This window comes from Ranitomeya variabilis, chromosome 3 (assembly GCF_051348905.1).
Source record: "Ranitomeya variabilis isolate aRanVar5 chromosome 3, aRanVar5.hap1, whole genome shotgun sequence".
In the NCBI taxonomy this organism is placed as follows: domain Eukaryota; kingdom Metazoa; phylum Chordata; class Amphibia; order Anura; family Dendrobatidae; genus Ranitomeya; species Ranitomeya variabilis.
This window is the reverse complement of record NC_135234.1, coordinates 401,329,558-401,473,736: the sequence shown is the minus strand read 5'-3', so window position 1 is coordinate 401,473,736 and position 144,179 is coordinate 401,329,558. Positions and strand designations below refer to the sequence as shown.

At 44.0% G+C, this 144,179-nt stretch overlaps 3 protein-coding genes across 6 annotated transcripts in view; 1 reads left to right on the top strand and 2 right to left on the bottom strand.

The window, feature by feature from the left end:
- The window catches only part of VMP1 (vacuole membrane protein 1), a 166,708-nt gene extending 140,184 nt beyond the window's left edge, over positions 1 to 26,524 (bottom strand). Inside the window, exons 1-3 of the mRNA XM_077296195.1 lie at positions 26,387 to 26,524; positions 8,059 to 8,168; positions 7,161 to 7,260 (exon numbers count right to left, since the gene is read on the bottom strand). Of these exons, the coding sequence (XP_077152310.1) occupies positions 7,161 to 7,236 (76 nt within the window). The 5' untranslated portion in view covers positions 7,237 to 7,260; positions 8,059 to 8,168; positions 26,387 to 26,524. The remainder of the gene's footprint in view (positions 1 to 7,160; positions 7,261 to 8,058; positions 8,169 to 26,386) is intronic.
- A 38-nt stretch (positions 26,525 to 26,562) lies between these two features.
- PTRH2 (peptidyl-tRNA hydrolase 2) lies at positions 26,563 to 33,932 on the top strand. The gene is made up of 2 exons (XM_077296196.1): positions 26,563 to 26,716; positions 33,315 to 33,932. Exon 2 carries the CDS (start codon positions 33,322 to 33,324, stop codon positions 33,835 to 33,837), a length of 516 nt encoding a protein of 171 aa, XP_077152311.1. The 5' UTR covers positions 26,563 to 26,716; positions 33,315 to 33,321; the 3' UTR covers positions 33,838 to 33,932.
- Positions 33,933 to 65,227: 31,295 nt separating this feature from the next.
- On the bottom strand, positions 65,228 to 142,950 carry CLTC (clathrin heavy chain). Of its 4 annotated transcripts, XM_077296187.1 has the most exons (34): positions 142,530 to 142,797; positions 123,409 to 123,616; positions 98,050 to 98,079; positions 94,019 to 94,287; positions 93,035 to 93,196; positions 91,390 to 91,503; positions 90,297 to 90,470; positions 89,232 to 89,429; positions 88,330 to 88,530; positions 88,041 to 88,193; positions 87,616 to 87,738; positions 87,313 to 87,450; positions 87,063 to 87,227; positions 86,664 to 86,844; positions 84,422 to 84,585; positions 82,342 to 82,467; positions 81,157 to 81,299; positions 80,811 to 81,045; positions 80,565 to 80,687; positions 80,319 to 80,464; positions 79,953 to 80,136; positions 79,681 to 79,873; positions 79,191 to 79,348; positions 78,450 to 78,614; positions 78,250 to 78,357; positions 77,988 to 78,155; positions 77,738 to 77,887; positions 77,497 to 77,628; positions 77,259 to 77,369; positions 77,006 to 77,176; positions 76,325 to 76,546; positions 71,602 to 71,622; positions 68,100 to 68,175; positions 65,228 to 66,534 (listed from the first exon to the last, which is right to left on the bottom strand). In XM_077296187.1, the coding sequence occupies exons 1-34, from the start codon at positions 142,569 to 142,571 to the stop codon at positions 66,410 to 66,412; spliced, it is 5,079 nt and encodes a 1,692-aa protein (XP_077152302.1). In that variant the 5' UTR covers positions 142,572 to 142,797; the 3' UTR covers positions 65,228 to 66,409. The 4 variants fall into 4 exon arrangements, with proteins under 4 accessions (XP_077152302.1, XP_077152303.1, XP_077152304.1 ...); XM_077296188.1 differs by lacking the exon at positions 71,602 to 71,622 and having other exon boundaries at positions 142,530 to 142,826; XM_077296189.1 differs by lacking the exon at positions 98,050 to 98,079 and having other exon boundaries at positions 142,530 to 142,813.
- Between the last annotated feature and the right edge of the window lie 1,229 nt (positions 142,951 to 144,179).

Below are 144,179 nucleotides of genomic sequence, written 5' to 3'. Positions count from 1 at the left end.
GTGTTATTAAATTGGAGCCTCTATAATTTCACAATCTGAAGTGCATAAAAGTATCACTTCTGGTAATGCAAATTATTACCCTGAGGCACATATCTTATGTCTTATCTTGACTTCTTAGTGTTTATTACCTCTACTCACTTGCAGGCCACACACTCCATTTCTTTCTGTTTAAGACAGAGTAGGAGCAGCCCTTTACTTCCTCCCTGCTAATATCAGAGATAGGAATAAAAACACAGAGAGCGATAGCGGTTTGTGTCTAAGTAGCTTTATAGCTCTTATTTTTCAAAGCCATGTTTTCAAAGCACATAACCAACCTTCTTCCTCTAATCAAACTCACCTTTCCCTCTGAAATAATACTAAAATCCATTTTAATAGAACAGGTGGACTTTAAACTCACTGAGGGATAAGTATACATGCGGCCCATGGAGAGGGCTGGAGGGAAAGGTGAAAGCAACTGAAGCGAAAGACAGAGGAGGAGAGGCACACAGACAGTGCAACTGCCTTTTAGTAAGTGTTTTACCTCATCCAACAACTGGATTCACAGCTACACTGCACAGTAATTCTGCATGATATCCTCCATGCTGCTACTTGTGTGTATAGTGATAAGAGTATGATCTCCTTTTTTGTGTGCAGTGCATGGGTAATATTTTAGTAGAAAGTCTATGCCCACTCTAGCATTAAGCTCACGGAAAACATACCGTAAGATATGGAGCGGATCCTCATGAACAGACATGACAGCTTATGCTATTAATTACCTGAAGTGACATCTCTTTAGAATAGGTCATCAATATTAAACTGGAGGGTGCCGACATTCATTTGCCTTCACTTTAATGGCCAATGCCAGGTAGTTTATGATTATCCAAAGTCTGGAGAAACACAGACCATAGGCGTGCAATATTCAAAAATGAGGTGAAAAAAGGGTGGTACTGGAAATGCAATGTGAGTTAACAGGCTTATAGAAGCTGAAAAGACTGCCGGCACACTACATATGTAAGATAGCAGACGGTTATCCTGCTAGTGGTTAAAGTGGCATTCTAAGGTTATGAAATTGGTATAGACAGTATGGAAATTAGCAGATTTGCTATGGACTTGCTTTTTCTATCTGATGTCATTCTCATTATACAAGAGCTTTTATCCTACATAGCGTACAGCTTGTTGCAAAGGAAAATGACCACCAGAGCCTGGCCCAGGGAGCCCTGTAGTTAAATTCCAAGATAAGAAGTTAACTCCTGAGATACCAGCAACCTCCCTCCAGCCCCTTAGCTGCTCACCTCTCTGTTAGCTCCGGTAATACCTGTTTATCAGTCATGCTTATTCAAATGCCCTGTTAGGTTATATGCAATATAGTGAAAACTGTGTAGACTTTGGAATATGCAGTGACAGACTATTCATGTGTCACACCAGCAAAAGCGCAGCATTAGGACGAAGCTTTTGAACCAAAATGGTCATTCAAAAAGGAGTGCCCTCTCCTACCAAAGGCAAGCCCTGAATGTGTTGCGGCTGTCGACCATCCGCGAGACATGCAGCAGCGGGGACTAGAACATATTATTCAAGCACACCGAAGACACTGTTTCCACATCAGTATGATCGGATAACACCTTATCCCAGCACGCTCACTCATCACTAATGGTTATACAACAGAACAGTTTATGTTTCCTACATCCTATTATTGTTAAGAGCATATTTTATTAAATGCAAATCAAAAAAACATGTCAGCAATGAATAGCCCAGTCTGAAGGCTGCAGAAATGGAACTGTGACAAAATATATTCAAATCAAGCTAGAATGGCCAAACAAGAAGCAAAGCTGAAAAACGTGAAACTACAGATCTGCATAGAACACTCTTTTAGATCCAATACTTCACTCCACTGAAATAGCATGTGAAGTTTGAATACCATAAGAATCTGTAAATGAAGGTACCTTTTTTAGATACAACACATATATTCAAATCTGGCACTACATGAGCATACAGCTGCAAATTATTCAACTCCCATTGCAAATCAGACTTGGGAAAATGTACAAACTTTCTGTTAAACCAATTAAACAAGCACAATTTAGATGACTCAATACAACTAAAATAACAAGTGGTTTCTCCAAATTCAACACAAAATACCCCTTTTAATAACTACTGCAATCTCAGAATTATTCCCCCTTCATGAAAGAATCTTTAGTATTTAGCAGATCTCTTTTGGATAGAATAACCTGCACCAAACGTGACGCAAAGCCGGACATCAGCTTCTGACAGTGTTCTTGAAGGAGCTTAACCCATTTGTCATGGACAATGGTTTCCAGTTTACTAATATTTTGGGGTTTAAGTACTGCAAAAGCATTCATCAAATTCCACCAAAGGTTTTCAGTGAGGAGTAATGTAGGCCACTGTAACCCAACACTTAAGAATCACCAAAATTTGTTCTGAGACCAAGACTTGGTGGACTTTGAGGTTTACTTGGAATTATTGTCCTTTGAGAAGGTCCAATGATATCCTAGCTTCAGCTCCTCAACAGAAAATATGACATCTTCTCCTAGGATTTCCTGATACTTGATTGAATCCATCCTACCCTCTCCTCCACACACTGTTATCTAGCGCAAGAGGAAGCAAATACATCAGTCACCAAAACGTTTCATTGTAGGCAGAATGTTCTGTTTAGCATTTGCTTCATTCTTCCTCTTCAAGATGTACAGCTGACCCACAAAGTTCTATCTTTATTTAATTATTCCACAGAACAAAGACCCAAAACTTCTTATTTTTTTGGTTTTGATCATACTGTAGTCAAGTTTTCTTGTGATTTTGGCTTTTCGATTACTATGCAAATCTCAGGGCCTGCTGCCACCAAATCTCTATGTGGGTCTTTTGCAGTCACTTGAGCATTTTGGATCATCTGCCTTCTCTGGAATCTCGGGGCACCCAGTGATAGTTTCCTCTTTCTGCCACATCTGGGAATTGTAACCAGCGTTCCTTTAACTTTGACCTACTACCTATGCGTACAACTACATGTTTAGGAACATTCAATGCATTTTTTTGTTGCACTTCCTTCTATAAAAGGAAATGATCTATTCTCTTACAAATGGGAACACTCTCGATTAGCCATATTTTTACCGTGCAGATCAACTTCACAATTAAGAAACCCATAGAAAGTTTTGCACGTGCCACCCATGCCAATGACGGGCACAATTCCAAACAAGTTGCAGGTCACTGAAAAAAATCAGTGACATGTCATGGAAACCCTTGAGGCAGGAGGAAGAGCCAGAACAGAAGACTCTACCCACAGTTCCAGCCTTGTGCACAGAAATCTCATTAGAAGAAAACTTCAAATGCTGATTAAACAAGAACCGCAGCACAGATGTCTTCACAAAATGTATCAATGTAATCAGTATAACAATGCCATCATAGACGTATTTACTTTACACTGCCAAATTATTCTGACCGATTCTCTTTAAAGGAGTTGTCCACTACTTCTCAAACTAAATGTTTGGCCTCCATAAAATAATAAAGCCTATACTCCCCTCCTTTGCTGGCTCTGTTCCAACAGTGTCGGCACTCGCGGTCCCGGGGCTGTGATGCGGTTTAATGATACATGATGCCCGGCGCCCAAGTCTCTGCCTTCGGACAAACTGATCATGAAAAAGAAGTCAGAGATCATATGCAGCCCGGACGTCCTCTCCATGTTCAGTTAGTCCGAAGTTTGCACTCTCCCAAATGGCCTAACAATATCAATGACAGACATCACACCTGTGAGTCCGGTTAAAGTATTCATAGTACATCAACAAGGGTTTTACCTGGTAAGGTGGCCTGGGAAATGCACTATTGGTATTGTTAGGCCATTTGGGAGAGTGCAATAATGATGGTTAACACAGTGGTTATAACTATAGCTATACATTATTATTATTATTATTATTTATTGTTATAGCGCCATTTATTCCATGGTGCTTTACATGTGAGGAGGGGTGTACATAATAAAAACAAGTACAATAATCTTAAACAATACAAGTCATAACTGGTACAGGAGGAGTGAGGACCCTGCCCGCGAGGGCTCACAATCTACAAGGGATGGGTGAGGATACAGTAGGTGAGACATGACACAATGATCTATACTTTTGTACCATGTGCGCCCTGATGCCCGTATGTGTGTGTCTAGCCCTTCCCCCCATGCCTTTGTACCTTGGTTATTTTCAATAAAATTTCATCTTGTACACTATGGGATAATTGATCGTGTTGTTTGGTCTCTTGTTAGTGTCTCTAAGGTTTAGCAATTTAGCCCACATTTGTCCATAATAGTTCCAGGCTATGCTCTATATTGATACTTATTTATATAATTTTAATTTTTGACAAATAGATACATGAGCAATAGTGTTGTCCCCATGAAGTTTTTACGCTGTCCAATCTGTGGATGGCAGGGTATAGAGAAGGAGAACCGGAAGAGAATTATACAAAGGCTTGTTGGAAAAGATTCAGTATGACTTGTATTTTATTCATTGAAATCCCTGGTGTTTGTATGGAGAAGAGTCCAGTGGGCGGTCCTACTAGTGAGTGGCAGCTGTCCTGTATGCACAGTCATACAGGAAGGAATGTCAATCACTGTGTAAGACCACCCACTGGACTGAAACACCACACAAGTCAATGAATTAAATGCAAGTTTTAATGAAACCTTTTTCACAAAATGTATATGAATCTGATCAGCTCCCCTGCTCTAGAACATCCTGCCTGCAGAGCAGATAACATTTTCAACATCACAGGTTCCTTTTAACTCTAATTTAAATTTTTCTATCATAATTATTTTAAATGTAGACCATATTGCACATGACTCAATTATATTATTTTAAATTATTTATATCATTACAGAACAAGTTGTTTCAGCAGAAAACTCTGCCGCCTTGCCACAATGGGTCAATAGGCTTAAGTCCAACCAGTACAACATCAACATGGAATTTAGCTTTTTCGTCCCTGGCTGGTTTGGGCGTTTCCTTTTGGCTCCCTGGCTTTGCCCAAACTCACAAAATATCTTCATGAACTAGCTTATTGGCTCACTAAGAAACACGGAGTGGAGAAAAAGAAGAACTCCACTGGGTACAGAAACTCACGTGTGTAAGTACATATACTGTACATGATGTGAAAGAATAGGTTTAACTAGTAACTAGAAATAGTTTTCTAACTTACGGTAAGTTAGAGGGTCGCATCGACAGAACAAAGAGCTTTTAGTCCCCTATCTAAGCTGGAGAGCAGGATCCTGATAAGTTCTTGGCCCCAAACCCCAGATAACCCCTTTAAATGGGACTGTCAGAAAAAGCTAAATGAGAGAGTTTGACTAATTTTAACTTCTCAACATTATATTCTTGTCTAGTTCTCCAGCCAAAACTAGTGGCCCTCAACATCAGCAACAATAAAGGTCCTGAAGATTAGACCTCTTTCATGTTCACATTTTTGACGTGTAACACGTTAACCAGAGGTTCAAAAGCTGAGAAATTAAAAAATTAATCATCTTTGGGAAAACACTGTTCTTTAAGAACCCCAAATTTTATTTAATTTATTAACTTACTTTAGCTCCTTTGTTATATAATCATAAAAAAAAAGATTTTTGCTTTTTTAGCATTATCAGGGGGGAAAAAAAATCCAAAACATGCTTTCTGTAATTTTTAGTTTTTCAAATCTACATACAATTTTGTCTAAAAAAAAAAAGTAGGAGGTAAATGAAAGAATTAAGATTATTTTTACCATCCCATAGGTGTCTATAGCCTTTATTATCACAAACACTACAATGAAGTAGAACTAGATTTTCTGTTATGGATGTTTTGGTATATGATGTCAATTTTTACTAGATCGGGGTGGGCCACAAGTGGAGGTTTGGATTTCCAGTGGTCGCTTGTTTGAAGTTTTAACAACTATATTCACTCATTTTCTTGGGGTGCTACCGATTCATCAAGCTTTTTGTACCAGAAAACTGGAGCAACAGCATTAAAAAGTTGCAAAACTCCTGTTGCTCAAAAAATTATGACTTTTGCCATTTTTTTTTATTTACGTCAGGTTTACTTACCTCTGCTAAAATGGTTGCGGCTGGGGCAGAGTCATGGTGGAGCACGGTCACACCCACCCATCCAATCAATGAAAAATTATGAGGTTTTGTACGCCAGAAATGCTACTCCAGTCCTTGACTGGAGTAGAATTTTTTGCACAATGCATGACATTTCTGGAAGTGCATGGCATTTAGGAGAGACACCATATTCAATAAGTGGGGTTCACCTCTTAATGAATTTGGCGCTTTCCATTTCACCACGACTAGCGTAGTGCGATTGCACGCTACTCCAGTTTTAAGGAATCGGACCCAAGACACTCAAACTTTATTTTTCAATTAGAATTGTCATCTCAAGTTACATGGGCACTGCAGGGTCACATTCTGTGCAATGTATGAGTGTGCCGTACCTTGAAAAAAAACGTAGGAAAAAGTAAGGGCATTTACAGAAGTGAGCTCAGCTGCAATATTTACAAGCAAAAGCATTCAAGTCAGTGAGTGACATATAGAGGGACAATTATTGAAGAAGTTTTCATTAAAGAGGATGATTAAGAACTTTGTTCTGAAACGCATTTGCAATTTTAACATTTTTGCATCATGTATATGAAGGTTTTTATTAATTTTGTTACAATAAAGAAAGATTTTTATTACATCGAGGATCTCGATTCTGAATTGTCTCATGTTCGTAACTACCTTGAAGCATTTAAATACACTTACAGTACATATATAATTAGGAGGGATTAGGGTACATATTGTTTTGCTTAGATGCAGTCTTAAAAGGACTGAATTAAAAAAAAAAAAGAACTTTAACTACCAGGATCTAATATCTCCAGATCTCTGCTATATCTCAGCGTTCCTCTTTATCTGAGAGATGGACTTTTTGTACTATTCTTCATGTATAAATCTACAGTTGCATACAAAATAATAAAATAAAGCTTATAAAAACCTAGTGTCTTAAACCTTAGGTTTATGTGATAAGATTCAGTATTAGATCCTCATAACACAAATCTGATGATTGCAAAAGAAATCGGGAATCTGCAAAAAGTCACACACACAGGATTAATGCATCATTAAATCAGTAGTAAACTAATAAATAGTAAAAAATGTCTATTGTTCACAGCAGTTATACAATGACATTAATGAAGGAGTAGAATACCTGTAAAGCTTCCGTTATGTTGTTCTTTGGCCATTCCAACACGCCGCTGTTCACAATCTGTGCCATTCTCTGCCATTTCATATGTCAACTGAACTAGAGACTTATGAGAAGAATAAAAAAAAACAATAAAAACACTGTCATTCCCACTTATGCACAATTCTGTGGCTTCCGCTGACATCATATTGACAAAGCAGCTGCTTCTCTTCTGCTCTTCTCTGTTGACGAGGCATGACTGCTGATGTCATGCTGATTGACAGCCGGCTCCCCGCCGCATAACTGCAGCAAGCCAGCTGTCAATCAGCATGATGTCGATGTCATGAAAAGAGCAGCTTGGAAGAGCAAGAGCTGCTCTGTTGACGTGAAGAAGCAGAATCGTCAGCAGGAGCAGACCTTGACGGCTCTTAGTCGGCACTGGGCAGAACAGGCAGGTACGGTAGTTAGCAACTTGCCTGTTAATGCTTAGGCTTATAGTAAAATAAACTAGTTCAGATAATCCTTTTAAGTGATTGGTTAACCAATTTTCTCAATAGAATTACAAACAGTACATAGAAGAAATTCCGTATATTCATTAATTTGCATGCATGAAGCTACCGACAAACAGTCAGCAGAATTCTTGTTATGTATGCATTACTGGCTACAGGCCAAGGAGGCAGATGGAATTGTAATTGGTCATGAAAATACAATGACCAATACCCTCATTACAGCTTAATGTTGGATCACACTGGGATGGATTAATAACTACCGTATGTGTGGAAAGGGAAGGAAACTCATAAACTAATGCCGCTTACCAGAAAAGGCGTAAGCCACTAAAATGTACTCTATACCTGAATGTTTTCCAAGAAATAAGCAATACTGTGTAAATATGTGGAAACACTGTAAACTGAGAAACAGAATCTACCTCACAAGCTTTGATCAGATTCTTCAAAGACGTCTTCCAGTTGGACAAAGTTCAAATCTGCCCTTCACTTCAGAGACATTAAATACCGTAAGGACAGGTCCTCTTCAGTCCTTCATAGAGACAAAAATGAGAAAACAAAATGAGGTCACCATTTACTACTACTTATCCAATATAAGTCTTCTTTGAAGGGTTTGTCCACTTCTCGCACAACTCCTTCTCAATCACCCTATTCCATCATGTAAAATAATAATAACCTATAGTCCCCTCCGATGCCGGATTTCCCATGATGTCATGTCATGTGAGCCAAGCAGGAGATCAGCTGCCGCTAACAGGCTCACTTCTATCTGACGAAAACTGACATGGAAGTCACAGCTGCTGCTGTTCTCACTTCTTCCAGATGTCAGTTTCGTCTGAAGGAAGTCAAAGAGTAAAGTGGCCGCTGATTGGCTGCAGGGCTCACAGGACACATCAACATTAGTGATGAGCGAGTGTGCTCGTTACTCGAGTTTTCTGAGCATGCTCTGGTGATCTCCGAGTATCTTGGGAATGCTCGTAGATCATGTTTGTGCCCCCGCAGCTGCATGATTTGCGGCTGCTAGACAGCCTGAACACATGTGGGGATTGCCTACTTGTTCAGGAATCCCCACGTGTATTCAGGCTGTCTAGCAGCCGCAACTCATGCACACAAACGAAATCTCCGAGCACTAACAAATACTCGGAGATCACCAGAGCATGCTCGGAAAACTTGAGTAACGAGCACACTCGCTCATCACTAATCAAGGTCACTCGAGCCCAGGGAGACCCAGCGGCAGTGCTGCTGGAACGGAGCCAGAATTGGAGGGGATTAAAGGCATTATTATTTTATGTGCAGGAATCTAGTGATTGAGAAAAAAGTTGTCGGAGTAGTGGACAACACCTTTAAGTAGAAAACAATGGAGAAGCTCAGGTGCCGTTGGCACCATACTCTGCTGTGCCAACATGTCAATTCTTGCCTGATCACTGCCCTGTAAGTGCAATACATGGTACATGAAGCCCTGGGGCACCCCAGACTACGCCTGACATCACTGTAACCTGCAGCAGGTGATGGGAGGTGGGGTGCATGGGAAGGAGACATCATCTGTAAGCCACTGGGTGTAAATGTCATGTGTGTGATTAGTGATATATTCTACTGTATGTTCTGTAGAGCTGTATTTCATTTAAAAGGAGTCTGTCAAAGATTTTGCTACCCAAAAACACATTGACACATTGCTACAATTGGAGTCTGTCTCTACCATATGCTGCTCTCAGATTAGGTGGCAAAATTGGTGACAGATTTTCTGTAAAAAATAAAAATTTCTTCAGGGATAGAGTCTTTTGAAATCCTAGCAACTCAATTGAAAAACATTTTGCCTCCATGGCTTTGTCACAACTTTGTACCAAGCAGTCCCCAAAACAAGCCCAATTCCCCCAAAAAATAAATATCTCAATCTCATTATGGTTGCCTATGTATGATTTGCAGAAAATAAAAAGGTCTAACTGGCAAAAAAAGGAATGTCTGGATAAAGAGGCCATCAATTACTAGTTTTATATATCGATGAATCATTAGCATCAAGCTACATATTATTGTAAATCAGCACTAATAACAGTACACAAGGGTGGAGTAGACAGCTAGTTAGACTTGTACTATAGGTGATGAGATCTGCTGCCATTCAGTCCCACATTAACATTCACTCTTGTATCACCAACAGCCTTGACGCATCTAGGTCAAATATTAGGTCGTTTAGCCAGAAACCGGAAGAGCCTCATTCCAATAATATAAAGCGAATACAACGAGCTGTACATATGGCACAAGGTGCAGACTAAAGGTATACAGTTATAAGCTTAAATTACACTTAAGAGTTAAATATAGGCCAGCGACCCAAAAAAAGCAAGCCGTGACATCAGTAAGGTTACTAAAGTTCATCGGCTCTGAACTGCGATAACCTTACTGACATCAGCGCTCCTCACAGCAAATTCACATGGGCTGCTGAAGTGGAACAGTAAAACAGAGTTTTGGGAGAAGTCCGTATTTACTGTTCGGGTTCACCCATCACTACTAATAACCCTTAGCTTACCACACACATCAGTGGTCCTTAGGCCCTATCACCCTGTCGCTGGTTTACTGATGACCCTTGTTTGGGCCACTTTTGCTAGCTACTAATCACTTCATAACAGAAACACCCTAAAAAAACCCTGCAGTTTTGGAGATGTAGCTGACCAAGTCATCTTGTAATCACAATATGGCCCTTGTAAAAATCACTAGTATCCTCCTCTTGCCATCCTGCTTCAAAACATCAACTTCAAAACCTGAAGGTTCACTTGCGTTCATATATTTATCCCACCTCTTACAATGTGCCATTGTAATGAGATAAACAAGGTTATTCAATTCACTGGGAAGTGGTTTGTAAAATGGATATACCGATCTATACATATGCATGCATAACATTATATGGACAGTATTGGGACACACACATGTCGAACACCCCATTTTTAATCCATAGGAACTAACCTGGAGTTCGCCCCCCTTTGCAGCTATAACAGCTTCCACTTTTTGGGGAAGACTTTGTACAAGATTTTAGACTGTCTGTTGGAACTTTTGTCCATTCATCCAGAAGAGCATTTGTGGGGTCAAACATTGATGTTAGATAAGCCTGCAATCTGAATTTTAATTCAATCCAAAAGTGTTTAATGGGGTTGAGGTCAAAGCCCAACCATACCTTTATGGGCCTTGCTTTGTACACTGGCGCAGTGATGCTAAATAGAAATGGTCCTTCTCTAAACTGTTCCCATAAACTTGGAAGCATAAATGTGATCAAAATGTCTTGGTATGTTGAAGCGCTAAGATGACTCTTATTGGGAACTAAGGGACCCAGGCCCAGACTATTAGTGTATGTTATGTGCCACGCACCTCAGCTCTCTGCTCTGTATCGTAAGTGGTCTTCTACTTTGTGGCTGTTGCTCCTAGCCAATAAACTTTTTCTAAAGAAAACTGTTTTATATTGATATACAGAAAGAAATACAGACTGGACTATAAATCCCAGTGTAGCAAGAAACAATAGTACAAAGCATTTCTTAGCAAGAAGGCTCATAAAATTGTCCAGGCAGCAAAGTAATAACTTGGTATTATATTACATTTTGGGCTTCAAGAATTAGGCCGATAAAGAGTCTTAAGAGGTATGCTCAGCCTTTAATCCGATATAGATTGCAAAAAGGCAACAAAAGTGGAACAAGGAAAATGCTTCTGTCTTACAATAATACCAAGGCTGATCATGGACTATTTAAGACATTTCACAAACTGACTTGTTACAAGGGTGTGGCTCCTATTACAGGGCCACGCTCGAATTCAGTGTAGTTTGTTTTTTTAACACCTGTGGCAACAGGACAGAATGAAAAACCGGAACTCATTGATTAAGAGGTGTGCCCCAATACTAGTGTGTATAAATGCACATTAGAAGTGCTCTTCCCCCAGCCATCACATGAAAACACTTCTAGAATAGTAGTTGGATTTAGTCTTGATCCAGCTAATCTATGAAGTAATAGTAAATATGCTGTAACCAGAGAAGACATATAGCATGTCCAGGAACAAGAACATCCTGCTCCCCCGGTCAGCTAATATTTAGTACACAACCAGACTGTCCTCAGAAATATGAGAAGATCCTGCTTCCTTCTTCCAAACCTTCTTCATGCCCATTCTCCACCTCATATACTACTACATGTGCAAAGTACCAGCTCAGAGATACAAGGGAGATCAGTCGGCCAAATAAGAAGTACTACTGCTTCCACTTAATGTGCCTTTTATAAAAACGCAAGATTTAATATCTGGCTGGGACCATGCCACTCGGGTGATTAGTCCATGAGGCTGATCCTCAGTGGCTTCTCCATGCCCCATGAAATGAAAATAACAGAGACAGGCTCCAATTCATGCCGCATGTAGGTTCATTTTCAGGCCCATCTAGCACATTTTAAGAATATCTAGTCTAAGGATTAAGCAGTATTAATTCATATACCTCTATGTTAATATTGATTCGTATACCCCTATGCTTGTATGTCTGTCTTACTTTATTCTGCTTGACTAGATTTCAGCAGCCTGTGCCAAACACCAGATTAAAACCGGGTAATAACAGAATAAGAAAGACAGAATTTATAATAAACTGCGAGGATCAGCTTTTTCCTATTTTTGGAATCTATTTTTCTATACAAACTCAACAAAAAAGGAAATGAGATGTTTGACAAACTAGTCAAAGAGAACAGAACTGAAAAAAAAAAATGAGTTGCTAAATAAAAAAGTGCCACAATAAAGAAGCGGCATATTTTTTTTTATACACTAATAAACCTGGGATTACTTCACAAACTGAGAATTCAAATAGCAGAATGAATTACGGCAATTTTGTTAAATTGATGCTGATGGAGTTAAGGGGGTATTCTGCTCTATATAAATGATCACATATCCCACTGCATAAATAACCGATAGTTTGATGCAAGATCCCCACTGACAGCCAGAACAAAGGACTTGTGTCCACGCTCTCACTTTCAGCCTGGAGGAGTTGAATAGCATGTTTGTCATGTCCTGCCACATCATTCTAAATCTATGGCACAGGCAAGGACAGCTGAGCACAAAATAAAAAAAAAAATTTAAAATGAAAAATAATCTAAAAATTCTAATACACTATTTAAAAAAAACTAAACAAAAAAAACCAATAAGGGCATGTTCCTACTGTCCGTAAACGCTGCGGGTAGGACGCTCCGCGCATCTGCAGAGTCCACATGTTACAGCATAGTGGATGGGATTTCAAGAAATATCCACTATGTGTGCAGCGGCACCCGTCTCTTAGGCTACTTTCACACTAGCGTTTTTGGCTGTACGTCGCAATGCGTCGTTTAGGAGAAAAAACGCATCCTGCAAAGTTGTCTGCAGGATGCGTTTTTTCCCCATAGACTAACATTACCGATGCATTGCGACATATTGCCACACGTCGCAACCGTCGCATGCTTTGGCGCACCGCCACAAAAAACGTTACATGTAACTTTTTTTGTGCGTCGAGACCGCCATTTTCGACCGCGCATGCGTGGCCGAAACTCCACCCCCTCCTCCCCGGACCTTACAATGAAGCAGCGGATGCGTCTTAAGACTGCTTCCGCTGCCAACGTCGGGCATTTTCTTCACAGTATGCGTCGGTACGTCGGGCAGACGCAGCGCGACGGCCCCGTACCGACGCTAGTGTGAAAGCAGCCGTACCTGCGGAGATGGACATGCAGCGCATCTTTCCGGACCGCAGCATGTCTATCTTTCACCTGTTCAATGTATTGGACGCGGTGATTCCGCACGGTTCTGTGAACACATGCGGAATCACCTGCGATCAATAGTCAGCAGCGCTTTGGATGCAGCGGACAGTGCTGCATCCAAAGCGCAGCTTAATGCTAAATGTCTGCGCATAGCCTGCCATTATTTCAGAAACCACATAAATCTGCTCGCTACCCTTCTGGCGTCATGGTCTCCCCATTCTTGAACCTGAGAAGAACAGAGAATCTCTACCCCTACCTCCTTTTAGGTAACTGCATCTGCCCAACTTCCCTTTCCTTGTAGATTCCTGCTTTTGGGAGGGACGGGACCTACGAAAGGACTAAAACCATTCAGATCTATCTTCTGGGAACCCCTTCTTATTATCTGAGACTTTCTCTAAAATCTCATCCAAAACAGAACCAAGTACATGTAAACCTGAGAAAGGGATGGAGCATAGCTTATTCTTAGATTGATTATCACCAGTCCATGTTTTTAGCCAGTTAGCGTGATAGGCTGCATTTGAAAGGGTATTCTTCTTGGCGGTGAATATAACCGATTCCGCGGAAGCATCTGACAAACCCTGTGCCTAACTTGAGTAATGAAGTAATTACTTCCCTAGATGTCTTATTCCTCAAATGATGTTCTAGGTCATCAATCCATAGATGCATGAATGTGGCTACTACAGTGGCCCCGATATTTGCCCTCACTATAGCTGCTGAGGCTTCCCAAGCATCTGCAGCTATCTCCCCTTCCTCTTCCTTATTGGAATTGGGAGATTGTTCTTCCTTGGAAGAACTCTGTTCCATTTCCCATCTCGGTCTCTTAGATCAGGAACTAGGTTGAGCTGTCTGCAGGGAAACTAGAGGGGGCATTGCAGCCTGCATCTCTTCTCTTATCATGGATCTCATATTTGATAGAAAGGAAAACTGCTCATATTTCACAATCTTAGATATGACGTCCGCACACAATTGTTTTCCACATGCCTCTGGAGGTTTGACCATGCAAATGGCACATCTCTGAAGCCTTCCTGATTTCCCTCTTAGCTGCTGAGACTGGTGCAGCAGAAGCTCCCCTGTCCTAAAAATAGAATGGGGTATACTAAGCATATAGGTCTCCAGGGATAAAACTCACACCTCAAGCCACTCACATGTACCAGGATCTGTTCTGATGGGACGTCTGAACGGCCTGAATCCTCCATAGCCCTTCAGCTGCACTAGTAAGCCCATAGACAAAGTTATTGAATCTACACTACCTCTGCCGGTTATGTGCACCTTCCTAGTCAACTGGAAGTGTGTACAAACCTACAATCCCGCTGACAATGCGCCTAGGATGATGTCAGGCTGGAACGCACATGCTGCACGCGACCTGAAAGCGGGAGAAGCTGTGTCGGTCAGAGACATGGACTGAAGCCGATAGCCCATCAAAGGAAGGAAGCAGCTCGAAGATCAGCGGCCTCATATGCACATGCGCAGTGAACCTGGGTGTACGTACTCAGCTTTGTTGACTGTGTGCGCATGCGCCAGAGTCGTTGCGAGTCACGGGCTATGTGACCATGCTCATCACTGCACATGCGCAGGAAGCCGCTTGACACTGCGCAAGCATGGGATTTTAGAGCAGATTCCCGTTACGTCGGTGCACCCCGGAACATCAGAGTGCGTGGGCATCAACAATATGACGAGCCTGTGACTGAAAGAAAATTAAGTGCCACCCCCATGACTAAAAGAGAAGCTACTATATAACTATACAGATTTATTTTTGGAGAGGATTACAGCACCGTTTTGATTGAAAACAAGGTGTTAGGGATGCACTTTGCATCACTAATAACACACTGGGGACAGTTTAGTTGCTAAAAATTACGTGACAGGTTCCCTTTAAATACTTTATTCAAGGAATTCGGAAACCTACTTCTTGAGAAACCCTTATCAATGAACTCACTGCATAGTGTGTGATATTACAGACTGATTGACTTGACCTGTGAAACGTGGTCACAAAACTTGTACTTTGTTCATGTCCTAGCTATTAAATATTTGCTTAGAATTAAAAATAACAAACAATACGTTAGACCAAGAACATTGAACATTAGGAATAAAAAAATATATATACCGTATATAAAATCATTATAAGGGTTTGGGCACACAAAGTCTTTTCTAGGAGGTTTTATTGCGTTTTTCTATCTTTCTTTCGCTGCTATAAAGGCATCTGGACCTTATTTCGCCTTGCTGTAATAATGGCCTCCTGATGAACCTGTACTCGGAGGAGTTGAGTTGACACTTGCGGACTGAGGATTATGAATAGGCATTGCACGTGCATTGGGATAAATTCACCATTTTTGTTCCTTCACTTTAGATTGCACTTGGAATGACATCGATCTTTTATATATTCAAGACTTGACATATATTTACCTGAGATATGCTATAGTGGCTTGCGAAAACATTCACCCCCTTGGCTTTTTTAAATATTTTGTTACATTACAACCAGTGTTTAAATATTTTTGTAATACGATTTGCGTGTGTTGCATCAGCGCTAAATAGGTTAAGTTGGTGAAGTGAGAAAAATATAGGCATAAATTAAATTTATGGGATCAAATAACTAAAAATTGGTAAGTGCATATTTATTCACCCCTTTTGCTATGAAGCCCCTAAGAATTTCAGGAGCAAGCAATTACCTTCATAAGTCACATGCTTAGTGAAACTGGTCTGTCAGTATATACACTTTATCTTTTCTGAAAGGCCACAGAAGATGCAACAGAATTAAGCAAGAGGCACCACTAGCCAAACAACACCATGAAGACCAAAAAGATCTCCAAACAAGTCAGGGTTGGGTTATAATAAATAAAGAAATAAAATAGATCCCAATTTATGATGATCCCCTGGAGCACCATCAAATCCATTATCATCAAATGGAAGGAATACGGTACCACAACAAACCTGTCAAGAAAGAGCCGTCTAACAAAACTATCAGCCCGAGCAAGGAGGGCATTAACCAGAGAGGCAGCTGAGACCAAACGTAACCCTGAAAGAGCTGCAGAGTTCCCAAGCAGAGACTGGATTATCAGTCTATACGACCACAGTAGGCCATACACAATAGAGATGGCCTTTATAGAAGAGTTGGAAGAAAAAGCCTTTACTTAAACACAAAAATCGTAAGGCTTGCTTTGAGCTTGCCAAAAGACATGTGGGAGACTCCTCAAATGTATGGAGGAAGCTGCTGTGGTCAGAGGAGACCAAAATTGAACTTTTTGTCCACCAAGGTAAACGCTATGTGTGGCGCCAAAAGACTACAACTCACCATCCCAAGAACACCATACTCACAGTGAAACATGGTGGTGGCAGCATCATGCTTTGGGTATGTTTTTTTGGCAACAGGGGCAGGAAAACTGGTCCGAATCAAGGGGAAGATGGATGGAACAAAATACAGGGATATTCTTGAGTAAAGCCTGTTTTAGTCTGTCAGTGACAATAACTTAATCCATACTGCTAAAGCAACACTCGATGGTTTAAGGAGAAATGTGTAAATGTTTTAGAGTAGTCTAGTAAAAGCCCAAACCTTAATCTGATTAACAATCTCTGGTCAGACTTGAAGATTGGCTGTTCACCAGAGAAAACCATCTAACTTCAAGGAGCTGAAGCAGTATTGCCTCGAGGAATGGGCAAAAATCACAGTGGCAAGATGTGGAAAGCTCATAATTGCTGCAAAAGGAAGTTCTACAAAGTACTGACTTTAAGGGGGGGGGTGAATAGTTATGCAAACTGAAGTTTTCAGTTATTTTGTCCTATTTGTTGTTCGCTTCACAATAAAAAGAAAACCAAATGTTCACAGTTGTAGGCATGTTATTTACATAAACTGAGGCACACCCTAAAAAAAAAAAAAAAAAAACCAGTGAAATTCCAGATTGTGAGGTTGCAAAACACAAAAAAATGCAAAGGGGGGGTGAATACTCTCACAAGCCACTATATCTTTAGGGATACATAGAATATCAGTTTAGGGAAAGACGGCAGAGCTGGGGTGCCACCATCCGCAGTTAGGTAGCAGTCAGAAATAGGGTCAGTGAAATTATTCACCCCTATAGTCCTTATTTAGTTTTGGTCTTTTTAGATGGTTTGGGTATTTTTATATAGTCTAATAAAGTATTGGACTTTTAAAGAGGAAGACACTATGTTTTTCTTTCCCACCGGAATTTAGTGGGCAAGTGTGCCCTCACCATGTGTATTTGTATACAAGCCACACGATATGACCACCAATGAGTAAACCTTTACTGATCAGTGGTAGTTTAATAGCCTGTTTACACAGGCAGGCCAAAGAATACAATCAGCACTGAGCGATCTGTAATACTATACATTGCTGAGTGCGCATACACTTCTGTGGTTCTCAGGTAAGTACACAGCAAAAGATCATTTCACCAGATGAACGAGCATTACGCACGTTCGAGTGGTCTGTAGCCAGTTTACACGGAAAGATAGTCGTGAAACAAGCATTTTTAAGAAGATTTGTTCATGATTACCATTCAGGTTAAATGCAGCTTACCTATTACATGGAGCTAGGAAAAGATGGTGGGGGTACAAATCAAAAAATTCAGTCAGTGAAAAAAAACAGATTGGTCAGAGCACTGTCTGTACTACATTAGTGTGAGCGGGCCCTAAAAATGAACTAAGGGGAGGGGACAGCAGCGAGCGCCATCAGCAGCTCTAATAGAATTGTTTCAGTTTTGGAAAGCACTCAGATAGCTTATAGGACTAGACACTCGGCAGCAGCAAAATTACAGCATTTTTTTTTAATGAAGACTTTATAACTTACGCCTGTTTAAATCCAACCTGCCAAGTTCTTCCTCCACAGTATGTGGCTAACAAAGGTAGAAAGACTACACAAAAATTGACCCAATGCATCGACAGCCATTTTACACCTATGACGTTACAGGGGTGGTCTGGGTCTAGGATAATGGTGAAAGTCTATTACCTGGCACCGGCTGAGAAAAGCAGCTCAGCCCTTACTGAAGAAAATAGGAGCTGAGCTGTTAGCAGCAGCCACTACACAGAGAACGGAGGAGTAATCAATAGCATAAGACTGAAAAACCCCTTTAAAAACAAGTTTTTATTGTTCTGACTAAACATATAGAGGAAAACAATGTGCTCCATCATTAGATAACGAACCTGAGATGCCTGCAATAGCTCTATGTAATAAACTTGTCGGGATCTGAATCACTTCAGCTGTTAGGCCACATTCACACGGTCAGTATTTGGGGAGTTTTTTACCTCAGTATTTGTAAGCTAAAACCAGGAGTGGAAAAGCCAGAGGAAAAGTATAAAAGACGCACGTCACCACTTCTGTATTTATCACCCACTCCTTGTTTTGGCTTACACATACTGAGGTAAAATACTGACCAAATACTGAACGTGGTCTTACTGTAGAAAGGTAAATTTCCAACAATAAAGTAAGGTGTCACTCTGGAAGTCTGATACCGTAAAGCATCATTATTACTCATTATCTGATCTCTTCTTTTTCTACACCTGTTCTGTGCCATGGAAAATCCTCATCAAGTAGCGTCCACGGCCAATCTGGCTAACTTTCTGCTGAAGGGTCATCGTCTGTAAAGGCTGAAGTGAAGATCCATATAAGTGGCGATCTCATATTATACAGTACCTTCTCCTGCAGCCATACTCCATCATCATTGAGGATCATGGCAATGCTAACTAGGCGTTCCACAGATCACATCTTTTTCTCCTTCAATGTAAATCCACTTGGTAATCATTATACAATATAAACAATAAAATAAATGAAAAGGCACATGGCAATGTCATGTAATGTAACCGTGATTGGTGGGAACTGAGAAAATGGTGTAAGTAATATCACACGTTCTTACACTAACTACAGAGAGGTGGTCCCATAGTCATCCTGCGGTGCAGATAGGTGATAACTTGCTGACTGGCGTGAGTCCCATCGGTTGAGGCCACCATTGCCATAATTACTGTCTAGGGTACTGATTGCGATCGCTGAGCATTATCCCATAGAAAACTCATACACAACCATCACTTTTTTTCCCAAATAGGTTATGCCAGACCCCCATTCTTGGAATCTGTTTGGTTGTCGGATCCCAATGAATAGCAAGTTGTCATCTATCCTATGAATAAGTGATTGCTTCCCAAGTGAAAGCATACCTTCAGCTTCCCAAGAAAACGATAATACTACAGTCTTGCACTATAATCATTTTACTAGAGAGTCTTTGCCGATACAGTACGGACCACCCGAAGTCTGCACGGCGGGCTACACTAAACTAAGCAACGTTTTTCTCATGCTGTTGGCTGCCGTCTTCAGTGCAGGAGCGAGCATCATATGATTTTAGAGCGCTCACTCGCACGCTGAAGATGGTTGCTAAGAGCTTCATTTAGTAGAGCCCGTGGCACGGACTTCGGACGGGCCATACTGTGGGGTAACAAAAACTTTTAATAGAGTGATTTAGAAAAATGATTCAACTGCCAAGCCCTGGCCTGTAAACTTTTAGCTGTGAGAGTGGAGGTACACTTTAATGGGATTCTCTGAGAAATGTACTAAAATAAATAATACACATTTAAATATTAAACATTTTTCTAAATACTTTTATGTAGCAAAAATGGATGCTCTATCTACTGCACTATGTTAGGATTCCAAGATGGCAGCTGCCGTCAATCACACCCTGTCCTAGAGTTCAGGACGGGCAACCTGAAGAATGCAACAGAGGTCACGTCAGAGCAGCATCCTGTCAGGCATGGTGTACACTCAACCTGACAGGACGCTGCGTGGAGAGGAATAAAGGAGAAGATGAATCCCTTTCTTTATCTGATGGAGAACGAAAATTCAGCACAGGCAGCCTGACAGTTTAATTGCGTCTGTCTCGTGCGTCACATAGTCTTTCCTACTGCCATGTTTAACATCCTGACAGAGTGCAGTAAAGGATACCTATTTGCTAAAATATATACAGTGGGTACAGAAAATATTCAGACCACTTTAATTTTTTCACTCTTTGTTTCATTGCAGCCATTTGGTAAAATTCAAAAAAGTTCATTTTTATTCTCATTAATGTACACTCTGTACCCCATCTTGACTGAAAAAAACAGAAATTTAGTAATTTTTGCAAATTTATTAGAAAAACTGAAATATCACATGGTCATAAGTATTCAGACCCTTTGCTCAGTATTGAGTAGAAGCACCCTTTTGAGCTAGTACAGCTATGAGTCTTCTTGGGAATGATGCAACAAGTTTTTCACACCTGGATTTGGGGATTATCTGCCATTGTTCCTTGCAGATCCTCTCCAGTTCCGTCAGGTTGGATGGTGAACGTTGGTGGACAGCCATTTTCACGTCTTTCCAGAGAGGCTCAATTGGGTTTAGGTCAGGACTCTGGTTGGGCCAGTCAAGAATGGTCACAGAGTTGTTCTGAAGCCACTCCTTTGTTATTTTAGTTGTGTGCTTGTGTGTCTTGTTGGAAGGTGAACCTTCTGCCTAGTCTGAGATCCAGAGCACTCTGGAAGAGGTTTTCATCCAGGATGTCTCTGTACTTGGCTTCATTCACGTTTCCTTCAATGACAACCAGTCGTCCTGTCCCTGCAGCTGAAAAACACCCCCATAGCATGATGCTGCCACCACCATGTTTCACTGTTGGGATTGTATTGGGCAGGCGATGAGCAGTGCCTGGTTTTCTCCACATATACCACTTAGAATTATCACCAAAAAAGGTGTATCTTCGTCTCCTCAGACCAGAGAATCTTATTTCTCATAATCTAGGAGTCCTTCATGTGACTTTTTTTTTTTTTTTTAGCAAACTCTATGCAGATTTCACATGTCTTGCCATAAAGGCCTGACTGGTGGAGGGCTGCAGTGATAGTTGACTTTGTGGAACTTTCTCTCATCTCCCTACTGCATCTCTGGAGCTCAGCCACCGTGAGCTTGGGGTTCTTCTTTACCTCTCTCACCAAGGCTCTTCTCCCACCATTGCTCAGTTTGGGTGGACAGCCAGGTCTAAGAAGACTTCTGGTGGTCCCAAACTTCTTCCATTTAAGGATTATGGAGGTCACTGTGCTCTTAGGAACCTTGAGTACTGCAGAAATTCTGTGGTAACCTTTGGACAGATCTGTGCCTTGCCACAATTCTGTCTCTGAGCTCCTTGGCCAGTTCCTTTGACCTCATGATTCTCATTTGGTCTGACATGTACTGTGAGCTGTGAGATCTTAGGCTAGGTTCACATTGCGTTAGTGGGTGATCGCTAACGGACAGCGTTGCACGGTGAAAATGTCGCAATTAACGCCGTGCAACGGGTCCGTTAGCGCACCCATTGACAGCAATGTAAATTTTGCCTGCAGCGCATCACTAGCACGTGCCTTTTTCGGCTCGCGCAAGTGATGTGCCGTTCTTCTGTGACGCGCCTCGGACGCTGCTTGCAGCGTCCGCGGCGCGCCCGAGGTCCGTTCCCCGCTCTCGCAGATCGGGGATCTGCGAGAGCGGGGACGTTAACGCGACCCCTGAACGCGGCCCCTAAATAAACATTGCGTTAGCGCAATCCGCTAGCGCTAAACGGATTGCCCTAACGCAATGTGAACCTAGCCTTATATAGACAGGTGTGTGCCTTTCCAAATCAAGTCCTATCAGTTTAATTAAACACAGCTGAACTCCAATGAAGGAGTAGAACCATCTCAAGGAGGATCACAAGGTAATGGACTGCATGTGACTTAGATATGAGTATCTGAGCAAAGGGTCTGAATACTTCTGACCATGTGATATTTCAGTTTTTCTTTTTTAATACATTTGCAAAAATTTCTACATTTCTGTTTTTTCAGTCAAGATGGGGTGCAGAGTGTACATTTATGTGAAAAAATGAACTTTTTTGAATTTACCAAATGGCTGCAATGAAACAAAAAGTAAAAAATTAAAGGGGTCTGAATACTTTCCATACTAACGGTAGATAGAAAAAGGTTTAATTTTTAAATGCGTTCTATTTATTGATGAACAACACCCTACTTCAAGATTACTAGAAGAAAAAGGTCTGTTTTCTTTTCCACTCGTGTCTATGGGCTGTGTCTGTTATTGCTGCTCTGCTCCTTTTCCTAGAATAAAGGCGAGAGTCACACGGCCATATAATGAGAATCGCATCACAGTGCTCGGACTGGCCGTCAGCTTTGCTGATCCGAGCAAGAAATAAATACACGCTGTCACGCTCTTGTAGGGAGAGCCGCCACCAATCCGAGTTGTACCACACACATCGCAATACTACGCACAGGCCAAAGACAAGAAGTCAGTCCTGACAGGCGTCTGCATATCTCCTTATGTACATAATAATAAAGGCTCTCATTTAGCAAAACTCTCCGACAGTAACAGAAATTACCTTTGTTGTCCATAGCAATCAATCAGAACTCTGCCTTTATTTATCCAGAGTAGTATAAGAAATGAGAGCCGAGCTCTGGTTGGCTGCTATGGGCAATGCTGACAGCCTTACTATGAGGCAGTGTATAATGGAGTTGTGCAGATCAGACATGTCAGCGGACATCAGGCGGCTGATCCCTCTTATTTTGTCTAGAGCCACATTAAGAAATAAAAAGGTCATTAAGGGAAACTGCGGCTCAGGGGGAAAGCTATCCAGGGTAATACTATTTGGATAGAAATATAACCAGTATTCTTTACATAAGATCCTGCCAAATCAAACAATTAAATGATGCAAATGCTGCTGTTTACACTGGATCATCTGCTGACAATCCGCGGGCAGCATGGACAAGTCACAATGAGTGAGACACGTCCTTACATCCCCGAGATCCGGAGCAGGGAGTTGCAGCGAGCAGCCACTGCCTGTGGGAGGGGGGGGGGATCCTGAGCAGCCGCCAGACACTGCCTGTGGTGGGATCCCGAACAGCCACCAGACACTGCCTGTGGGGGGATCCCGAGCAGAGACCAGACACTGCCTGTGGGGGGGGATAACGAGCAGCCACCAGACACTGCCTGTGGGGGGATCCCGAGCAGAGACCAGACACTGCCTGTGGGGGGGATAACGAGCAGCCACCAGACACTGCCTGTGGGGGGATCCCGAGCAGACAGCAGACACTGCCTGTGGGGGGGAACCCGAGCAGACACCAGACACTGCCTGTGTAGGGGGATCCCGAGCAGCCACCCAGACACTGCCTGTGTAGGGGGACCCCGATCAGCCACCCAGACACTGCCTGTGTAGGGGGATCCCGAGCAGCCACCCAGACACTGCCTGTGTGGGGGGATCCCGAGCAGCCACCCAGACACTGCCTGTGGGGGGATCCCGAGCAGCCACCAGACACACTGCCTGTGGGGGGATCCCGATCAGCCACCAGACACTGCCTGTGGGGGGATCCCGAGCAGTCACAAGACACTGCCTGTGGGGGATCCCGAGCAACCACCCAGACACTGCCTGTGTGGGGGGGGATCTCGAGCAGCCACCAGACACTTCCTGTGGGGGGATCCCGAGCAGACACCAGACTGCCTGTAGGGGGATCCCGAGCAGACACTGCCTGTGAGGGGATCCAGAGCAGCCACCAGACGCTGCCTGTGGGGGATCCTGAGCAGACACTGCCTGTGGGGGGATCCCGAGCAGACACCAGACACTGTCTGTGAGGGGATCCAGAGCAGCCACCAGACACTGCCTGTGGGGGGATCCTGTGCAGCCACCAGACACTGCCTGTGGGGGGATCCCGAGCAGACACCAGACACTGCCTGTGGGGGGATCCCGAGCAGACACCAGACACTGCCTGTGGGGGATCCCGAGCAGACACTGCCTGTGGGGGGATCCCGAGCAGACACTGCCTGTGGGGGGATCCCGAGCAGACACTGCCTGTGGGGGATCCCGAGCAACCACCCAGACACTGCCTGTGTGGGGGGGGATCTCGAGCAGCCACCAGACACTTCCTGTGGGGGGATCCCGAGCAGACACCAGACTGCCTGTAGGGGGATCCCGAGCAGACACTGCCTGTGAGGGGATCCAGAGCAGCCACCAGACGCTGCCTGTGGGGGATCCTGAGCAGACACTGCCTGTGGGGGGATCCCGAGCAGACACCAGACACTGTCTGTGAGGGGATCCAGAGCAGCCACCAGACACTGCCTGTGGGGGGATCCCGTGCAGCCACCAGACACTGCCTGTGGGGGGATCCCGAGCAGACACCAGACACTGCCTGTGGGGGGATCCCGAGCAGACACTGCCTGTGGGGGGATCCCGAGCAGACACTGCCTGTGGGGGGATCCCGAGCAGACACTGCCTGTGGGGGGATCCCGAGCAGACACTGCCTGTGGGGGGATCCCGAGCAGACACTGCCTGTGGGGGGATCCCGAGCAGACACTGCCTGTGGGGGGATCCCGAGCAGACACTGCCTGTGGGGGGATCCCGAGCAGACACTGCCTGTGGGGGGATCCCGAGCAGACACTGCCTGTGGGGGGATCCCGAGCAGACACTGCCTGTGGGGGGATCCCGAGCAGACACTGCCTGTGGGGGGATCCCGAGCAGACACTGCCTGTGGGGGGATCCCGAGCAGACACTGCCTGTGGGGGGATCCCGAGCAGACACTGCCTGTGGGGGGATCCCGAGCAGACACTGCCTGTGGGGGGATCCCGAGCAGACACTGCCTGTGGGGGGATCCCGAGCAGACACTGCCTGTGGGGGGATCCCGAGCAGACACTGCCTGTGGGGGGATCCCGAGCAGACACTGCCTGTGGGGGGATCCCGAGCAGACACTGCCTGTGGGGGGATCCCGAGCAGACACTGCCTGTGGGGGGATCCCGAGCAGACACTGCCTGTGGGGGGATCCCGAGCAGACACTGCCTGTGGGGGGATCCCGAGCAGACACTGCCTGTGGGGGGATCCCGAGCAGACACTGCCTGTGGGGGGATCCCGAGCAGACACTGCCTGTGGGGGGATCCCGAGCAGACACTGCCTGTGGGGGGATCCCGAGCAGACACTGCCTGTGGGGGGATCCCGAGCAGACACTGCCTGTGGGGGGATCCCGAGCAGACACTGCCTGTGGGGGGATCCCGAGCAGACACTGCCTGTGGGGGGATCCCGAGCAGACACTGCCTGTGGGGGGATCCCGAGCAGACACTGCCTGTGGGGGGATCCCGAGCAGACACCAGACACTGCCTGTGGGGGGATCCCGAGCAGACACCAGACACTGCCTGTGGGGGGATCCCGAGCAGACACCAGACACTGCCTGTGGGGGGATCCCGAGCAGACACCAGACACTGCCTGTGGGGGGATCCCGAGCAGACACCAGACACTGCCTGTGGGGGGGATCCTGAGCAGACACCAGACACTGCCTGTGGGGGGGATCCTGAGCAGACATCAGACACTGCCTGTGGGGGGGATCCCGAGCAGACACTGCCTGTGGGGGGATCCCGAGCAGACACCAGACACTGCCTGTGGGGGGATCCCGAGCAGACACCAGACACTGCCTGTGGGGGGATCCCGAGCAGACACCAGACACTGCCTGTGGGGGGATCCCGAGCAGACACCAGACACTGCCTGTGGGGGGATCCCGAGCAGACAACAGACACTGCCGGTGGGGGGATCCCGAGCAGACAACAGACACTGCCGGTGGGGGGATCCCGAGCAGACAACAGACACTGCCTGTGGGGGGATCCCGAGCAGACAACAGACACTGCCTGTGGGGGGATCCCGAGCAGACACCAGACACTGCCTGTGGGGGGATCCCGAGCAGACACTGCCTGTGGGGGGATCCCGAGCAGACACCAGACACTGTCTGTGGGGGGATCCCGAGCAGACACCAGACACTGCCTGTGGGGGGATCCTGAGCAGACACTGCCTGTGGGGGGATCCCGAGCAGAGACTAGACACTGCCTGTGGGGGAGCGTACGATGACGGCAGAGGGACTGTATGAGAATCGCAGACACCCGGACAATGCCGCAGCCGATCACTGCACTGAGCTCTCAGCTCCGCACATTTATCAGTGATCAATGATAACATGGCCGGCGGCTGCCCGGCACCGATGTCCTGCCCGCACCCAGCGGTCACTCTCACCCCACACACCGGACACCACTCACCTCCTCCACAGCTTCTAACCAGCGATCTGTCACACTCGCCGGGTCACTGCACCGGAAGCCGCGTCACCTCTGGCAGCGCCCCCTACTGGCTTCCCACGTCATCAAGGTGAGACGAGCGGCGTGGAAACCGAGACTGCGTTGGATTCCTCCGTGTTTCCGCAGCCTCGCATTCGCTACCATTTTCCCTGGTTTTACAGAAATTACAGAGCAGAGAGCGGCGAGCGAGTAGTAAAGCAAAACGCAGGCGAATAGCGGCGATGACGTCACACGAGTGCGACATGTAGGACCAGGAAGTGACTAACAGAACCCAACGTGGGAGGCCTGGGCTCGGTGAGGGCTCCTTTCCTATACTCTGTGCCGTATGTGAGGGCATGTACAGTGTGGGCATGTACAGTGTGGGCATGTACAGTGTGGGCATGTACAGTGTGGGCATGTACAGTGTGGGCATGTACAGTGTGGGCATGTACAGTGTGGGCATGTACAGTGAGGGCTTGTACAGTGAGGGCATGTACAGTGAGGGCATGTACAGTGAGGGCATGTACAGTGTGGGCATGTACAGTGTGGGCATGTACAGTGAGGGCATGTACAGTGTGGGCATGTACAGTGAGGGCATGTACAGTGAGGGCATGTACAGTGAGGGCATGTACAGTGAGGGCATGTACAGTGTGGGCATGTACAGTGAGGGCATGTACAGTGAGGGCTTGTACAGTGAGGGCATGTACAGTGAGGGCATGTACAGTGAGGGCATGTACAGTGAGGGCATGTACAGTGTGGGCATGTACAGTGTGGGCATGTACAGTGAGGGCTTGTACAGTGAGGGCATGTACAGTGAGGGCATGTACAGTGAGGGCATGTACAGTGTGGGCATGTACAGTGAGGGCATGTACAGTGAGGGCTTGTACAGTGAGGGCATGTACAGTGAGGGCATGTACAGTGAGGGCATGTACAGTGAGGGCATGTACAGTGTGGGCATGTACAGTGTGGGCATGTACAGTGTGGGCATGTACAGTGAGGGCATGTACAGTGAGGGCATGTACAGTGAGGGCATGTACAGTGTGGGCATGTACAGTGAGGGCATGTACAGTGTGGGCATGTACAGTGAGGGCATGTACAGTGTGGGCATGTACAGTCAGGGCATGTACAGTGTGGGCATGTACAGTCAGGGCATGTACAGTGTGGGCATGTACAGTCAGGGCATGTACAGTGTGGGCATGTACAGTGAGGGCTTGTACAGTGTGGGCATGTACAGTGTGGGCATGTACAGTGTGGGCATGTACAGTGTGGGCATGTACAGTGTGGGCATGTACAGTGTGGGCATGTACAGTGTGGGCATGTACAGTGAGGGCTTGTACAGTGTGGGCATGTACAGTGAGGGCATGTACAGTGAGGGCATGTACAGTGAGGGCATGTACAGTGTGGGCATGTACAGTGAGGGCATGTACAGTGTGGGCATGTACAGTGAGGGCATGTACAGTGTGGGCATGTACAGTGTGGGCATGTACAGTGTGGGCATGTACAGTGTGGGCATGTACAGTGTGGGCATGTACAGTGTGGGCATGTACAGTGTGGGCATGTACAGTCAGGGCATGTACAGTGTGGGCATGTACAGTGAGGGCTTGTACAGTGTGGGCATGTACAGTGGGCATGTACAGTGAGGGCTTGTACAGTGAGGGCATGTACAGTGAGGGCATGTACAGTGAGGGCATGTACAGTGTGGGCATGTACAGTGTGGGCATGTACAGTGAGGGCATGTACAGTGAGGGCATGTACAGTGTGGGCATTTACAGTGTGGGCATGTACAGTGTGGGCATGTACAGTCAGGGCATGTACAGTGTGGGCATGTACAGTGAGGGCTTGTACAGTGTGGGCATGTACAGTGGGCATGTACAGTGAGGGCATGTACAGTGAGGGCATGTACAGTGAGGGCATGTACAGTGAGGGCATGTACAGTGTGGGCATGTACAGTGAGGGCATGTACAGTGAGGGCATGTACAGTGAGGGCATGTACAGTGTGGGCATGTACAGTGTGGGCATGTACAGTCAGGGCATGTACAGTGTGGGCATGTACAGTGTGGGCATGTACAGTCAGGGCATGTACAGTCAGGGCATGTACAGTGTGGGCATGTACAGTGAGGGCTTGTACAGTGTGGGCATGTACAGTGGGCATGTACAGTGAGGGCTTGTACAGTGTGGGCATGTACAGTGTGGGCATGTACAGTGTGGGCATGTACAGTGTGGGCATGTACAGTGAGGGCTTGTACAGTGTGGGCATGTACAGTGAGGGCTTGTACAGTGAGGGCATGTACAGTGAGGGCATGTACAGTGTGGGCATGTACAGTGAGGGCATGTACAGTGTGGGCATGTACAGTGTGGGCATGTACAGTGAGGGCATGTACAGTGTGGGCATGTACAGTGTGGGCATGTACAGTGTGGGCATGTACAGTGTGGGCATGTACAGTGTGGGCATGTACAGTGTGGGCATGTACAGTGTGGGCATGTACAGTGTGGGCATGTACAGTGTGGGCATGTACAGTGTGGGCATGTACAGTCAGGGCATGTACAGTGTGGGCATGTACAGTGTGGGCATGTACAGTGAGGGCATGTACAGTGTGGGCATGTACAGTGAGGGCATGTACAGTGAGGGCATGTACAGTGAGGGCATGTACAGTGTGGGCATGTACAGTGTGGGCATGTACAGTGTGGGCATGTACAGTGAGGGCATGTACAGTGTGGGCTTGTACAGTGAGGGCATGTACAGTGTGGGCTTGTACAGTGAGGGCTTGTACAGTGTGGGCTTGTACAGTGAGGGCTTGTACAGTGTGGGCATGTACAGTGTGGGCATGTACAGTGTGGGCATGTACAGTGTGGGCATGTACAGTGTGGGCATGTACAGTGTGGGCATGTACAGTGTGGGCATGTACAGTGTGGGCACGTACAGTGTGGGCACGTACCGGCGCCACCGAGACAGAAGGATGGACGCTATGGGCATCGTATACTGGGTCTTTGAAGTGTCTCCTGGCAGAAAACACTCTACACTAGAGTGTTCCCCAATTCCAGTCCTCACGGCCCGCAGCACCTCATGCAAAGGGTTACAATGTTAATGTTTTAGGCTTTAATGTAAAATGTATAGTGCTTGTAGGAAAATGAATTAAGGAGATGAACTAAGGGGACATAAACAGCTATAAAAGAGAAGCCACAAATTCCCTAACTGTTTCCCTGAGGGTAGGAGGACGGTGGGACACTTAGGTCTGTGGTTCCCGCAATCTTTTTCGATTCCCAGCCCTGGGCTCAGGTTTCCTGGACAGGCTATCCTTTCACAAGTGACATTTTAGGTCTATAGTTGGATAATGAGCTTATAAGGCACCAAGCACAATGACTATTAATTAGGCCGGTTTCTTGCATCCCCCTATAGCCGTGAATGGGCTATTGGGTATTTCTAGTTGGGATAACATATATTCATTCATCCATTCTTTGAACAATGCTGAAGTTGGTTTCTTATTCAGCAATTTTTTTCTTTTCTGTTTTTTTTTATAGATTTAATAACAAAAAATAAGCATCACGATAATAACATACAGTGCAGCTAGGTGCCCTGATGTGAATACACTTAAAAACAGCTACATAAATGATAAAACTGGCACAAAAATGGGCATCACAGTGGGCACCAACTTCAGCATTGTATTCTTTGAAGCTTGTACTCACCAAGCCTTAGGGTATGTGTCCACGATCAGGATTGCATCAGGATTTGGTCAGGATTTTTCATCAGTATTTCTAAGCCCAAACCAGGAGTGGAACAATTAGAGGAAAAGTATAATAGAAACATACAGTGGGGCAAAAAAGTATTTAGTCAGTCAGCAATAGTGCAAGTTCCACCACTTAAAAAGATGAGAGGCGTCTGTAATTTACATCATAGGTAGACCTCAACTATGGGAGACAAACTGAGAAAAAAAAATCCAGAAAATCACATTGTCTGTTTTTTTATCATTTTATTTGCATATTCTGGTGGAAAATAAGTATTTGGTCAGAAACAAACAATCAAGATTTCTGGCTCTCACAGACCTGTAACTTCTTCTTTAAGAGTCTCCTCTTTCCTCCACTCATTACCTGTAGTAATGGCACCTGTTTAAACTTGTTATCAGTATAAAAAGACACCTGTGCACACCCTCAAACAGTCTGACTCCAAACTCCACTATGGTGAAGACCAAAGAGCTGTCAAAGGACACCAGAAACAAAATTGTAGCCCTGCACCAGGCTGGGAAGACTGAATCTGCAATAGCCAACCAGCTTGGAGTGAAGAAATCAACAGTGGGAGCAATAATTAGAAAATGGAAGACATTCAAGACCACTGATAATCTCCCTCGATCTGGGGCTCCACGCAAAATCCCACCCCGTGGGGTCAGAATGATCACAAGAACGGTGAGCAAAAATCCCAGAACCACGCGGGGGGACCTAGTGAATGAACTGCAGAGAGCTGGGACCAATGTAACAAGGCCTACCATAAGTAACACACTACGCCACCATGGACTCAGATCCTGCAGTGCCAGACGTGTCTCACTGCTTAAGCCAGTACATGTCCGGGCCCGTCTGAAGTTTGCTAGAGAGCATTTGGATGATCCAGAGGAGTTTTGGGAGAATGTCCTATGGTCTGATGAAACCAAACTGGAACTGTTTGGTAGAAACACAACTTGTCGTGTTTGGAGGAAAAAGAATACTGAGTTGCATCCATCAAACACCATACCTACTGTAAAGCATGGTGGTGGAAACATCATGCTTTGGGGCTGTTTCTCTGCAAAGGGGCCAGGACGACTGATCCGGGTACATGAAAGAATGAATGGGGCCATGTATCGTGAGATTTTGAGTGCAAACCTCCTTCCATCAGCAAGGGCATTGAAGATGAAACGTGGCTGGGTCTTTCAACATGACAATGATCCAAAGCACACCGCCAGGGCAACGAAGGAGTGGCTTCGTAAGAAGCATTTCAAGGTCCTGGAGTGGCCTAGCCAGTCTCCAGATCTCAACCCTATAGAAAACCTTTGGAGGGAGTTGAAAGTCCGTGTTGCCAAGCGAAAAGCCAAAAACATCACTGCTCTAGAGGAGATCTGCATGGAGGAATGGGCCAACATACCAACAACAGTGTGTGGCAACCTTGTGAAGACTTACAGAAAACGTTTGACCTCTGTCATTGCCAACAAAGGATGTATTACAAAGTATTGAGATGAAATTTTGTTTCTGACCAAATACTTATTTTCCACCAGAATATGCAAATAAAATGATAAAAAAACAGACAATGTGATTTTCTGGATATTTTTTTTCTCAGTTTGTCTCCCATAGTTGAGGTCTACCTATGATGTAAATTACAGACGCCTCTCATCTTTTTAAGTGGTGGAACTTGCACTATTGCTGACTGACTAAATACTTTTTTGCCCCACTGTATGCTCCACTTTTGCATTTAACACCCACTCCTGGTTTTGGCTTACAAATACTGATGAAAAATCCTGACCAAATCCTGATGCAATCCTGAACGTAAAAACTAATGGTAAAAACGGACACACTGATGGTAAAAACGGACACACTGATGATACACTGATGGTAAATACTGACACACGGATGACACACTGGTAAAAACGGACACACGGATGACACATTGATGGCAAAAACGAACACACGGATGATACACTGGCAAAAACGGACACATGGATGACACTGATGGTAAAAACGGACACACTGATGACACATTGATGGTAAAAACGGACACTGACACACAGTTGGTAAAAACTGACACTGATGACACACACATGGTAAAAACGGACACACTGATGGTCAAAACAGATACACAGATGACACACTGATGGTAAAAACGGACATGGATGACACATACATGGTAAAAATGGACACACTGACACACAAGGTAAAAATGGACACACTGATTGTCAAAACAGATACTCGGATGACACCCTGATGGTAAAAACGGACACACGGATGACACACACATGGTAAAAATGGACACACTGATGGTCAAAACAGATACACGGATGACACACTGATGGTCAAAACAGATAGACGGATGACACAATGATGGTAAAAACGGACACGCTGACAGTAAAAACGGACACTGATAACACACTGGTAAAAACAGACACACTCATGGCAAAAACTGACACGCTGATGGTAAAAACGGACACACTGATGACACGCTGATGGTAAAAACGGACACACTGATGGCACACACTGTAAAAACGGACACACGGATGACACACACATGGTAAAAACGGACACACGGATGACACACTGATGGTAAAAACGGACACACAAATGACACCAGTACCATTTTTTCACGTACGTGTTTAAACACGGGCGTATGAATGAGGCCTTACTTGAACCTTTGCTTTATACGTACAAGATGTATTACAATGGGTCTAAATGGCCTTTTCGATCATATCCAGTAGTCTAATGCAATATGACTTACGCTTCTGTTTTCCCCCTACCTTAAAGTTTTGGATAGTTGCCACTTTATATTTCAGCTTCAGGCGAAGCACATTTAATACATGTCCTTGTGTGCACGACATGCCAAGCGTCTTCCTCACCTAGAGATCGGCAGCAACAACTGGAATCAGAACACATTGTTGAGTTTTGGGTTTTTTTTTTGCATACGCAACGGATCCAGTTTCACACAACTTCTGCCCCATAAGATAAATACGGCTGAATACTAACACTTTGATGAAACATTAAGGTATTGGTGTAATTGTTTTTTTTTCATATATCTGTAAAATGTCAGTTTCTGCAGGTTAATGGGGATTATTATCGCTTGACTGTTAATTGAAAATGCTGATTCTTAATGTAGTAGTATAGTTTGCTTTTTGCACTGAGTTTCTGTCCAGCTTCCTTTCTGGTGTGGGTAAAACTTTTATACATTTCCTTTCTATTTCTTTAGATTTCCAATGGATTACATTTCCCACCCTGGAGCTCTGACCCTGGCTGCTGGGATAGCATGTGGTATCTTTCTAGGCTGGAGGCTGCGTGGTCATCACGGACAAATCCGAAACCTCACAAGTGTTGCAGGAAATGATGTGGGAAGTGAAGCAAGTGTCATGGGAGAAAGTGGTGAATTCAAGATGGTACTAGTAGTCCGTAATGATTTAAAAATGGGAAAAGGAAAAGTGGCGGCCCAGTGCTCACATGCTGCAGTATCGGCCTACAAGCAGCTCCAAAAAAGAAATCCTGATTTACTCAAGCAGTGGGAATACTGCGGACAACCAAAAGTAGTGCTGAAAGCACCTGATGAAGCCACACTAGTTGAACTTCTCTCTCATGCAAAGCAGCTGGGATTAACCATTAGTTTGATACAGGATGCTGGCCGTACACAGATAGCACCTGGATCCCGAACGGTCCTAGGTGTCGGACCAGGCCCTGCCAACTTAATTGATCAAGTGACTGGACAATTAAAACTCTATTGATGTCTTTATGCATTGTGTAATAAATATAATGTCAGACAAAGTAGCAGTTTACTAAATTTTACATTAAAAGTTTGCTAATGTATTTGTATCATGGACATATTTTTACCCCCTTTTGCTGGCTTTTGCTTTCTAACAGTTATCATTTATAATTTCCTTTTTATAGGATGATTAGAATTTGTCACTGACACTGAGGTCTTATAGGTAATGTTTCTCCTTTTGGCGTGTGACAAGCCAAGCCTGGCATGTCAGAGTGAGGAGACTTCTAAGGCTGCCATCACACTAGCAGTATTTGATCAGTATTTGTAAGCCAAAACCAGGAGTGGAACAATTATTGGAAAAGTATAATAGAAACATATTCACCACTTCTGTATTTATCACCCACTCCTGGTTTTGGCTTCCAAATACTGATGTAAAATACTGACCAAATACTGCCAGTGTGACGGCAGCCTAAATCGTGCATGTTCATCTGGGAAATATGCAAATTGTTTCTTCAGATAGGGAGAGGAATAGAACTCTAGCGCCACCTATTGAAAGCAGCAATGACTGAGACTTAGAAACCAATGTGCCTAATGATTGCCATGATTTAAAGAGGTTCTCCAGCTTTGACAGGCAGTATGATAAAATATGAAGAAAAGCTTATGCTCATCTGTACATTTCCCAGTTCCTCCAGCACAGAGGCTCTCATGGTCTAACTCAAGTCCATATATATTTGGACAGAGACAACATTTTTCTAATTTTGGTTATAGACATTACCACAATGAATTTTAAACAAAACAATTCAGATGCAGTTGAAGTTCAGACTTTCTCCTTCGCCTCATTGGGGGACACAGACCATGGTGTATGCTGCTGCCACTAGGAGGCTGACACTAAGTGAAAACAAAGAAAGTTCGCTCCTCCCCTGCAGTATACACCCTCCTGCTGGCTCTCAGCTAGCCAGTTCTTGCTTAGTGTCCGTAGGAGGCTCTCCGCCCATGCTAGGTCGCGCGCCAAGGCTCCGCCCCCCTATTCAGGCGCTTCTCGCTCAGGACGAGAACACCCCATATTCTCGGCGGCCATGTTTATCTCCCTGCCGCTTCCGGACACGAGCTGTGTATATCCGGAAGCGGCTGCTGCATCGGTCCCGGCAGTGTTTTCAGCGCTGGAGAATCTAATCCAACGCTGATGGGGGATTCAGGAACCAGGTAGGGAGACGCCGCTCCATCCCTCCCCCCGCTCTCCTTTCCCCACAACCCCCTCCGACAGCAGAGGTGGATAATGATTTAAAAAACTTCATCCATTATACAGGCTACCTAAGGCACACGACCGGCATAAACACATTTAGTATTCCCTGGTCCTAGAGCTAGTCTTAAAGGCTCCCGACCTGCCACCCCGGTCTTAGTTTCACGACCAGCATCCCCTGGTCTTAAGGAAACATGACAAGCATTCTCTGCTCTAAGTCATGACCAACCAGAAGCCGGTCACCTTTCCCAGAATACTTAGTTCAAGTGAGCTCAGGAGCCCTCCGCCGCCGCCGATCCCGGCTCTTCCCACAGTACCTAGTCCCCCACAAGGGGCTTCACCTCTGGCGTAATCCTTGATAAATGCCAAGGTCTTAAAGGCATGTGACCAGCATGCCCTGGTCTTAACCCCTTCCCGACCTTTGACGCATACGCTGCGTCATGAAAGTCGGTGCCAATCCGACCTGTGACGCAGCGTATGCGTCATGGAGGGATCACGCTCCTGCAGATCGGGTGAAAGGGTTAACTCCAATTTCACCCGATCTCCAGGAACAGGGGGAGTGGTGCTTCAGCCCAGGGGGGGCTACGATCGCTCTGATTGGCTGTTGAAAGTGAAACTGCCAATCAGAGCGATTTGTAATATTTCACCCAAAAAAACGGTGAAATATTACAATCCAGCCATGGCCGATGCTGCAATATCATCGGCCATGGCTGGAAAACCTAATCTGCCTCCCCCCCACCCCACCGATCGCCCCCCCAGTGCTCCGTTACGTGGCCGCCCCCCTAATTCGTCCTGTCCGCTCATCCGTCCTCCTGTCCGCTCCCCCCGTGCTCCGGTGCCCCCTCCCTGTGCTCCGGTCCCCCCCCCCCCGTGATCCGATCACCCCCCCTTCATACTTACCTGGCCTCCCGGTGTCCGTCCGGCTTCTCCATGGGCGCCGCCATCTTGCAAATTCGTTTCAGATGTATTTTGATCACTGTGATATAGCCTATCACAGTGATCAAAATAAAAAAATAAGTAAATGACCCCCCCTTTATCACCCCCATAGGGACAATAATAAAAATAAATAAAATATATATATATTTTTTTTCTGCTACGGTTAGGGTTAGAACTAGGGTTAGAATTAGGGTTAGAATTAGGGGTAGGGTTAGGGGTAGGGTTAGGGCATGTGCACACAGTGCGGATTTGGCTGCGAATCCGCAGCGGATTGCCGCGCATCCGCAGCGGATTGGCCGCGGATCCGCAGCGGATTGGCCGCGGATCCGCAGCGGATTGGCCGCGGATCCGCAGCGGATTGGCCGCTGCGAATTCGTAGCAGTTTTCCATCAGGTTTACAGTACCATGTACACCTATGGAAAACCAAATCCGCTGTGCCCATGGTGCGGAAAATTCCGTGCGGAAACGCTGTGTTGTATTTTCCGCAGCATGTCAATTTTGTTCGGATTCCGCAGCGTTTTACACCTGTTCCACAATAGGAATCCGCAGGTGAAATCCGCACAAAAAAACACTGGAAATCCGCTGTAAATCCGTAGGTAAAACGCAGTGCCTTTTACCTGCGGATTTTTCAAAAATGGTGCGGAAAAATCTCACACGAATCCGCAAAGTGGGCACATACCCTTAGGGTTAGGGTTGGAATTAGAGTTAGCGTACCGTCTCACAGTGGCACTTTGATCGCTACGACGGTACGATCCGTGACGTTCCAGCGATATCCATACGATATCGCTGTGTCTGACACGCAGCAGCGATCAGGGACCCTGCTGAGAATCGTACGTCGTAGTAGATCGTTTGGAACTTTCTTTCGTCGCTGGATCTCCCGCTGTCATCGCTGGATCGTTGTGTGTGACAGCGATCCAGCGATGCTTTCGCTTGTAACCAGGGTAAACATCGGGTTACTAAGCGCAGGGCCGCGCTTAGTAACCCGATGTTTACCGTGGTTACCAGCGCAAAAGTAAAAAAAAAAAAAACTTACATACTCACATTTCGGTGTCCTTCAGGTCCCTTGCCGTCTGCTTCCCGCTCTGACTGTCTGCCGGCCGGAAAGTGAGAGCACAGCACAGCAGTGACGTCACCGCTGCGCTCTGCTCTCACTGTACGGCGGCACTCAGTCAGAGCGGGAAGCGGACGGCAAGGCACCTGAAGGACACCGAAATGTGAGTATGTACGTTTTTTTTTACTTTTACGCTGGTAACCACGGTAAACATCGGGTTACTAAGCGCGGCCCTGCGCTTAGTAACCCGATGTTTACCCTGGTTACCCGGGACCTTGGCATCGTTGGTCGCTGGAGAGCGGTCTGTGTGACAGCTCCCCAGCGACCACACAACGACTTTCCAACGATCACGGCCAGGTCGTATCGCTGGTCGTGATCGTTGGTAAATCGTTATGTGAGACGGTACCCTTAGGGTTGGAATTAGGGCTAGGGTTGGAAATAGGGTTAAGATTAGGCTTGTGGTTAGGGTTAAGGATAGGGTTAGGGTTGTGTTGGGGTTACAGTTGTGGGTAGGGTTGGGATTAGGGTTAGGATTAGGGTTAGGGTTGGATTTAGGGTTACGGGTGTGTTGGGGTTAGGGTTGTGGTTAGGGGTGTGTTGGGGTTAGGGTTGTGATTAGGGTTATGGCTACAGTTGGGATTAGGGTTAGGGGTGTGTTGGGGTTAGTGTTGAAGTTAGAATTGAGGGGTTTCCACTGTTTAGGCACCTCAGGGGTCTCCAAACGCAACATGGCGCCACCATTGATTCCAGCCAATCTTGCGTTCAAAAAGTCAAATAGTGTGCCCTCCCTTCCAAGCCCCGACGTGCGCCCAAACAGTGGTTTACCCCCACATATGGGATACCAGCGTACTCAGGACAAACTGGGCAACAACTATTGGGGTCCAATTTCTCCTGTTACCCTTGCAAAAATAAAAAATTACTTGCTAAAACATAATTTTTGAGGAAAGAACAATTATTTTTTATTTTCACGGCTCTACGTTATAAACTTATGTGAAGCACTTGGGGGTTGAAAGTGCTCACCACACATCTAGATAAGATCCTTTTGGGGTCTAGTTTCCAAAATGGGGTCACTTGTGGGGTCTTTCTACTGTTTAGGCACATCAGGGGCTCTGCAAATGCAACGTGACGCCCGCAGACCATTCCATCAAAGTCTGCATTTCAAATGTCACTACTTCCCTTCCGAGCCCTGACGTGCTCCTAAACAGTGGTTTACCCCCACATATGAGGTATCAGCACACTCACAACAAACTGGGCAACAAATATTGGGGTCCAATTTCTCCTGTTACCCTTGTGAAAATAAACAATTGCTTGCTAAAACATCTTTTTTGAGGAAAGAAAAATGATTTTTTATTTTCACGGCTCTGCGTTGTAAACTTCTGTGAAGCACTTGGGGGTTGAACGTGCTCACCACACATCTAGATAAGTTCCTTGGGGGGTCTAGTTTCCAAAATGGGGTCACTTGTGGTGGGTTTCTACTGTTTAGGCACATCACGGGCTCTGCAAACGTAACATGATTCCCGCAGACCATTCCATCAAAGTCTGCATTCCAAATCGTCACTACTTCCCTTCCGAGCCCCGGCATGTGCCCAAACAGTGGTTTACCCCCACATATGGGGTATCAGAGTACTCAGGAGAAACTGGACAACAACTTTTGGGGTCAAATTTTTCCTGTTACCCTTGGGAAAATTAAAAAATTCTGGGCTAAAAAAATATTTTTGAGGAAAGAAAACACATTTATTATTTTCACGGCTCTGCGTTATAAACTTCTGTGAAGCACTTGGGGGTTCAAAGTGCTCACCACACATCTAGATAAGTTCCCTTGGGGGTCTAGTTTCCAAAGTGGGGGTCACTTGTGGGGAGTTCCTACTGTTTAGGCACATCAGGGGCTCTGCAAACGCAACGTGACGCCCGCAGAGCATTCCATTAAAGTCTGCATTTCAAAACGTCACTACTTCCCTTCCGATCCCCGACGTGTGCCAAAACAGTGGTTTACCCCCACATATAGGGTATCAGCGTACTCAGGAGAAACTGCACAACAACTTTTGGGGTCCAATTTTTCCTGTTACCCTTGGGAAAATAAAAAATTGTGGGTTAAAAAATCATTTTTGAGGAAAGAAAAATAATTTTTTATTTTCATGGCTCTGCGTTATAAACTTCTGTGAAGCACTTGAGGGTTCAATATGCTCACCACACATCTAGATTAGTTCCTTGGGAGGTCTAGTTTCCAAAATGGGGTCACTTGTGCGGGAGCTCCAATGTTTAGGCACACACGGCCTCTCCAAACGCGACATGGTGTCCGCTAATGATTGAAGCTAATTTTCCATTCAAAAAGCCAAATGGCGTGCCTTCCCTTCCGAGCCCTGCCGTGCGCCCAAACAGTGGTTTACCCCCACATATGGGGTATCATCGTACTCAGGACAAACTGGACAACAAAATTTGGGGTCCAATTTCTCCTATTATCCTTGGGAAAATAAAAAACTCCGGGCTAAAAGTCATTTTTGAGGAAAGAAAAATAATTTTTTATTTTCATGGCTCTGCGTTATAAACTTCTGTGAAGCACCTGGGGGTTTTAAGTGCTCACTATGCATCTAGATTAGTTCCTTGGGGGGTCTAGTTTCCAAAATGGGGTCACTTGTAGGGGAGCTCCAATGTTTATGCTCACAGGGGCTCTCCAAACGCGACATGGTGTCCACTAACGATTGGAGCTAATTTTCCATTCAAAAAGTCAAATGGCGCGCCTTCCCTTCCGAGCCTTGCCATGCACCCAAACAGTGGTTTACCCCCACATATGAGGTATCGGCGTACTCAGGAGAAATTGCCCAACAAATTTTAGGATCCATTTTATCCTGTTGCCCATGTGAAAATGAAAAAATTGAGGCTAAAAGAAATTTTGTGTGAAAAAAAAAGTACTTTTTCATTTTTACAGATCAATTTGTGAAGCACCTGAGGGTTTAAAGTGCTCACTATGCATCTAGATAAGTTCCTTGGGGGGTCTAGTTTCCAAAATGGGGTCACTTGTGGGGGAGCTCCAATGTTTAGGCACACAGGGGCTCTCCAAACCTGACATGGTGTCCGCTAACGATGGAGATAATTTTTCATTCAAAAAGTCAAATGGCGCTCCTTCCCTTCCGAGCCTTACCATGTGCCCAAACAGTAGTTTACCCCCACATATGAGGTATTAGCGTACTCAGGAGAAATTGCCCAACAAATTTTAGGATCCATTTTATTCTGTTGCCCATGTGAAAATGAAAAAATTGAGGCTAAAAGAAATTTTGTGTGAAAAAAAAGTACTTTTTCATTTTTACGGATTAATTTGTGAAGCACGTGCGGGTTTAAAGTGCTCACTATGCTTCTAGATAAGTTCCTTGGGGGGTCTAGTTTCCAAAATGGGGTCACTTGTGGGGGAGCTCCAATGTTTAGGCACACGGGGGCTCTCCAAACGCGACATGGTGTCCACTAAAGATTGGAGCCAATTTTTCATTCAAAAAGTCAAATGGCGCTCCTTCCCTTCCGAGCCCTGCCGTGCGCCCAAACAGTGGTTTACCCCCACATATGAGGTATCAGCGTACTCAGGACAAATTGGACAACAACATTCGTGGTCCAGTTTCTCCTTTTACCCTTGGGAAAATAAAAAAATTGTTGCGAAAAGATCATTTTTGTGACTAAAAAGTTAAATGTTAATTTTTCCCCTCCATGTTGCTTCTGCTGCTGTGAAACACCTGAAGGGTTAATAAACTTCTTGAATGTGGTTTTGAGCACCTTGAGGGGTGAAGTTTTTAGAATGGTGTCACTTTTGGGTATTTTCAGCCATATAGAACCCTCAAACTGACTTCAAATGTGAGGTGGTCCCTAAAAAAAATGGTTTTGTAAATTTTGTTGTAAAAATGAGAAATCACTGGTCAAATTTTAACCCTTATAACTTCCTAGCAAAAAAAAAATTTGTTTCCAAAATTGTGCTGATGTAAAGTAGACATGTGGGAAATGTTATTTATTAACTATTTTGTGTCACATAACTCTCTGGTTTAACAGAATAAAAATTCAAAATGTGAAAATTGCAAAATTTTCACATTTTTCGCCAAATTTCCGTTTTTTTCACAAATAAACTCAGAAATTATCGACCTAAATTTACCACTAACATGAAGCCCAATATGTCACGAAAAAACAGTCTCAGAACCGCAAGGATCCGTCGAAGCGTTCTTGAGTTATTACCTCATAAAGGGACACTGGTCAGAATTGCAAAAAATGGCAAGGTCATTAAGGCCAAAATAGGCTGGGTCATGAAGGGGTTAAAGGCACGTGACCAGTATGCCCTGGTCTTACGCACATGGCCAGTATGCCCTGGTCTTAAGGCACATGACCAGTATGCCCTGGTCTTAAAGGCATGGGACCAGTATACGTTGGTCTTACGCAAATGGCCAGTATGCCCTGGTCTTAAAGGCACATGACCAGTATGCCCTGGTCTTAAAGGCGCGTGACCAGTATGCCCTGGTCTTACGCACATGGCCAGTATGCCCTGGTCGTAAGGCACATGACCAGTATGCCCTGGTCTTAAAGGCATGGGACCAGTATACGTTGGTCTTACGCAAATGGCCAGTATGCCCTGGTCTTAAAGGCACATGACCAGCTTGCCCTGGTCTTAAAAGCACATGACCAGTATGCCCTGGTCTTAAACGTACATGACCAGTATGCCCTGGTCTTAAAGGTACATGACCAGTATGCCCTGGTCTTAAAGGTACATGACCAGTATGCCCTGGTCTTAAAGGCCCATAGCCAGTATGCCCAGGTCTTAAAGGCACATGACCAGTAGGCCCTGGTTCTTAAAGGCACATGACCATAAACAGTATGCCCCCCTAAAGGCACAAGACCAGTATTCCCTGGTCTTAAAGGTGCACGACCAGTTTTCCCTAGTCTTAAAGGCGCATGACCAGTATTCACTGGTCTTAAGGGCACATGTTCAATCCGAAGCTGGTCACCCTAACTGAGCTCTGGAGCTCTCCGCCGCTGATCCCAGTTATCTCAGAATACCTAGTCCTCCTCAGTGGACTTTGTCACTAACCGCAACCCATGGTTTCTCTGACCAAGAGATTGAATCCCTCTGTGAACCCTCTGTGGCTCGGAGTGATCGCAGGACCGATATACATGGCCCCTCTCCTACAATGGGAGCCATCAGCTAACAGGGGCCGCAAGTATTCTAGAAAAATGTACAGGCGTCTAGAAAACGGAAGTTTTCATTTCCTGATCTCTCCCCTATGATTTGTTGAGAACGCTCTGAATATGGATCAGATATTGCCTTGGATTGCCAGAGCTTCAGAAAAGGAGGGTCTCGCCTATTTATATCATCAACAAATTGACGAGCAATTCCCTGGACAGAAGCCTCTACGTGGGATGCCATACCTGTTCTGATTTTTTAACGGCGACGGGTCCTTTAAAGGGCACCGATCCCTCCCACACACACTCACCATCAACAGACAAGCACATGCAGTGTCGCCTCCATGTATCCTCTTCTGCAACCAGCCTATCGCCAGACAACCTGCCCTGGCGTCCGAGCACCCCCCTTTGTATCGCCACTATTTAGCGGCTGATGCAAGAAAGCGGACGATTCCTCCCTGTTAAGTGGATGGTGGATTGAGGTTTCCTAATTTTCTACTCTGCACGACGATGGCAAGAGACTGTTTTTTTCCTGACCTGCGGGATGCAGCCCCGCATTCTGCCACTTGGCAGACTAACCGGGTAGAATTTCTTGTGGTATACCTACCAGTGTCCCTGCCCGATGTATCATCATTTAACATGCCACAGAGGGTCGGATAACAAATCTGGTTTGCTCCGTATTGTGACTTGGGGTCCAGCGCTCTACCCTTCCTTAGCTGCCACATGGGTTGCTGGACCAATAGTCTCCTGGTTAGAGACCTTAACTGCTTCGATTCACACAAGTAACCTTTCCCCGAAAACAGTACAGGTGGCCAATCAAATCTTCTGAGCGGGAGACTAACAAGGGTTCGTATCTTTTATACAGACCCAACCAGCAGTGGAAGCGTTGTCCAGGACAGTCTAGATCTAAGAGATCTTGGTTCCAAAAAAGGGGGAATGACAAGTAAGACCGATCCTGGACCTCAAACTTCTAACAACCTTTGACAAGGTCCTCCTTTTTCAAATGGAGTCCCTCCGCTCAGCCATTACTTCAACAGAAAAATGTGGCGTTTCTGGCATCCATCGACATTCGGGATTTTTACCCTCACATTTCTATTTTTTCCCCTCTACAATAATCCCTTCGCCTTCCATTCGTGAACAGCATTTTCAAGTCACGACCTTGCCCTTCGGCCTGGCTACCGCACCAGAGTGGTCGCAAAAGTCATGGCGGTTGTCATGTGCCTCTTGCACCCTAGAAGCATGGTCGTCCTGCCCTATTTGGTCGCCTTTCTAGCCACTCTTCCAGGACTACGCGGAGTCTTCTATATCACTTGCAATACCCTCTCACTTGGGCTAGCAGCTAAACTTAGACAAGTTTTTCCTCATTCCCAGCCCAGCAGATCCCTTTTGAGGATGATCCTGCACAAGAAGGATGGTAATCCTCTCTCGAGTCAAGGTCGTGGCCCTTCAACAGGGAGCTCAGGCACCTGGTCACGCATTCCCTCGGTTCATTCAATTCGCTAGGAGGGTTCTGGGGGAAAAAAAAAAAAAAAAAAAAGACGACAATGGAAGCAGTTTTTCTTTCACTCCGCTCGTTTTCAGCAAGTCAATCAGGCTTTCAACGGGCAGTCTCTGAGTTCCTTCCTCATCCAGAGCCTTCTCCTGGTCCAATGGTTATTAGGGAATACCAATGCCAGTCTTCTTCTCCCGATCATTGCTCTGGGGATCCGAACGGTACGGCTAATCCTACAGCAGGTCTACTGCCTTCGGGCGGGTCAACCATCCGTCTTCAATTGAATAATGCCACGGCTGCGCCATACGTCAACCATCTAGCAGGTACTCACAGTCAAACGCCATGGCCGAGGTACCTCGCACTCTCTGATGGGCTGAGATCTATCACTCGGTGATCTCAGCAGTACATATCCCTGGAGTAGAACACTGGGCGGCAGACATATTCAGCCATCGGGGTTTTCTCCTCAAGTGAGTGGGAACTTCACTCGGAAGTCTTCCATCAGATCTGCCTTCACTGGAGTACTCCAGATGCAGGCCGAACGGCGTCCTAATGGAACACCAATGTACTCCAGTTCATGGTTTGTCCTCGAGATCCAAGACCATCGCAGTGATGCTCTGTTCTTCCATGGTACCAATTTCCATATCCCCTCTTCCACTACTTCTGAGACCTTGGTGGAAGCAGGAAGAGCCCCAGTGTTCCCGGGAGACCCGCACTGACAATGTCAGGTTCTCTCGCTTGCCGTACTAGTATTTTCCGTCTTATTGCGACAAAACTGCAAATATGGAATTTCTAGCAGGGAGTCCCTACCGCGTACCGTTAGATCTGTGGGACCTTAATGGTCCTGGGGATCTTACAGTAGACTCCTTTTTTTGATCCGGTCAAACTTTACTATCAGGGAAGGTCGCCCCCCTTTTTTCTCTGCGTTCCTGTCATCCTGATGAGTCTTCAGAGCTCGCCGCTCTGTTCTTTCAGACTTTTTTCCTTATTACCATCAAGGCAAGGTCGCCCTCAGGCCATCTCCTTCCCTCGTTAGCAAGGTGGTATTGTATTCCCACTGTCGCAGTGGCATCGTCCTTCTCTCATCCCTTTCGGCTCCAGTCCACAAAATGGAATGGGTTCTCCATAATCTGGAAGAAGTGAGTGCTCCGAGTGGGTACATATCGTGGACGATGTCCTCCCGAAGGTTGGACACTTTACTTGGGCTTCTCCATGGTAAGACGGCTTCCGAACGGTCACAGGAAGGGTTTAGACGTTTCATCAGCAATGTTAGCCTGGTGGATTCTTTTCATCATCCCGGAGTCCTTCCGTGCGAGATGTCAGCCTATCTCCCTGTCTGAGGGCTCTAGACACCAGACGTCGGCAAACACGGCCGCAAGCTTGCGAATTCCTCCAGTCCGCATGCATTCTTGAAGCACTATGATTCCCACACTTCCACAGATGTCAGTCTGGGCAGGCGGACTCTGCAGGCCGCGGTGACGCACTTGTAAGTAGCGGTTACACCGGCCTGATCTGATGTTGTTCCCACCCAGGGACTGCTTTGGGACGTCCCACGGTCTGTGTCCCCCAATGAGGCGAAGGAGAAATAGGGATTTTTGTGTACTCACCGTAAAATCCTTTTCTCCGAGCCATTCATTGGAGGACACAGCTCCCTCCCTATTATTAGTTTGTGCTTGTTTTATAATTTTACATGCTATACTCTCACATGTAATGTGACATGCTATACGCTCATATGTCGTTATTGATCTCCTACTGCTTTTGCACCGAACTGGCTAGCTGTGAGTCAGCAGGAGGGTGTAAACTGCAGGGGAGGAGCTAACTTTCTTTGTTTTCACTTAGTGTCAGCCTCCTAGTGGCAGCAGCATACACCCATGGTCTGTGTCCCCCAATGAATGGCTCGGAGAAAAGGATTTTACGGTGAGTACACAAAAATCCCTATTTCAGCTTTCATTTGAGGGTATCCACATTAAAATTGGATGAAGGGTTTAGGAGTTTCAGCTCCTTAACATGTGCCACCCTGTTTTTAAAGGGACCAAAAGTAATTGGACAATTGACTCCAAGGCTATTTCATGGACAGGTGTGGGCAATCCCTTCGTTATTGTCATTCTCAATTAAGCAGATAAAAGGCCTGGAGTTGATTTGAGGTGTGGTGCTTGCATTTGGAAGGTTTTGCTGTGAAGTAAACATGCGGTCAAAGGAGCTCTCCATGCAGGTGAAACAAGCCATCCTTAAGCTGCAAAAACAGAAAAAAAACTATCCGAGAAATTGCTACAATATTAGGAGTGGCAAAATCTACAGTTTGGTCAATCCTGAGAAAGAAAGCACTGGGGAACTCATCAATGCAAAAAGACCTGGGCGCCCACGGAAGGCAACAGTGGTGGATGATCGAGAATAAAAAGGCTAGACTGGACTTTGCTAAAAACATCTAAAAAAGCCAGCACATTTCTGGAAGAACATTCGTTGGACAGATGAAACCAAGATCAACCTCTACCAGAATGATGGAAAGAGAAAAGTATGGCGAAGGCGTGGTACAGCTCATGATCCAAAGCATACCACATCATCTGTAAAACACGGCGGAGACAGTGTGATGGCTTGGGCATGCATGGCTGCCTGTGGCACTGGGTCACTAGTGTTTATTGATGATGTGACACAGGACAGAAGCAGCCAAATGAATTCTGAGGTATTCAGAGCCATACTGTGTGCTCAGATCCAGCCAAATGCAGCAAAACTGATTGGTCGTCGTTTCATACTACAGATGGACAATGACCCAAAACATAAAGCCAAAGCAACCCAGGAGTTTATTAAAGCAAAGAAGTGGAATATTCTTGAATGGCCAAGTCAGTCACATGATCTCAGCCCAATTGAGCATGCATTTCACTTGTTAAAGACTAAACTTCAGACAGAAAGGCCCTCAAACAAACAGCAACTCAAAACCACCGCAGTGAAAGACTGGCAGAGCATCAAAAAGGAGGAACACAGCGTCTGGTGATGTCCATGACTTCAAGACTTCAGGCAGTCATTGCCAACAAAGGGTTTTTTAACCAAGTACTAAAAATGAACATTTTATTTAAAATTATTGAATCTGTCCAATTAGTTTTGGTCCCTTTAAAAACAGGGTTAAGGAGCAGAAAATCCTAAACCCTTCATTCAATTTTAATGTGGATACCCTCAAATGAAAGCTGAAAGTCTGAACTTCAACTGCATCTGAATTGTTTTGTTTAAAATTCATTGTGGTAATGTCTATAACCAAAATTAGAAAAATGTTGTCTCTGTCCAAATATATATGGACCTAACTGTATATGTGTGTGTGTATGTATATATGTTTATATATGTGTGTGTGTGTATGTATATATATATATATATATATATATATATATATATATATATATATGTATATATATATATATATACACACACACTCACCGGCCACTTTATTAGGTACACCTGTCCAACTTCTTGTTAACACTTAATTTCTAATCAGCCAATCACATGGCGGCAACTCACTGCATTTAGGCATGTAGACATGGTCAAGACAATCTCCTGCAGTTCAAACCGAGCATCAGTATGGGGAAGAAAGGTGATTTGAGTGCCTTTGAACGTGGCATGGTTGTTGGTGCCAGAAGGGCTGGTCTGGGTATTTCAGAAACTGCTGATCTACTGGGATTTTCACGCACAACCATCTCTAGGGTTTACAGAGAATGGTCCGAAAAAGAAAAAAAATCCAGTGAGCGGCAGTTCTGTGGGCGGAAATGCCTTGTTGATGCCAGAGGTCAGAGGAGAATGGGCAGACTGGTTCAAGCTGATAGAAAGGCAACAGTGACTCAAATCGCCACCCGTTACAACCAAGGTAGGCCTAAGAGCATCTCTGAACGCACAGTGCGTCGAACTTTGAGGCAGATGGGCTACAGCAGTAGAAGACCACACCGGGCACCACTCCTTTCAGCTAAGAACAGGAAACTGAGGCTACAATTTGTACAAGCTCATCGAAATTGGACAGTAGAAGATTGGAAAAACGTTGCTTGGTCTGATGAGTCTCGATTTCTGCTGCGACATTCGGATGGTAGGGTCAGAATTTGGCGTAAACAACATGAAAGCATGGATCCATCCTGCCTTGTATGGAGCATCTTTGGGATGTGCAGCCGACAAATCTGCGGCAACTGTGTGATACCATCATGTCAATATGGACCAAAATCTCTGAGGAATGCTTCCAGCACCTTGTTGAATCTATGCCACGAAGAATTGAGGCAGTTCTGAAGGCAAAAGGGGGTCCAACCTGTTACTAGCATGGTGTACCTAATAAAGTGGCCGGTGAGTGTATATATATATATATATATATATATATATATATATATATATATGTGTATATAAGACAAAAATTGGACCAGCATCCAACACTACCTCACAGGTTGTGCAAAGCTCTCCCATCCAGCAATCCAATGGTCTCCAATAGTAGAATCAAAAAAAGGAAAGCAGCACAAAAAACTGAAAAAATAAGTGGACTTTATTGCCTGAACGGCGTGGCAACGTTTCGGATGTAATATCCTTTTTCAAGCAGTGAACACATGAGTGAAACAGCCTTTTATTTGAAACACATACATATCTCATTAAAAAACTCATTATGTGCAATATTATAAAAATTGATATAAAATACATAAGATAGCAGTCAATGGAAAAGTGCATCTGTGCAAATTGAAATACCCCTTTTAAATTCAATATTGATACATATAATACATTACGTGTTATGTGACTGTGATTAAAACTAACTGAATAATCAATTAGCGATTAAATAAAATCAGGTGTCCCTGTCCCATAAATCATGATTAAAACAGACTTACGCATACATTTTGTATCATGCACGTCCTGGTCTCCGATGTCCTCATACACCAACTGCGCATGTCAGTGACGTCTATGTCAAAGACCCATAATGCTTGAAGCCGCAGTAGCGCAGAGTCGCTCTGAAGACCGCGGCGCCATGTTGATTAAGGGAAACAACCCAAAGAGATGACAGACCTCTACAGCGCAATATTGTGTATGCCATTATATATAAATTATAAAGAAATTACACCGATCTCAGCATCTCTGAACAGTCAGTGCAGAGGATGCGGAAGACACAGCGGCGCCCAGCGGTGGAACGCGGACAGGTGACTATAGCAAGTGCCGGGGGCCTGAGCGACGAGAGGTATGTCTTTTTTTTTTTTTTTTTTTTTTTATAGCAGCAGCAGCAGCATATGGGGCATAATAGTCTATGGAGCATCTTATGGGGCCATAATCAGCATTTGTGGAGCATTATACGGGGCAAATATTTCTATAGGGCATCTTAAGGGGCCATGTGCAGCATTATATGGGGCAAATATCTCTATGGAGCATCTTATGGGGCCATTACCAGCATCTGTGGAGCATTATACGGGGCAAATGTGTCTATGGAGCATCTTATGGGGTCATAATCAACATTTGTGCAGCATTATATGGCGTATATTTTAATATGGAGCATCTTATGGGGCCCATCATGAACTGTATGGAGCATTATATGGGGCTCCTGATTCAATATGGATATTCAAAAACACTTAACCTACTGATGTCTCAATTAATTTTACTTTTATTGGTATCTATTTTTATTTTTGACGTTTACCGGTAGCTGCATTTTCCACCCTAGGCTTATACTCGAGTCATTAAGCTTTCCCATTTTTTTGTGGCAAAATTAGGGGTCTCGGCTTATACTTGGGTCAGCTTATACTCGAGTATATACGGTACTTAACAAAAAAGTGCGAAACAACTAAAATTATGTCTTATATTCTAGGTTCTTCAAAGTAGCCACCTTTTGCTTTGATGACTGCTTTGCACACTCTTGGCATTCTCTTGATGAACTTCAAGAGGTAGTCACCGGGAATGGTTTTCACTTCACAGGTGTGCCCTGTCAGGTTTAATAAGTGGGATTTCTTGCCTTATAAATGGGGTTGGGACCATCAGTTGTGTTGTGCAGAAGTCTGGTGGATACACAGCTGATAGTCCTACTGAATAGACTGTTAGAATTTGTATTATGGCAAGAAAAAAGCAGCTACAGTAAGTAAAGAAAAATGAGTGGCCATCATTACTTTAAGAAATGAAGGTCAGTCAGTCCGAAAAACTGGGAAAACTTTGAAAGTGTCCCCAAGTGCAGTGGCAAAAACCAAGTGCTACAAGAAACTGGCTCACATGAGGACTGCTCCAGGAAAGGAAGACCAAGAGTCACCTGTGCTTCTGAGGACAAGTTTATCCGAGTCACCAGCCTCAGAAATCGCAGGTTAACAGCAGCTCAGATTAGAGACCAGGTCAGTGCCACACAGAGTTCTAGCAGCAGACACATCTCTACAACAACTGTTAAGAGGAGACTTTGTGCAGCAGGCCTTCATGGTAAATATCTGCTAGGAAACCACTGGTAAGGACAGGCTACAAGCATAAGAGACTTGTTTGGGCTAAAGAACACAAGGAATGGACATTAGACCAGTGAAAATCTGTGCTTTGGTCTGATGAGTCCAAATTTGAGCTCTTTGGTTCCAACCACAGTGTCTTTGTGCGAGGCAGAAAAGGTGAACGGATGGACTCTACATGCCTGGATCCCACCGTGAAGCATGGAGGAGGTGTGATAGTGTGGGGGTGCATTGCTGGTGACACTGTTGGGCATTTATTCAAAAATTGAAGGCATACTGAACCAGCATGGCTACCACAGCATCTTTCAGCGGCATGCTATTCCATCCGGTTTGTGTTTAGTTGGACCATCATTTATTTTTCAACAGGACAATGACCCCACACACACCTCCAGGCTGCTGTGTAAGGGCTATTTGACCAAAAAGGAGAGTGATGGGGTGCTATGTCAGCTGACCTGGCCTCCACAGTCACCAGACCTGAACCCAATCGAGATGGGGGTGAGCTGGACCGCAGAGTGAAGGCAAAAGGGCCAACAAGTGCTAAGCATCTCTGGGAACTCCTCCAGGATTGTTGGAAGACCATTCCTGGTGAGGTGACTACCTCTTGAAGCTCATCAAGAGCATGCCAACAGTGTGCAAAGCAGTCATCAAAGCAAAAGGTGGCTACTTTGAAGAACCTAGAATATAAGACATAATTTCAGTTGATTCACACTTTTTTGTTAAGTATATAATTCCACATGTGTTAATTCATAGTTTTGATGCCTTCAGTGTGAATGTACAATTCCCATATTCATGAAAATACAGAAAAATCTTTAAATGAGGTGTGTCCAAACTTTTGGTCTGTACTGTATCTATAAATAGATATATTAGTTGAATATTATATCAATGAATAGGGGTAAAACTGCTGGTGTATACAATGAAAATAATATTGAAAAAGATTTCGGCTAGCTGAATAAATACGGACAATATGGATGCAAACAATGAGGATCATAAACACAACTATTATTAATTAACCCCTTAACGACCGCCGATACGCCTTTTAACGGCGGCCGCTAAGGGTACTTAAACCACAGCGCCGTTAATTAACGGCGCTGTGGAAAAAGTGAATAGCGCCCCCCAGAGTCGGATTTTCTCTGAGGTCTCAATTACCGGGGGTAGCCGAGACCCCAGAGAACATGATTCGGGGGTTTTTTACCGACCCCCGAGTTGCGATCGCCGGTAATTAACCGTTTACCGGCGGTCGCAAAGAAAAAAAAAACGCGATTTCCCATTTAATTTCTCTGTCCTCCGATGTGATCGCACATCAGAGGACAGAGAAATGGGGTCCCCGATCGCCCCCCGATACTCACCTGTCTCCTCAGATGCTCCTCGTGGCTCCCGATGGGCGCCGCCATCTTCTTCCGGCAAAAAAATGGCGGGCGCATGCGCAGTGCGCCCGCCGGCCGGCACCCGGGAGATCTTTGGGGACTCGGCTGCCGGGGGTAGCCGAGACCCCAAAGAACATGATCGCGGTCGGTTTATACCAACCCCTGTTTTGCGATCGCCGGTAATTAACTGTTTACCGGCGACCGCAAAAAAAACCCCACAGCGATGTGTAATTCTCTGTCCTCTGATGTGATCGCACATCAGAGGACAGAGAAATAGGGGGATTCGGGGACCCTATCATACTTACCGGTGTCCCTGGGTCCTCCTGTGTCCTCTTCTGGCCGCCGGCTTCTTCCTTCTGTAAGAAAATGTCGAGCGCATGCGCAGTGTGCCCGCCATGATCTGCCGGCCGGCAGCTAGAGGAGTTGGGGCTAAATTTAGGGTTAGGGCTAGGGTTGGGGCTAAATTTAGGGTTGGGGTTAAATTTAGGGTTGGGGCTAAATTTAGGGTTGGGGCTAAAGTTAGGGCTAGAGTTAGAGTTGGGGCTAAATTTAGGGTTAGGGTTGGGGCTAAAGTTAGGGCTAGGGTTAGAGTTGCGGCTAAATTTAGGGTTAGGGTTGGGGCTAAAGTTAGGGTTGGGGCTAAAGTTAGGGCTAGGGTTGGGGCTAAAGTTAGGACTAGGGTTGCGGCTAAAGTTAGGGTTAGAGTTGGGATTAGGGTTTGGATTAGGGTTGGCATTAGGGTTACGTTTGGGATTAGGGTTAGGTTTGGGATTAGGGTTAAGGTTAGGGTTGGGATTAGGGGTGTATTGGGATTAGGGTTAGGCTTGAGGTTAGGGTTGAGATTAGGATTAGGGGTGTGTTGGATTTAGGGTTCTGATTAGGGTTATGGTTGTTTTGGGGTTAGGGTTGCGATTATCCTTAGGGTTGTAATTAGGATTATGGATCGGGTTGGCATTAGGGTTAGGGGTGTGTTGGGGTTAGGGTTAGTTAGATTTGGGGGGTTTCCACTGTTTAGGTACATCAGGGGGTCTCTAATCGCCACAGCCAATTTTGCGCTCAAAAAGTCAAATGGTGCTCCCTCCCTTCCGAGATCTGCCGTGCACCCAAACAGTGGTTTACCCCCACATATGGGGCATCAACGTACTCAGGATAAATTGGACAACATCGTTTGGGGTCCAATTTCTCCTGTTACCCTTGTGAAAATAAAAACTTGGGGGCTAAAAAATCTTTTTTTGTGGGAAAAAATATTTTTTATTTTCACAACTCTGCATTATAAACTTCTGTGAAGCACTTGGGCATTCAAAGTTCTCACCACACATCTAGATAAGTTCCTTGGGGGCTCTAGTTTCCAAAATGGGGTCACTTGTGGGGGGTTTCTGTTTAGGTACATCAGGTCTCTGCAAACGCAACATAATGCCCGCAGACCATTCTATCAAAGTCTGCATTCCAAAATGGCGTTCCTTCCCTTCCGAGCTCTGCCATGCGCTCAAGCAGTGGTCCCCCCCACACATGGGGTATCAGTGTACTCAGGACAAATTGGACAACAACTTTTGGTGTCCAATTTCTCTTGTTACCCTTGTCAAAATAAAAATTTGGGGGCTTAACCCCTTAATGACCGCCAATACGTCTTTTAACTGACCTGAGATATAAGAGAATAGCGTCCCCATACAGGTGATAATCCAGCAGCTGTCGGCTGTACACTATAGCTGACAACTTGCTGCATCAGCGACGATCAGTGTTTGCACCGTCCAAACCTGTTTAACCCCTTAGATGCTGCTGTCAATAAAGACTACATCATTATAAATGGTTAACAGAGTGTCGGGGCTTCCACTTTATCCCAATTGGTTCCCTCAGATCATGGTTGTGTGATCCTGATGTTTGCCATGGCAATTCATGACCAAATAGCGACCTTAGAGTCTGACGGCTGTTATAACTTGTTTAGAAGTTAGAGGCATTTAGGTGGTAAAAATACACATTTTCATTTCTGTCATGCCACTTTGCATTAATTCCTGAAAATCACCTGAAGGGTTAATAAACTACCTGACTGCAGTTTTCAATATGTCAGGGGGTGCTGTTTTTAAAATGGTATAACTTTTGGGGGTTTCCCAGTATATGGGACCCCCACAGTCACTTCAAACATGGATAGGTCTCTAAAAAAATAAATTTTGTAAATTTCCTTTAAAAAATGAAAAATTACTGCTACATTTTTAAACCTCCTAAAATGCTAATAAAATAAAGTAATATTTTACAAATGGTGCTGGTGTAAAGCAGGCATGTGGGAAATGTTATTTTTTAATGTTTTGCTGTGGTATGACTATCTGGATTAAAGGGATAATCATTCAAAGTTTGAAAATTGATAATTTTTTAACATTTTTCTCAAAGTTCTGATATTTTTTATAAATAAACGCAAAACATATCGACCTAAATTTACCATTATCGTAAAGTATAACGTGTCACGAAAAAACATTCTTAAAATCACTGGGATATGTTGAAGCGTTCCAGAGTTATTGCCACATAAAGTGACACTGGTCAGATTTAAAAAATTTGGCTCCGTCACTAAGGGGTTAAAAATCTTTTTTGTGAAAAAAAAATGTATTTTTATTTTCACGACTCTGGATTATAAACTTCTGTGAAGCACTTGGGCATTCAAAGTTCTCACCACACATCTAGATAAGTTCCTTGGGGGGGTCTAGTTTCCAAAATGGGGTCACTTGTGGGGGGTTTGTACTGTTTAGGTACATCGGGGGCTCTGCAAACGCAACATAACGCCCGCAGACCATTCTATCAAAGCCTGCATTCCAAAACGGCGCTCCTTCCCTTCCAAGCTCTGCCATGCGCCCAAACAGTGGTTTACCCCAACATATGCGGTATCAGCCTACTCAGCATAAATTGCACAATAAATTTTGGGGTCCAATTTCTCCTGTTACCCTTGTGAAAGCAAAAATTTGGGGGTGAAAAATCATTTTTGTGGAAAAGATATGATTTTTTTTATTTTCATAGCTCTACATTATAAACTTCTGTGAAGCAGTTGGGGGTTCATGGAGCTCATCACACATCTAGATAAGCTCTTTGGGGGGTCTAGTTTCCAAAATGGGGTCACTTGTGGGGGGTTTCTACTGTTTAGGTACATCAGGGGCTCTGCAAATGCAATGTGATGCCCGCAGACCATCCCATCAAAGTCTGCATTCCAAGCGGCGCTCCTTCCCTTCCGAGCCCCGATGGGTGCCCAAACAGTGCCCCCACCCACATATGGGGTATCAGCGTACTCAGGACAAACTGGTCAACAGATTTTGGGGTCCAATGTCTCCTGTTACCCTTGAGAAAATAAAAAATTGCAGGCTAAAAAATCATTTTTGAGGAAAAAAAAAGGATTTTTTATTTTCACAGCTCTACTTTATAAATTTCCGTGAAGCACTTGGGGGTTTAAAGTGCTCACCACACATCTAGATAAGTTCCTTAAGTGGTCTAGTTTCCAAAATGGTGTCACTTGTGGGGGGTTTCTACTGTTTAGGCACATCAGGGGCTCTCCAAACGCGACATGGCGTCCGATCTCAATTCCAGCCAATTCTACATCGAAAAAGTAAAATGGCGCTCCTTCTCTTCCAAGGTCTGCAGTGCGCCCAAACAGTGGTTTACCCCCACATATGGGGTATCGATGTACTCAGGAGAAATTGCACAACAACTTTTGTGGTCTAATTTCTCCTGTTACCCTTGTCAAAATAAAAATTTTGGGGCAAAAAGATCATTTTTGTAGAAAAAATGTGATTTTTTTATTTTCACGGCTCTACGTTATAAACTTCTGAGAAGCACCTGGGGGTCTAAAGTGCTCACCACACATCTAGTTAAGTTCCTTAAGGGGTCTAGTTTCCAAAATGGGGTCACTTGTGGGGGGTTTCCACTGTTTAGGCACATCAGGGGCTCTCTAAACGTGACATGGCATCCGATCTCAATTCCAGCCAATTCTGCATTGAAAAAGTCAAACGGTGCTCCTTCTCTTCCAAGCTCTGCGGTGCGCCCAAACAGTGGTTTACCCCCACATATGGGGTATCGGCGTATTCAGGAGAAATTGCACAACATTTATGGTTAAATTCCTTTTTTACACTTGTGAAAATAAAAAAAAAATGGTTCTGAAGTAAAATGTTTGCAAAAAAAAGTTAAATGTTCATTTTTGCCTTCCACATTGTTTCAGTTCCTGTGAAGCACGTAAAGGGTTAATAGACTTCTTGAATGTGGTTTAGAGCACCTTGAGGGGTGCAGTTTTTAGAATGGTGTCACACTTGGTTATTTTCTATCATATAGACCCCTCAAAATGACTTCAAATGTGATGTGGTCCCTAAAAAAAAATGGTGTTGTAAAAATGAGAAATTGCTGGTCAACTTTTAACCCTTATAACTCCCTAACAAAAAAAATTTGTTTCCAAAATTGTGCTGATGTAAAGTAGACATGTGGGAAATGTTATTTATTAACTATTTTTTTGTGACATATCTCTCTGATTTAAGGGGATAAAAATACAAAGTTTGAAAATTGCAAAATTTTAAATTTTTTTGCCATATTTCTGTTTTTTTTAAATAAATAATCGCAAGTAATATCGAAGAAATGTTACCACTAACATGAAGTACAATATGTCACAAAAAACAATCTCAGAATCAGCAGGATCCGTTGAAGCGTTCCAGAGTTATAACCTCATAAAGTGACAGTGGTCAGAATTGTAAAAATTGGCCTGGTCATTAAGTACCAAATTGGCTCTGTCACTAAGGGGTTAAAATAGAAACTAAGCCACTAAAGCCATAGCTTAAATACAGAACATGCCTAACCACAGGAGAACTCCCAACGCGTGTTTCACCTGAGCGTCGACCTGGCTTTGCATTCATATTGTCAGTATTCATTCAGCTATCTGAAATCTTTTTCAACGTTTTATTTATTTATACACTGGCAATTCTTCCACTATTCATTGATATACAATTCATCTTTAACCCCTTAGTGACAGAGCCAATTTGCTACTTAATGACCAAGCCAATTTTTACAATTCTGACCACTGTCACTTTATGTGGTTATAACTCTGTAACGCTTTAACGGATCCCACTGATTCTGAGATTGTTTTTTCGTGACAATATTATTGTACTTCATGTTAGTGGTAAAATTTCTTCGATATGACTTGCATTTATTTATGAAAAAAATGGAAATATTGCAACATTTTGCAATTTTCAAACTTTAAATTTTTATGCCCTTAAATCAGAGAGATATGTCACACAAAATAGTTAATAAATAACATTTCCCACATGTCTACTTTACATCAGCACAATTTTGTTGACCAGCGATTTCCCATTTTTACAACAAAATTTACAAACCATTTTTTTAGGGACCACATCACATCATCTGGTCATTTTGAGGGGTATACATGACAGAAAATACCATTCTAAAAATTGCACTCAAGGTGCTCAAAACCACATTCAAGAAGTTTATTAACCCTTTACGTGCTTCACAGGAACTGAAGCAATGTGTAAGGAAAAAAATTAACATTTAACTTTTTTCACAAACATTTTATTCAGAACCAATTTTTTTTATTTTACAAGGGTAAAAAGAGAAATTTAATCACAGAATTTGTTGTACAATTTCTCCTGAATACTCCAATACCCCATATGTGGGGGTAAACCACTGTTTGGGTGCACGGCGGAGCTCGGAAGAGAAGGAGCACCGTTTGACTTTTTCAACGCAGAACTGACTGGAATTGAGATCAGACGCCATGTCGCATTTGGAGAGCCCCTGATGTGCCTAAACAGAGGAAACCTCCCACAAATGACACCATTTTGGAAACTAGACCCCCTACGGATCTTATCTAGATGTCTGGTGAGCACTTTGAACCCCCAAGTGCTTAACACAAGTTTATAGCGTAGAGCCGTGAAAATTTTTAAAAAAAAATCATTTTTTCCACAAAAATGATCTTTTCACCCCAAAATTTTTATTTTCCCAAGGGTAACAGGAGAAATTAGACCCCCAAAGATGTTGTGCAATTTGTCCTGAGTATGCTGCTACCCCATATGTGGGGGTAAACCATTGTTTGTGCGCACGGCAGTGCTCGGATGGGAAGGAGCATCATTTGACTTTTTAATCTCAAAATTGTAAGAGCGGAAGCCATTTTGGGTTTGGGGATGTGCCTAAACAGTAGAAATTCCCCCACATTTGACCCCATTTTGGAAACTACACCCTTCAATGATTTTATCCAGGGGTACATTGAGCAATTGGAACCCACAGGTACGACATAGAATTTGATAACATTAGGTAGTCATATTAAAAAAGTTCATTTTTTTCACAAAAATCTTGTTTTAGACCTGAATTTCCACTTTTGTCAGAGATTACACCAAAAAGTGGACCCCATAATTTGTTACCCACTTTCTTATGAGCGTGGCAATATCCCATATGCAGTCAAAAAGTTCTGTTTGGACAAATGGCAGGGCTCGGACAGGAAGGGGCACAATGTGACAAATTTGACTTTATTTGAAATAGATTGTCATATTTGCAGAGCCTGTGTGGTTCAAGAGCAACAGAAATCCCCCATAAATGTATTTTTTAAAATATAAATTGTACCCTCTAATCTATTTATCTAGGGAGGTAGTGACTAGTTTGATACCACCATATTTTATGTAGTTGATGCAACACAAGTATGAAAATTTATAATTAGCATTTTTTTCCACTGTCTCTTTTATGATTCTTTTTTTTTTCGTTCTGAGGAACAAACCTGAAATTTTATTGCACTAATTTTTATATGTTCAGAAATACATCCAATATGGCACCAATGTGAGTACTGGACACACAGCTTTGCCTATAATAATAAATAGAACAACATTTGGTCTTTAGGGTAAAATTGAAGTTCCAGGACCCATTCAAAGCTTCTAGAGACATTGAGCAAACAAGAAAATCCTTCCAGGAATTATTATTCACAGAGAGAGGCATGCTCCTAAAAACACATTGACTGATTATAAAATTGGTCTTGCTAACTAAAAACAGTTGTCCCACATTTGCGTATATTGTAGCATGAAGAATAAACAGTACTGGAATGAAGGGCAAAATGTGGAGGAAAATGCAGCCAATTATGTGGCAAAGCTAAGTTTGTTCCAAAGATGAAAGAACACCAGCAGGGCTAGAATGGCAGACACTTTCAGAGACTGGTCGGACAACATCCGTTTCGCTGCATCAATCCCTATATGAGAGACAAATGTGCCAATAGACGTGGTACACCATAGCAAGCTCCCACCTGCCAAGGTCACAACCGTTTTATTTAGATAAATGGTCAAAAAAGTTTGTGATTGATCAAGTCCTGGAATTAATTTTCAGATGACCTGGCTTTTCAAGAACATTTGTGGGGTCCACACTCTGGAGTGTACAGACGTGGGCCCTGGATGAGAATTTGTTGGAATAGTAGTTTGGTATGTGACTGATCAAGTCCTAGAATTGTGAAATGAGGTAAAATGGGATTTACTAATGAAAATATTCTCTATTACTTGTTTGAAATTACTCTACTGGGGCTACTAAGCAGAAAATAAAAATTATTGACGGAAAAAAAAACCCTAATAATTATAAGAGGTGTGGTAGGTCTCAAAACGGGGAGAGAAAAAAAGAAAAAAAAAAGGCCTGGTTGGGATGGGCACGCGGGGCAATAATACTGGGAATCATTCCATCTACCATGCTTCCTGCAAACCCAGCATCTTTTTTAAGGATACCTGTGGGTGGGAGTGTCAGGGACAGGGAGAGGAAAATGGCGCTCTGCAAGTCTCCAGGAATCCTCAGACTCGAGGCTTCCCCCTGTGCTATTGACTCAAACATGAGGCCCTCAACAATTTTTTCCTGAAACTGAAGTAATGTAAGCGGTCTTTGGGACTTTTTGTACAGGACTAAACATTTGTATGTGGCAGTTTGGATAAGGTAGATTGCCACCTTTTTGTACCAGGCCCTGGTCTTCCGCTTCGCCAGGTATGGTTGCAGAACCTGGTCTGACAGGTCAACGCCACCTATGAATTTGTTATAATCTGTGACACAGGTTTTTGTTTGTCCCTGGTGGCGCCCCAGTCTCTGACCGTCACAGTAGTGTCCGCATGCAGTGTGGTCAGCATGTAGACGTCCTTCCGGTCATTCAACTTCACTGCAAGAAGTTGGTCACTTGCAAGTGCGAATGACGCCCCCCTCTCCAAACATCTGGACACCAACTGTGATGGAAACCCCACTCGGTTTTTCCTGACCGTCCCACAGGCTCTTGTATTTGCAGCGTGGAGGGATTTATATAGGGGGATGCTTGTGTAAGTTATACGTGGCACCCTTGATGGAGAAAGGGTGTCATTAGCTCCCAGACAATTTTGCCTGGGATGCCAATTGTCTGGGGGCAGTTTGGGGGGAGGGGGTTGATTTGGTGGTCCCTACCTTCATAAATTAGGAAGGTGGAAGTGTACCCTGATGAGCTCACATGTTTTGTACAGTTTGATACCATATTTGACTTGCTGGGAGGGGATAAATTGGAGGAATGCCAGATGGACCTTGTAACTCATCAAGGCCTCATCGACTGCCACATTTTTCTCTGGGGTATAGGAATTTAGAAATTAATTTTGTAGGAGGGAAATTAGGGGTCTCAATTTATTTAGCCGATCATAGTTGGGGGTCAGCTTTTGGGAGGGCTTGGGAATTGTCACTGAAGTGGAGGAATCTCACTAGGGCTTCATAACGGACTCAGGACATGATGGCTGCAAATACAGGGGTGCGGTGGACAGCTTTTGTTGCCCAGTAGGAGAGGAGTGTTTTTTTTTTTTTTGAAATCTCATTCAGGGTAAAGCCCTCAAATTTTTTATTTCGGGACAGCTGTGGGGATCCAGGAACGGGAATGAAAGGCAGTGGGTTTTTGGGAGATGTATTATTATTGTTATTATTTATATAGCACCATTGATACCATGGTGCTGTACATGAGAAGGGGTTACATATAAATTACAGATATCACTTACAGTAAAGCAAACTAACAATTACAGACTGATACAGAGGGGCGAGGACCCTGCCCTTGCGGGCTTACATTCTACAGGATGGTCGGGAAGGAGACAATAGGTTGAGGATTGCAGGAGCTCTGCTGTTGGTGAGGTGGTAGCTCCGGTAGTGGTGAGGAGGCAGCGGGGTCAGTGCAGGCTGTAGGCTTTCCTAAAGAGGTGGGTTTTCAGGTTCCATCTGAAGGATCCGAATGTGGTTGATAGTCGGACGTGTTGGGGCAAATAATTTCAGAGGATGGGGGATATTCGGGAGAAGTCTTGGATGCGGATGGGTGAGGAACAAATAAGTGTGGAGGAGAGAAGGAGGTCTTGGGAGGACCGGAGATTAGGTGAGGGAAGATATCTGGAGATTAGTTCAGAGATATATGGAGACAGGTTATGGATGGCTTTGTAGGTCAGTATTAGTAATTTGAACTAGATACGCTGAGGGAATGGGAGCCAGTGAGGAGATTTGCAGAGGGGGGAAGCAGAGGAGTAGCGAGGAGAGAGATGAATTAGTCCGTCAGCAGAGTTAAAGATGAACTGGAGAGGTGCAAGGGTGTTAGCAGGGAGGCCACAGAAAAGGATGATGCAGTAGTCGAGGCGGGAGATGATGAGGGCATGCACAAACATTTTAGTAGATTGACAGTTGAGGAAAGGACAGATTCTGGAGATATTTTTGAGCAGGAGGTGGGAAGAGCTTGGATGTGCGGCTTGAAGGACAGGGCAGAGTCAAGGATTACTCCGAGGCAGCGGACTTCCGGTACGGGGGAAAGCGTAATGTCATTAATTGCAAAAGATAGGTCAGGTAAGGAAGATCTATGAGATGGAGGAAAGATGATGAGTTGAGATTTGTCCACATTGAGTTTGAGGAAGCAAGAGGAGAAGGAGGATATGGCTGATAGACACTCCAGGATTCTGGACAGCAGAGAGGTAGATCTGAATATCATCAGCATAAAGGTGGTACTGGAATACATGGGACTTTACACTTTGCCTGGGAGAACTCGTATAGATTGAGAAGAGTAAGGGTCCTAGAACAGAGCCTTGGGGGACTCCAACAGAGAGAGGGTGGGATGAGGAGGTAGTGTGGGAGTGGGAGATGCTGAATGTGCGGTTGGAAAGGTATGAGGAGATCCAGGATCAGGCGAGGTCTTTGATGACAAAGGAGGAGAGGATCTGTAGTAAGAGGCAGTGGTCAACTGTGTCGAAAGCAGAGGACAGGTCTAGAAGGAGGAGTACAGAGTATTGTCCGTTAGCTTTGGATGTAAGTAGGTCGTTAGTGATTTTTGTCAGGGAAGTCTCAGTTGAGTGATGGGGGCGGAAACCAGATTGTAGACTGTCAAAGAGCAAGTTAGATGAGAGGTGGGAGGAAAGTTCAGCATGGACGTGCTGCTTCAGGAGTTTGGAAGCGAATGGGAGGAGCGATATTGGGCGATAGCTGGACATAGCAGTTGGATCGAGGGTTGGCTTTTTAAGGATAGGCGTGATTGTGGCATGTTTGAAAGCAGAAGGGAAGGTGCCAGAAGATAGTGATAGGTTGAAGAGGTGGGTTAGGGATGGGATAAGAGTGGCGGTGAGGATGAGGAGGAGGTGGGATGGGGTCGAGCGCAAATGTGGTGAAGTGCGATTTGAAGAGGAGACAATTCAGCTCCCCTTCAGTGATGTTGGATAGGGAGGTTATGGGGTTTGGGCATTGGTTTGGTATACAAAGGGGTTGTGGTGGTTGAACAATGAAGATTTGCCTTGTTTGGGCGATCTTTTTTTAAATTGTGTGGCAAAGTCCTCAGCAGAGATGAGGGAGGTTGGAGGGGGCAGTTAAAGGTTTTGAGTAACTGTTTAGGGTTGTAGGATAGGGGAGATTTGAGGGTTGTGAAGTAGGCCTGTTTAGCAGAGGTGAGAGCAGATGTGAAAGCGAGTGTTGCCTGTTTGAATGCAGTGAAGTCTTCTTGCAAATGTGATTTCTTCCAACGCCACTCTGCAACCCTGGACACTTGCCGCTTTTTAGTGGTGTTATTGTGCCAGGGTTGTCTATTGATACGTCGCACACTGCCATGAACGAGAGAGGCAACCATGTCAATAGCTGATGTGAGATGCATTGTCGGGCATATAAGTTTGGTGGGCAATTAATTGTAGGACTTCTGGGCTAATGAAAAGTTGAAAAAAAAAAAATGGGGGTAAAATTGGTAACATCTACTCTTATTCCAGGGGCTGCGGAAAAAGGGTCAATTTGAAGTGTCATTATACCATAGCGGTGGGGGGACAGCAGTACTTGGTCCTGCCTCAAGCTTCAGCAGTGATGACCGACTCCACTACCATCGGGCTGGTGGATCCTGTGGAGGAAGAGTCGTCATCACTGCCTGAAAACTGCTCTACTTCAGAGGCAGATTCTGTTTCACTGCCAGAGCAAAGCAGGCTGTACGCTTGCTCCGCGCTGGATTTTCTGCAGGCCATTTATTTGTCTGCCTAACAAAAAAAAAACAACTAACCCTAATCTAACACTAGTATTTTTTCCTGCTATCCCTAAACCTAATACGTGTTACCCTAACTGCCAAACACTACAAAAAAATATATATTTTTATAATCCCCTGACAACGGGGATGCAGGGATTGCAGAAAACAGTGGTGGGTAAGTGGATGTTTCATGGAGCTTATTTTTTTATAATTCTTGAACTGTAGTCTCTCTCTTCTCTCCCAGAACAACTACTGTTTGCTTTATGCGTTTTGTTAACCAGAGTGGTGAAATCAGGTATTTGATTTCAAGAAGTACGATTAGTTGCCTGTTCTGAAAGACAAGTTGCCAGCCAATTAATCTGAAGGACAGTAGGGTCCATCCTGTAACTAGTCATTTCTATAGGAGATACTACAATTCTACATAGAGATATAGATGATGAAGGTTAAGCACCTCCATACACATTACACTAACCTCAGCCAAACTCAGATTGACATGTGAGGGGGGGTTTAGTTCATCACTACAGGGCAATTTTTCATGAATTCATTATTTTTCTCCTCTTCTTCCTAAACATTCTATATTTTTCCGAGTTGCACTTTTGAATGATACCCATTCATTTTACCAAATTGTGCCAAATAAAAAGAGGAGGGGGTGGGGGTCGGAGAGAGATCCAAGGGTGGTGAAATCGTGAAAAACATGCAATTCTGTTTTTTTTTTTTTTATATATATATGATGTTCATTGTGCAGCAAAAGTGGCCTGGAACCCAGCTTCTGCATGTCAGTAAGAATATAGCGATATAAATATACAGCATTTCTCTCTTTTTTGTTTGTTTTGTAAGTGGTGAAAAAAGTTTCAGAAGTTTGTAAAGAAAAAAAAAATGCTTGTGTCACCATTTCTATAGAGCTTTGATAAAGATCATTTCGTTGATTGAAACGAGTCGCTCTTTCATCTGTCCTATACTTTTTGATCCGGAATCTCTTATGGAATTGTAATGTTTTTCAAATAAAGGAACTTTGAATTTTATCCCAGGAGCTGGAAGGAAAATTTTCTATGTTTTTGCTCTGCATTTACGTCTGACCAGGACGGGCTTCCGTGCACCGGTGTTTCATTAGGTGAGCTGGCCTTTCTTCCTTTTTTTGTTACCATTTCTATAGACCTGTAGAATATTTACTTTTCCCCCGTCATTCGAGCTGTAAGGACTCGTGGTTTTTTTTCGTGTAACAAACTGCAATTTTTTTCTTTATATACATTTTGGGGCAGTTCTGATATTTTGATAGCTTTGTATTGTATTTTTATAGGGAGATATGGTGACTAAAAACACCCTGCAATTTTAGAGTGTAGGTTCTTCTCATTACTGTGTTTACTGATTGGGTTAATTCGTTTTACCTTTTGATAGATCAAGCTTATGAACTAGGTGATACCAAATACGTGTTGTTTTTAATGGAAGGTGATGCTCAGGTTTTTTGTTAGCCTCTTTAGGGGGACTTGTAATGGATGTCTGATCGCTTACACTATACTGCATTACTGATAGCTGAGCCATGGTGGTTTTTTTGGCCGCATGCAAATCTGCTGGGTGTGAATACAGCTTCAATCTGAAAAAGGAGTGCAGTCACTTGGTGAAATTACTTATTTCAGACTTTTCAGCTCCACTTTGGATGCATCAGTGTTTAATAATCACATATGGATTGGTAGAAGTCGATCAGTCCTAATTGTCTAAAGAACATGACGAGGGAGGTGAAAGATGGAGACTAAGGCTATGTTCACACACGAGTTTGGACGTTCCTTTGTTCATACAAAAAGGAAATGGAAATAGAATTAAAGTCCAAAACTGATCTGTTGTACTGGATTCAGACAGAAGGGTCCCACTGATATGGAGTCTGGATATTCCGTTTCACTGTTCTGTTAATCATTAGGATTGACCAACAGTCTAGTATGTATGTGGGCCTCCAGCTCTCACCTGACAAGATGTCAGGGAAGAGAAGGCCCGATCATTTTGTTTTCCATAAAACAAGCCATCGCCAGAGAGGTCTGGCAGCAGCTCTCTCTAAAAACACAGAAACGCTTGACTGAGCAGGGCACTCCTGTGTGCGCGGGAGTCTGAGACAGACAGAGGTCCACGGAGTTATCAGACAACAGCTATCTATTGTGTATGGGGGGCTTAAGTGTCAAACCCATGTGAGGCTGAAAACATTGTGAAAACTGCTGTATTCATTTATTAGGCAACAAAGAATTTCATTCCATTTTTAAAGGGTTTTAGTTGCGGGCAGAACCAGACTCTTGCGAGTACAGAAAAAGTGCGTGGATAAAGAAAAAAAGCAAAACTCGTTTTGTATAATATGTCCACAGTTCAGTATTTTTATTTCGTTTATTTTTTTTTTTTTATTTTCTTTTAAATCTGTCATCTCAAATTGCACAAACAAAACCGAACAGCATTTATAGTTGTTGTTGCTTGAAGTCTCTCCTCTGTACACTCAAAACAGTGACCTAAGAACACCACAATATCCAACATACACAAACCTGGGGAGCAGAAGGGTACACGGACTGGAAATATGGTGCCTTCTTTGTTCCTGAATGAAATGGTCCCACAAAAAAAGCACAGGATACAGCACGACAGAGGGCCATCTGTTCATCATGGAGTGAGCGACACACACTAGCATTATCTATATGCGCAACTGAATATTCCCTTACGCCATGGATGGGGTTTGGTTTTTCCTCTTTTACGCAGAGTTGTCATGTATGTTGCTAAAATTAATCGAGTCACACAACAAAAGTGGTATAGAATATGTAGATTAGTGTTCTTTTGTCATCGGCAGTCTTGCATGTGGAAATAGAAACATTTTCTCTTTTTTTTTTTTCAGAATATACAAGTAGATTTATATGCATTTAGATAAGACCGTACATAAGCTGCTTACATACATCAATTCTGAGAGTCAATATTAACTTTTCTAACACTAAGAGTGCAAATCAGATTCTTCACAACAGACTGTTAGCATTGTTAACCCCTTGGCTACCGGACAGTGTCTACAACTTTAATTTATTTTTTTAGTTTTAGGTCATGTATTGCAGGTCCTGTAAGGGGTTGAGAGTTGTATTAACCTCTCTAACAGCTGAAGCTGCTGCACCACATGGAGCCCCAACTACTGAAAGTGTTACAAGAAACTCTCAGAAACAAAACAAAAACAAAAAATGGAGGTGGGGTAGAGAAAAACAAAAACAAACAAACAAAAAAAGAAACACAAACAAACCACAAAGCCAAGATAAAAAAGCCTGCTTAAAGGAAAGCAACTAACATACAAGATTGTAATTTGTAGATTATGGAATGTGAAGAAAAATAATTAAGGGAAGTGTGATCCAAATACACTGTAAAAAATAAATTGTCCTTCATGAAAAAAGGATTAAGGAATATGCCAATTTCTGCAGCTTTTCCCTGCTATGGGACAGTAGGCGGAAGAGGGACGGTGGAGTTTCAGTAAGAAAATAGCCCAGGTTCAGAGATTCAAACCCATTTCCTTTACATGCTATATCCAAATCCTGGTTGGGGCTGCCCATAGGCAGGTGCAGTATAGCCATAGCCAAATGCTGCTTGTGGAGGTACTGGAACACTGGGTCCTGCCGTCAGCATCAACTGGGGCTGACCTAGAAAGAAAAAGTTACATCATAAGTCACCAAAACTCAAACCAAAAGGGAAAAAACACAAAACACAGCCAAAAATGTATCACTTCTGGTTCACAATGGGGTTTCTCCTGATGAAGAAGTGGACTCAACTTTAAAAGGCACGAGCTAATCCCTCATCCCATCTTCTACATTTCTTGAATCTAGCAGACTACTCCTCCTATCCACCAACTGTTCTACACAGCGGGACTTCCCGACCTGAGCATAGTGTAGCAGCTGTCACATCTCCTTTCCTCAGCTGAGGGTGAAACACCCTTAATAGGTGAGCAGTTCCTAGACCAATTTCTCCACCAGATAAGACCCTATTGTGTTTGGTTTCTCCCACTCTTTCTAGTTTAGGCAGAATGAAGCAGTTGACAAGTTCCCTATACATTCAAAAGGGAATCTGTCAGCAAGTCTTTGCTACGTAAGGTAATCCGAGAGCAACATAATATAGGGAAAGGGCAAACAATGTATCACTTACTGGACTGGTTGTTGTACTTTTGATAGAGTCCCTGTTTTCTCTGTTGTAGATGTAGCAGTGCTCAGAATGCTGAGCTGTGTATAATCCCACCCACACCACTGACTGGCAAATTCCTGTTGTACTGTCAGCAAGCTGCTAATCAGGAATGTAGATGGGTTTACAAAGATTAGCCTGACTGCATTGCACTCAAGACCTAGTCAGCCAGTGACAGCCTCCTGCTGATAAAACACTGATTGTATTGAAACTACAACACAGCCTAGCAAGTGACACATCCCTGGCTAGTGATGAGCAAATGTGCTTGGATAAGGTGGTATCTGAGCATGCTCGGGTGCTAATAGAGTGATTTCAGCATGCTCTTTAAATATGTTTGAGTCTCTACAGCTCCAGGTCTCATGGCTGTTTGACAGCGGCAACACATGCGGTGATTGCATGTTTGTTAGGTAATCCCTGTATGTATTGCAGCTGTCGAAAGCCGTGAGACACACAGCCACGGGGACTTGAACATATTATTCAAGCACACCTAATCACTCGGTCAGTACCAGAGCATGCTCAGATAACGCCTTATCCCAGCATGTTTGCTCATTACTAATCATGACCACTTATTAATTTAATCACCTATACAGCGCCACTAATTCCACAGCGCTTTATAGTCATCATCACTGTCCTCTATATTATGCTGCACTGAGAATAAATAGCAAAAACCTGCTAATTGCCTTTAAGACAAAAATATGATATAAAAAATAGACCATTTTCTGATAACATCTTCCCTCTAACGAGTATAATGCTGACCACACACACTAGATAGCGGTCAAGTGAACATTAATTCAGCTGACGACCATCTCAACACTTTCTGATACACATGAGCTTAACTTGACCGAGTATTCATGTGTTCCAATGGGAAGAGACTTTCATCCAACATGTATTCCGTTATATGGGTGGCGTGCTGTCAATGACCGTTCCAGCCAGTAAAGTAGAGCCATAGGGGTACACACAACACTAATGCGTCTGTGCATCTGTGTAGCAATCAGCATGCCGTGAAGGAATGAAGGGGTAAAGGGGAAATTACCATAGACAATAGGCTGTGTTTCTGTAGCTTGTTCCTCCTCTTTTCTAAGGGATTCAGAGGCATCCAGTTTGTCAACCTTTAAAACAGTATATGAAATCATATTAATGAATGACATCGCCAGAAGATATAAACCGAAGCTCCTATAACAATAAAGACTAAAAAAAAGTGGAAAAGCCTTAATATTCAGATATATTTTTAGGAAAAGATTTGTCTACATATACACACAATTTATGTGTTATGCCACCCGCAAAATTGAGCCACATCAGACAAAAAAATCCTGGATTTAGTCATCAGCAGTCACAATAAATGCACATCAGAGAAACAAATGAATTGTGTTAGCAAGACTATAGAGAACGACTAGCGCAGATGTAAACGGGCCGGCTGAGATGGCCACGAGCGACATTCTGGTTAGCAACATTAAAATGGAGCAATGGCGTCATGGTCCGAGTTATAACTTGCAATAGGTCTTCACGTCTTCGTTCCATAGCCATATTTCATGACTTCTGCTCTGTCTCATGACAGCAGTATGAATGTACGATCTGAGGTTACAAGAACAGACATCCTAAACTCAAGCAATGCTTAATTCAGCAGGCAAGGTCATTCACATTAGTTCTACACTCAAATGCGAACACCAAATATTAAGGTATAGAAAAAGGGTTAAAATAAACGTGGAATATAAACAAAAAGTAGAAAAAATGTCCCCTGACCTCCATTTATAGCCAACATTCTTCATTCTGTCTGATCATCCCTCACATGTCCTCCTCTGGGATCCACAATATGAAGCTAAGCCGGCAACTGCTGCAGAGTGCCCAGATACCATTTAAGGGTTAATATACGGGGCCTCCGTGTGGGAAGTCTGGAAAGAGGATTTCGAATAGGTCTTCCTAGACACCCGACATGCTAGTGTCAGAGCAGGAGTACTGAAGACTTCTGATCATAACAGCCTGGAAGACACCACCTAAACAATGTGTGCACGTGGTCCTGCTCTTTCTGCAGGCAAAGCACTCTACACATGCAATGATGGACGGTGTTACGGTGTTAATCATGCCATTTAACCGCCATGGCCAAACTGGGGGAAGGCAGACGAGATCAGCTCCGACATAGCCACAACAATCTACTTCTGCACCCGAAAAACACGTCACGCAGACAATGCAAGCTGAGGTGTGAATATTTCCACATGCTCCTAGGACTGCAGACACATCCCCTGCCTATGGAATAGGGGTTTTATACCTCACATTAGGAAAATTAAGCCTTCAATACCCTCATATTGCTCGCCATATGTAATGCAATCCAAAAAAACACACATGGGAAGAGATAAAACAACGGTGACTACCGACATTTGCTTTCGCGGCTTAGTTTTACACTTACTCTCAGCATATTCTACTAGCTTCTTCGGGTTTTCCCCTAGACTTACATACAAAATTATTTTAAAAGACCTAATGTAACAATCTTTATAGAAAACAGTGAGGTCATCTCCCCTGTAGCCCACTATGACTTCTAGATGGGTTTGGAGGGCAAAGCATGTCACAAGCTAATTGGGCGCAGGAGACAATATATAACACCGGCAGTAATTGGCATAAAAGTTGGATTGCAACCGTTTGCGCTTACAGGGATGCCACCGCTATGCCTACTCTGCCCTCACGCCTCGTGTCATCCATGTAAACTCCAGCTCCGTATACACAGAACCGCTAGGAAAGGCTTTTCCACAGAAGCACATTGTAAAAAAAAAGGTTCATAAGAAGAACTCTTCTGGAAACATGCATATAATGCCATGTGTGTCAAGTGTAAAATGTGTGCATGAAAAGAAACGGCAACAGAACTGAAGCAAGGAGTGGATTCTGAAAATGGAGGTTGCCATACGGGCTCCTGACAAACGCAGCCAACAGCAATGCTTGCGCGATCATCTGAGGAACATGACGATGCACTGGCAAAGGCCGCCACACTCATGCTGCGCTCCAATAGTGCAACACCACTGCAGTTCAATTACCTGGTTGTTTTCACACAAACACACTCACACTAGATTTCTCCAGATCAGGCACAGAAGGATATTCCTCTGCTAGATTTCCAGAGCCCAGTGGATTGGTCCTATGGTGTCAGACCGTATGCCAAAAACCCCATAAGGCCATGTTCCCACGTAGCGGAAAAGCTGCATTTCTTATGTGCAGAAAACAGTTTAACAGTTCAAGCAAAGTGGAAATGATTTCATGAAAACTCATCCCCACTGTGTATTTAAAGACTTTCCAAAACTACGCAGTCCTCATTGTCTTTTTCTTCCCCTATTATGGAGAACCTGAAAACTTGCATGGAAAAAATGCAATAGTGTTTTTAAGTGTGAAATCCCAGTGTTTCAGCTTTAAAAACGCATATAAAACACCCCACTGCTTAAAATCTGCACCTGGACGCATAAAACAAAACAAAAAATCCCAAACCAATAGAAACGCAATGCAACCACTGAAGACTGCCATTGCTTATTATGGTGCAAACACCTGCAGAACCACCACAACAGTCCCACACGTGGAAAAATGGCCTATAAGCATTACAAGGATTTTTAGTCCACAATTTGGTCATCTAGAACCTCAAAAATATATATTTAAATTACAATTGAAGCACAAAAATTGGTTATAGCCTATAAACCCAAGGACAGAATGATAACCGTATCTTCAAGCTGCTTTTTTTTTTTTTAAGTTATATACATGAACATTTTTGAGAAATGATAATGCTTGGGCATTGGACTCCGACACCATAAGATCTGGACACAACAAGAGGATTCACTTCTGTGGCCTTAGGTTTTGGCTACTGCAGAAAAATCAGTATTTAAAAAATAAAAACCAAAAACTGGATCACAGTTAAGATTTATTAAATTAAGAAAAAAAAAAAAGGGTAAATCTGAAGGATGTACATGTATGCAAAAAAAAAAAAAAAGCTGGTAATTAATGGACTACATTAAAAAACACCAATATTGAGTCCCAAATATAAAAAAAAATTTGTTAGAAAAAAATGGGACACTTCTATAACAGACACTTTGTATATGAAACATAGATTTCTATGTAAAAGGTTATTCCTTATTGCACCAATCCTCTACTCCTACAGCATAAGTCTTACTTGGGTTGTAGGGGTCCTAGGAAATTTACCACTTAGTGGTGTGAGCTGTTACTGCATATGACAAAAGCTGCTCATCCTTCAGATTTGTGACCAGGTTTACATTAGTAACTGTGAACCAATACCTCACGTCTTCCTGAGATTAGCCGATTAGTAGCAAAACACTAAAAATAACCTAATTCTAACTATTTTAGTCTTGGTATTCTTAAGGCCAGCAGAGGCTTTAGGTGAGTGTTTTTCGGAAGGGGAGGAAGAAAGGAAGAAAAAAAAAAAATAGAGGACAGCTGCAGCAAAAGTAGTAATTGTAGTAATAAAAGAAAGGAGGTGGTGTGGGGAAACGCATGCAGATTCTTTAGACTTAGTCTTCCAGGTTTAAAGACGGAAAACAAGAATCAACTTTCACCTTTTCCTTTATTGCATCAACCTGCAAAGGAATTCAGAGGGTGCAGCTTAGAAAATCAAATTTCACATTGAGCATAACAAAAAGGAAGAATAAGCAAAGAAATAATAACAAAACTGCGGCTGTTAGAGAAAATAAAAGGAAAGGTGATCAGGAGAGGTAACAGGCATGGATTTCACAGAGTTTGATGCATAAATCCAAATAAATATGCTAGCATATACCGTTAGAGGTGGCATGGGTGCATTAGAGACCAAAGAGGTGTGCAGGTACATCCCCCTGTTAATATTAACGGAAACCATTCTAAGACATTTAGAGTAATGTTTCGCAGTTGGTAAGCAGATACTTTACCATTTCTCACACTGGTAACACAATAAAGACATTCTCCAGAGCTGGATTCATGCTCAGGTTTGTAGACACATACATTGGGGGCGACTGCACTATATAAATGGGCATCTTTTCACAGGTATCTACGCACTCAATATATCTATAGACTGGAAGGAGGTTGCTTCCTTTGAGATTCCTGCTTAGGATTTGAACCGAAAAAGCAGCTGCTAGCAATTGTTTAGTTACAGAATACACTTTTTTTTAAAAAAATAAATAAATCCGTCAGCAGGTTTTTGTTATATAATCTGAAGACAGAATGACGTAGGGGTTAAAACACAGATTTCAGAGATGCCGCTATAATCAAGCATCTAATTAGTGTGCACTAGGAGCTCATAATTGCGTGGACACAGCAGCAATGCATGCTGATCTGACACGCCCCCTCTCCCGTGATAAGCACCTCCCCTGTCTATGGACATTGTATATACAGAGCTTGCTGTGGGTGGGGTTAGCTTTCTCAGCTCTGCTGTGGGCGGGGTTAGCTTTCTCAGCTCTGCTTCATGCTAAAAACTGTCAGAACAGCTGCACCCAGTAATCTAAGTGATCCATCGTTAGATTCATTTTCTCTTTGCCTACATTAGGCTGTTCTCAGATAAGGTAGCAAAAACCTGCTGCCAGATTCCCTTTATATTCTTTCTGGAAAGCTTCATACTACTGAACAGCCATTCTACCTATGTCAGGTATAAAACCCATTTGCAAACAGACGACTACTAAAGAAGAAACAGAGCGAGGTAGAATAAAATTATTGCAGATTGGAGTCTTATTAACTGTATCTGTGAACAACGCTGCTATCAACAGGCAGCCAAAGGGGGTCTGTGCACACGTTGCGGATTTGGCTGCGGATCCGCAGCAGTTTTCCATGCGGTGTACAGTACCATGTAAACCTATGGAAAACCAAATCTGCAGTACACATGCTGCGGAAAATTTGGCACGGAAACGCTGCAGTTTATTTTCCGCAGCATGCCAATTCTTTGTGCGGATTCCGCAGTGTTTTACACCTGTTCCATTATTGGAATCCGCAGGTGTAAAAACGCAGGTGAAATCCGTACAAAATCTGCAGGTAAAACGCGGATTTCCAGAATCTGCATGGAAAAATCCGTACACAAATCCGAAGTGTGTGCACATAGCCATACCTTTTCCAAAATCCACATCAAACACTAAATATATTGATTCCAATTGATTGAAGTGCTTAGACCAGTAAACAGTCATAAAAAAAATAGTTTAAACTTTTGTGATTTGGCGTTTTCACACACATTTCTGGCAGCTCTGCCAAAATGGTTGGAGCTGGGGTGGGAAAGGCCGAAGATATGCCCGCCAAATTCTTCAAAAGTGGTGGCGTTTTCTATGCCAGAAATGTTTCTCCAGTCCAGAGCTGGAGTAACATTTCTTGTGAGGCCCCCGTCACCGATAATATATTCGGCAGAATTTAAGGGCCCTGAGCTTCTAAATGAATTCAGTGCACGGGCCTCATTAATACTGGCATTCGAGTCAGTATTCATAAATTAGGACCATTGAGCTTTGTCTGCTACCAAAGAAAAATAAAAAATAAAAAAAAAATAGTACAGAATGGCGTTATTCTCATAAGGAATATTGGACAGCATGTACAAAACTCTCCTGATAGGTGTATGGTATTGCTCTAGGTGGTCTGGATCTTTTTATACAAAATGTGGAATTCCTGCATTACCGGTATATAAATACAGGATAAAAAAAAAATAGCATCAGAAGACGTACTCCATTTCTAAAGGGGCTAAGCCTATCACATAAACAGAGGCTAGATGGCAAATGATCAGTGTTGGACTGCTGAGACCCTCACTGATCCTGGAGACCATAGGACCCTTGTGTGTGAACGTATCAGTAGTGACCATGTGCGGCCAACCACTCTTACAGATGGAGCTCAGAACAGCTCCATCTACACCAAAGACTTTGGGATCCCCCTTTCTAATGATCAATGTGGGCCCTTAGCAGTTGGACCCTTAAAGGGAGTCTGTCACCCCCCAAAATGCTAATTAAATCACTTATACAGGTATACAAGAAACTTGGCTCCTTTATAACTCATGCATGTAAAACATTTTAGTGGACTACCTGACCAAAAAAAAAAAAAAAAAAGTATGGTATGCAAGTGAGGGGGTGGGAAGAAGACTCTGGGGCACCACTGGGCACTTTAATTTGCATGCTTAGCACTTTGTATGATTTTTATTGACATTGCTCATGTGCTGCCTGAATGTAATCATCAGTTCTGTACTTCAGCACGCTGGGCTCAGCGATCACTGGTTCTGGTTTGTAGTACAGTACAGAGCGGCAGCCCCAGGCAAGAACCAGCGATGAGACCGCAATGACAATATTTCTACCCCCCCAGCAACTATACTACATGTATGATTTGTGTAGGTTGCCAAGACCCCCACGTACGTGCATTACGTGGTTTCATTTGTGTTTTGAGGTTGACAGACTCCTTTCAATGATTGGCCATTATGAGCCACTCTGGCATGTTTCTTGAAGTGTAGCATAATATAAAAGATATTAAATGCTTCCAATAACAGCCAAAGAAAATAGCAGAATATAGGAAGGGAGCCCACTTGTGTCTCATCCAACAGAGGACTAATGCCTGACTGCTGTGTAAGCAGATAAGAGAGGTTGTTCAAGAGTTTAACAGTACCACTCCAGCAGTTTGTTTGTTTTCATTGAGTGGTGCTTTAAATGTAATTCCACTGCCCCCTGTCTCAAACTTGCATACCGCCACCTTCATCCTTTTCCAGCGTCGCTCCCATCAGTCTCCGGTGAGACCACTTTTCAATACATCTCTAAGAGCTTTGTTCTGGCTCTTCTAGACTTGAATTGAGTTGTAATGCAATTTCTGACTTCCAACCAATCAGAAGTTATGGGCACAAGTTGTAGGCGAGGAACAAGAGTGGCGTCGGGAAGAGGTGAAGCCGCCAGAAGGTGAGTATAAGAACAGGGGCTGGGGGCTCACATTTAAAACACCACTCCAGGGCAGAAAAAAAAATCAAAGTGGTGCTTCAAGAGGAACAGAACTGCAGAAAAGGATAAAAAAATATTCCTCCACTTAATATACTTAGACCAAAAATTACTGCTTGAGCACAGGCAGGGGATTTAATAGGCGAGGAATTTTTTTTTTAACAACATTTCTGTAGTTCTCAGACTAACCCTTTATTATGTGTACAATACTAAGGAGATTATTGTAAACCACAATTATCCCAACACACTCTACTACAAGCCAATTCTCACAAACATATTTGGTGACATACTAATTCTAAGGTATTTCCTGCAAATATTTACCCCTGTGTATTGGTGATAACTAGTGTTGAGCATTCCGATACCGCAAGTATCGGGTATCGGCCGATACTTGCCGGTATCAGAATTCCGATACCGAGATCCGATACTTTTGTTGTATCGGGAATCGGTATCGGGATTAATATCAATGTGTAAAAGAAAGAATTAAAATAAAAAATAGGGATATACTCACCTCTCCGGCGGCCCCTGGACTTTACCGCCGTAACCGGGAGCCGTTGTACCTAAGAATGCGCGCTTGAAAGACCTTAGGTGACATCACTGCTTTGTGATTGGTCGCGTAGCGGTCACGCGACCGCTACGGACCAATCAGAGCGCAGTGACCTCATCTAAGGCCCTTCAAGCGCGCATTCTTAGGTACAACGGCTCCCGGTTACGGCGGTAAAGTCCAGGCTGCGCCGGAGGGTGAGTATATCCCTATTTTTTATTTTAATTCTTTCTTTTACACATTGATATGGATCCCAGGGCCTGAAGGAGAGTTTCCTCTCCTTCAGACCCTGGTAACCATCAGGGATACCGTCCGATACTTGGTGTCCCATTGACTTGTATTGGTATCGGGTATCGGTATCGGATTAGATCCGATACTTTGCCGGTATCGGCCGATATTTTCCGATACCGATACTTTCAAGTATTGGACGGTATCGCTCAACACTAGTGATAACGTTACGATGGCTGTGATACCTATAGATTAGTCCGCCTATTACAGCATAACCGGCATGGGTAGTTTGTTGACTGCTTCAAAGGTAAATTATAATAATTCTTTATCATACTGAGATACCATAGCTAAGAACACAAAAACATATATTTCTGTACAAAACTTTGCAAACTGGTCAACCAATTGCTCCAGTAGGAGAAAAACAGGCCGCTGATTCCACAATGGAGCAGCTCATACTTCCGATCACAACAGTTGTGTTTTTTTTTTAATAGCAAATGTATTGAATGGGAGACCGCGCTTCTGTTCCATTCCTATACGTTCTTTATGCAGGATATTGCATTTGACTTTCTGCACCTTCTAAAACAGAATAGTATTAGTGCTTACCTTGCTTAAGTATTCCCTCATGACCTGAATGAAGTAGGGCATGGCAAAGTCCATAATATTGTGCCTCCATGCAGTTTCCAGGACCACGTCTGGCCGCAGCAGGTCATAACATGTGAAGAGACAAGCTGCAAAGCACTCCTTCTTGTCTTCCAACAAGAACCACTGCAAAAGTTCCTCTGCCAGTTCTGTGTCTTTGGATTCAGAGGAATACTGCATAGCATCCTGGAAACAATGGTAGTTTACATATTTAGCTTTACCGACACTGAAACACGGGTCATTTTTCCTTAAAGGAGTTGTCCAAATTTAGCACAAAAATCTGCACAATCATGCCAAGTTCACCCTGCCAGCACAATCGTGCCTAGTGCACCCTGCCAGCACAATCATGCCTAGTGCACCCTGCGAGCACAATCGTGCCTAGTGCACCCTGCCAGGATTACAGAATGACTGCAGACTTTGGACAGCCACGTTAATATAAAAAGATTGAAACAAAGCAAATGACCGTCGAGCTATGATTAGAATGAAAGACATCTGATTCTTGCCTTCTGTTCACCATTGAATAGTGGCCAGCAAGGAAATTATTCAAGCAAACTATATTTTAATACACAAGAACTTTAGAATGCAATACGAGTATAAGGTCTGCAATGGCACCGAGAAAAAAAGAAACCAGTTCTTCACATATACCTTATAGAGTCGGTCTTTCTTGCAGAGCTCTACACTCTGCTTCCAGCGGTTATTACCCTTGAATAGGTACGCAGCAATCCTCCTAAATTCAATAAGCTCGTGCTTCTCCAAACGTTGGGCAAGGGATATGTTGTCAAAGTTGTCATATGCATCTATAGATGTACGAAGTGCCTAGAGAAGGCAAAGGAAAGAAAAAGTACTATAACTGCATAACTAAGTAGCATTAAAGCGATACATGCTGCTAAATCATTACCTGGTAGTCCTCCTCTGTTATGAAAAGGTTGTTAAGAGCCTCATTAACGGATTTATTGTTATGATTCTGCACGGAGCGGAGGTATGGTTTTACAAGAGGGAGTTGCTTCACCTTGGATGACAAAAAAAATAAAAATAAATAAAAACACACAAGTTTTTAAATTAAAAAACAAAACCGCATTACAGAAACAAACCACTAGTTAGACCAGATCAGACAACAAAGAATACTGTGCGCTTACCTTGCTAAAGTAGTTAACAGCGCGGGTATGGTCCAGTCTTGGAGATAATACCATCAAGAGATCATTCAGTAATAGTGGCTTGAACTCCAAATAGAACTGTACCGCTCTGTAATACAACTCCACGTTGGCCACCTAAAGAAAAATAAATATCTAAATCAGTAATAATTTCCTCTGACTTCAGTCCTACATAAACACCTACAGATAGTTTTTGCTTGACATCATACACTTTTGGAAGCATTACCTTGGTGATAATATCTTTGAATTGTCCTTCCTTCCATGCGTCTGTAGGGTGGCTCATCATTGTGATAATGGCATTATCATACTCTTCGTATTTATCATAAAGGAACACCAACTCTGCCCAAAGGTGAGCTTGCTCGGCTGCTCTGAGTACCTGTAAAAATGATTATGAATAAACATATACACACACATATATGTGATACAACAGTACTAGTCTGCTTTAATCTACATGTACACAAGTTGATGTGATTTACCTTGGGAATGTTGACTCTGGACCAGAAAAGCTCCAAGTGCTCTCTCATTTTTTGTGGCTTGAATTTAGAATACAGAATGGCAAGCTCAGTGAACATGCCCATGTGTGCCCTCTCCAGACCCAGAGCTGCTTCAAGCATGGTGATAAGCTCTTCAAAATAACCACGGTCCTAAACATAAAAAAAAAAGATAAACTCAGATCCAAATGCAGTGGGTACAAATAAATCTATTATATAGTTTTATTATTATGAGGTCTCTTGTTACCTGATAGTAGTTAATTAGCTCCTCCAGTTCATCAGCGTGTACCACGATGTGAAGACCACACATTTGGGCAAGGCGGAATTCCTTACCATCAACACAAGCAAAGCAGACCTGGTAAAAGAAAAAAAAAAATTGTAATTAAATATTTTAAAATGACATGGGAAAAAAAAAAATCAAAGACGGCTAAAAGATGCTTGTGTCACCTCTTTCCATGTGCGAGTGCTGTTTGCCTTTCGTGCTCCATCCACAGCAGCTTGATATTCTCCCAGATGAACCAATGTGGATGCCAACCGGCCAAAATTTGAGACATTATTGTAGAGAAGCTTAGCAGCATCATACATTTTCTCATCATAGCATCGATCACCAACCTAATAGAAAGGAATAAAATGTGAATGGTAAAAGGAGTAATGGGTTTCATGCACAAAAATATGTAGAACACAGATTTAGGCCAATACTACACTACATCTAGTCCAGCCCACTGGATTACAATGGAAGACAAAATCCAATAATATGTTGTATAAATAAAACTTCATAAACTCTTCGTTTTATGATGACAGCATGTAGAAACAACTTCAGTTTTAATTTACAGCACTGAAACAGGTAAAAGAGTTATGTCCGATTCTCAACTAGTATGGGAGGAAGTCACTGTTCAAGAGCCTTACATTACACCTAGTCCACTAACTAAATATGTTCACTATACATCGCAGAGAAATTCTAATTATTCCATGTGCAGGTTGCTGTAGCTGAAGTCAGCACTTGCCACCATAATCCCCCCAGAGATAAAAGGGTGGGCTGGAGAACTGTGCCCCAGCTACAAAACAACATGTGAAAGGGACCACTCCACAATAAGCTTAACAAAATGGAAGTATCCAAATTATTTAACCCTTTAACAGGATTATACTGCACAATACTACATTTTCACAATAGCCATAAATGAAACTTACTTGTTGAATATGAGCATTGTTTGGTCCATTAATAAATTCTTCAAGTTCTGTGAGACGGTTGGTTTTAGCAAGAGCAAAGATGAGTTCTGTTTCTACATAGGATTCCCTTGCTTTCTTGCGGGCCATCTGCAGGTATTTAACAAGTTCTTCCCAATTCCCTAAAGAGAATGTCACAAAAATCATCATGTAAACATGCAGTATGCTGCACCACTTAATGAAAAACAAACAATGTTACTGTATTACTACCGCGGTACAGCACAACAATGCCTTAGCTTTCTTGACCATAGAGATTGCTACATAAAATTAAGAGAAGGCAAGGAGGAGAAATTACAGGGGCTACCTCCCAAATGGGGAAACGGACAAATCTGAAGCACGTCAGTTACATAACGTATTCTTAAACATAGTTGGGAATATTTGCTTTAGCTGTACGACACCCATTAAGCAGCTTTCACAAGTCAGCTGTATCAAGTAGCATTAAACACAAACACACCACTAGCGTTGGCAGCCTGTACGACTTCCATGTAAGAAGAAGGATCATCTGCTTTAATGTAGGAGTCAATTGCTTCTTTGACCATTCCTTTCTGAAGCTGAGCCTTTGCCAGTTGGCTCCAAACGGCTGGCTCGTTGCAGCGCTCCGCAAATTCATAAGCACGGTCCAAATTTCCAATGTGCTCAATCAAAACCTAAAACATGATATTGTCATTAAAAACTCATCACAATGAAGACAAATGGCGTTAACAGGTTAAAAAGGTATTGTCTAACCTGTATGGCAGAAGTGTTCACATCAAATTTTCTGAAAATGGCAAAGGCTTCCTCGTAGAGCTCATTACTGATGGCAATGTTTGCAATATCTGGAGCATCATAATTATCCAGCCGATTTATATATTCCATAACCCTGGTACGATCAGCTTTAATAGCAGTTAGGATCAGTAAGTTCTGTAGATTTCTGGAGAGGGATGATCAAAACTAGATGAACCGATGTCAATTTGATTAAATGTTTTACATGCAATTTAATTTTTCTTTTTTTTTTCCAATATCAAGGATGGCCTGCAACTTTGTCCAAGGTTTTAATTTGAGTTCGACATCACAGCTCTACAGTATTCGCATCAAGCATGCTTTTAGACGTACCTGTGTTCACTGAATACTGAATTATCCAAAACAATCTTCTCTAATAGCTCAATGAGCTCATTAGGAAGGTCTGCGGTCATGAAGGCTTTTACAGTAACAGACACTTCCTCTGGATCTTGAGTTTCAGACAATGCTGTTTGCACAACCTGAAAGGCAGAACCATTGCTTTACTTTGAAAACAAAAGGCTCAAATGTGCAAAAATGCTCATGGTCTCACCATCTGACATTAGCAAGTCATGAGCATACCTGATCAATAAGAGGTCTTCTGAACGGATTGCTTTCCAGCAAAACACTGGCCCACAGTTCAGGGTCTTTTCGGCGTACCAAATATCTTGATAGGCTTTTGAAGAGTGAATTTTCATTGCAAACCTGAAGAAAAAAAAATTGCTATGAGGCTACATACACTAAAGTAGAGTCCTCACACAAAAACCCATAAACGGAGTTTCCCAAGGACAAACAATATGTTTGCTTGTACAGAACAGAAGTACATACATTGATGAGCTCCAAGTCACACTGTCCCCTCTCGTATGCCACACATGCCAGATGGGGATCTCTCTTTTCACAATACTTTCCAACAACACGGCTGTCGTAATATGGATTTTCACGAAGGAACCGCTCTGGGTTATTATTACTGTCAATGTAAATCTTTGCCAAAGCATTGTGTGTGGCTGGCTCTTCACAGCCCTCATGGATCCTAGACTCCAACCATGGCAGAAGCAACTTTAACCTAAGAAAAATAAAAATTTAATTTAGAAGACATTGTGAAATAGGGTAAGTAGTCCAATAATGGATCACAATAACAGTACAATGATACATTAAGGGAATTTCAGGCACCTACCGGTTCCTTTTTTCAACTTCAGCAACAAGCTCATCAGTGGAGAACTGACCCCTCACCACAAGGATGAGGCTCTTGATCACATCCTCAGAGCAATCCACATCAAGCAAGCCACCAATAACCACAGGCAATCGGCTAGGATTAACCTTATAAGGGGGAAAAAAAACCAAACAATTCAGTGTTAAACCCCAAAGTGGATAATGCCTAAAATAAAAATTAAAAAAGATGTCTCAGTCTCGCTCTGAGCGAGAAGCGCCAAGAGGGTGGGCGAATCCGCGGGCATGATGTGAATGAGTGGGCGAAGCATCCGGGTTGCAGCCTAGCAGACGCCAAAGCCTGGGACTAAATTTTCCCTAAAAATAGAGCTCAGACATGTGAACGGTGAAGGAGGGGGTACGTGGAGGCGAAAAACCACGTTCCCACCTGTTGGTTGGGGAGATCAGACCCCTGAAGGGGTCCGTCACCCCTGTAATCCTTTAAAAAGAAAAAATTATTAAAAAGGTGAAAAATTGAATAAAATAGAATAAAAATAAAATAAAAAATTGTGGTCTGAATAGCAGACCCATGTGCCTCCTACGGACACTAATCATGAACTGGTTCAGATGGAGCCAGTGGTAGGTGTATACTGCAGAGGATGAGGAGTTAATTTTTATATATTCCCTTAGTGTCAGCCTCCTAGTGGCAGCAGCATACACCCATGGTCCTGTGTCCCCCCAATGAGGCGAAGGAGAAATAAAAATTAAGAAGGATGTCTCACAAATACAAAGTTTCTAAATGAAAGCCAGAGTGGGTCCGCAGGGGAAACCACAACTGGCCAGACATGTCCCCAGAATTGGTCTTAAGGTGTGGGGAGGTCCTCCACTTCCCACCCCCAAAATATTCCCCTTGCCAGGGCCTAATTTATCTCTTCCACTTTCTACTTTTATGGGATTGCCTTATAAAGATTCCTCTTCAAAATTAAAAGCAAAGGCAGAGTACCTTTCCACTTAGAAAAAACAAAAGAATGGATACAGTTTATGGCAATATTATTTATCATTACTACCATATATTGCAGAGACCTGGTTCTAGCTGTACCTAAAACTTTGCCTACAATTATACTAGATATACGCTAGAGTGCACAGTAGGACAAGTACAGAAGCGCACATTTCCACGAGAGCCATTAAAAGTGACACAGAACAGATTCCTTACCTTTTGTACATAGATTTCAATATACTTCTGCAGATTATTTCTGTACAGATACAGGACAAGATCATGGACAAAGTCAAAGCGGTCACATACAATTATGAGTGGCAGCTGGTCTGTAAGTTTAGCTTCCTGCAAGGATGCATAAAACAGGACATGTAAAAACATACAAATCTGCATTACCACTAGCTAGGCTAGAATTAGTGACTATTCTTAGTTTAACACTAATGTTAAATAGTAGATAACACTAAAATGCAGAGGTTTTTTTTTTTTTTCAAAAATATAGATAACATTTTGACCGATGCATGCCATAAAAAATTGCCACTGATATCAGATTGATAGGACTCTAAACTCAATCTCCAAAACAAAGAAACCTTAAAATGTCCCCTTTTCCACAGAACAATCCTACATACACAATTACACCAAAGTACAGGGGGAGACCCATATAACATTTACCTTGTACATGTCCTGCTCATTCCACAGACAAAAGGAAAAGCACAAGAAATAACTTCCATCAGGAAAAGCTTAAAACACATTAAAAGTGGATCTATATGGGATACTAAGTCTAAAACTTGTCATGACAGTTCAAGCATTAACGAAACAGAAGAGATGAAACTAAATGTATAAGGTTATTCTAAGCAGCAGTTACAAAAAAACATCTAAAAGGAGACTGGGGCTTCATAGTTTGCAATCTGGCCACCAAACACTGACTCCTGTATGCCAGCTGGCTCACAGCTACATTAAAGGAGAGCCATCTGCTGCGACATGTCCGATTTAGGAAAAGCTTGTACTCTGTAAAATATTAGCGCTCAGGAGCAGCTTTTCTTAGATCTCTGTCATGCCATTCTGGTTATGCCTCCTGAAAATGCATCATAAGTTACAACTGGGTGTGTCCAGCATGAAACTAGCATCACTGATTGGACTATGTCGGGTGATGACGAAACACACCCAAAAGCTGGTAACACCCAGTTGTCAACCAAGTCAGAATTTTGTAGTAGGAACAGCAGAAGGGCACCACATGGTGGAGTCATGTAAAATGCTGCAGAAGTATTAAAGGGGTTTACACTGTGTGCGGTGAGGATTCTCCAGTGCAGGTGCCGGGAATCATGTGACCGTAAATATGGTATCTGCATACAGTATTATTGGCCACATTTCCACTAGACTGTGTCCGGTCTCGCTCAATACATTTACATTGCCCATGTGCCCATCTAGTCAGCATGTGACCGCATGTATACAAATCGTATACTTGCAGTCACACGCCCACCGACGGAGAATCTGCACAGGACATAGTGTGCGTGTGATGTGAGGATTCACAAGTCTGCAGTCACACACAGTAACAGCAGACTTGTAGCCTATAGCTGGACAACCCCTTTAAACAGATAAGTCGGGGTTCATGACAGATCCTCTTTTTTTGTTTGCTTTCTTACAGTCGGACATGTTCCTGGGACAGGTGAGGAGACAAATGGTCAGTGAGGAAACACTTTCACTGACTGGAGACATAGCACCACCTGCACTGCCATTTGGGAAAAGGTGTACAGCACTCCAAAGTCGGGGTCCTAACAAGTGCTATAATAATGCTTTATTAACTTGTCCTGTACTTTATAACAAACTACTTTGTAAGACATTAACAAGTTGTTAACATGCAGCAAAATCGGCTTTTCACAATTTAACCATTTACATTTCCTGCTAACAAAAAAAAAAAATGTATTTCTGGTAAAATTAGACATGTTACATTAAACCAATCATCATGGTGGAGAAACTACATTGTTTCAACTGGCTGCAGGTTGTTTTTCTGTGCATACACTTTTCCCCAATTTACTAGAAACTTCAGAAGAAAAGCTCAGAGGATGCCTTTAAGCTGCTCTGGAAATTGGTTACCAATTTCAACATGTAACTAGAGCTGCTGCTCTTCTCTGCAGAGTCTGGCTGTGTGACAGTGGGCGCTTCCCTCACTACAGCTGATACAAAATGGAACTAAGGGAAATTACTATTTTAATCTTAGTCTTCAACATACTAATTCTAAAACCACATTTCCCAGGATAATGAATGACGCATTGAGGTAGAAGATCAATTCAATCACAATTACCTTAAGGAAGTTTTTCACACGCTCTGGGTCATAACAGTTACTCTCTCGGCAAATTCTCTCAACTTCTTTTATCTGGCCGGTTTTGCAAGCCGCCTGAATGTACTTGAAGTGAACATCAGGATCTTGGCTGAAGTTAACAATGGATCCCAGGAAATAAAACAGGCCTAAAGAAACAAGATTCATAAAGTATTACATACTTCTCTGGGTTTGTACCAATAGAACTACACTAAATAAATCCAACACGGTACAAGTATCCAAACTGGCCTGTGCAGTAAGTAATGATTTATGATTCATATTTCATCTCCCAGAGAAGCATTGCACAACCTACAAGTCTCCTTACACTGGCATGTTAGGCAAGTCACTCTACATAAGGAGAAACGTTACTACTTAGGCCTCAGTCAGAGGCCTCTCATGAAACCAAATCAGATCTCATGCTTTGCACTGAGGGGTGGCAACACTCAGAAACAAATCCGCAAAATTGGTTTGGTTTTTATCCCAAGTCATGTGGCAAGGCTTGTTATAGGGTCGATAGTGACACTTAGGATTGCTACGTCCAATAGGAGGGATTAGAGTTCAAGTTCTTCCTCCCTGAAGAGACAATTTGCATTAATCTATCCACAAACATATACACCAGTCATGTAAATGGAACAATTGTATAAAAATGATGGCAGGGAAAAAAGAAAAAAAACATTCCGCCATTTATTTTTTTGAGTGTTCATTGTATGATTACAGTGAAACCAAACTTGTAGTTTTTTTTTCTTTTAATTAAAGTGTTGCATAAAATTGATGTTTGAAAAAGAGTTGCCGCTATCTGAGACCCATAACGTTCTTGAGTCAATAGAATTTCTTACACTTAAAGAGCTAATCCCAGAATGGCCTTATTTTTCACAAAGCAAATGCATAGGGATTAATATACAGACTAAGGCCAACATAAAAGTATTTACTGTACCTTTGTAGATTTACTGTATCTCCCTCTCTCCCTTCTAGTTTCTCATAGCCTTATCTACTAAAACTACATTTCCCAAGAGCACTAGTGCAATGCCTAGGACTGTAATTAAAAGCTCCCTTGTGGAGGGCAGGGGAGTTGAGCTCTGCTCGAAATCGGCTACAGTAAAAACCACTATCGCCAGAATCATGTAGACGGCTGAAGAGGAAATCTGCCGAGTAGGTTACTGTACAGGAGCAGAGGGTGCCCAGAGGTAGAACACAAAATGGCAGGGCGGGAGGCAGAGCAGATCATGTTGGCAGAAAGCCAACAGCGAGATATTGCACTGCGCATTATCGACCAGGGAATGATATGTGCAAATCCAGGCAGTTTTCATACCATCTATAGAGATTATTTTTTATTTTTTCTTCACTATGCCAACTCACTTGAAGTTTTTTGTTTTCCAGTACATTGTATAGTAAATGTCATTCAAAACTACAACTCATTTTCTCACATCAGGACAAACCTTTGGCAAGCAGTGCAGCCTGCCGACTATGAACTGTTCTCACGTGACCACAAGCATGCGATTTCCTATTTGCGCTTACCTGCCATCTAAAGTCTCATTTGCTTCTCTCAATGATCAGGATAGTTGGCATGTTACCGCATGTGGTCACCTGACAAGCAGAGCCAAATCCTAACAGTGTGTATATTACACACAGTTTCTAATTGGTAAATCCCCTTAAATTTTCACAATTTTTTTTTTTTTTTAACATGATCCACATTCTTTCAACAATCATTTGTATGAAGAGCACAAGTAATACAAATGTAAAGTCTGTAGCCCATATGATAACTCTTCGCAGGGATCTCAGCACATAGGAGTGTCCTTCCAGCATGCTCATCTGCCCAAAATGTCACAAGTCCACACAGCAATGTTCCTAATGCTGAAAGAACGCTTTTTGCATTTAAGTCCCATTGCAGAACACATCAAGCTCTGCATCCAGAAAGCCTGTGACACTGGCGATTTCTCTTCAGATGGATTAGGGTGACACTCAAATTGATCTCTTTAATGGTAGAGCATTATGATAATATAGTTACGTTCCTGTAGCATGGCCTATATGCTGGTTAGCACCACGATAGGGTTCCAGTAAACTAATTTATAGAATCTAATGACAGTTTGTGCATCATGATCATTTAAAGGTAAAAGTTCAAAAGCCATCTATCTATACAAGCACCCACTCATTAAGCGCAGAATATTCCCACTTCTAGAATTTTACGTTTTTTTGTTTTGCTGTGAATTTCTCTTCCCTTACTACGCACCTTCAAAACTCTTGAATGATTCAAAAAGTTCAATGAGAGACTGTGTAGAGAGCTGCTCATGATATTTGGAGGCTACTTGGACGCATATCTGCAGGTTTTGCCGAATGTTTGCAGAAAGCATTGCACGTAAGCATTCAAGGGAGTCTTCAACGGACAGAGAGCCAAAATAATTAACAAGCCACTGGAAACGATAGGGAGAAAAAGGAGTCAATGATATTATGTTAGTTTTCTACCACTGTACATTACACAAAAAGAACATGAAAATAAGTGCACCGAAAGCGAGACACCACCATAGAGCGTACACCCTCTCCGTGTATTTCACTGGGTGTGTATGAAGCGGTGAAAAATCTCCAAAATTCACAGATTTTTATTTGGCATGTAAACATATGCCGGCCTTACCTCTGGATTGAGAAGATGAGTGTGGACAACTGCTCTCTTAATGTCATATAGATCTGTGAAGTGCTCTAGAGCTCTCTGCAGCAGACCAGCTTTCTCACAAAGCTGGGCAATGTGAGCCCGATCATAGTGTGTAAACATCTGGTTACCCAAAATTGCATCTGCAACCTACATGTAAACAGAAACATTAGTACTAAAGTTCCATGCCAGTAGCTTGCAATTCATTCCATAAATGAAAGTTATGTCAGCTTACCTGAGGAGCATGCATTAGGTTCATCTCAAGCAAGCGTGTCTGCAATGGACCTTCGCTAGGACGGTTGTTCTTTAGCGCATCCAGAAGGAAAGCGGTGCACTGCTGGATAAGGTTGTATTCCATAAACACATCCACAATCTGAAAAAAGAGAAGATTCATGATGCAGTATCGGCAAGGACTGATGCGAATACACTATTTTACTATCCTCATTGTCTTTGCAACAAGGATCTTGGATGAGGTTTTACAAGTGTAAAAAAAATGTAACAAAAAAACACTCCTTCAGCGTGGTCAATAATTTTTTACCTGTGTAATATCAGCAAGTGGCTCCTCATCCTGAACCAACATTTGAGCAAATTGTTGGCCTTGATCTGGGTTAATTCTCATGACATTTCTCAGCAAGAAGATCCAGTCAGGGGTGTATCCAACCTGCAGCATGCAAGCAAGAGAAATACAATCATACAATATAATCCACTAACTCAATTTTATTGTTTTTTTAAATCTTTTTTGGATTCCATGTTTTTAATAAATCTTCAGAATGTATACAAATCAGTTCATACTTTATTGGATGGATGTGTCCCTCATTTCCCTATCCTTGAATTTTTGGCTGAACTTCAGCAGGACAGGCACCCGACACAGAGTCCATCCTCCAATATCGGACAAAATGGCGTGGTGAGCTCTACAATTCTCCCCTCTCTCCACGCTAAATACAACTACAGCAACTATCATACCTTTTTAGCATACAGGACAATCTTCTGTACTTGACCAGTTTCTGCGAAACACTGAATAACCTTGTTAGGAACATTAGCCCTCAAGTAAACACTGAGGGCCAATGTAGGGTCAACAGACTTCACAAGATCCCCCAGCTCCTCCGAACACTCCAGCTGAAAAGAATAACAGCAGTACTCATTCATAATGCTCAACCAAATGTCTTTAGAAAGAAAAAGCCTAATGTACTCCACATAAAAAGATGAAAAGTATAGCAGAACAATGGCTCAGACATAACATGCTTTGACGCACCTTGTCCTCCTTGAGCCACTTCTCAAGAAGTTGCTTGCGACCCTGCTGCAGTACAGGCCTACATAATTCCAGAGACTCATATTTATTCAGCTGACCCTGATCTAAGAGAATGCCGAAATACTGTAACAATGGCGAGGTCTGACCAGGCTGGGCAGGAACACTTTGAAAGCGTCTTATGGTTTCTGGAGTACGAAGAATACCCTGGAGTAAAACAGATACATTGTCAGATATGGAACAAGTAAAACACCCAAGAATAATTTTTTTTTATTGCTTTAAATCTGTTTTAGTTCATACAAATGTTGAAAACACCTTCACAATACCCATGTAGCAACATGGCACTGCAACCGATGCGATGAGCCACGGATGTCATTTGCACGTTACATTGTAATATTAGCAAGCCCATGATTATTCAAATCTGTATACCAAAAATGGTCCAGCACGTCAGTTTACTAAAAGCAATCACAGGATTTGGGAAAGATGTATCATTCCAGGACTACGCCCCTTTAAGGTCACTATTGGCAATATGTGGAATATACATGTAAGCCAGTTAAGTACGGTAATGCATAGTCCTGGTGTCTTCGGAGTACTGCTAATTGCTAAACATGATGGATTTAAGCTTCAAGCGAACCTGTACTCCGTAATCTACAGACAGTGTTAGGTTGGCGCCATTACAATGATTAACCCCTCAGCGACTGCCAATATGCATTAAAACTGTGGCCGCTAAGGGTACTTATTCCCTCATCGTCGTTTTAAAACAGCAATAGGGAATAAGGATGTAGCAGCCCCCAGTTGGAAAATCTCCAGGGTCTCGGCCGCCGTGAACAGAGCACCACATAAAGCCACCCCCTTACTTTAAAGATATTAAAAAAAAAAAAAAAAAAAGAAGAGGAATAGCTGCTAACCTTTGGTGCATTTGCAGCCACCTTTGCTGCCTCTGAGTAATTCCCTTGGGCGAAGAGAGCATTAAATTTGCGAGCAAATAGTTCCTCTGCTCCAGCAAGATTGTTGCGGACAGCCATGCGCAGGGCTAGATCAGGGTTCTGCAGGACATTCGTGATGTATGGTATAATATTTTCTTCTTCTACGCAGACGGAAAGAACCTAACGGAAAAGACAGAGCAAAAACTCCTTGTAGTACAGTAGTTCATACAAGGAATAGCAAAATATTTCATACATAATACAAAAACAGGCACTACCATTTAAAGTTCATAATAAACTAAGTTAAAGTCACAAACAAATGATTGACCTAATTCCATGAAGTTTACAAAGACACAATAAGGGTGCGCGCACACCTCTAAGACGCTAGCACCCCTCTGAGGTTTTCCTAGGCGAAGTCGCTTTAGGAAGAAGCTGGCAATCTTTCTTGAAGCGGCTTTGCTGGCGGTTTTGCTGACATTGTGCAGCAGCACTGCCACTTGAGATATTTTCTGTTTAAGCTATAATTAGCAAGCATCTTTCTTTCAGAATCCGCTTGATTAATAAACTTACTACTAATTTTAATAGCTCAGTTTTTGAACCTTGAAGCAGTTAAAAGTAGTAACGGACTGACCATGTGCACAGCAATATTATTTTTACATTGCTGTGCATTATGTTCACTTGTTTCTGGCAATTTACTGCGCTCTCTCAGGTGGGTTCCGGGCAGAATTTGCCTGAAAAAGATGCTGTGGTCACATACCCTAAAGGGTTTAGGAAAGGAAAGTGGCTTCAGGTTCAGTTTTGTCCAGCAATCAGAATTCGTTCCATAACCTATATTTTCCACCTGCTGTGGGTCTCTTAGAAGCGACACACTGGAAGCCATTTGCCTATGTGGTGTAACAGCTCACCTACTGTGGAGGAGGTAGCAGACATGTTCAGCGCTGATTGCAGTACTCCATTTTAGGGGGAAAAATAACCATTTACCATATACCAGACCAGTCTGTAACAACCAGACAAGCAACTATAAATACATGGAAATCTCTCCCAATTTACCTGGCCCTTTCTGTTAACTCCGATAATTCCAGCAGTGGCTTCATGTGGTGCAGTGACAAATATGGTCTCTCCACTAATCCGGTTCATGTAAATGCAAGTGCCAGTTTCAAGGTCATAGAGGTGAATGTAGCCATACTTTGTAATTAAGAAGACAACATCATGTTTTCCACTGATCTATATGAAAAAGTAAGAGTAGTAGTATTATACAACTGTGTGAAAAAAAACAGCGATAACGAAAATTATATTTACATTTGGTTTTGACTATTATTACGTGTTAAGACCTCATACACATTAAGGTACCGTCACATTAAGCGACGCTGCAGCGATATCGACAACTATGCCGATCGCTGCAGCGTCGCTGTGTGGTCGCTGGAGAGCTGTCACACAGACAGCTCTCCAGCGACCAACGATGCCAAAGTCCCCGGGTAACCAGGGTAAACATCGGGTTACTAAGCGCAGGGCCACGCTTAGTAACCCAATGTTTACCCTGGTTACCATTGTAAATGTAAAAAAAAAACAAAAAAAAAACAGTACATACTCACCCTCTGATGTCCGTCAGGTCCCTGGCCGTCTGCTTCCCGCACTGAGTGCCGGCCGTAAAGTAAAAGCAGAGCACAGCGGTGACGTCACAGCTGTGCTGTGCTTTACGGCCGGCCGGCGCTCACAGTCAGTGCGGGAAGCAGACGGCCAGGGACCTGACGGACATCAGAGAGTGAGTATGTACTGGTTTTTTTTTACATTTACAATGGTAACCAGGGTAAACATCGGGTTACTAAGCGCGGCCCTGCGCTTAGTAACCCGATATTTACCCTGGTTACCATTGTAAAACATTGCTGGCATCGTTGCTTTTGCTGTCAAACAACGATACACGCCGATCTGACGACCAAATAAAGTTCTGGACTTTCAGCAACGACCAGCGATATCACAGCAGGATCCTGATCGCTGCTGCCTGTCAAACACAACGATATCGCTATCCAGGACGCTGCAACATCACGGATCGCTATCGTTATTGTTGCAAAGTCGTTTAGTGTGAAGGTACCTTTAGTCTGACATCAGTCGAAGCTTTTGCCGACCGACTACAACAAAAGCATACCTGCATTGCGACAGGAAAGTCATTCTGGGCTTCTGGGGGGAAGAAAACATCCACTGCCTTCTTGGGAAAAGGCTGGTTGCCAGTGGGCGGTGTACCAACTTCAATAATATGTAACTAAAAGGTAAAGCACACAAACATAAAACAATGGACGGACAAAATGGTTCTCATAACCAGTTTTTATTTATATAATCTATATTCTATTTACAAAAGCCTAATCAAAATTGGGAAAAGAACTGCAACATTTTAAGTTTCTGCCATCTGCAAAGCTAGAAAAAAAAACGTATCACGTGTTACTACAAATGGTGCAACATACATTTTATACGCAAGTGCCATAATCCCTAAATTTAAAACGGTTTTCAATATTAGTGGTAAAAAGGAAGATGGTTTCTATTTTACTACTTCTAGGTAGCACCGATATGAGGACATGTAAAAACCCAAAATCATGTCTTAAAAACAGTGAGTGTAAATAAAATAAATGAATACTGTGCAAAGTTTGATCTAAAAAGCATCAGTAAGTACAAGGTTTTATGCCTGCTAGTTCTAATACAATATATAAGCTTTGGCTATACTTCAGATTAGTCACAAGCAATATAGTACATCAAGTTTGTTTATACAGAGTAACATTTTTATAAATTGCTAATGTTTTACACTCGTGCATGAATTAAGAGGGGTTGTCTAGTTTTTTCACATGCTGACTGCAGAGGCTTTCCTGTTCTGGCACTAGGAGTGGGTAGTCATGTGACCGCAAGTATAAGGTATGGATACTCCCGGCCACATTCCGACTAGACTGTATCCAGCCTCGCTCAACAGCTCCCATCTAGTCGGAATGTGGCCAGGCAGTCAAATGACCAGTCTTTCTACACAGACAGGACATCGAATTTTTCCTTCATGCAAGACTGCTTAAAAACAAGCAGTGAAATGTTTTGCCTCACAAAAAGAACTAGCTGTGATCCCATGCCATCTGTATACTCTTACTTCCTCCCCAGCCCAGGAGATGTGGCACGGTCAGACACAGCCATTACACAGTACACAGCAGGGGTACATGAATAAGCATCTCTGCACGGGAACATCTTTATTATTTTAAAAACACATCCAATTGTGGAAGTTATTATTCAAAAATCTATTTATTAAAATACACTGTGCTCATGGGAAAACCCCATTAAGAGTCAATGGATAAATTAAAGTTCTGACAATCTATCACCTCCAGTATTTAATTAAAGATGAGAAAAAATAAATAAATGCAAAACGAATGACATGGGAAAAAAAAAACCTGTTAAAGAAAAGTAAGAATGTAGCTTTTCAGCCATTTTTATCAAAAGTCCTTTCAGAGGATCGCGCTATGCTTGAGAAAAGGGCTGGAGGCTGAGCTGTCAGACCGACTCCTACAGATATGCCAGTGAACAGAATTCTGCAACTTCCTATGTATTTTCATACTAACATGCTACAGAAGCCACATTAGCTGAACATTTTTAATAAAATTAAATTGCAAAAAATTATTTGCAAGCAAAGACAGATGCATGTAGTAAAAAATATATTGTCTAGATTGTCATGTGTCAGCTAAAAAGCATTTTTATATCAAAGTAATCAATCTGACATGCCGAAGTATCCGGCGACAAGGTCACTACTGTGACTGAGCGGACTTTACCTTTCCTCCAGCCTGGCCTCTAACCGCGAAGCAGAACAGCGTTGACTCTTCGGCATTCCCTTCCATTTTAAACTGAGCAAAGCTGGCAGCATGGCCTTCAATGGGCTGCGACACTTTCCTGTCCACAGAGTACAGCTGCATGGCTCCAACAACACGGTTTTGCTGTGTAAAATAATTCAAAATAGGTCAGTCTATTAAGCTAAAGCATAAAAATGAGAAAACAATATCACAAAGCTAAAGAGATTTACAATATTACATCGGTCTGAAAGTAATCAAACTAGACTTGATGGAATGAATGGGAATAAACAGCAGAGATTTGCGACAAAGCTTCACGGTAAAACCCACAAAACTTGGCGCTACACGGCGTACACCACCGGGCTGGCCACACTATACAGTAGAAGAAAAAGATGTATATCATCAGATTCCAAAAGGACACGGTTACCCACCATCAGATGAATGGGGATAGGTGTGATATGTACAGGCCAAGCTTTCCTTTAGCATAAAGCATACAAAGCAAATACACAGCTTTAGCCATACAGAGAATTTCTATGCGCCAAATATCAAATTAGCATTTAATATGGAGTGACTAGCTCTGAGCTGTTGATGTTTCTACACCCACGTAGTAGCATCAGAGGGTGAGTCATGCTAATAGACAGGCTTTGGACAGGGATTGTATCCGTGTAATGTATTGTGGAGACCATAAAACGAGCCTCTTCAGCATCGTGGCTTTACAATACTTTGCATAAAGCAATCTGAAGTTCAGGACAACTACTGCCAATATAGGTCTTAATGATAATGGGCAGCACAGAGTAGGCTGAGGAGGAGTAAGACTATCAGCAGTCACTGCAGAGCCCAGACCTTGGAATTGCTAGGTGTCCTCACAGTCACACTGAGCAATCAGTTACCCCCTCAGTCCTTGGATAGAGGATTACTCCCCCCAAAAAACCTCATTAACCACCAATAAAAGCACTTGCTGGTGTTTACCTGGGCAGAGATTCCGGTAAGAAGCAGCCACTTCTGTTTAGCATCTGTCCGGTAGTTAATGATCTGGCATCCTGCCAGGCTGGAGTGTCGATCAAACATCTTTACTGGCTGCGACTCCCCCTCCATGCTCCAATGATACACGGCATTGTCAGTGACTAGCGCCACGGTGTTCAGCGAGATCCACTTCCAGAAGGTGACGTCGTCGGTCATGGTGTGAGCCTTCATCTTACTTTTCATTTCAATGTTAAAGATCTGGAGGGTTTTCCCAGCTGAAAACAGAAACAAGCACATTTTTTTCCCATGAAGCCATTCCCACCCCACCCCGCTGCAACCACGGCAGATGTAATATTTTATGCCAGTTTCCATCATGCAGAAACAACATGGTCGTAGTTCATGATGCATTATGTTTAACAAAAAAAATGCTACAAAAGGATCTAAATGTAAAAACAAGATCACCGGGATAATAGTAAAAGGAAACACCTCCACAGAGAAGGCATTAATACTGTGCATTGGAGAAAACATTTGGAAATTGGTTTAACAAAGAGTTAACCAATTTGATTATAAAAAGTATGGAAACACAGCTTTCTCTGCCATGCTGGGAAACCAAGCATGGCTCATCCCCCGAAGCCCCAAGCATTAGCCCAGAGTCTACCAATCATTTACATTGCTTTAATGTAGATTTCCAGAAGCAATATACGGCCATCTAAAACCGTTTATTAGCTCAACCTTCAGATCGCTTAAAGGGGTTGTCCAGCTTTTACTGCAACTAAATATGCTGCCTATACGTAGAGCCAAAAGGAGAAATCCAGGATTATAAAAAAAGGGAAAAAATAAAAAGTCTGCCGTTTCCATCAGAAACCTCACCAGTCTTGTCTACAGGCAGTATCTAGTATTATAGCACAGCTCAATTATTTTATATAGGGAAAGAGATACAAGACAGACCATAGACAAGAGCGGCGGGGTTTCCGGGAATTAAACAAAATATATAGTTTTTTTTTTTATTTTTATAATCCTGAAAACCCCTTTTTGACCATATGCATTAGTCACCATCTTCTCTCCCATGTTTTTGTCTTCATATCTGCTTGCTACCATTTAATGGAAATATTCCCATTTACATCCACAGGCTGGAGACTTGCTGATCGGGTCGTGCTCCCACAGCTGCGGAGACTGTTACATTGTATCAGGGGAGCTCATCCTGAAGTCCAGAACAGAAAGTTGTGCTGCTGCATACAGGTCAAGCCCGCAGCGAGAAAACCTGCAGTCCTACTATGGACGGTGTTCGCATGCTGTATATGGCAGTAGTTCTAGAGTTTCTCACAAATCCACAGTAAAATGTTATGTTTGGTGGAAACGGGCTAGATCAGGCATGTGTATATTTGTCCAGTGTGAGGCCCATGGGTTCAACGGAAAATACACTAACTAGTAATGAGCGAACATGCTGGGATAAGGTGTTATCTGAGCATGCTCAGGTGCTAACCGAGAGTCTTCGGCGTGCTCAAAAAAATATGTTTAAGACCCAGCACCTGCTGTTTGACAGCGGCGACATTCAAGGACTGCCTAACAAACAAGCAATCCCTGTATGTGTTGCGGCCACGAAGCATGCAGCCGCGGGGTCTCGAACATATTTTTCAAGCACGCCAAAGAAACTGTTAGCACCCGAGCATGCTCAGATAACACCTTATCCGAATACTCGACTATTTTTTCAGACAGACCAATGGTCAGTTTGATGATAAAAACACAAAAACTAATATCTTGCAGCATGCACTGGGCCTGGGCAGTTTTTATAGACCAGATTAATAGTTGTCCACAGAAAGCAGCTTCTGCACTCGTCTGCTATGAGGTCGAGCACACAAATGCAGTCACAGCCGCAATTTGCAGATCTCATTGGCTCATAGGACGGTCATGTGAACCCAGCATTGTTGTGGACAACGGACACTTGTAGGCAAATCACAAATCTCTAATGTTCTGGACTCCAAGATGAAACACTAAATACAATTAACTCAATTTAAGACTATTTTGTGCATCTAAATGTAAACCGTCAATACTTTCAGCCACGGTAGTAAGCAGAGATCTTGAAGAATGAGTATTTGTGGAAAAAAGTTGCATAACTTTTCTTGCTCAATGAATAAGCCAAGGCAGGACAAATCCCAGGGGGCTCTAGATGGCTTCTAAAGAGGACAGTAAATTTGTTGACCCCTGAATAGGGTTATCTACATCACACTTTACGACCCCTTTAATACTGTAATATAAATGTTCAGAAACCAGTGATGTATCCTTTTGCTTTCATTTATATAAAACTATGTTCCCATCACTTTCATTAGGCAAATGTTGACAACAAGCAAGGAAATGATTGAAAATGCAAATCATTTAGCTAAAGTGGCAAATACAATGGGATGCTGATATTTAAAGAATAGTGGCACATGAAGGTAGCCATGTCTAATTGATTTGGGTACAACTTTCCATCTGGAGATAGGGGAAGGTGCTGTGGAGGCTAGAGAGTTCATTTTGACCTGCTGTTGACCACACAAAAAAATAATCTGTGCAACACACTGAAGAAGGGCAGACATGTCAGTTATTTTAGGAGATAAGAAAAATGGGACTACAGCCAGCTGAAATGACCCGACATGTGATTTCATTGAAACCTATCCTAGATTCCCTCTGCAGCCTAAACAGCAGTGATGATCCATCACCTTTCACATCAATGGTGCCCCATAGATCAGTCACCACTCTAGGAAAGTAGGCAAAGCTGTGGGGAAACAGCCCCTGGCGTGGAGGACTTGGGAGTATGTCAGCATTGAATTACTGTTCCAACCATAACAGGCGCTCTATGCAGCCTTGCAGTTACCCTCTATCTCCACCTCCCCTCCTATTTGATTGACAGGTATGGCTTCATGGAGCCAGACAGAAAACTAGTAGCGCCTGTACTTTGTTTGAATAGTCATTCCGTGCTTACCTTTCATTTTCTACAGTCAGTATCATTTCTTATACATTTGCTGTAGTTTTGCACTACATCCTATAGTCCCCATGGCATGCAAACTAGCCGATAGTCTGATGTATATGGGACAGGGGGTCTCAACTCAACCCGGACGTCAGGAGAGTAGAAGGATCACGTTATTGGAATTTAAACAGCGTATATTTTTGTTAGCCACCAAGTTAGACTGGTAGAGGAAAACTGGCAGCAGCTCGCTCGTAAAAAAACAATAGTGAGCGGAACAGTGTGTTTGTGAGTAAGGGGGAGTCAGGAGTCATAGCGGTCTACGGAGAGGTTATGGCCAACTGCCATCTAATGTGGGAAGGGGACTTAAAGAGGCACCAATTTCCCCTGTTAGCATTTTAAGTCTATGTCCTCGAATTCACGCCAGTGTAGAAGAGGATGTGTGCTGGACTCAGATGCTCCCGATTCATTGGTGCACACACCTCTAAAACAAATCTCTGAAAAGTGGCGTGTGCCTCACCTTGTTGGGGACTGGATTAAGATTTGTGGGGTAAAACTGTACTGATTATCATAAATAAGACGAGCATGGGTTACGTTGTCCCCATCCAGCCCACTTTGCTGGAACTGAGCGAAAATGGTGCAAGACTCCCATAAGAGTAGCAAAAATTTAGAGCCCTCGTGTGGCGCTAAAATTTTGCAACTTCTCAGTTTTTTTTATGCCAGAATTCTGGTGTAAAAGCTTTGATGAATCGGGCCTTTAACAAAGACCATTATCTGTCACAGCAAAGAGGCGTTCCGTAGGAGTTACAAAGCCCTACTCTAAGAAATGTACCTAAGCTAGGCTTAAATCTAGAGATCCACACATCCAGGTCCTGAAACTGGAAAGCAGCAGCCATCCCTCTTAGGACAAATGAAATGCCTATCACACAATAGCTAAGAAAGCAAGGGGAAGTGCTAATAAATGCTGCGCTAATCGCTCCGAATCCCTCCCAGCTCCATACCCAGAATAGCACAACCCTAGCAAGATTTCATTGGGATTACTGAGCAAGCATACATTGTTAGTACTGTACATCTAGGTCTACATGGTGATACTTACACTGCGCTGAGGCATTCTCTGCTGTGCCTGCTTCAAAAAAAAAATTAAAAAGATTGCAATCACTTTAAAAAGAGCCGTCTATACAAGGCTACTTAACTGTACATTAATAAGAAATAACTACGTTTACTGATGGTTAGAGGTACACAGGTTGAATATCTGTTTGCTTCTAGTCCGTCAAGATGGTTCATGGTTTAGTTAACTTTACTCAACTGGGCAACTCTTAGTGTGCCTCCTTAGATCGCTGCCAGCCCAATGCTCGCTATCTCAACTTCCCCTAACAATACATTCATTGGAGAAGAAGAAAATGCACCTGCCAGATCACTCTGACCGCGGCTTATATTCTGGGAAGGAAGACGGATCAGGCAATTCAATTTACGCTGGATGATGCTTTTCCTCAATGCTTGAGCCAATGCTCAGGATGTGACATAGCACTGAAGGAGCCACTACGTCCCAAGATGGTTTCCCCAACCACTAGCCTCTTTAGCTTGACTGACTGTGTGATACCAGGAGCCAGGCAAGGAAATTAGAAGGTGAGCAGTCAATGCTCTATCCAGCTAAAGAAGCTGGTGGGCAGGGAAGTAACCCAGGGAGACAGAGGCTCTAAGGGCTCAATCACAACCTGATGACTTAATGCCCAGTTTGAATATGAATTAACCCGCTAATTTTTCAGGAATGCAGCAACAGAGAGAAGGAATAAAGATGCCGATGGATTTAAATTTCAGACCTGCATGTCCATATGTGCAGTTTCGAGGGATTGATCTTACGGACAGATTTGCTTTAAAAAGGTGGAAACCTTGGGGTACTGTTCAATGTATAATTTTAATGAAGACTGTGTGCCATGGTATAACCATGCAATGGCATAAGTCATCCATTGACTTGCCAATGTAAACCAAAGCGACTCAGGCCAGAGCTCAAAAATGCTGCAACAAAATAAGAAAGGCCAGACAGGCCTGCTGTAAAGGAAACTTTTAGTCATTTCACATGTTAGTTGTGTATCTGTTATGTGATCTGATCACTGAATTGTATAAACAGCTAGTTTTATCCTGTCTGTCCTATACTCTTATCACGGTAGAACATAAGCTTTTTTTTTAATCACTGACAATTGATATCGGAAGCATGTTGAGATTTACATAATACAGGTGTCTTTTACTGTTTACACTGGTAATCTACTACAATACGAAAACTACAAGAGCACCAATACAGTGTTTAAAGAGCAAAGTACTAGCCTAAAGGTACCTTCACACGAAGCGACGCTGCAGCGATAGCGACAACGATGCCGATCGCTGCACCGTCGCTGTTTGATCGCTGGGGAGCTGTCACACAGACCGCTCTCCAGCGACCAACGATGCCGAGGTCCCCGGGTAACCAGGGTAAACATCGGGTTGCTAAGCGCAGGGCCGCGCTTAGTAACCCGATGTTTACCCTGGTTACCAGCGTAAAAGTAAAAAAAACAAACAGCACATACTTACATGCGTCCCCCAGCGTCTGCTTCCTGACACTGACTGAGCTCCGGCCCTAACAGCAGAGCGGTGACGTCACCGCTGTGCTTTCAGTTTCACTTTAGGGCCGGTGCTCAGTAAGGCTACGTTCACACTAGCGTTGTGCGCCGTTGCGTCGGCGACGCAACGCACAACGCACGCAAAAACGCGTCAAAACGTACGCAAAAACGCTGCGTTTTGCGACGCATGCGTCGGTTTTTGCCGAAAATCGGATGCAAGAAAAATGCAACTTGTTGCGTTTTCTTGGTCCGACGCTTGCGGCAAAAAAGACGCATGAGTCGCACAACGCAACAAAAAAAAACGCATGCGTCCCCCATGTTAAGTATAGGGGCGCATGACGCATGCGTCGCCGCTGCGTCGCCGACGCAAACCCGACGCACATTAGCTTAACGCTAATGTGAACGTAGCCTAAGTGTCAGGAAGCAGACGCTGGGGGACGCATGTAAGTATGTGCTGTTTGTTTTTTTTACTTTTACGCTGGTAACCAGGGTAAACATCGGGTTACTAAGCGCGGCCCTGCGCTTAGTAACCCGATGTTTACCCTGGTTACCAGTGTAAAACATCGCTGGTATCGTTGCTTTTGCTTTCAAACACAACGATACACAGCGATCTGACGACCAAATAAAGTTCTGGACTTTATTCAGCGACATCACAGCAGGATCCTGATCGCTGCTGCGTGTCAAACGAAACGATATCGCTAGCCAGGACGCTGCAACGTCACGGATCGCTAGCGATGTCGTTTCGTGTGAAGGTACCTTAAGGAAAAATGCCAGTCTACATTGCCGAAGTCTTATGTCTACACCCAGTCATAGGCTAAATAAGGGAAACCTGTCATGTCAACCATGACACTCTTCTGGTAGAAGTGATCACTGAAGTCTTTATAAAATGTGTAGCAGGCGCACTTCATGAATTAGTGAAATCCTAGTTCCAGACTCAAATTTCAGTGACAGCAAATCGAGAGGCTCATCTCCAATGGCCATCACACAGCAAGTGACAGCATGGGAGAAGACAGTCCTCCAGACTCACCAGTCTTAGAAGAATTGAAACTCCTGTCCTAGAAACCACTTCGTAATAAAACAGCAGAAAAACAATCAATCATCTCAGCCCTCAATACGGCAGCTGTGCAGGCCTGTTATAATATAATACTATATATATATATATATATATATATATATATCTATATATATTTGTCTAAGGGGTACTTCCGTCTTTCTGTCGGCAACTTCCATCACGGATATTCATTCGCTGATTGGTCTCGCCAGCTGCCCGTCATGGCTGCCGCGACCAATCAGCGACGGGCACAGTTTGATTAGTCCCTCCCCACTCCCCTGCAGTCAGTGCTCGGCGCCCGCTCCATACTCCCCGCAGTCACTGCTCACACAGGGTTAATGCCAGCGGTAACGGACCGCGTTATGCCGCGGGTAACTCACTCCGTTCCCGCCGCTATTAACCCTGTGTGACCAAGTTTTTACTATTGAGGCTGCATAGGTAAAAACATCTAATGTTAAAAATAATTTAAAAAAAACCTCATTATATACTCACCTTCTGCCGCCTGTCCGACGCTCCGGTGACCGGTCCATGCAAGCGGCAGGTTCCGGTGCCAAGGTTGGTGTGCGACAAGGACCTGCCATGACGTCACGGTCATGTGACCGCGACGTCATCACAGGCCCTGCGCGAGAAGGACCTGCTGTGATGTCACGGTCATGTGACCGCGACGTCATCACACCCTTGGACCGGAAGCTGCCGCCTGAACCGAACACAGGCGACAGAACTACAAGAGGCCCCTCGGAAGGTGAGTATATGTTTATTTTTTAACCTGTGACATACGTGGCAGTATACTGCGTCACTGGGCAACATACTGCATCACTGGGCAATATACTACGTGGACATGCATATTCTAGAATACCTGATGCGTTAGAATCGGGCCACCATCTAGATAGATATATACGTGTGTGTGTGTGTGTGTGTGTGTGTGTGTGTGTGTGTGTGTGTGTGTGTGTGTGTGTGTGTGTGTGTGTGTGTGTGTATATATATATATATTTATTTTATTCTATCATAATATAATATTCCATCTAAAACACTTGGGAAGGATTTCAAGGAAACTGAAATGTTACTAGAATGTATTATGTTACTACTTAATTCCTTACTTCAATTGCAGGCTGAACCTTATCCGGACAACACACGGACAGTATTTTTTTTCTGCCGCCTTAGAACCAGACAATTTTTCATTATTGCACTTTTGCTTTTTTTTATTGTTTTTACCCCCTCTCCTTCTTCCAAGAGACATAACCTTTTGGGTTTTAATTTAACATAGCCATATAAGGGCTTATAGTTTTGCTGGACAAGTCATTTTAAATGATACCATTCAATTTAACAAATCAGGGTTTTCTTTTTTTTTTTTTTTTTTTACTGCCGAATGACCAATGTAAAAACATTACCAGGCAATGTGATTCTCCAACCCAGTAGAATTAGAGCAATACCACTTTTGTAGCATTGGATTTATTTATACTTTTAGTTGGCTTGTTTTACTGTGCAGTGAGCTTATACCAATCTTGTGTACATAATATTTCTTATTACATTTTTATTTAGGGAGGGGAGGTGCAAAAAAACTTGTAAGGCTATGTGCACACGGCCGGAATTGCAGTGGAAATTTCTGCGGCAATTCCGCAACTGTGCCGCGGGTAAAACGCATGTGGAATTGGCATGCGTTTTCCCACTAAACACTAGTGTTTTACAAGCGTAATTAGCTTGCAGAATGCTAGCGGTTTCCAAGCGAACTGTAGTATCGCTTGGAAAACTGATTGATAGGTTGGTCACACTTGTCAAACATAGTGTTTGACAAGTGTGACCAACTTTTTACTATTGAAGCTGCCTATGCAGCATCAATAGTAAAAAGATCTAATGTTAAACATAAAAAAAATCAATCATGATATTCTCACCTTACGGCGGCCCGGCAGTCTTCCTGCTCCTCGTGATGCTCCCGTTCCCAATAATGCCTAGCGGCAATGATCTCAGATGCCATAGCACAGGTCATTGCTGCAAAGCATCACTGGGAACGCGAGGATCGGGAACACTGCGAGGGCAGCCGGAATGTGAGAATATCACGATTTATTATTTTAATTTTTTTTTTTTTTTTTTTTTACAATTATATGGTTCCCAGGACCTGGAGGAGAGTCTCCTCTCCTCTGCCCTGGGTACCAACCGCACATGATCCACCATGCGGGAAGTAAGCGGATCAATGCATTCCTATGTGTGCGGAATCCCCACGATTCCGCACAAGGAATGAACATGCTGCGTTTTTTTTCCGGTATGCGATTCCGCCATGGAAAAAAACGCAACATGTGCACAAAAATTGCAGATTGCATTCTAATAATAGGATGCTTAATGTATGCGGGTTTTTTTTGCAGTTTTATAGCGAAAAACCACGAAAAATCCTGAACATGTGCACATAGCCTAAGGCTATGTGGGCATGGTGCGGATTAGCCTCAGGAATTTCTGGTGCGGATTCTGCATCTCTTGGCAGAAAACGCAGGTGCGGATTTGACGCATTTTATTGTGCAGATTTTGTGCTTTTTTTTGTGTTTTTAACCCCTGCGGATTTCTATAATGGAATGGGTACAAAAACGCTGCAGATCCACAAAAAAAGCAGCAACATGCTATTTTTTAATCCGTAGCGTTTACGCACAGAGTTTTTCGCACCATTAGCACAGCGGGTTTTTTTTCCTCATTGATTTACATTGTACTGTAAATCACTTGCGGATCTGCAGCGTTTCTGCACCGCAAAAAACGCTGCGGATCCGCAGCAAATCCGCAACGTGTGCACATACCCTAAAACTGGCATTTTGATTTTTCCCCTCTTTACAGCATTTACCGACTAGGCTAATTCCATATTTTAATAGAGCGGACATTTACAGCAAGTTTTCCTCTTAACGGGGAGAAAAGGGTGGTGATATGAATATATTTATTTTTGTATATTATTTTTAGTCTCCTTAAAAAAGGTACCACTCCAGAGTTGTTGGTTTTTTTTATTCCCACAGCTGAAGTGGTGCATTAAACACAACTCTCCTGCCCCAATCGTATACTCACCCTCAGGCATCTTCACCGCTTTTCGGCACCACTCCAGTCCCGCAGCACCATCTTTTGAGCACAGCTTCTGAGCGTCTGGAAGTCAGAAGTTACGTCACAAGCTCTCAATTAAAGCCTATGAGAGCCAGATGAAGCAATCAGACTAGGGTGCATGTCCACCGTCCGGATTCACAGCGCTTTGGACGGAACGGAAAACCCGCTCCGCCCAAAGCACCGCCCTCTTCTGTACTCGCGGTGATTCCGGATGTGTTCATTGCACACATCCGGAATCTCTGCACCCCACACATAGGGCCCTGTGATTTACCTTGCGGCGACAGAGCCATATATGTCTATAAACGCAGGGCTGCAGGATGCGTGTTCGCACGCATAGTGGAGACGGGTTTCATAAAATCCTCTCCACTGTGCTGTAACATCTGGACGCTGCGGGTTGTATGCAGCGTTCAATCCGGATGTAATCCGGACAATGGACACGCACCCTTATACTGGTTAGTGACTTCTGGCTCCCTCCATGAAAGCACTGGAGCAGCCGGCAGGACACAAACTGCAGGAGACAGAGGGACAGCAAAAACGCCAAGGACAGTATCAGTCAGGGGACTGGAATTTTAAGCAGCACGCCAGCAAAGAAAAAAAAAATGCTTATGCCAGAAGTCGCAAACCCATCTTACCTGGAGAGACTCATCCAGCTCGAACAGGGTCATGAGCCACATCCATACCTCCCTGGAGTAGTGACATCCAGCTCCCATCACTGTCAAAGTAGTGACACCCAGTGGCTCCATTACCAGTATGACAACAGCCATAACTTTCCTACAGAGATCACACAGGCAACATACCTGCACCCAAGGGTTACACTCATTCCATATTATCACATCAAGTGCTCCCACCACATTATAGTATCCAGCTTCCAGCTCCCCTCTATTTGGAAGCATCATCTTAACTCCAGATTACTATACTTCATTTATCTCTAAACCAGGTACGGACTGGGGCTGAAATTCAGTCCTGGCATTCGAAATCACACAGGCCTATGGTGTCCCCGTCCCCCAGATGGGATCTATAACTAATATGACCCTGGATGGAGGAAAAGAAGATTTTCTACAAGACCAATATACTAATGAAACCTGTGGGCTACAGGGGTAAGTGACGGAGTCAGCAACTTTGTGCTCAATCACAACTCTAAACAGTATGGGTATCTTTAAAACACCGATTCTATTAACAACGTAGCAGACAAGGCAGCCCATGACCAGACAGGCCCTTCTGGCATTTGCCAGAATTGCCAGTCGGCCCTGCTCTAAACCCCCAAAGCCAGTACGTGAGCATCCATATCTAATCTTTTGTGGGGAACTAAGGACAAAAGTCACCAAACTTACTAGATCTTGTTAGACCTACTTTGCTGAACCTAATGCTAAAGCACCAGTCTGGCAGACCACTAAAAACCGCACATCATGAGCCCACAAGCTAAAGATTGGGGACCCCTAGATTATACTATATACCACAGTATTGTTGTATATGGTATAAATGGTTTCTTATGGAGCTCAGCCTATGGCAGCACTTCACAGGAGGCCAGAGATGACGGCTGTCATAGTAATGCATCAGTCTCCTGCAATTGTGTGTATAGGGCCGATGGAAAGCAGAGCACACGCGTCATTAACCCCTTCATGACCCAGCCGTTTTTTGCAATTCTGACCAGTGTCCCTTTATGAGGTAATAACTCAGGAACGCTTGAACAGATCCTAGCGGTTGTGAGATTGTTTTTTCGTGACATATTGGGCTTCATGTTAGTGGTAAATTTAGGTCGATAATTTTTGCGTTTATTTGTGAAAAAAAATGGAAATTTGGCGAAAATTTCGCAATTTTCAAATTTTGAATTTTTATTCTGTTAAACGAGAGAGTTATGTGACACAAAATAGTTAATAAATAACATTACCCACATGTCTACTTTACATCAGCACAATTTTGGAAACAAAATTTTTTTTTGCTAGGAAGTTATAAGGGTTAAAATTTGACCAGCGATTTCTCATTTTTACAACAAAATTTACAAAACCATTTTTTTTAGGGACCACCTCACATTTGAAGTCAGTTTGAGGGGTCTATATGGCTGAAAATACCCAAAAATGACACCATTCTAAAAACTGCACCCCTCAAGGTACTCAAAACCACATTCAAGAAGTTTATTAACCCTTCAGGTGCTTCACAGCAGCAGAAGCAACATGGAAGGAAAAAATGAACATTTAACTTTTTAGCTACAAAAATGATCTTTTAGCAACAATTTTTTTTATTTTCCCAAGGGTAAAAAGAGAAACTGGACTCCAAAAGTTATTGTACAATTTGTCCTGAGTACGCCGATACCTCATGTTGGGGTAAACCACTGTTTGGGCACATGACAGGGCTCGGAAGGGAAAGAGCGCCATTTGACTTTTTCAATGAAAAATTGGCTCCAATCTTTAGCGGACACCATGTCGCGTTTGGAGAGCTCCTGTGTGCCTAAATATTGGAGCTCCAAATGGGGAGTCACCCCATTTTGGAAACTAAACCCCCCAAGGAACTTATCTAGATGCATAGTGAGCACTTTGAACCCCCAAGTGCTCCACAAATTGATCCATAACAATGAAAAAGTACTTTTTTTTCACAAAAAATGTCTTTTAGCCTCAATTTGTTCATTTCCACATGGGCAACAGGATAAAATGGATCCTAAAATTTATTGGGCAATTTCTCCTGAGTACACTAATACCTCACATGTGGGGATATACCACTGTTTGGGCACACGGCAGGGCTTGGAAGGGAAGGAGCGCCATTTGACTTTTTGAATGAAAAATTAGCTCCAATCGTTAGTGGACACCATGTCGAGTTTGGAGAGCCCCTGTGTGCCTAAACATTGGAGCTCCCCCACATGTGACCCCATTTTGGAAACTAGACCTCCCATGGAACTAATCTAGATGTGCGGTGACCACTTTAAACCCCCAAGTGCTTCACAGAAGTTTATAACGCAGAGCCGTGAAAATAAAAAAATCTTTTTTCTTTCCTCAAAAATTATTTTTTAGCCTGCAATTTTTTATTTTCACAAGAGTAACAGGAGAAACTGGACCCCAAAAGTTGCTGTCCAGTTTGTCCTGAGTACGCTGATACCCCATATGTGGGGGTAAACCACTGTTTGGGCGCACGTCGGGGCTCGGAAGGGAAGTAGTGACGTTTTGGAATGCAGACTTTGATGGAATGGTCTGCAGGCATCATGTTACGTTTGCAGAGCCCCTGATGTGCCTAAACAGTAGAAACCCCCCACAAGTGACCCAATTTTGGAAACTAGACCCCCAAGGAACTTATCTAGATATGTGGTGAGCACTTTGAACCCCCAAGTGCTTCACAGAAGTTTACAACACAGAGCCGTGAAAATAAAAAATCATTTTTCTTTCCTCAAAAATGATGTTTTAGCAAGCAATTTTTTATTTTCACAAGGGTAACAGGAGAAATTGGACCCCAATAATTGTTGCCCAGTTTGTCCAGAGTATGCTGGTACCCCATATGTGGGGGTAAACCACTGTTTGGGCGCACGTCGGGGCTCAGAAGCGAGGGAGCACCATTTGACTTTTTGAACGCAAGATTGGCTGGAATCAATGGTGGCGCCATGTTGCGTTTGGAGACCCCTGATGTGCCTAAACAGTGGAAACCCCTCAATTCTAACTCCAACACTAACCCCAACACACCCCTAACCCTAATCCCAACTCTAGCCATAACCCTAACCCCAACACACCCCCAACCACAACCCTAACCCCAACACACCCCTAACCCTAATCCCAACCCTAATCCTAACCCTAATCCCAACCCTAACCACAACCCTAACCCCAACACACCCATAACCATAACCCTAACCACAAGCCTAATCTTAACCCTATTTCCAACCCTAGCCCTAATTCCAACCCTAACCCTAAGGCTATGTGCCCACGTTGCGGATTCGTGTGAGATTTTTCCGCACCATTTTTGAAAAATCCGCAGGTAAAAGGCAATGCGTTTTACCTGCGGATTTACTGCGGATTTCCAGTGTTTTTTGTGCGGATTTCACCTGCGGATTCCTATTGAGGAACAGGTGTAAATCGCTGCGTAATCCGCACAAAGAATTGATATGCTGCGGAAAATACAACGCAGCGTTCCCGCGCTGTATTTTCCGCACCATGGGCACAGCGGATTTGGTTTTCCATAGGTTTACATGGAACTGTAAACCTGATGGAACACTGCTACGAATCCGCAGCGGCCAATCCACTGCGGATACACAGCCAAATCCGCACCGTGTGCACATAGCCTAATTCTAAGGCTATGTGCACACGCTGCGGAAAACGCTGCGGATCTGCGCAGCAGTTTCCCATGAGTTTATAGTTCAATGTAAACCTATGGGAAACAAAAAACGCTGTGCCCATGGTGCGGAAAATACAGCGCGGGAACACAGAGGTTTACATTCTGCAGCATGTCACTTCTTTTTGCGGACTCCGCAGCGGTTTTACACCTGCTCCAATAGAAAACCGCAGTTGTAAAACCGCAGTGATATCCGCACAAAAACCACGGTGAATCCGCGGTAAATCCGCAGCGGTTTTGCACTGTGGATTTATCAGATCCGCTGTGAAAAAAATCCGCAGAGGACCAGAATACGTGTGCACATACCCTAACCCTAGTTCTAACCCTAACCCTAGTTCTAACCCTAACCCTAACCCTAGTTCTAACCCTAACCCTAGTTCTAACCCTAACCCTAGTTCTAACCCTAACCCTAGTTCTAACCCCAACCCTAGTTCTAACCCCAACCCTAGTTCTAACCCCAACCCTAGTTCTAACCCCAACCCTAGTTCTAACCCCAACCCTAGTTCTAACCCCAACCCTAGTTCTAACCCCAACCCTAGTTCTAACCCCAACCCTAGTTCTAACCCCAACCCTAGTTCTAACCCTAACCCTAGTTCTAACCCTAACCCTAGTTCTAACCCTAACCCTAGTTCTAACCCTAACCCTAGTTCTAACCCTAACCCTAGTTCTAACCCTAACCCTAGTTCTAACCCTAACCCTAGTTCTAACCCTAACCCTAGTTCTAACCCTAACCCTAGTTCTAACCCTAACCCTAGTTCTAACCCTAACCCTAGTTCTAACCCTAACCCTAGTTCTAACCCTAACCCTAGTTCTAACCCTAACCCTAGTTCTAACCCTAACCCTAGTTCTAACCCTAACCCTAGTTCTAACCCTAACCCTAGTTCTAACCCTAACCCTAGTTCTAACCCTAACCCTAGTTCTAACCCTAACCCTAGTTCTAACCCTAACCCTAGTTCTAACCCTAACCCTAGTTCTAACCCTAACCCTAGTTCTAACCCTAACCCTAGTTCTAACCCTAACCCTAGTTCTAACCCTAACCCTAGTTCTAACCCTAACCCTAGTTCTAACTTTAGTGGGGGGAAAAAAAAAATAAAAAATATTTTCTTTATTTTATTGTTGTCCCTACCTATGGGGGTGATAAAGGGGGGGGTTCATTTACTATTTTTTTTTTTTATTTTGATCACTGTGATAAAACCTATCACAGTGATCAAAATGTACATTGAACGAATCTGCCGGCCGTCAGATTCGGCGGGCGCACTGCGCATGCGCCCGCCATTTTGGAAGATGGCGGCGCCCAGGGAGAAGACGGATGGACACCGGGAGTCTCGGTAAGTATGAAGGGGGGGGGGGGGGGGGGGGGAGATCGGAGCACGGGGGTGGGGGGGGTGGGGGTGGATCGCAGCACGGGGGGAGCGGGCAGGAGGACGGGGGAGCGGACAGGAGGACGGAGGGGAGCGGACCACCGAACGGAGGACTGGGGAGTAGATCGGGGGCGGTGGGGTAGACCAGTATTTCCAGCCATGGCCGATGATATTGCAGCATCGGCCATGGCTGGATTGTAATATTTCACCATTTTCATAGGTGAAATATTACAAATTGCTCTGATTGGCTGTTGAACGTGCAACAGCCAATCAGAGCGATCGTAGCCACAGGGGGGGGTGGGGGGGGGGGGTGGGGGGCTGAAGCCCCTGGGCTAAAGTACCACTCCCCCTGTCCCTGCAGATCGGGTGAAAATAGAATTATTCTTACCGTTAATTCGGTTTCTTCCACGACGGCATATGGAGGTTGTCTCTTTGCCCTAATGGGGAACAGGAAACACAGAGGTTAAAAGGACCTCCCACCTCCCAGTGACTTACAACTGAGACCATAGCACTGGTTTACCTTCAAAATCCCAGAACTAATCCAGGAATATATATCGGGTGGGAAATTAGTGCCGTCGTGGAAGGTTCCTAGAAACCGAATTAACGGTAAGAATAATTCTATTTTCTCTAGTCACCTTCCACGACGGCATATGGAGGAATACCAACTAATTTTGGCACTAGGGAGGGACAACGGCCTGGAGTACTTTACGGCCGAAGGCTAAGTCCTTATTGGACAATACATCTAATCTGTAATGTTTAGAGAAGGTATGGAGTGAAGACCACGTTGCTGCTCTGCAAATCTGCTCCGGAGATGCGCCTGCTCTTTCTGCCCAGGAAACCGATGTAGATCTGGTAGAATGGGCTTTGATTCCTACTGGAGGCAATTTGTTTTGAGCTAGGTAGGCTTCCGTTATAGCTTTCTTGATCCATGTAGCGATGGTACCTTTGGCTACTTTTTTCCCTTTGTTTTGTCCTGAGAGATGGACAAATAGGTTATGATCAATTCTGAACGTACGGGTCTGGTCCAAGTACTGTAAAAGGATGCGCCGGACATCCAAGGTGTTGAATCTTCTTTCTTCCAAGTTTGCTGGATTGTGGCAAAAGGTTGGTAGGAAAATCTCTTGAGAACGATGAAAGTCAGAGATAACTTTCGGAAGAAAGGACGGATCAAGACGAAGTACAATTGAATCATCTCTTACCATAAGATAAGGTTCTCGAATAGATAAGGCCTGCAATTCACCAATCCTTCTGGCTGAAGTAATGGCTACCAAAAACACAGCTTTGTAGGCTAGGTTTTGTGGAGAACAAGAAGATAGTGGTTCAAAGGGTGGACCTGTGAGGCCTTGGAGTACTATATTGAGATCCCATGGGGGAACTATGATTTGTTTTCTAGGATTCATTCTAGTGGCTGATGTCATAAACCTTTTAATCCAGCGATGACTCGCTAAATCTTGGTCAAAAACCGAGCTAAGTGCAGAGACCTGGACCTTGAGGGTACTGGGCCTGAGACCCATTTCCAAGCCTTTTTGTAAAAAATCTAAAATGCTGGGTATATTAGGCTTGAGAGGGTCTGGAAGGTTAGGCAGACAGAATGAAGAAAACTTTTTCCAGATCTTATTGTAGATGGCGTTGGTTACCGGTTTTCTCGATTTTTGTAGAGTAGCTATGACAGGGATTGATAGTCCTTTAGCTCTTAAAACCTGGGTTTCAGCAACCACGCCGCCAAGCTCCACTTCTGAGGGTCTGGGTGGAGAATGGGACCCTGAGAAAGAAGATCGTGCTTTATCGGCAACATTACCGGTCCATCCACTTGTAGTTGGATAATTAAGTTGAACCAACTCCTTTTGGGCCACAATGGAGCTATCAGGATAGTTGGAGTCCTTTCTAGGCGTATCTTCCATTGAACCTTGGCAAGGATTGGGATTGGCGGAAAAGCGTAAGCTAGATGAAACTGCCAATCTTGGGTTAAAGCATCCAACCCCCTGGGATTGCCTCTTGGGTTCAAGGAAAAAAAGGTTTCGACTTTTGCGTTCTGGTGAGAGGCAAAGAGGTCGACGTCTGGATGACCCCATCTGTGTACCAACATGTTGAATGTTTGAGGATCCAGGCTCCACTCGCCAGGATGGATTTCCTGGCGGCTTAGGTAGTCCGCCTGAATATTTGTAGTACCCTTCAGGTGGATTGCCGTCAGGGATAGTAGGTGTTTTTCAGCCCAAGAAAAGATTCGAGCGGAGATCTTTTTTAGACTGAGGGTTCTTGTACTGCCCTGGTGCCTGATATGGGCCACCGTGGTCATGTTGTGCATGTTGTCCGAGTATATCTGTACATGTTGACCCGAAATCTGATGACTTGCCGCTAATAGGGTCTCTTCCACGGCTTTGAGCTCCCTGAAGTTTGATGATTTCTCGGTGATCGACTGGCTCCACTGGCCTTGATAGGGGACATGGTCTACTATGGCTCCCCAGCCCCTCTTGCTGGCATCTGTTTTGATCGTGGTTAGAGGGGACTGAATCCAGCATACTCCTTTCAGAAGGTTCCTGGGATTCATCCACCATGTTAAAGAGGCTTTCACTCTGCCCGGAGTGTGGATCCTCTTGGTAAGAGTGCCAGGTCGACCATCCCAATTGTCTAGAATGTGGGCTTGGAGAGTCCTTGAGTGAGCTTGAGCCCAAGCCACCGACTGTATGCAGGCTGTCATGGAGCCCAACAGCGACAATCCCTCTCGCAGAGTAGGAGACCTCATCTCTTTGAACTTCCTGATTTTTGTTACTAAGGGAAGTCTGTGATCGTCTGGGAGGAAGGACATTTGTCTTGCTGAGTCCAGCATTACTCCCAGAAATCTCCTGGTTTTTGCAGGTTGAAGCTGAGATTTTTGTAGGTTCGGAATCCAACCTAGGGATCTCAGAATCTCTAGGGTAGTAGAGACATGGGATATCAGGGTTACCTCGGTGGAAGCTACTATCAGAAGATCGTCCAGATAGGGCACTATACAAACACCCTGTTTCCGGATGAATGACACTACTTCTGCCATCACCTTGGAGAACACCCTCGGTGCTGATGAAATGCCGAAGGGAAGGACTCCAAACTGATAGTGCTCCACCCGATGACTCCCCTGTATCGCAAACATGAGATATTTTTTGTGTCTCGGGTGAATAGGGATGTGGAAATACGCATCCTTGAGGTCGATGGTAGCCATAAAGAAGTGATGTTCTATCAGAGGAATCGCAGATCTTACAGACTCCATCTTGAACTTGCGATATTTCACGTGCTGATTCAGACCCTTTAAGTTTATAATAATCCGGATGTCTCCCGAAGGTTTGGGAACCAGGAAGAGTCGGGAGTAGTGTCCCTTTCCCCATTCTGATTGTGGGACTGGGGAAATTACATTTGATCTGATAAGATCCTTGAGACCTAAGGACAATAGGCTGCGGTCCCTTGATGATGGAGGGGAAGTGACTTTTAGACCCTGAGGGGGGGGGGGGGGGAGAAATTAACTATTAACAGGCCCTCCTTGATGACATTGAGAACCCAGTGGGAGCTGGTGATATCTTCCCACTGACCCACATACTTCGAGAGTCTTCCCCCCACCGGGTCGGAGTCATTGTTTGTCCTGTTGGGACTGCTGCTGCTGCGGGACAAAAATATTTTTTCCCCTACCCTTTGCGTAGCTCCACCTGCCGGTTTTTCCTTTGCCTCTTGCTTAAGAGGGCTGAGGTTGTGGGCCACGAAAAAACCGTTTTCTAGGCTGTTTATGTTCCGGGAGCGCTTTCTTTTTGTCGGTGGCCTTATCGAGAATATCGTCTAGGGCTGGACCAAAAACAGTCTCCTTTAAAGGGTATGGCGCAGAGCTTAGCCTTAGAGGTGATATCCCCACTACATAGCTTTAGCCAGAGAGCTCTTCTGGCAGAGTTGGAAAGTACAAGGGATCTGGCGGCGACTCTTACGGACTCCAGAGAAGCGTCCGCCAAAAACCCTGTAGCTTTATGCAGAATGGGGAGGGAATCCAATATCTCGCCTCTTGAGGTACCTTGAGATATATGATTTTCTAATTTCTCAAGCCAGCAGGAGAGGGCTCTAGCCACGCAGGTGGAGGCGACGTTAGCCTTAAGGATGGAAGTAGAAGTTTCCCATGATTTCCTGAGGAGACTTTCGATTTTCCTATCCATGGGATCCTTCAATTGTGAAGAATCCTCAAAGGGGAGTGCAGTTCTTTTGGCGACTCTAGCCACCTGCACATCGAACTTGGGAATGTCCAATTTAAGATCATCCTCAAGCGGAAATCTGTGCTTCATTTCTGAATAGGTACTGAGACGCTTCTCAGGTAGTTCCCATTCCTGATTAATCATACTGACGATGTTAGTATGAACTGGGAAGCCCACTCTCTTCTCCACAGAAAGACCCCCAAACATCTGATCCTGTATGGACTGCGGTACAGGTTCCTCTTCTAGTCCCATGGTGTTACGGACAGCAGAGACCAGATCCTCAATATAGTCTGAGGAGAAAAGGTATTTCCTGACCTCAGCCTTAGGTGATACTGGATCCTCCCAGCCAACAGATGAGGCATGAGAGAGGTCCGAATCAGAGTCGGATTCCACAACCTGAATCTTCCTCTTCTTAGCCGGGGAATGAGGTTGCGGCTGCGGAGGTGGAGGTGTGAAAGCTGCCAGGGAAGATTGTACCTCCTGTTTTACTAGTGAGCGAATCTCATCCAACAGAGATGGCTGCTCAGCTCTTATTATTCTGTCAGTACATGGCTGACAGAGTTTCTTGTCCCAGTTAGGAGGAAATTTAATGGAACAGATAGGGCACTTCTTCCTATAGGCACCTTTAGGGGCAGGTTTTTCTCCCTGAAATATATAAAGGGAGAGAGGGGTGAGGACTTCTAACCCCTGATACACTCCTCCCGGATCCCATCCCTGCAAACACTCACAGAGGCAGGGGTGGCGCTGGGCTCCGCAGATACGGGGCATGAAGAACCATCCATACTGGGGAAAATAGCCTTACCTCAGTGGTGGTTCAGCAGGCTTTTATGGACGCCGTCCTAGCACCTGCTTCCAGCGATTAATCCTCCCTCCCCCTCCAGGATCCAGGTGAGGGAGCTCTGGGGTCCGACACGCCGGCCGGCGAAAACCGGAAGTACCGGCTTCTCTGTGTATGGAGAAACCGGAAGTGACGCGCGCGAGCCGCCGACGTCACTTCCGGAACGCCGAGCCGCAGCATGGAGGAGGACGACGCCGGGCAGCTCCAGGAGGAGCCCGGTCAGGGAACCCAGGCCTGCTTTGCCCTCGTGGGGGCGCGGGAAGGCCGGGAGGGGGTCCCGAGGACCTGCGAGCAGGACGACGGGAGCAGCGTAAGGAGGAGGCACGAAGCGACCGTCTGCTGCCCGGCTATACAGGCAGAGCCTGCGAAGGTACCGTAGCCGCCGGCCACTACAGCACATGGAAAACCTCTCCCTGTCCCATGGGGAACAGGAAAGACACTGGCAAGTGGGAGGTCCTTTTAACCTCTCTGTGTTTCCTGTTCCCCATTAGGGCAAAGAGACAACCTCCATATGCCGTCGTGGAAGGTGACTAGAGAAATTGGAGTTAACCCTTTCACCCGATCTGCAGGGACGCGATCATTCTGTGACACAGCATATGCGTCACAGGTCGGATTGGAACCGACTTTCATGACGCATACGCTGTGTCACAGGTCAGGAAGGGGTTAAACGTCCTTGTCAAAACCGTGGCCCGAACTCTGCTACAGTTGCAGCTGTTAGAGACAGATGCCGGCTCTGTAAAACAGCCAGTATCTGAGGTATGTGGCGGGAACTCCTTCCACACCTGCGGACTCCTTAACAGGATGTTAATTCACATCTTGGCGTGGGAAAGGGTTAAAGAGGACATGTCACTGGATTTGTTAAATTAAACCAAGTACCTCCCCCAGTTGCCGTTGTTGCACTGCTACTGCAACAGTTTTACTTTTGAGCCCTCCTTTCCAAAGTTATGCTCACCAGTAACAAAAAGCGGCTAATATGCAAGTTTTCCCTTCTAGGACACTGACCACACAGTGGAGAAAGTCTGTGGTAGACACCTTGTTGGTTCAAAGGAAAATGTGCACCTTTTATAACCAGAAGGTTTGACTGATAAGAGGGCCATGGAACAGCGGCCATTTAAATAATGGTGAGATTCCTGCAGCTATCTAAAATCAGCATTGTCGGATGAGGGAACGGTGGTGGGGAGAAAGCGACATGTCAATTGCAACAGATTCCACAAATAAAACACATAAGGTAATCACACTTGGATTAACCTCATTTAATAGATCCGTGGCATATCAAAAGGGTCAGCCTTGGATTTCTGCCATGGATTAGTGTGGAATTTTTTCACATAGAGAAATAATCTGCTGTCTGAACATACCTTTACTCAGTCTTTAATTCTATCCCAAGCTTGATGTATACATGAATGAAAGAAAGCAGAACGTCTGTAAAATATTTGGAGCGGTGGTGACAGCGCAGTACTAGTACTTATGAAAAAGTATGCACTCATAGCTTCCAACATTGGCTTTATGTGTAGGCAATTCATGTCAAACAACAGAGGCCAAATGTTTTGATACCAACATTGTTTTTTGCAAATTTCGCTGCTTTAGTGTTTTTCTATGAGACGTTTCTATGGTTACAGAAGTACAATTATAAGCTTATCAGTTTTTATATTATTTACAAATACAAGTTTATGTAAAGACTCAACATCTGCAGTGTTGTCCCTTATTTTCCAAGACTTCTGTAATTCGCCCTGGCATGTTTATGTCAGCTTCTGGGCCAAATCCAGAGCGATGCCAACCTATTCTTGTCTAATCAGTGCTGGAAATGTATCACAAGTTCAGTGTTCTTGTTTGTCCATTGCTTTTTGAAGACTGACCACACGTTTAAGATCAGAGAGGTTTCCTTGCCATGGATCCAAAATGTCAATGTTTTGTTCACCGAGCAACTTCGTTATCACTTTTGCATTGTGGCATGGTGCTCTAGAATACTGGAAAAAGAATTATTTATCACCAAATAAATCCTGCACCTTTAGAAATTGTTTTTGGAGGATGACTATGTACCACTCTATTCATGGCAGTCTTATGCAAGATTGTGAGCCCACACCATTGCATGAAAGCAGCCCCATATATGAATGGTCTCAGGAGGCTTTACTGTTGGCATGACACAGGACTCATAGTAAAGCTCACCATTTATTCTCCAGACAATCATTCTTCTAGATCTTCCAAACCAGTGGTCCAACTCCAGTCCACAGAAGCAACCAACAGATCACGTTTTTTAGGAATTCCATTGGGCGATCGCATTATCACCTAGGCAATATTAAGGAAATCCGGAAATCACGATCTGTTAGTGGCTCTTCAGGACTGGAGTTGGGGCACACTATTCTAAACTGTTTGAAGGCGGTTTGGGCAGAGCAAATAACTTAACACTAGTACTCTGCAGTCTAATCCTTGTACATCCTGCAGAATATCAGTTTCTTCTTAATGTTTTTCTTGGAGAGAAATGCTTTCTTTGCTTCCCTCCTTGACAATTCAATCAGCATGACAGAGGGACATCAATTGCCAGTTTACACTTTCTCCTGAGAAAATGAGCCCACTGAAATGGTTGAATTATACCTGCTTACATGACAACTCAGGAGAAAGGGTTAACAAGGACAAAGCAGCTGATATTCGAAGGAGGCAGGGCAGATATGCAGGGAAAATGGGTATTTTTTATTACGTTTATTTTCATGGCAAGAAATGACTTTGTATTATCTCTATATTATGAAGAGTGATCCGATGAATTGTAAAAAAATAAATAAAATGGCAAACTGCCACTATATACACTAAAGCAGTAAACTTTGTGAAAACTAAAATTTGCATTAGTCTCAAACAGTTGGCCACAACAGAGCATTGATTAAGTTCAACAGTTAAATTATTTACCGTATTTTCAGACCATAAGACGCACTTTTTCCCTTTAAATTTGGGAGGAAAGTGTGGGGTACGGCTTTATGGTCCAAATATAACATGTGGGGAGGGGGCAGCGGCTGGAGTGGGATCGCACTCGCAGGAGGCAGGAAAATGTCACCGTCCGGCACTGGGAAAACCACGTGGTCCCGATGCTTAAAGTGAATGAATATTCATTAGCCGCTTCCTCGCCCACCTGTCAGCAAATGAATATTCCTTCACTTAAACAGCGGACACACATGGTTTCCTCAGCGCAGGATTCCTGCAGTGGCTGGGGAGATCGTGTGTCCGGTGGAGGAGGGGGCAGGAGCAGGGTGACAGGAGAGATGCCGCATAGCTGACAGCACAGCCCGGGCTCCTGCTGATCTGACAGTGCTCTGGCATAGGACCTGTGCGAGGTCATGGCTGGAGCATCGCATGACAGCACAGAGCCCTCCCTCTTCACTGTCATCAGGTCCTGCAGACATGGCACTAGAAACAATGCAGCTTCCTCTTACACGACCTGTGGAGAGGCAATAAGAGGGAGGCCTCTGTGCGGTCATGTGATGCTGCAGCCCTTCATTACCTCACCACAGGTCCTGTCAGCTGTGGAGTGACTTTCAGCTTTCTAGCGTGGCTGGCTGCAGGACCTGCACTGAGCACAGCCTGTACAAGTAAGAATTAATTAAAAGTTTATTAATTACAACACAAACAAGCACTCTGCCACTCCTGTGGTGAACTATAACTCCCAGCATGCCATAGGGTCTGCAGGACATGCTGGTAGTTATAGTTCTCCCATGGGATCTTAAAGCAGCACTCCAGTTTTAGTTTTCAGTGCTGGAGTGGGGCTTTAAATATAAGCCCTGTGCCCTCCCTTCTTATACTCACCCTCCAGTGTCTTCATATAGTACTTTACAGCCACCACTCTGGTCCCGCAGCACCATCTTCTACCCGTAGCTTCCAACATAACAGACTATTATATATAATAACACTACATATAATAGTATGTTATTAAATATTTTACCACATTTTTTGCTGCAAATATTTTTTCCTCTATTTTCCACCTCTAAAACCTTTGTGCGTCTTATAGTCCGAAAAAATACGGTACTTTAATGCACACTTTCCACTACTCCTAAGTAATTTGCCAGGATCCACAGTAGGGTTCCAGCAAAGTTTCACTAGTAGTGATGAGCAAACGTGCTCTAATAAAGTGTTATTCGAGCACGCTCGGGCTCTAACAGTATCTCCGCAGTGATCGGATACTCAGCCACTGTACAACAGCTGCAGCACATGCAGGGATTGCCTAATAGTATGGATGAAATATGAAGGACAATATAGCACATCTACAGGGGGTACTACTAGAAGTAGGGAGTGATCATGAACTGTACAGGATTTAGAAAGCAAGAAATATAGCTGGCATGGAGGCCTAGGTTCATAGAATTATAACAGTAGGTTGTACCATTCCTCAATACAATAAACTGAACTTGGCGTTTTCCATGACAAAGGCATATTTCCCCTAAACAGCTTGACCTGTCAACTCTGATGGGACAATGTCAGTGTTTGAAAACTATATTACCGTTTTTTCCATAATTTATTAATAGGATTAACAGAGGAACAGTACCATAGAGTATTTAAAGGGCTCTGCATTCATATGAGAATACAAAACATTTTTAAATAGATCTTAGACTTGATATACTTAATTTCAAAATCCATGTCAGAACTGTAAAAAAAATAAAAATATGCTATTCTATGAAATGAAGCATTTCAGTGCAGTTGTGGAGTCTGTTTCCATTTTGGTGGAGTTGGTATAAAATGGACCAACTCAAACTCTTAAAATATATAATAAATTGGGTCTAGTAGCACAATGCAGGATGCGCTGTAAATGTTTTCATAGTAATTTGGGAAAGTTACGAAATGTCCTATAAATGCCTGTTCCGTTCCTGATCTAACGATCTCTACTTTTAGTGGAGATCAATCTGTGCTGCACTTGATGTCTATGCTCAGTAGTGAGGCAGTGCTGGGGAGTCAGAGCCTGAGTCCTGGAGTCGGAAGTCAGGGAAATGGAGGAGTCTGAGTCAATGGTTTGGCTTACCATCTCCACAGCCCTGATTCATATCAGGATTATGCAGATTTTCAAAGTAAATACAACAGCAACAAAGTCTAAAGCTGGCCGAACACATTAAATGGCTGTTGGCCAAACAATGCTTTGGCTGATCGTTTGGCCGACTGCCATCTCTGCTGTTTCTCCAATACACCGGGAGTCCTCCGGGTTCTCTATGAGAAAGCTGCTGACACATCTCTGCAAGTGGCTCATCTCCAGGAGAACAATGCCATCAGCAGTCCGAAGGACATGCCTGATTGACATCTTCCCCAATGATCAGTTGGCCGACACCCCCAAGCCCATCAATATCAGCAGGTTCAGCCAACATTAGTCGAATACCCAAGGCTTTGATGTACTTGTGTTTTTTGGTATAGGTCTGCATTTAAAATGAGATCACTTTCTTAGCATATACACAGCACAGACATCCCAAAGATGGTGTAAGGCGGCCTTCTTACATAGATTTATAAGTGGAAGCCCAACTGCAATAAAACCTATTAAAAAAAAAAAAAAATTGCTCCACACTGACTTTCTGGCAATCACGTGCATTAGTATGTCTATAGGGTTACAAACAAAACGGCAAAAAAAAAATTACATCTTTAAAATTGTGCTCCAGGGAAAGATGGTAATGATGTAATCTATAAGTGTTTCACATTTGTGTCAGGGCCTTTGCCCAAGTCTACAAAAAAAACAAAAAACGTCTAAGTCGAGCACCTGAGCCACTTAGTAAGAGAAGGCCAACGCAGTATAACGTGTAAAACTTTAGGCTCAGTGTGTGCTCCATCAGGTGGCCCATTTCACCTACATGTAACGGTTCCCCTGCACAGGAAACGGTTTCAGCCCTATCAGTCTCAGAACTGGTGGAGGTCTCCAAAGAGCATAATGCAAAGGCTTATCCTAATAACACTGAACTGTTTCATTACACAGGAATACACCTTCAAACACAAAGGTTTGGAAGTAGCTATGACCAACTAGGAAACCAGTAACTAGATAGGATCCTATCCTTGTCCCTAATGAACCCCCGATCATGAGGCTTTGGAAGAAACTTGTAGTTCGGAAATTAAAAAGAAAATTGAACATCTAAAAAGGTGGTAGCGTCCTATCAAGGGCATCATATTATATTCAGAAAACTATGGTATTAAATTCTGGTCGTGGTAAACACTATCAACTCAGTCCAAAAAGGGAGGTCGCAGATGACCGAGCCTTACCGCTTCATTTCCTCTAAAACCTTAAATAGCTGAATTGCATTAATAAGTGATGAGGAGCGTCTGAACAGGACTAACTGGGGCTCTACCCAAAACATTATGTGAAGCATATGAAGGGGATATATAAAGCACACTAAGGGAAACACTACGAATAGACATTGTAAAAGTCACCATCCAGCCGATAAAAAGCTTACAATTGTTTCTGCGTGGTTTATTTTAATATGCAGGAGGTCTTTATATTTGACTATATTTTAAGTTAAAATATAAATATTTTACATATGACTTTGGCTTAATGAAACCTTCTCAAACTTCAAAAATTAAGTTAAAGTTAGGATCATACTAGAGTGGGGGAGCCCTGTGTTTTTTCCCCTTTATATAGTGGGAACCAATTGGTTTCTGTTCAAGAGGACATCATTTTAAACAATGCTACTTTTTTAACCTGCGCCCTTCTTCCCCAGTAGAAGGGTCGGAGCTTGAGACAGAACTTTCAAAGAAAGTGTAAACCTAGCCAAAGTACCCAGTTTATACTAATATACAGGTGGACTGCATTGCACGGAGTAGGGGATGAATGTTCACCTTCTCCATTATTACAGAGGTTGTCATTCACAGAAACAGTGACCAAAGCTTTTGATATTTACAGGATGATGACTTATACAATGTAATAGGAGATAACTCACCATCTGCATACACACAAGAAGCATTAAAATGTAACAAAAAGCAATGCAAAATTAAATCTTTGTAAAAAAAAAATTAAATAAAAGAACATGATTTCATATAACAACATTTTTATTTTTGATTAAAAAGTGCTTTGCATGAAAGAATACATAAGGGCACCTTCACATGGGGTGGTAATAGTACAGGCGAGAGCCATCAGGCATAAACATGGAAATGTGTTGCCCACATCTCATCTGCACCATCACAACCGTGAGTGAATAAGCAGAAGGGTACAGGTTATTATAACTATAAGAACGCATTAAAGAACTTTTCAGAATTTCCTTAAAAACAGTATCAGTGCGGTGCATTCCTAGCCTTATGGTTTACATGTCCATTCAATGTTCAGAGAGACACCAAGATCAAGGATCACATTCAAGAATAATAACTTATGAATAAGTGTTGTCGTCGCTGTAAATGCTAATGTTTTCATAAATGTTAAAATAGTAATATATATATATATATATATATATATATATATATATATATATATATATATATATATATATATATATATATATATATATATATAAAATATTTGTATATTATATTGAGTCAGTAGAGGGCACTGCAGCAATAATACTTTCTAGATGCCTTCAGGAGACATTCCACATTAGGATCTATTCACATAAGCGTGTGATTTTTGCCATAAGTGGTTGCGACAACACTACCAGATCTTTCAAATGAAATAAAAAATAAAAAATAGGCTTGTGTCAAAAACTATGTATTCTGTGATTGTGTCACCAATGCAGATGTGAAAATAGAGTCCCTTTAAGGCTGTCACCCCCTTCAGCCGTTAGAAACTAAAAGAGCCACCTTGTGCAGCAGTAATGCTGCATTCTGACAAGATGGCTCTTTTAGTTATTGGTGCAGTCAAAGCAGAAATAAAGCGTTTTATAATTTCGCAAAAATACCTGTCTTTAGCCCTGGAGGCAGGTCTTAACCCCCCTGCTGCACACGCCACACTGCCGTCACTCAAGGCTTCTTTGACGACGCCCCCTCCGCGCTGTTTTCAAATCAAATCCGGCGCCTGCGCTCTTTTTTCCTGCCTGGTGCAGGCGCAGTGAGCGCTGCCCGTCTGACCTCAGATGCAGTCTCGCAGACTGCGCCTGTGCGGCCGCCCTGCTTGTGAATCTCAGCCCCGCACTGTGCATAATGCATAACACTGCGGGGCTGGGATTCACAAGCAGGGCGGCCGCACAGGTGCAGTCTGCGAGACTGCATCTGAGGAAAGACGGGCAGCGCTCACTGCGCCTGCACCAGGCAGGAAAAAAGAGCGCAGGCGCCGGATTTGATTTGAAAACAGCGCGGAGGGGGCGGCGCCGAAGAAGCCTTGAGTGACGGCAGTGTGGCGTGTGCAGCAGGGGGGTTAAGACCTGCCTCCAGGGCTAAAGACAGGTATTTTTGCGAAATTATAAAACGCTTTATTTCTGCTTTGACTGCACCAATAACTAAAAGAGCCACCTTGTCAGATTGCAGCATTACTGCTGCACAAGGTGGCTCTTAGTTTCTAACGGCTGGAGGGGGTGACAGAGTCCCTTTAATGGGCAAACTTGTTAGCTTGATCAGAAGACCAGCTCTGAGTGTAGGTTATAGGATGGGAGCAGCGGGACCAGACATGTACGTGCAGGGGATGCTTTACACTGAAGGACACCTCCTGACACGCGTGTGCCGATACACTTTACTGCTATGTCTATTTGGGTATATTTGGCGTTCGCATCAATAAATGTAAGATTTTTTTTCTTTTATTAATTTTATCTGGAATGGAATTTTTTTCTTTTTTAAAAACCTTTGAAGAACACATTACACAGATGTATAAAAGCGATTGTCCAATATGGAAAACACCCTCCACACAATAGAGCATACGACTAACATGTACGCTAGGAAACATTTCTGGCACAGCGGGACAACAAGGGAACTGCCATGCAGCAGAAAGGTTTGAAGCAGCCGGAGTTCTTAAAGAAAGTAGCTCTATCATTCTAAGGATCGGCAAGAGGTTACAAAGGCCACAAGATTATCTTAACTAGGTCTCCTATTTTATTAAGATGACTGAACTGTCATCTATTGGACATTTCTGTTTTATTTCATACAGATGGCAACAAAAATCAAACCGCGATAAATACCTTTCAACGCTATGACTTTGCTGGCGGGATTCATGATTGCATTATCAGCAGATATTGGCCGACGAATCGGATTGTTGGGGTCGTTCAGATCAATGATAACTACTTGGGCTTGCTCTCCAACCTTTTCTCTGATGCAGATGAACTTGTCAGACTCCATGGTAAGTGTACTGAAGCCAATATTAGCTGGGTTAATGCCCAGATTTTGGAGCTAAAGAAAAAAAGGATACAAAGTTATCATCGGTAATGATGCAACGTTATAACACAAGCGTAAAGAAAGAAATATACACTATTAAATTCAAGAACAACCTATAAAGATGCTACTTAAAGATCTGTTATGGAGCATTCATTTACTATTGCGCTATGCCATGTAATGCTAGGGTATTGGGCTGGCCATACACAAGCATCCCAGATGATAAATGCTTTGCTCAGGAGAGAGGTTATGTGCTCTCAATGGTGAAAGAAGGCAACCAGACACATGGCAACTTCCTATATCCTGGGAATAAGAAAAGTTGGGAGATTGGATTCAAACCACCTGACCTTCACGTCACTGATATCTGTAGGGGGAAGCGGAATACCCCCCATACACATTAGAAGGTCAACCATTCCAGACCACTTTAAAGAGGGTTTGTGGCTGTGCCCGAGTTCTTTTGAATGACATCTTTCTTCTACCACAGTGTACAGGAAAAAAAAAAAATTCCAAGTACGCTGAAATTGCAAAAAAAAAAAAAAAAAAGTACAATTCCACAATTGGGGGGGCTTTTTATTTACCATGTTCACTATATAATAAAAACGACCTTAAGGTACCGTTACACTAAACGATTTACCAACGATCACGACCAGCGATACGACCTGGCTGTGATCGTTGGTAAGTCGTTGTGTGGTCGCTGGAGAGCTGTCACACAGACAGCTCTCCAGCGACGCCGAAGTCCCCCGGGTAACCATCGGGTTACTAAGCGCAGGGCCGCGCTTAGTAACCCGATGTTTACCCTGGTTACCATTGTAAATGTAAAAACAAAAAACAAAAAAAAACACTACACACTTACATACCGATGTCTGTCACGTCCCTTGCCGTCAGCTTCCCGCACTGACTGTCAGTGCCGGCCGTAAAGCACAGCACAGCGGTGACGTCACCGCTGTGCTCTGCTTTTACTTTACGGCCGGCGCTCACAGTCAGTGCGGGAAGCTGACGGCGAGGGACGTGACAGACACCGGAATGCAAGTATGTACTGTTTTTTTTTTTACATTTACAATGGTAACCAGGGTAAACATCGGGTTACTAAGAACGGCCCTGCGTTTAGTAACCCGATGTTTACCCTGGTTACAAGCGAACACATCGCTGGATCGGTGTCTCACACACACCGATCCAGCGACGACAGCGGGTGATCCAGCGACGAAATAAAGTTCTGGACTTCTAGCTCCGACCAGCGATGTCACAGCAGGATCCTGATCGCTGCTGCGTGTCAAACACAACGATATCGCTATCCAGGACGCTGCAACGTCACGGATCGTCGTCGTTCTCGCTGGAAAGTTGCTCAGTGTGACGGTACCCTTACAATGTGATTCCACAGAACAGTAAGAGTACGTAGATGATACCGTTTTTTTATGTAAGTGGCGGGAAAAAAAATTGGAAATTCGTAAAACAATATAAATTGTTATTATTGCCATTTTCTGAGACCCGTAACGTATTCATTTTTCAGGATATGGATGGGGAGTGCTTATTATCTGCACACTGAGCTGATGTTTCTAATGACACAGTTTGGGGTGGATACGATGTTTTGATAGCCTCCACAGAAAACACAATTCTGGATTTCTATTTTTGTTTTTGTTACGCTGTTTACATATAGGATTCATTTTATAGTTTGGCATCACTTCATTTAGAAAATTCCGAGTTTCAAATATGTGTATTTTTTGTTTTTCTTTAATGGGGCAAAAAGGTGTGATTTTAAGTTGTGTTTTCTCTTTTTTTTTTTTTTTAAGTTCCCCCCACACACTGTTTTAATAGTCCCCTTAGGAGACGAAGCTGCGATCATCCAAGCTATACTTTGCCGTGATTTCTGCTATACATAGCACCATCTCTAGTGAATGCCAGTCACTGCGCCCAGCGATCACGTGACAAAGGAGCCGATGGGTAGAATCTGTGGTGCGCTTTCAGCCGGCGTGTGTGAAATTACACTGTCCGACAGTAGGATTTAATTGGTCAACAGGCGAAAGGAGCTCTGATCCACCCACAGCTGTTAAAGGCACTTGATGGCAGCCATTATGTGTGGGGACATCATCTCTGACCTACATGTACGTCAAAGGTAGTGAAGAGGTTAAAATATGTCTGATGGTGACGTTCAGAAATAATTCACACTGTGCTACACTGTGTATTTTAGTAATGCACCAGGAAAACTCCCCGGATAAATGTATCCATAGATTCCATTGTGCTGGCATAAGGTTTTCTTTTTCTATTTCCTCTGCTAAATGGAGAAGCATTTAGGGAGTGCATACCACATGGGGGCCTATGGGCAACATAGCTACCATATGCTTATTAGTGTCCTAAGTCAGAGGTATACCCCAAAAAGCCCTCCCAATATATACCTGTGCTGCGCTCTGGACACAAAGGAAAAGGTTGGGTAAATCAGAACCTACATTTGTAAAAGGGCCATAGCAATGCTCAATAGTTAAACACCTTCATTTACTTATAAAGTCCAGAAATATGTGGTGTGAATATGGAGCATGCGGCGTAGCGACACTGGCTTCCGGCCTCAATATGTAGCTATTAAATGGATGACAATATAGGATTCTCCACGCGTGTGGGATTCATGTTCTATAATAGGCAGCAGATGGCATTCTTACTGGACGCCAGGCTTATACGCCACTGTATCCAATCAACTTAGTCAAGACAGATTTACCTTAAATAATCACAAGAAAATTTAACCATCTGTTAACTGCGAGAATACGCAAAGGAGACAGACATGTCCGGTAAGTGCTGACCCTGGTGCCACGTGTGCAAGCTCCTTACAGGAGCTATTTCCCCATGTATGCACCACTAGGAAAAATAAATATTATAGGTCTTCTACAACTACTCAGCATAGATCATGACCAAACCAGGGCTAACAGGCCTCGTATGTAAAGGTGCTGCAGAAGCAGATTATAAACAAATGAAGAGAAGAAAAAAAACAAAGGAGATTTCTAACTTCAGGAATGAATACATGGGAATGTGCTGACAAGGACTGCTCCACTATTTTTCCTAAAGTTGTCAGCAGACTGAGGCAGTGTAAGGAAGGACACAGATCTGCTGAGCAGACCGCATTCTTCTAACAGGAAGTTAACCATTGTTCTCAACGGATTTCCCAATGTGTTTCACAAACCTAAACCCTCACATGCTCCTCCAACAAAAGAAGAATCCATTGCTAATGACAGTCGTAAGTGATACCTGAAAAGCATGGGATAGAGCAGGTACTTCTATGGCAGGTAGAAATGTGCAATGTTTTCACAAGGCAACGGGCAAAAACCCCTAGATAGCAGTTGTACAAACAGCCATTTACCCAATCCAAATCCCCTATTCCTCTACAACATACAAGATACTGCAGCAGACCCCCTTCACACGACGGTGGCCAGGACATTGCTGTGTAGGGAACCGGGCTGTGGAGTCTGAGGGTACAAAATGGACCGACTGCAAAAAATATGTAATACACTGGGTACAGTAGCACAATGCAGGATGTGCTGTAAATGTTTTCATAAGAATTTTGGAAAGTGATTAAATGTCCTATAAATGTCTGTTCTGTTCCTGATCTAAGGGTCTCGGCTTTTAGTGGAGATGAATCTGTGCTGCACTTTATGCACATGCTCAGTAGTGACCAGTGCTGGGAAGTCGGAATCAGGGAAATTGATTTGGAGGTTTGGCTTACCGGCTACACAGCCCTGGTAGGGAAGCATAGTAATGCCGTGTTGTTCCCAATTCGTGTGAATGCTGTGTATGTTACATGTAGAAAATACACTTGGTTTACCCCTTTAGTGCAATTTGACATAGCTCTAGGTAAGAACTGGGGTCTGCATGTGATAAGGGGGATCAGGAGCTGAACTTCTTCCAAACGTGGTAGATGTCGGTTAGATTACATATAGTCAGCAACTGTCTACCATCAGCGACCAGTGCTGAGCTCCAATCACTGCTGTAAACCATTTAGATGCTGCTGTCCATCTGACAGCATCGTTTAAAGGGCATCTGTCAGCACACAATGACTGTTCAAACAAAGTAGAGGCGCTTGGTGCACCCTTAGCATGGACAAACATTTAAAGGGAATCTGTCACCACATTGACCTATCTAAACTATTAATATGGGCATACTAGCTGCTGAAAACAGTCCTACCTTTGTGTCGCATATCAGATGCCTTGTTGCTGAGAAATCATCTTTATGTAAATGATCTCTTCCGTGCTCTGGGGAGAATGGTGCCTGGAAGATAACTCTGCCTCTAGAGCTTGTTTCACATGAAGGGGCATTCCCAGTGTGATTTGTAGTGGCCGCTCTCTGCTCTCCTGACCTCGTGGCAGAGCGGTGTGTGATTATACCTGACATCTGCAGGTTCCTCTCATCTTCAGCTTCCAGCTCACAAGCAGACAGGGCTGCAATATTGCTACAATACAGCAGAGCTCAGAGAGCTGCAAAACATGTGTCTGCAAGAAGAAAGACTAATTTCATTTCTCCTGTTCTGTTAGTTACTTGTTACACATTAGTAACTGCCCCATTAGTAACTGCCCCTTTATGTAAAACTAGATGGTGGCCCGATTCTAACGCATCGGGTATTCTAGAATATGCATGTCCACGTTGTATATTGCACAGCCCACGTAGTATACTGCCCAGCCACGTAGTATACTGCCCAGCCACGTAGTATACTGCCCAGCCACGTAGTATACTGCCCAGCCACGTAGTATACTGCCCAGCCACGTATGTCACAGGTTAAAAAAATAAAAACTAAACATATACTCACCTTCCGAGGGCCCCTTGTAGTTCTGTCGCCTGTGTGCGGTGCAGGCGGCAGCTTCCGGTCCCAGGGTGTGATGACGTCACGGTCACATGACCGTGACGTCGTGGCAGGTCCTTCTCACGCAGGACCTGTGATGACGTCGGTCACATGACCGTGACGTCATGGCAGGTCCTTGTCGCATACCATCCTTAGCACTGGAACCTGCCGCTTGCATGGATCGGTCATCGGAGCGTCGCGAGGAGCGGGAAAGGTGAGTATATAATGATTTTTTATATTTTTAACATTAGATGTTTTTACTATTGACGCTGCATATAGGCAGCATCAATAGTAAAAACTTGGTCACACAGGGTTAATAGCGGCGGTAACGGAGTGAGTTACCCGCGGCATAACGCGGTCCGTTACCGCTGGCATTAACCCTGTGTGAGCCGTGACTGCGGGGAGTATGGAGCGGGCACCGGGCACTGACTGCAGGGGAGTAGGGAGGGACTAATCCGACTGTGGCCGTCGCTGATTGGTTGCGGCAGCCATGGCAGGCAGATGGCGAGACCAATCAGCGACTTGGATTCCATGACAGACAGAGGCCGCGACCAATGAATATCCGTGACAGAAAGACAGACAGAAGGACAGACAGAAAGACGGAAGTGACCCTTAGACAATTATATAGTAGATAAGCTCTGGAGGCAGAGTTATCTTCCAAGCAGCATCCTCCCCAGAGCCTGGAAGAGCTCACTTATATAAAGTGATAGATTATCAGCAACAGCACATCAGATATGGGACACACAGGTAATAATGTCTTCAGCATTCTATAGCCTGTATGCCCATATTAATAGTTTAGATAGGTCAAATGTGGTGACAGACTCCCTTTAAGCACAATTTCTTATTTGCATGTTTTCATCCCTTTACCTCTACCCCCTGGCCTATGACAGCTCTGGCTTTATAGAGACAGAGAAGGGATAAAGAGAGAAAACAAGCAGGTGGGAAGGTGCACCGTGCACCTGTACTTGGTCCGCACAGAATGACTGTTCAAGCAGAGTCCTTTTAAATGGAGCAGTTGACAGTGCGCACGGTTGGCAGCTCCCATCAGTCCCCCAAAACGCAAGTACGATTTATCGATCAGTTAGCATAGTAGCAGTGGATTTTTACATTATATGCTGCAATACGATAGCGATTCTGCACTAAAAATGCAACAAACTGGAACAAACAGTTGTTATTGTGCAGTTTGGTGTGGCCACCCACAGTTTAAAAAAAAAAAACAACAAAAAAACACATCACAGCATTTTCACAGTGAGAAGGTACCTTAAAGACTGCAGAACAGTAATAGGAGCCCTAGGCTTAAGTTGTTATCTGGTTCAGGGGGGCAAGTTAAAGGGATGAATTTGTCAGATACGGGGACTGATCTTAGAATTTTGAAGTAATAATCCACAAAATCCTGTTTACTTCTGTTCCTTCTCTATTGGGACAAATGTAATTTGAGGCCACCATATTCTCTGACTGTAACCGATACAAACAGTGCATTACTTCTATCATTACTCCTACATTTAGTAGAACTCAGTCGGTGGACACGTCCATATTATTTATCTATGTGCACTAGCTGGATTTCCTTAGGGACTACAATTACCTTGTTTCAAAATGACTATCTATATGCGTTCAGTCAGCTTAAGGCGGCGGAGGAAACTGATGTGTCATGTAAGGTCCTGGTTTTTACAAAAAATGTATTTCACAAACAGACTAGATTAATAATCGCTTTCCTCGGAAATGTATATGGTGCAATTGGATTCTGCTGCCTCAGCACAACAGGCAGGGTCATACTTCAATGTTAAACCGATGAATACATTAAACTGAAGGACTCTTTGGAAACCACTGTCATGATTGTTCTGGAACTGGCATATGAAAGGAGTAGTATGTACACACAGAGACCATGCACCTGTATACAAAGAGCAGCAGTGACGGGTCATTGTCCTGGTACACTGCCTCGATGACTGTCGGTAAAATACAGCGGAAATGTTACAAGACAGCAGGCATTTTTAGCCATTATCAAGTCCTGAACATTTTTATTTTCCTGATTTTACACATTTGTAGCCGAAATGATCTTGTTTTTCTTACAATCGGTCCTCCATAAAATTATCTTCAGCTCTGTAACTGCAGACTTTGTCTAGCCCTTGCCTAAGGGGTAGTCACCTCCCAAGCATATCAAGTACACAGAAATAGGACTATTTGAGATGAAAAAAAACAAAATTCCTCAACCATGCATTAAAATAATTAGTAATAAGCATACCCCTTTAACAATCATTTATCCAATAGATAGGCGGTAACTCAAATAAGAGTGGGACCACCATCTGAGATCCACACTGATCTTGGAGGCCTGCAGTAGGAAGACACAAGTCTTCCGTTCGGACAGCAAAGATACCGGATCCCCACCAATCTAACATTTTTTACCAAATCACTGGGTATGTGATCCCTTTTGCAGGCTTAATTACTCTGTTAAAGCCTATGTTCATAGAATGTTAGAGATGGAAGGGACCTCCAGAGTCATGTCCAACCCCCAGCTCAATGCAGGATTCACTAAACCATCTCAGACAGATGTCTGTCCAGTCTGTTTGAAGACTTCCATTGAAGGAGAACTCACCAACCAGTGATGAGCAAACTTGCACGGATAACATCTTATCTAAGCATGTTCGGGTGTTATCCAAGTATCTAGGCATGCTCGTATATTATGTTAGAGTCCCTGCGGCTGCATGATTCGCGGCTGTTAGCCTCAACACATGTGGGGATTCCCTAACAAACTGGCAATCCCGCATGTGTTGAGGCTGTCGAACAGCCGCAGGGACTCTAACATAATATACGAGCACGCCCAGATGCTCGATAACACCAGAGCATGCTCAGATAAGACGTTATGCAAGCACGTTACCCATCACTACTCACCACCTCTCGTGGCAGCCTGTTATACTCAAAAAGTTTTCTAATATCTAATCTGTATTAGATATCTGTATTTTCACTTACAGTCCATTACTTCTCGTTTCCTTGTGCAGATGAGAATAATGATGATCCCTCTACATTGTGACAGCCCTTCAGATATTTGTAGACAGCTATTAAGTCTCAGCTTTTTTACAAGCTAAACATTCCCACAGATCCTTTAACCGTTCCTCATAGGACATAGTTTGCAGTCCGCTCACTATCCTGGTAGCTCTTCTCTGAATTTGCTCCAGGTTTTCAATGTCTGTTTAAAATGTGGTGCCCAGAATAACTCTTCAATGAGTTCCAAGCTCATCACACATCACGCCCCACTGTAATAAATTTTGGAGAAGTTTCCGTCTGTCTTAACTACTTTTATCCTGTGTAAATATAGGATAGTAATAAGCTCTGGAGCACTGGTCTGCACCCCTAAATTATGCTTTGAACACATTGTGGTACTTGTCATTTCCTAAAGTATCACCAAAAGCAAAAAATGTTACCAAATTTCACTGACACTTATTCAACATGGATAAGTCATTTTTAGCCCTCAATCGCAGTAAGATCTTTTTGTATGAAAGTAGGAGAAAAAGAAAAAAAAAAAAAAAAACAGTCCGTTTTTCATCAATGCGCTGGATCTAATTGTCAGCTGATTTGGGGCGGTGGGACTGTTTTAAACATCAGTGTGGCATCTGTGGGTTTTTTGCATATGAGAAAAAAAAGAAATTATAAAGGCTTTCAAGCTTCTCATACCCACCAGAGAGAATAACTGACAGCTCTCAGACGGCATCCAATGGGGCCAAACATTGCAAGGAAATGTAAAAATGGGAAGTGGAAATGAACCTCCTGAAAATATGGCACACATCTGAGGCAAGAACTATAGAAGTGTCATACACTATTTACAGTGTGCATAATGGCCAAGATGGGTATGAATGACAACAAGCCAACTTATAATTCCCCACCCCTGCTATAGCTTTCATAGGTAAATGCCATCCAGGCTGCTGCACCAAAGGGGTGAGCTGGTTCTACCAGACTAGCGTCTCTTCCTACTAATGAAACTGGCAATCAATACCTAGGTCATTTGAACACATCATTAAAAATGCATCCATTCGATCAGTACTAAAGGAATAGCAAGTATCTGTTTCCTAGCCTTGCTGCAGAGTAATAATTACCGTAGTCTTGTAAATTCTAATTTCACTTTAGTTATACATTACTAATTCTAAAAAAGACATCTGCCAATTCAATGGCCTAGTAAGTACTCATTTATACAGCCAAATCCTCATATGACATGGCTGCATCATAGGCTGTATGGGTTTGTGGGAAATAAAATGCCATCATGATGTTGGGAACCTCACAGGGCTTTGGGACCTATTGTCCTCGGTAATGCTGGGGAGTGCCCCCAAACAATCAAACCTTTACAACTTGTGGAAATGATGGGTCATAAAAGGTTAATATATATATATCTCGCAAGATACAAGGGTGAAATCACCCAACCAAAATGCTAGGGATTTTCCATGTGTACAGGCACATAGTAGTGGAAGAAAAAGGGAGGAGAGTAGATGAGATGTTAAACCCCATTCACACACTGGAACTGTTCTGCTTGAGAGTGGACCTGACAATTTAAGAATAGCGGGGAAAGTGTCAGCATTGGATTGCTAAACTATTTGATTTAGGTTTTTTTTCATTCATCGAAAGGAAATACTGCATTATTGGGCGGATTTGGCACTGTGGATGTCATGCAGAAGTTTTCCAAGTCAAATCATTACAAATGAACATTTTGCCATTATGCATTTTAAGGGGTTGTCCACTACTCTGACAACCTCTACTCAATCAATATGTTCCCTCAAGTAAAATAGCAGCCTATAGTCTCCTCAGAGTGTTCCTTCGATGTCGGCGCCTGGCCTCCCGAAGTTTGCGTAACATTATGTCATACCAGCCCTGTGGCCAATCAGCAACTGCTTCAGACACTTCAGCCATAGCATAGATAGAACATATTCTTCAGGGTAATACAGGGTACAGAGTTGTATAACTTCATAGAGATAATCGTTATGTCAAAGGGTGAACATACAATTTAAAGGGAATTTGTCACCAGGTTTTTGCCAGCCCATCTCAGAATAGCATGATGTAGGCACAGATACACTGATTCCAGCAATGCATCACTTACTGGGCTTCTTGCTGCAGTTTTGATAAAATCACTTATCTGCTGCAGATCCATCAGTTCTCTGACTGCTGAGCGCTGTATAACCCCACACCGCTGATTGGCAGCTTTCTGTGTACACTGCACATAGGCAGAAAGCCGCAAATCAGTCATGGGGGCATGGTTGGACTACATAGTAGCAACTATACTAGTCCTCTAGTAAAAGTCCTGCTGATAAAAGGGATATCAAAACTATAGCAAGCAGCCCCGTAGGCGATACATGGCTAGAATCAGGTTCTTAGTCTACATTATGCTCCTCTCAGAATAGGTACAAAAACCTGGAGACAGAGACCCTTTAAGACAAATGATACATCTTGGAATTAGCCATTTCTGTACCACCTAGCTAAACAGTGTGTTTCCAACTTTCCTGTAAACTTGACAAATCCACACTGAGTGTGTTAAAGGGGCGATTCGAAGTCCAAAGTAAATTTTATTCAAAATCTATTTAGTGCTATAATCTAAACTATTTTCCAATATACTTGAATTAAAAACATCCTACCATTCCCTCACCAAAAGAAGCATCATCAGGGGCAAAAAGCTACAGTGACTGCTGCAGCCACCTCCCTAAAATGAAGTCATCGGCGATGCTCGTATCAGGGGCTGGACTAGTCCCTGCACACTGTGCCCAATGACAGCACGCTCTGTTGCCAGTTCCGACCAGCAGTAATGAGCCGACAACAGAGTGTCTTGTCAGAATATCAATGTCGCTCTCGCGACATCACTGCTTTCTGCACGCCGAGTATTTTGACACAGCTCTGTTGCCAGCCCTTTACTGCTGATCTGAGCCAGCAGCAGAGCGTGCACTGTCATTGTGTGCAATGGGCTGGAACTAGCTCTGCCTCTGAAATGTGCATCATTGACACCATTTCAGGGAGGGGGGAATGGTTGGGTCAGTGACCCCCACAGCCTCCGCCCCCTGATGATGCCGTTTTTGAGTATCTCAGCCTGCATTGAAATTCTGAAATGAAGAGTCATCAAAAAGGAAGACGTAAAAATATATATAGATATGTTAGATTGTGTAGTTAGGGAAAGATAAGGATTTTTTTTAATTCAAGTGCATTAGAAAATATTTTAGATTATGGCAATATAGACATTTAGAACGAAAATTACTTTGTACCACCCCATTAAGGAATAGATATCAACCAATACTCTTTTGAAGATGCTAAACTGAGCTAGATCAATGTCCCAATCATAATATTGCTGCTTTCAGACATCCCTGTGTCATTGCCTGAGCAAGGACAGGCTGAAGGTCTCCAGACCTGAACTTGACACTCAAATATGCCAATAAGGCTGTCAAGTTCAAGTCAGAAGAATAAGGTCTGATGCGCAAACCAAGGTCCGTGCTTGTACCATAACACTTATGTCTGCTATAATAAACGGACATGCGGCTGGCACAAGGACGGCGAAAACTAACATGCAACCGCAACACGAATATGAAGAACTGGGAAATGCAGAATACAAATATTTCACATTTCTTAAAAAAAAAAAAAAAAAAAAAGGGATGATTTAGCATATGTTCTTCGGCACCCCTAGCATTAAAGCTTGTGCTTAGCAGAACAATCCCCTGCAATAAAACACAGAGGCCAATAAGTAATAAATGAATGAGCTCAGATAATGTGTTATCAGAGTGTCCTCGAATAATATGTTTGAGTCTCCATAGCTGCATGACTTCCAGCAGTTCCTACCAACACATATGGGATCTCCCTAACAAACAGGGAATCCCTGCATGTGTTGTTTCTAACAGCCGCAAATCATGCAGCTATGGAGATCCAAACAGATTATTCGAGCACGCCGAGGACACTCGGATAACAGGTTCTTAAAGGATGTTCACCCATCACTATTGCTGACCCTTTCAATCCCATCATCTGTATATTCGGATATCAAAACAGCTGCAAAAAGGCAAATAGTCTAAGGGTTTGGCAGCTACTTTTTTTCCCACTTTTTACAAGAATGAAGACAAACTTTGCAAACAAGACAAAAAAAATAAAAATAAATGAAAGTTCAGTTACTCTTTAAAGGTAAAAAAAAAAAAAAAAAAAAGGCATGGAATCTGGTAGTAGATAGGCGATACCTAAAATTGGCATCCATCACTAATCGCGGGGGGCAGGGTTACAGCCGCCACTCTATTCTGTATGCTTGACTGAAACCATTAAACCTGCAGATCATCTCCACATCTGCAGGTTTAGGCTATGTGCACACGTTGCGGATTCACAGCCGTTTTCCCTGAGTTTACAGTACCATGTAAACCTATGGAAAACAAAATCCGCAGTGCACATGCTGCGGAAAAAAACCGCGCGGAAATGCTGCGTTGCTTATTCCACAGCATGTTTATTTTTTGTGCGGATTCCGCAGCAGTTTACACCTGCTCCATAATAGGAAACCGCAGGTGGAATCCGCAAAAAAAGGCAGTAAATCCGCAGATAAAACGCAGTGCTTTGTACCTGCGGATTTCTCAAAACAAGTACAGAAGAATCCGCAGAGGTTCCATCTACGTGTGCACCCTTATAGCGTTATCTGGTCACAGGTTTCCTTGAAGCAGAGAAAAAAAGAAAGTGTTAACCCAGCCTAGATTTAAGGCCCCGTCACACATAGCGATTTACCAACGATCACGACCAGCGATACGACCTGGCCGTGATCGTTGGTAAGTGGTTGTGTGGTCGCTGGGGAGCTGTCACACAGACAGCTCTCTCCAGCGACCAACGATCAGGGGAACGACTTCGGCATCGTTGAAACTGTCTTCAACGATGCCGAAGTCCCCCTGCAGCACCCGGGTAAACATCGGGTTACTAAGCGCAGGGCCGCGCTTAGTAACCCGATGTTTACCCTGGTTACCAGCGTAAATGTAAAAAAAAAAAAAAAAACAGTACATACTCACCATCTGATGTCCGTCAGGTCCCTTGCCGTCCGCTTCCTGCTCTGACAGAGTGCCGCCGTACAGTGAGAGCTGAGCACAGCAGTGACGTCACCGCTGTGCTCTGCTCTCACTGTACAGCGGCACTCATTCAGAGCAGGAAGCAGACGGCAAGGGACCTGACGGACATCAGATGGTGAGTATGTACTGTTTGTTTTTTTTTTTACATTTACGCTGGTAACCAGGGTAAACATCGGGTTACTAAGCGCGGCCCTGCGCTTAGTAACCCGATGTTTACCCTGGTTACCAGTGAAGACATCGCTGGATCGGTGTCACACATACCGATTCAGCGATGTCAGCGGGACCTCAAAGACCAAAAAAGGTCCAGGCCATTCCGACACGACCAGCGATCTCGCAGCAGGGGCCTGATCGCTGGTACGTGTCACACATAGCGAGATCGCTACTGAGGTCGCTGTTGCGTCACAAAACTTGTGACTCAGCAGCAATCTCGCTAGCGATCTCGCTATGTGTGACGGGGCCTTTAGTTAAAGGATTGTCATCCTCCTGATAAATGGATAAAATTGCTAAGTGCCTGTAATGAGCAACTTTCTATTTTTACATCTTAGAAAAAAATCTTCTCCATTCTCAAGAACTGGGTGATTTTTAATTGTATTGTGCACCGCTTGTTGCCTAAGTTACCGGCCATCTCAGCAATGTACCAGAGGTGACTTATTCCAAGCAACACGTGCACGCTTGGAAGTTGTTTGCTACCTGTCTTGTAAGCGCTGTCTAGGCCAGCTGTGTGACCATGCCCCTGGCTCAAGCAGTCAATCTTCATGAGCGCACCACCTCGGCAAGCTGGATAACCCCCTTTAATCTACCAGCTGAGGTTGCCTTGCAGAAAATCCCATACGTAAACTATCATAGAAGCTTCACAACACTAATCTGTGCAAAAAGACAACCTCTTCATCTATTCTAGACATTCTCCTACTCACAAGGTCAGTGTACCTGTCAAAGACAAGACTTTCCTGCTAGCTATATTTCAGACATGACAGATGCCACATTTGCACATCACTTTTTTTTCAATCATTCTTGATTTTAGGTTAAAAAAAAATGATATTCAACTGCTAAAGTGTGAATAACCCTTTAATGAATAATTACTGATGAGGCGTATTCAGACGAGCTCGGACCGCAAGGCACAAGCTGGCCGGTGGTCTCCCGACCCAACAAGACAGCGTCATATTTCCATGAAGCGGTCACACTCCGCTTGGGAGACCCAAGTCCATGCATTGTGGACCGATTTGCACAGAAATGTGCCCTTACTACGGGAGTCACAAGTTATAAAACTTTTCAACTCCAAACCACTCAATATTCCTAGGTGTCGACATTTAAAAAGGTGTTCCTACCAAAGGAATGTCCACAAAACGAAAGGAGGTAGCTCAGCTTCATGGAAAAGCTAATCTTATTAGGTGTGCATACAAACTGGTGACAGCTTAAAATACGAACATCTACACATTTCTGGCGCACGTCATGAACTAAGGTTACTCCTAGCACCAGAGACGAGGAGATGTTTGCATTTTAACCAGTCACCAGTTTGCATGCACACCTAATGAAAGTTTTGCTTTTCCGTGAAGCTGGGCTACCTCCTTCCTTCCCCTGATGGTGGAGTACAGTCGGATATGCTCTCCGTGCTCACAGTACTTGCATGCAACGGTGAGCTGGATTATTTCCTTTATATCCACAGAACACATCATACAATGCCTACAAGTAGTATTCAACCCCCTGCAGATTTAGCAGGTTTAATAAGATGCAAATAAGTTAGAGCCTTCAAACAAGAGCTGGATTTATTAACAGATGCATAAAGCTTACAAACCAAAAAGTTTTGTTGCTCAGTTAAATTTTTATAAATTTTAAACATAAAAGTGTGGGTCAATTATTATTCAACCCCTAGGTTTAATATTTTGTGGAATAACCTTTGTTTGCAATTACAGCTAATAATCGTCTTTTATAAGACCTGATCAGGCCGGCACAGGTCTCTGGCGTTATCTTGGCCCACTCCTCCATGCAGATCTTCTCCAAGTTATCTAGGTTCTTTGGGTGTCTCATGTGGACTTTAATCTTGAGCTCCTTCCACAAGTTTTCAATTGGGTTAAGGTCAGGAGACTGACTAGGCCACTGCAACACCTTGATTTTTTGCCTCTTGAACCAGGCCTTGGTTTTCTTGGCTGTGTGCTTTGGGTCGTTGTCTTGTTGGAAGATGAAATGACGACCCATCTTAAGATCCTTGATGGAGGAGCGGAGGTTCTTGGCCAAAATCTCCAGGTAGGCCGTGCTATCCATCTTTCCATGGATGCGGACCAGATGGCCAGGCCCCTTGGCTGAGAAACAGCCCCACAGCATGATGATGCCACCACCATGCTTGACTGTAGGGATGGTACTCTTGGGGTCGTATGCAGTGCCATCCAGTCTCCAAACGTCACGTGTGTGGTTGGCACCAAAGATCTCGATCTTTGTCTCATCAGACCAGAGAACCTTGAACCAGTCAGTCTGAGTCCTCCAAGTGATCATGAGCAAACTGTAGACGAGCCTTGACATGACGCTTTGAAAGTAAAGGTACCTTACGGGCTCGTCTGGAACGGAGACCATTGCGGTGGAGTACGTTACTTATGGTATTGACTGAAACCAATGTCCCCACTGCCATGAGATCTTCCCGGAGCTCCTTCCTTGTTGTCCTTGGGTTAGCCTTGACTCTTCGGACAAGCCTGGCCTCAGCACGGGAGGAAACTTTCAAAGGCTGTCCAGGCCGTGGAAGGCTAACAGTAGTTCCATAAGCCTTCCACTTCGGGATGATACTCCCAACAGTGGAGACAGGTAGGCCCAACTCCTTGGAAAGGGTTTTGTACCCATTGCCAGCCTTGTGACCCTCCACGATCTGGTCTCTGATGGCCTTGGAATGCTCCTTTGTCTTTCCCATGTTGACCATGTTTGAGTGCTGTTCACAAGTTTGGGGAGGGTCTTAAATAGTCAGAAAAGGCTGGAAAAAAGAGATAATTAATCCAAACATGTGAAGCTCATTGTTCTTTGTGCCTGAACTACTTCTTAATACTTTAGGGGAACCAAACAGAATTCTGGTGGGTTGAGGGGTTGAATAATAAATGACCCTCTGAAAAGACTTCACAATTTAAAAAAAAAAATAAACAAAGAAATAACATTCTTTCTTGCTGCAGTGCATTTCACACTTCCAGGCTGATCTACAGTCCAAATGTCACAATGCCAAGTTAATTCCAAATGTGTAAACCTGCTAAATCTGCAGGGGGTTGAATACTACTTGTAGGCACTGTATATGTTCAGACCTGCATCCTAGGACGGAGATCCCCAGGACCTTGGCGAGCATGGTAGCCAAATGCCACATCCAGGCAGAGAATAGTGGCAGGGGTTGTGCATCTCGTCATTCACTTATATGGGAGTCACAGAATCATTCATCCGAAAACAGCGAGGATCAGGAGACCCTCGATTTGCCATATCTAAGTTAGAATACCCTTTAATTGGAACATACTCATTTACACCCAAATATCGAGAACCATCTTGCTCTAAAGCTGCACACAATACATCTGGTCTGATACACCAAGATTCCACCAGTAACGCTTTATTGTGTTTTTATGTTAGTAGTAAATTTGGTCCAATTACTTGAATTGCGTTCGACTGTCCTTACATTTCCTGGAATAAAACAGTGGCACACTAAACAAGGGAATAAGATGCCCACAAAACACCTTAAGTCCTGGGCAGACAGCACCTGTGGTACATAGGGGTGCTGTAAGGTAATCGCTAGACTAGGTGCAAGTTTTTCCACATGTCCCATTCCATCAGCCATGACAGTGGTATGTGCTCGCTGGATAGGAGCGACCGCGGCTGTTCTCAATGATTACCCAGTCTGGTTCACCGTCACAAGCGCATCATGCTGCCATGACAACGTTGTGCCAAGCCAGCTAATCAAAAGAAGATTCATGGAAAAAAGCAGTGGTCCCTCACCTGTCCAGCAGCTACAGACCACAGTCATGGCCGATGGAATTGGAAGTGTATATCAATTTGCACCAGCTAGGTGGCGCTAAGGTGAGCAGCCCCTGGTCTGATGTACCCAGCATGGCCTTGTATTACATTACGCCCATTCATTGCATACAGCACTCCCAACATGGACTGCATAGACTGGCTCTGCAAAAGAGACAGTATCCGCACAAACGTGTGTGACCCGGCAGGTCGGAATTGAAGTCGTGGCTTCAACATCTTCATATCTACGACTGAGGAGCAACTAATACCTTAGGGGTATCACATGAGCCCCCTCTACACTACTGACAGGTCAAGGGCATCTCTTAAAGCTTCTGTAAGGAGGTTGGTCCTTATAGACATTGCTTTGTATTTGATGTCTCCATACTGGACCCTGCTGAATACGTTGGGGAGTAGACTGCAATGGAATAAAGCGTCCATCCCACCAGCAGTGTCATGCACCTGACATAGGACCAGGCTGTGTGCTCAGCCCTCTCCGGCAGCACCTTGTGGGTATATACCTAGCCCTGGGAGTGGACTATGGAGGCTTAGAGGCCAGATAAGGAAGGCCCTCCACTGCTGCCCTGCCTGATCTGTGTGCTCAGCCCCTGGGGAATATGCCTAGCCCTGGGAGGGGGCTATGGAGGATTAGAGGCCAGATAAGGAAGGCCTCCACTGCTGCCCGGCCTGATCTGTGTGCTCAGCCCCTGTGGGTATATGCCTAGCCCTGGGAGTGGGATATGGAGGCTTAGGGGCCAGATAAGGAAGGCCTCCACTGCTGCCCAGCCTGATCTGTGTGCTCAGCCCCTGTGGGTATATGCCTGGCCCTGGGAGTGGAATATGGAGGCTTAGGGGCCAGATAAGGAAGGCCTCCACTGCTGCCCTGCCTGATCTGTGTGCTCAGCCCCTATGGGTATTATGCCTAGTCCTGGGAGTGGGATATGGAGGCTTAGGGGCCAGATAAGTTAGGCCTCCACTGCTGCCCAGCCTGATCTGTGTGCTCAGCCCCTGTGGGTAGATGCCTAGCCCTGGGAGTGGGATATGGAGGCTTAGGGGCCGGATAAGGAAGGCCTCCACTGCTGCCCAGCCTGATCTGTGTGCTCAGCCCCTGTGGGTATATGCCTAGCCCTGGGAGTGGAATATGGAGGCTGAGGGGCCAGATAAGGAAGGCCTCCACTGCTGCCCTGCCTGATCTATGTGCTCAGCCCCTGTGGGTATATGCCTAGCCCTGGGAGTGGGCTATGGAGGCTTTGGGGCCAGATAAGGAAGGCCTCCACTGCTGCCCAGCCTGATCTGTGTGCTCAGCCCCTGTGGGTATATGCCTAGCCCTGGGAGTGGAATATGGAGGCTTAGGGGCCAGATAAGGAAGGCCTCCACTGCTGCCCGGCCTGATCTGTGTGCTCAGCCCCTGTGGGTATATGCCTAGCCCTGGGAGTGGAATATGGAGGCTTAGGGGCCAGACAAGGAAGGCCTCCACTGCTGCCCTGCCTGATCTGTGTGCTCAGCCCCTGTGGGTATATGCCTAGCCCTGGGAGTGGAATATGGAGGCTTAGGGGCCAGATAAGGAAGGCCTCCACTGCTGCCCGGCCTGATCTGTGCGCTCAGCCCCTGTGGGTATATGCCTAGCCCTGGGAGTGGAATATGGAGGCTTAGGGGCCAGACAAGGAAGGCCTCCACTGCTGCCCGGCCTGATCTGTGTGCCCGGCCTGATCTGTGTGCTGCAGCGCCTCGCAGAGGATCTTTGCTCTTTCCCATACAGCCCAGTGTCATTCATTCGTCACGGCAGGCCCATTACACAATGCTGTCAGTGACACTCCCTCCATCCACCTGCCCCAGATCTCCCTGCACTCGTATCCACCTAGCGCCTCTTCCGCCTGTGACATCAGCAGGGAAGGGGTTACAGGCCCGCAGCCCTCGCTCGGAACGGGCCAAGGTTCTGGGCTCCCGGGCTGCTGTCCCCACACGCTGGGCGCGGGGTCCTGTGCCGGTGACAGACGCCGGGGCGGTGTGCGGACAGTGACAGGGTGTGGGGCGCAGTCATTGGGCCGGCCTACAGACCCCCGGGCCGCAGCGGCAGCGCCCTGGATGTCAGGCCCGGCGGGCGGCGCTCCGGTACCTGCAGGTGCTCCTGGAAGCGGATGGGGAGTATCTGAGCCATGGCGGTTCCGAGCTCTGCTGCTTCTCTCCGGGATGTCACCTCCCGCCTCTCGCAGGCTGCCTCACGCTCTCAGGGGCTGGGAATATTAGCAGGATGTCCTCGGTGCGCCGCCTGCCTACGTGAGCGCGTCCTCCGGCTGGTCCTCGCTGACTATCGGGCAGGAGCCGCAATGGCGGAAACGGGGGAGCTGCCTCTGCAATCCGGAACGACAGCTTCACCCTCACTCAGCGCCCCGCCCCCTCTCCGCGCAGGAATACTATCTATACCTAGCACACCGAACGCTCAACGCCCGGCGGAGGGATACCGCTCTGGCTCTCAGATTACTGCGCTCATGAGGCTGCGTTACTGAGTGCGAGAAGCAGCTGCGGAAGATATGTGTTCACGAGCTGCTCCACACTGGAGACCGTGGGGTTAATGCTCCGCGAATATTTATTTGAAGCAGCCGGGATTCTTTTCTTCATTCTGCCACATCATGCGACTGGGTGACGTGACGTCATTTCCGGAAAATTTGTACCTTGGCCTTGAAGTCGTGATCACATGACACTGGCTGAAGCTGATGCTGTGGGGCCGAGCGCTCCTGTCAGTCACCTGAGCGGCGGTGTGCGCCGGTGCCCACAGTGACAGCCCACAGGGCGCTGGGCCAGCCGTTGGCAGGAGCTGCTGCCATTCCTCACCAGCAGGCGGCTCTTGTCACTGATTACCCTAGAGGCGGGCAGTGCCCGGGCAGCAGCGCCTTCCCCTCACCAAGAGGTCTGGTAACCTTGGCTGAGGTCGTTATAAGGCAGCGGGCCAAAGAACTAAGGTCACATTTACCCAAGGTGCCAGGAGCTGGCTCCCAGTGTGTCCAATAGTGGAGACCGTTCTTTATTCACTGTGCAGTAACCAACATCAAATCCGCATGAAAAGGAATCTCGCCAGGTTTTTTGCCTCATGAGCGCAGCATGATGTAGGGGCAGAGACCCTGACTCCTGCGTTGTGTCACTTACTAGGCTGCTTGCTGTAGTTTGGAGAAAACGGTGATTTTATCAGGAGATTATCACTAGAGGACTCTAAACCTGCTGACATGTAGTCCTCCATATTTATGAGCTCTGTATACCCCGCCCTCACCACTGATTGGCAGCTGTGTACACTGTGCATAGGCAAAAAGCTGCCAATCAGTGCTGTGGCAGGGTTATGTAGAGCCAAGCATCCACACAACTGGCAGATTGGCGGCAGACTGATTTTATGAAGACTGCAGCCAGCAGCCCAAGAGATTGGTGAGAGATTGCCTTTAGGATACGTGCCCACGATCAGGAATAGCAGTGTTTTGGTTGCAGCGTATTTTCGCATTCTACAGTAGAAGCACCGTGAATGTATTATAGAAATCCTATGCCCACTGTGCTTCTATTTAACACTGCGTAGCCCCACCTGGGGCGCAGGTTTATGAGCCGCATGTTAGTTTCTGTAGCGGACACGTATTTTCAGCAATAGCATCTCATTACATGATGTAAATCCGCATGTATCTAAACACAAGTGCGGTAAATTAGAAAGCAATGAAAATATGCTGCATCCAAAGCGCTACTATTCCTGATCGTGGGCACATGGCCTAAGGGTCTGTGCACACGTCGC

What these genes read in the sequence shown, in the direction of transcription:
- PTRH2 (XM_077296196.1), top strand. Translation starts at nt 33,322, where the DNA reads ATGGATTACATTTCCCACCCTGGAGCTCTGACCCTGGCTGCTGGGATA.
- CLTC (XM_077296187.1), bottom strand. Translation starts at nt 142,571, where the DNA reads ATGGCTCAGATACTCCCCATCCGCTTCCAGGAGCACCTGCAG. An exon ending in GTGTGAAAAACTTCCTTAAG is followed by an intron (nt 82,468 to 84,421) that starts GTAATTGTGATT and finishes GCATCCTTGCAG; the next exon opens with GAAGCTAAACTTACAGACCA. An exon ending in GAAGTTGAAAAAAGGAACCG is followed by an intron (nt 81,046 to 81,156) that starts GTAGGTGCCTGA and finishes TATTTTTCTTAG; the next exon opens with GTTAAAGTTGCTTCTGCCAT.